Below are 121,896 nucleotides of genomic sequence, written 5' to 3'. Positions count from 1 at the left end.
CAACTGTCACCCAGGTGTCCAGAGCCTCCTCCTTTGCATACCTAATGAGGGTATCCAAATTAGTGGGTCACATGACAACCAGCCCCCTAACTAGGGTTACGTAAACAATGTCAAGTTTCCATAGAAGTAGAGTGAATAACCACTGATATGCACATTTTGGGTAGAAATAGTCTGCAATATTCTGTTCCCCCCTCCCCACCCCAGCAAAAATATCTATTTCTCATGGAAAATTTGGATTTTTTTTGTTTGTTTAAAAGCAGTACTTTTGTTTTTTAGCTCTCAGATTAAAATCAGATTTCACATTAAAGCAAAAACAATTTCAATTTGATAAGCCACTAGCATACTTCTGTGGAGTTATCGGTTGTGGGGTGTGCACCAGCTGAACAACATAGTGGTGGGCTGTACCCACGGACCTCCAGAGGACACTGCACAAACTTAATAAAGGGAAAGGACTGTAGTACATTATGGGACATAAAGGACAGAGACATCCCTGCATCATGTCTCCCAACTTTTCACTCCAGTTCACTTGCACCAACCCTGGCAATTCTGATGTTTGAGAGATTGGGGCCAGCCCCAGGCCAGCCTATTTGGCATATTTCCAGGTTTGGTGCATGCAAGCATTTGAGTATAGGTGTAGGAAGGTTTTCTACCAGGACATGCTGCTGCTGTGGCTATATAGACATGGCCAAAGTGCAGCCAGGGAATTTACAGAGATGAAAAGGAACACGAGGCACTGGGCTTGTATTTCTGAATCAGATTTTCAGTTTTCGCTCCAAAGTTGTTAGTTTTTGATTTTTCAAAGAAAAGTTAACATTAACATGGAGATAGACATTTTTTTCACTTGCAGTATCCTTTGGGACTTGCAGCCCACTTTTTAGTAGGAGCTGTGTTTCATTTAAGCAATGTATTCAAGTGAATTCTGGTATATAAATACTTGTCCTATGTTGTCAGTCAAAAAGCTTCCAGACTATCCAACTCTGATTTTCACATTATCTAAAGAATGATATAGCTGATTACATTTACCAGCCTTTTTGTTTATGGATTTGGCTTAGCTGTCATCAGAAATTAATTGAACAGATCAAAATTTGAAAGGGCCCCCCTTTAGTCCAAGCCTGAAACTGTTGTATATGAATTCTGCATTTGCTGCCCTTAGTAATTCAAGTCAAGAGAACTGTTAACATGTTAAAATAATATAGAAGTTATCAGAGACAGGAATTGAAGGTTTGGACATTTGAGAGAAATGCAACCAGCTGGTTCTGCAATTATTTATGTGATTGGTTGATGTGCTTCTTCCCCAAACTGGAACTGCCCCATTTAGAGTAGGCCTTTGCCATAGTGCATAGTGGTGGTCCAGGAGCAGAGATGAGGCCTTTGCCATAGTGCTCCCTCATCTCTGCTTCTGGAGACCAGAAGTAGAGTGGATGACGCTGCCTCTCAAAGTTCCCCAGAGTTTGTTGTGAGGGAGGTGTGGGGAATCCCAGCTGTTTCACTCCCCCTGGGGACTGGAAAGAATGCAGCAGACACTGCTCCTCTCATCTTCCCCAGGTTGGGATCACCCCAGGCTCAGGAAGACACAGAACGCAGGGGAAAGAAAGAGCTGCAGACTAAACATCTGTAGTGCTCCCTGTCCCAGAAGGATATTTACCCATGGAAATTTCTCAGAAATTTCCACTGGTAGAAATAAACATCTGTACACAGCCTACATTTTGTGTACTTGAGGAGGTAGAACTAACAATTTTTGATTGCTAAACACACTGGCTAATCTATCACCTCCAACCCAGTAGGTTTATAGTTATATAATAATTTGGGGTACCAGTGTCATTACATACAGTATGATGGCTATCTCAGCATGTTGAGTTTGATAAATAAATCAGGCAGTGAGCTGATAAAGTCCTTGATGAAAAATAAAAATCCTTGCCAATGTCTATAAAAATGAAGCCACTAAAAAATTAAACACTCTAGCACATCACACATGTATCATTTTACCTGCAGACTATACATTTCTAATGCCAAAGTGAAAGTTTTCTTTGCATTAGTTTGTGAGTCCAGGAGCTAATAAATGTCAGTCAAGTCACATAATATTTTGCTGAATGTCAAGATTGCAAATGCTGGATCTGGATTATTAGTAGAAAGAAAATGTAGCAAATTAAATACATGTCTTTTCCGAGTCAAATGCAAGGAATACTTGTTAATCCTACATCTTCATTTAACTAGACTCATTAGGAGCAGAAGATCATCCTAATTTAATAATAATATGTAATATTTTAAAGCACAGTGGCTTTAAAATAGTTAACATATTTGCAACACAATATGAGAAAAAAGCGTAAAATCTATTTACATTCTAAAGTGAACTCTTCTAGTTGTGAAGGCTGCTGCTGCCTGATTTCTATAGGGAGTATACAGAACTAAATCATTTCCTTTTACTGGCAGGATTCAGTTGCTAAATGCCCAAGAGGAAAACCAGATGTCATTTAAAAATGTGTTTTACTGAAATAGTAAAAAACTGGGATGCGTCTGGGAAAAAGAAATACAGCTCTTTAAAAGGCACTTGTTATTCTTCTTTCCTTGAAGTGAAACTGTATTAATTTTGCTTCCATATTCTGAAAAATGTCTTGGTAAACAGATCTTCTACCTCTTTATAAGCCTTGCACTATTCTTTCCTAATAAAGTATACTGAATATAAGGTTGTGCTAAAGGTAATTTCACCAGCTGTTATCTGGAGATTCCTCTGACAGCAGAATCCATTGATGGGGTAGAGCTATATAAACCTTGCAAAATTTGGGGGTTTTAAAGCATTTTATGTTTTCCTGTTTTCTGTTTTAAATCTCCACAAACTGGATGTCAATTCCCTGTAGCATTTAGAGTATATTTACATGGCCAGCTTGTGTAACAGAATTGCATAAACGTGACTGAAGAAGCAGTTTTGTTAATATTAATTGTTTAAGAGAATCACAGAAATAAGGGTTGAAAGGGACCTCAGGAGGCAATACCTTAGCTAGCCTGGATAGAATGCTACAGTAAAGGAGAGCTATATTACCTCTGGTATCTGGTTCAGAGCTAGTTAAGGTATCTTTGTGTGACATTGTGTTATACCATATACAGACTACACTGATGTTGATAAAAAAATGCTGAAAGAGCTGCTAAAGAAAAGATAACCCTTATCTCCCGTTGTTTGTAGTAGGATTGAAAACATGTTCCCTTTAGGGAAAATGCCAGCCACTTACCACACATTTGGTTCAGATATGTATGCCTGGGCTTCATGTGATGGTCAAGAAAACTTGGTGCAGTAAGAAAAGATATTTAGGGCAGGAGGGAATGAGAAAGTGTGAGGAAAATGCAAAAGGAACTATTAGGACTCAGTGATGTGGGGAATAAGAGGCACACTAGGAGGAAAGCTAAGAGAATGTGAGCCATCAAAAAAAAACTGAGGAAGGGCAACAAAGTGAGAATGTGATGTGTAGGGGATGGAGGGAGATTTGGTAGACAAATGTGAGACATGGCACTCTGGAGCATGAAGGGTGAATGGGAGAGGAGAGGCTTATATCCTATTCTTTTCCTTATCTGCCCGGTCTTATTGGGTGGGGGATGGATACACACGGTATAGGCATACAGCCCATGAGGAAAGGAAAGGATAAATGAATAGCAACCTAGTTATTGAAAGTTTGGTTAATATCAATTGTTTCACAGAATCATAGAAAATTAGAGTTGAAAGGGACCTCAGGAGGTCACGTAGTCCAACCCTCTGCTCAAAGTAGGATAGTCCCCAACTATATTCTCCCAGCCAAGGCTTTGTCTAGCCAAGTCTTAAAAACTTCCAAGGATGGAGATTCTACAACTGTTCTTGGTAACTTGCTCCAGTGCTTTATTAGGCCCCTAGTGAGAAAATTCTTTCTAACATCTAACCTAAACTTCCCTTTAAAAGAAGTTAAAAAGGTTAAAGCAAAATGAAATGTTCAAAGTGACAGAAAGGAAATATATTCAACCAGTTTGAGTTGGTTTTCTCAAAGTATTGGTTTACAATAATTTTCATGCTTTTAACTTTTTTGTCTTTGATTTGGGATGTAAAATTTGAAATCTCAAAAACACTTTTGGAATAAGATAATTTCTGCCCAGGTCTACTCAGAACTTTTATTTTACTCCGGCCACAGACTCAGATATACATTCAGTTTCATTAGGAAGAATTATTTTATGCAAAAATAATCTCTACAAATTTCTATTATGAAATTTGAGATTCCAAATTACAAGTGAGCTCTGATTCATATTGACTAGGTGCGCCAGCAGTTTTCTTCTGGAGGAAAAGGCCACTTCTATCACCTAACCATTTATTCCAATATTACATAGATATCTAACTCTCCACATAGGTCTAATTAGGATTTAAGTGGTACATAAGACTAGCACTGATCTGTTCGAAAGGAGTGAATGTTTATTCCTTGTGCATAATAATCTTTGTGACATGCTGAATTGAAGGGTCATATAGGCATAACCTCATACACATAGAATGAACTTGATATATTTCTTCTCTGGGATTACTTTTGAAATCATCCAACACTTCATAAATTTATCTATTAAATATGTACCAGCTTGTAAATTTTTAAAGCCATGCAAGGCCTGTTACCTTTGTCCACAGTCTGTCAGCTCCCTCCTTCATGGGCAGTTATTTGAAGACAATTAATTAATTCTGCCTAGTGTTTCCTGTTAAGACTCTGCACTTTAAAACAGATCTGCTGATGATCAACAAAGTATTTCCCATACTTTTCAAATACTTTACCACCACAGTCAGAACAAATTAACAACTGGGGAAGTAAAGATTTTAAAATTTAATTAAGAGAAGTTTAAAGCCAATAGGTTTAAACTAAGCCATTGCAATGTTTATTCTATTCAAGAATGTTTAATTTTGTAAAGCCTTCTTTAACTACTTGCTCTGGCTCCATAGGCTGCCAATGCACATGATATGAAGACATAGGCAACAAGCCAGTTAATCTATTGGGTGTTCTTTTATTTGGTTTTTTTCAATTTCAAGGTTCTCTTCTCTCAAAATGTACAACATAAGTTTCCTTATTTAAAACAAAAAATAAGAACAAAAAACTATGCATACCCCTTCATGGCATGCCCTTTGAAAGACTATATAGGAGCATTCAAGAACAGCAATGCCTGGTAAAGCAGAGAATCATTTCCCAGTAGCAGCATCAACTGAAAAAAACCCCCAAATATGTCAGCCAGTGAACAGGGACTGCCAACAGGGGAGCAGTGTGCAGGCAGTTCGCAGGCCAGTCATGGGCAGGAGTACACAGGAGCTTCTGACAGAGACTTCAGGTAAGTGAATGAGGAGGGGGATAATACAGGGGTGGTGACATGGAGTGCAGCCAGGGCTCCTGCCCTGCTGCTGCCTCTGGCCCAGAGCTCATATGAAGCTTCAACCCAGACAGGCCTCTTGGATGCGTTGGCAGTGCCCCCTGCCTGTGGGGTTTGCCTGGTGGGACCTCTGAGGCCTGGGGGTAGTGTGGGGGCTAGGGGTTTCCTTGCCTGTCCCACATGTGCCCAGATTGAGGCCCTGGTGGGGCAGGTGAGGGAACTCCAGGTAGAGGTGAGCAGGCTGCAGGGTATCAGGGCAATTGAAGAAGAGATTGATGGCTACTTTCATTCTCTGCAGGACAAGACTCCTGGAGAAAAAGCTGTGAGGAAATGCCCTGAAGCAGATGCTGGTGAGTGCAGGATGGTCACCTCAGGGACCAGACCTCTCACCACAGAGACAGCTCCCTCGGTACAGTTGGGGAACAAATATGACGCCCTGGCTGCACTGGAAAAGTGTGCGGTAGGGGAAAGGGCACTGGAGGGGCTGCCGCCATCTCTGAGCAAGCTGAGGGCTGGCCAGGTAAGCAGAAGAGATGCCACATCATTGTTGTGGGTGACTCCTTGCTTACAGGAACAGAAGGACCCATCTGTCATCCAGATCTCATGGCATGCGAGGTCTGCTGCTTGTCTGGATCCGGGATCAGGGACATCACGGTGAGAATTCCTGACCTCATCTGGCCCTCCAACAACTATCCCATGGTCCTCATCCATGTGGGAACAAATGATGCTGCCAGGAGTAGTCCAGACCATATCATGAGTGACTACAGGGATCTGGGGACCAGGCTTAGGAAGACAGGGGCACAGGTGGTCTTCTCATCGATCCTCCTGGTCAGTGGTTGCCGTAGGCATCATGTCACCTGCATCAGGAAAGTCAACCCGTGGTTCCGGAGTTGGTGCCATCATGTGGGTTTTGGCTTCCTGGACCACAATCCGCACTTCCGTGCAAGGGACCTCCTGGGACGCGATGGGCTTCATCTCTCCACAAAAGGTAAGAGTCTCTTTTGTTACAGGTTGGCTGACCTCTTACGTCGGGCTTTAAACTAAGTATGACAGGGGATGGGAGGCAGGAGATGGAGAGAGTCTAGAACCTATAAACTGTGAGACATGCAGCAGTACACCCCAGGAAAGTACCAAGGGGCCCTTTGGGCATCAGAATGGGGGAGGGGGAGGGCACCAAAGGCACCATTCGGAGGGCTCAAGTGCCTCTATACTAATGCTAGGAGCATGGGGAACAAGTAGGAAGAAGTCACACTTCTGCTTGCAGATAATAACTTTGATTTAGTGGGGCTAACAGAAACCTATTGTACCTACCCATGACTGGGTGGTACACATTGAGGGCTACAAGTTGTACAGAAGGGGCAGAGTAGGGAGGAAAGGGGGTGGGATTGCTCTTATGTAAAGGAGCATTATACATCTACCCTAATCCAAATGGGATCAGAGGAGGAGAAAGTTGAGTTATTGCGGGTTAGGATACATGGAGGTCGAGGGGAAAGGGGCTTGGTGGTGGGGGGTCTGCTATAGACCACCCCACCAAGAGGAAAAGCTAGACTTGGAATTCTTGAGGCAGCTTTCAGAGGCCATACAGTCTAGAGATGTGGTTGTCATGGGGGACCTAAACTACCCTGACCTGTGCTGAGAGGAGCAGTCAGCCAAATCCAACCTTTAACGTAGGTTCTTAACCTGCATGCAGGACCTCCACCTAATGCAGGAGGTATACAGTCCCACTAGGGGGGATGCCTTACTAGACTTGGTGTTGGCTACGGGGGAGGAACTGGTAGGGGAGCTGCAGATTCATGGTCACCTTGGGGACAGTGATTACAAATCAATCGAATTCACCATGTAGTGTGGGTAAGATAACTGGTAGGGTGTAAGTGCTTGACTTTAGGAAGGCTAACTTCAGTGTGCTTAGGAGTCTAGTCAGTGATGCCCTGCAGGATCAGAGTATTGGTGAGATGGGAGTCCAGGAAGGGTGGCTGTTTCTAAAGGATGCAATCCTTCAAGCATAGAGGGAGACTATCCCAGTGTGAGGGAAAAGGGGGAAAGGAGCCAAAAAACTTCTTTGGCTAAACAGGGAAACAGGGGAGCCTAAGGGAAAAAAAAGAAGGTATATAGGTGGTGGAAGCAAGGGGAAGCTACCAAGGAGAAGTATACCTACTTGGCCCGCACTTGCAAGGAGGCAGCTAGAAAAGCCAAAGCAACTACAGAGCTGAGGCTGGCAACACAAATTGAAGACAACAAAAAGTTTTTTTAGGTATGTAGGGAGTAAAAGGAAGGAGCAGGGCAGCATAGGACCCCTACTGAACAAGAAGGAGCAATTAGTGACAGACAGGGGGGACAAGGCTGAGCTATTCAATGAGTGTTTTGCCTCAGTGTTCCTGAACAGGGCTCAAGATAAGCCTGAGGTGATCTTGTGGCCACCTACAAATTCAATAGGGGGACACAGCAAGGGATCAGAGATGCTCTGTTTACCAGAGCACCTCTTGGTGTAACAAGGAACAATGGTCGCAAACTGACAGAGAGCAGATTTAGGCTAGATATCAGGAAAAACTTCTTCATGGTAAGGGTGGCCAAAATTTGGAATGGACATCCAAGGGAGGAGGTGCTAGCCCCTACCTTGGGGGTCTTTAAGTGAAGGCTGGATAGGCATCTGGCTGGGGTCATCTGACCCCAGCACTCTTTTCTGCCTAGGCAGGGTGTTAGATTCAATGATCTGTTGAGGTCCCTTCTGACCCTAGGATCTATGAATGTCTGATAAACCATCCCCCCCCCCCCCCCGGGGTAAGATGTTGTTATCAGCTCACAAATAAATCAACGTAATTTGGTGGCCCTCAGCTCCTTCCAGGATTGGGACATATGTAATACATTGCTATACTTTTCTCACCTGTCCTTCACTGAACCAAAAAAGTTTCAAGTTGAGCTTGATCATGATACATTTTTTTAATCACAAGGTTATTCTCTGTGGAACATTGTAATGGTGGGGGGGGGGGAGGGGGCAGGGGAGGAGGGAGTGGGAATCCCCAGGCATCCAAAGATATAGATGCTCTCCAACTGTTTTAGGGTTGTCTGCCCCTGCACTCGCTTGCCAGGCCCTGCTGTAAATGGATCTATAATGTAGGAGACTGGCCCATTTGTGACTCTGGTGTATTGGGCCAATCACATGGCTCTGAGCCAAACCTACACTGTGTTCTATGCTTTGCAGATGGTATCCAATTCTCCTTACTACTCTCCTGCCCCTTCACCAGGCCATATGCTCTGACCCTCACTGGGCCATGGTTTCACTCTCTGTAGGCTGCAGGTCCCTCCCGGTCATGGGCCACTGATACCTCCTGAGTCTGGCAGGGCACAATTTGTGGGCAGGCCCAAAGCCCCATGTCTAGTTATATGTGCATGAGTACCCTGAGGGCCTGCTGCCCTTCCCTGGGCCACCCCACCCTCACAAGACCCCCAGGCATACTTTTCTCCCAGCAGCAAGAACAGCACCTCTACTGGGGGATCAGAGCATGCTCTTTACAGGTAGGGAGGGGGAGGGAGGGACCATGTGGGGGAGGGAGGTGGGGCAGCGCTCTGGTTAGCCAGAGTGCTCTCAGATGCTCTGGGCTCCAGAGCACTGTCAGGGAAGGCAGGGCTGGGGAGAGAAGCAGAGCACAGTGCCCAGCCATACATTTGGGTCACTGGGGATTTGCTTCCTGCCTGGCCCCATCCTGAGCAGTGCCAAGCTAGGGTGCATGAACATGCCCCCCAGCACTTTCGGGGGCCAATGTCAGGGGGGACATGTGTTCCCCCCATACCTCCCTACCAGTCACCTGTGCTGCCAGTGGACCTTGGCCCCAAGCCTTTCCCCTCTACAGGGTGACCCACAAGGCAGTGGTGGCTGAGGTTTTCCAGTGCCTCGTCCTTGCCTTTCACTGGAGTAGTACAGGTGTGGCATTTCCTGGGGGCTGCCCCACCATAGGCAGCCCCACCACACCATCCAATCCCAGCAGAGTACAGTTTCAAGTCTCACCCAGGACTATGAGGAACCTCATCCATCCCCATAGTTCCTGCCCTAACCTCCAAGTGTTTGAGGAGCTGCAGTTTTCAGACTGTGCAATGTTACTTCTCCAGCTCCCCAGCTGTAACTACTGGCCCTGCTCTCAGGGTCTGGGCTTAAACTCTCCCTACCCAGCCCTACTCCAATCAGGTGGACCCTTGCAGTCAGATGACTACCTAATTGGGCCTGAACCCACCTGCCTGCTGCTCCACAGCCTGCTTGGAGATCTTAAAAGTGGCAGGCACAACCAGTGCACTGCCACAAATACCTACATGGTATTTCACGCAATCATGTTAATTTAGCTCGAAGTAAGTCACTGCCAGTACTGTAACTATGCATGGTAAGTGAGGCATGAACCTCTTATGCAGACTTAGAGGTGCAGAACAGAGAACCTGGAGAACCTTTCTCTGGAGAAACAGGCTTAAGGCTCTGACATTCACCAATCGTGTTCTGCAGAGGAAGGTGCCCTGCTTTTGGGAATAGTTGCTGTTGCAAAGGGAGGTGTCAGTGTGGCCAGCATGTAGTGGTTTAAAGTAGTGACTGCTGGAGGTAGTTCTTGCACCCCCTCCTTTTCCCCACTCTTGCTGGCAACAAGAATTGGTGACACTTGATGATGAGGGCAAGTGGCAGTGGCAGCTGCAGTAGGGGGTCTGAGAGGGTCTATATACCTGCTAGCTGCTGTGCTAAATCCCCAGCTACTGACTGTGCTGGTACCTCACCCCACAGCAGCAGCTATTTTCAATAGCAGGATGTTATTGGCAAACACTGGTCCAAGGTGTAACCATACCAGCTACATCTCTGCCTACTGCACTTTTTTTCTGCTTTCCATGGGATAAAAGCACATAGATGGTTACAATGGAAGAACTGACATGTGGTAAAGCTGCTTTATTTTTTTTACATCACTGTGTATTGTTTGTACATCCATACTCCTAACCTCAGTTGAACCCGATGTCAACTTCAATCTGCTTACTACCCAGTGGGTGTGTCTACATGTGCACTTTAATGTGCAGTAGCCTATTTTACTGCACATTAAAGCATCATGTAAAGAACATTACACTAATGTGCAGTAAAATAGGCTACTGCACATTAAGCATCACGAAAAAACCATGCAAATGCACTACTGCACTTTAGCACAGCCTAATGCACATTCATTTAGTACCTTACAGTGAAGGTACTAAATTTAATATGCATTAGAAAAGGGACATTAATATATATGTAGATGTGTGCCCCTCTCTCTTGTTGTAGCCAGTGTCTTTAAGATTTAGGAGGAGAATTAATGGATTTTTTTGCTTTGCTGATGAACCAAAACATATTTAAAAATAAACATTTTTGGGGGGGAGGGGTGTCAGTATACCATCAGCCAAAACCAACACATTTCATTTTGTTTTCAGGTTTCTAATTGTCAGTTTTAAAATACAAATGTTGTTACAAATAAGAAGTAAAAAAAGTTATTTGAAAATGTCAAATTTTCTCCATATTTTTTCAGCATAAAATCCAACCTCAATTTATGAATAGTTTGGTTGCCTTGAAGCTACAATTTTTTTAGTGAATTTGCTAAAAAATGGTGCCCTATCTCTATTTAGGATTTTCTTCATCCTGTTCTCTGAAGAGTAAACCATTCTACATGGAAGCAGCCAGAGGGGTCACTATTTTTAAAATGATGGTCCATCCATTGTTAACTCCCTCAAAATTGTGTTTATTGGGAGTGTTATCTTTGTCATTATTTTGGTTTCTGTTGCACTTTCCCTAAACAGCTGTCGTTCATTTAACAGTCAGTCAGGCTTATATCATTACGTTAACATATAGGACATATGTTTCTTATAAAAAAACAAATCAAGACAAAATACCATTACACATACCTCCCTTACTCTCAACACAAGACACCAGAGATTACATGGCTATACAATTTGCTTTCTTACTGCTAGCATCCTTTTTTGAGGTTGTCTGTTACCAAGTGTTTCTTTCATGTGCAAAATACTGTAGATCTCAATTTGAAATATTCAAGAACAGTAAAATGGAAATGAAAAAGGCCCAAAGCTTGGTTTAGAAACTTTCCCCATGGGCAATGGCAGATGGATTGGATGACTGACAAAGATGGATTAAGCCTGATATTTTTTCCCTTTGCTACCATTGTAAATCAGGGATAACTCCTATATGTCAATGGAGTCTCACTAATGTATGGCTTGCATAAGTGAAGAGGAATCAGGATCAACTGAGACAAAATAAAAAGTAAATTGCTTGGTAGATTGAATATATAGTTATTAGAGCTACCAGACTCTGTTCTGAGGTTCCATTTCTTAAGAGTAAATATACTATGTGAGTTCAATGTGCCACCCAGAAACCACTTGCAGAAACAATCTAAAGACAGAAAACAAATAGTTTTCCAAGCATCTCAGGTTTGTTTTTTTTTAATGGAGGAGGAGTTACATTATTAGCAAGCTACAAAAAATAAGGGACACCAAGAAATTTAAGAAGTATTAGCTTGGTCTCAAAATGATGGCCCCCATTTCAGTGAAGTGCTTAATCACTGACCCAAGACAAGCTTGAAGTTATTGTTTATTTATTTGATTGATAAGTGAAACAAAGACTCAGGGTAGCTTACAGTAAGAGAACAAAAGAAGAACACAAAACCATTTAAAAAAGAAAGTATAATATTAAAAATAACTCCCCCACACAAAACATATCCTAACATAGCCTTGCTTGCTAAACACCTGCCCAAATAAGCAAGTCTTGCAGAATTTCTGGAAGAAGTTCAGGCTTAGGCTCTGGTGGGCCTAAGGGGAAGGGAGTCCCTCTGTTTTGGAGCAACTACAATTATCAACCTCCCACATGTTTTTTTGCCATGAGAACTTGGTGCATTGATAGCTCTTGGAGGAGGTTTCTTTTGACTGATTTTAGGGATCATGATGGAGTATAAGGTGAGGCCTTAGGTACATAGGGCCAAGACTGTTTAGGAATGTTTAGGTCAAAAACAGCACTTTAAATTGCATCTGGAAAATAGTGGAAACCAGTGTAGGCTCTAGACCTGTCCTTATGAGAAGATGTGCCTCTGTGTTCTGCACCAGCTGCAACTTCTGGAAGGTCATTAAGGACAGCCTTATATGGAGCGCATTGCAATAGTGTGGTCTTAAGGTTATAAAAGTATAGAAAATAGTATCCAAGTATGAATTTGAAGGAAGATATCAAAGACTTCTCAACAACTGGAGTTGGTGAAGGACACTTTTAGCCACTTCCATTATGTGAAGGTCCAAGAGTGCCCCAAGGCTATAAATCTGACTGACAAGGGAATCTGAATGCCTTAAATGATAGGTTTGCCTATTTTCCCCAGGTTAAGCAGTATGCTTGCCAACATCCACTATGTCTGAATTCAACTTCAACTGGTTCACTTTTATAATGAGCTCAGATCAGGGCTCAGGGCTCAGCTGGTCCCAGTTGAACGTTCAGGGCAGTTCATCACCTGAGGTTGCAGGGAAACAGGTTTCACCTGCAACAAGCTTTGTTCAGTGCCCTGGGCCCAACCAGTCCTAAGTAGGCAATGAGAGCAACTAACCCCTTGAGGCCACAGGAAATAGGCCACACCCACTTCAGCCTTTAAAAGCTTGTCCTAGAGAGTAATTCACTATCTGAGTAAATACTCTGGTGCTTTTTTCTGATTCCTCTGCAATTCCTTGACTTGATTATCTAGGTTTGATTCCTGGTTTAACTAGAAATCTGGTCTAGACTCTGGCTTACTGTGACCTTGGCCTTGAGTCCTGGCTCCCTCTAAACCCAGTTCCTGGGCTTTGCCTGATCACTAGGTGACTTGTCCTCACTACTCATGCCCTAGTCTCTAGCAACTTGCATCCAGTTCCCAACTGCAGCCAGGTACTGGAAAAAGACCGAGAGTGTGGGACATGAGTCAGATGAGAAAAAAGACATGAAACTGGGTGTCATAAGTATTCTTATGGCACCTCACTTCAAATCTCTGCTTGATGTCATTGTGTTGTTTCTGGGGTAAAGGCCTGACTGATAAAAGTCCAGGAAGCCAACAGTATCTAGATGTAGTTGGAACTGTTGTGTAACTACCTTTTCAGTGATCTTCCCCAAAAAGGGAAGGTTGGAGATTGGGTGATAGATGAATGACGAGTCAGTATCAAACAATAATAGTTGGAGACACATAAATGTGGAACAGAAGATTGCTGTTTGGACAGTATTTGATACCTGTGCAAAGCATAAAGGCCATCATAGGGCAGGGAGTATCCTTTTGTACAACACCTAGCACCATCTGCTCCTGATTAAAGTCTTAGGCTTGTAGGCAGTTTCTCAAGACAAATAAGAATTGTTGGAACTAGTCGTGCAGTCTAAAGGGCAAATCATTAGCAATGCTATTATGTTTTAGTTTGAGTTTGAGTTTGTGTTTATGTAAACTACCACAGGCAGATCTAAGATTTTTGAAAAGATAGTATAGTGCATCATTACATATAAGGCAACACATTTTTTTCTCCAGTGAAAAAGGAACTAGAAGCTTCACTAATAAGTAGGGGCCTAGAGCTATATTATTCGATTTAATATTGAAGCAAAAGAAAAAAAACCCTTTATTGGAATGTTCATTCATTTGTTATATTGTGTGTGTGTATAAAACACAACAGTTTAGGCAAAAATAATACAAAGATGACCTTTCATTAGCCTCAAATCATTATAGTTAAATATATGTCTCTTTTTCTAATTCATAAAACAAAATCAAGCCTACTTGAGCATTTGGACAGTGCCCCCAGTGCTTCATAGAAAGTGATTTCCACATCTGAGCTAATGCTGAGTTAATATTTCTACACATGAGTTAATGTTTTTAGATAGATTTAAAAACAGTCTGCAGGGCTGTGAAATGGGAGCTATATTACTAGGAGCAGCTAACAGAGAGCAGCATTGCAGAAGCAGGGATAGCTGGAGTAGTGGAACCATTAAAGACCATTTAAAAAGGAATAAGAGTTATTAACACCTGTGGAATGAAGAGTTTAGAATGAATGAAGCAAATTCTAATGAGCCATTAAGTCAATTGACTCCCTCACTGGTGCCTGAATAGAAATGTTGCTGCTGCTGCTCCTGCTAGGCACTTATCTTTAAATTCTGGATTGATCAGGAAACAAAAAGGGATCCTCCTGGATCTACCTGATGCTAAATAGTACAAACACCTGAAGTTCCCTTAGAATTCAAATCCAGGTGGCTTAACGCTGTTTCCTTGGTCTGCAGAGCCGGACTAATCACCTGGTTTTATGAGCCTGGTCTTATGAGCTTCTACAAGCCCTGCCCCTTCATGTCAGGAAACTCCCCTGTTTCCAAGGAGTTTCCACTTAGGCCTAACAGCCTCCAGGGAACCTTACAGCTGCTTCTCTGTACTAGTATTGTTGTTGCCCAAGCAGGGGTCTGTCCTATTGTTGAGCTGCTAGCCCTGCAATAGGCACTCACAGTCTACGGGTCCTTGCTGCTTACTCACCTGCAGTACATAATGAGCAGTAGTCCTGCAGTTAGGGCTCCCTGCATCTACTCCCCTGGCTGCCTGTTACACTACCTATGTGAATACTTACTGAAGAGGTAACTGATTCCAACCCAGTACTAACTCATGGCGCATTCATTGTGCTAGGCTGCTTAGTTCTGTGAGCTAATTATGGGTTGACACTATGCCTTTTCTTCCTTTTTTAACCTTTCCTGACTATGAAATAATATTTGTGTTCTGAATGAGTAGTCTGCCTTGCCTTTAAGCACAGAGACTATTGTCTATGTCTGTCATGTGAGGTATCCACATATGGGAAAAGGTGTTCTTCAGTCAACAGATTGTACCCACACTAAGGAGAGATGCATTCTTATTCCAGTGTTTTCTCACCGTGACCTCTGGATTACACTATATTGACTGGTTCTCATGTGACTGCTTTTGAGCTTCATTTAACCATTCACACCTCTGTGTCTTGATACAATTTGCTGTATTTCTTTATTCTATGAAACACTACCCCATCTGTTCAGTCCTCCTTTGAGTAGGATGTCAGTCTTTAACTATTGCTTAGTAATTGAACCTCTTTTAAGGCCTCCCATCTGCAGACATTTTGCAAAATAGCATATTGCCAATCTTACTTTTTAAAAATGACTTCCAAGAGTATGGTAGTGTTAGAGTGATGCTGTATCCATGATGGCCCAGGAATTATGTTAGAGGTAAGGATGTTTTTTGGGTGATATCTTTTATTGGATCAACTGCATGGTTGGGATAAAGTTAGACAAGCTGTCAAGTGCAAGATATTCTGTCTAACTTTATCCTAACCAGGCAGTTAGTCCAATTAAAGCTATCTCCTCCAAAAAGTCCATGGCTTTTCTAAGAATATGGAATTTCCAGGCAACAGTGAATATTTTTGATTTGGACCTTACATGGTTTTTTTCACCTTTAACATAATTGCATGTATTTACATGCAGTATACATATTTTACAATATCTTTCCAAACAGAAAAAAAAAAAGTATTTAAATTGTATGGATGCAGTATGCTTGCAGTTATTCCCACTGTTTAATTATGTCAATAGCACTAGGTAGGATTTAGAGATTAAACTGAGAGTAAATTTTCTCCCTGAGTAGTTTGACAATAAGCTGTATGCATTTTCTGCTTTCATTAATTTTTGCATGCTGAAAAATGACAGTAATTAAATAATACTCATACTTTGCACTTCTGTGTGGAAAACTGAAATGTAATGAACTCAAGACACTTCAAATATTCATATGAAATAAAACTTCACAAGACTCCATTTTTTCAGGTGAGAGTAAGGGTAAACTGTTTGGTTCCTTACAATTAAGAATGAAGATTTAGTTCAGAGACCATAAAAGCCAGTGACTAGAATGAAGTAGGATCAGTTCTTTAGTTGCCTAAATTGGAATAAAGAAACAGCCAGATTTTTCAGAGTTATATTTTACCCTTTTTAAAAAAGTAGGGAGAACTGCTTCTTAGGTGAGCACATCAGCTGTAACAAAACAATTTAACAGTTATATCTTCACTATACTGTAGTGATACAAATTAGCTAAATTGTCCTAACTTTGGGTGCTTGTACACATGACCCAGCTGTGGGAGAGGTAGGCAGGCTCCATGGGAAAAAAAGAAAAAGATCATCCCCCTCAACACATTATTTTCCTTCCTCACCACAGTTTGCCTTTGCTAACTGCCACCAGGCCATGCAGCCCAAGCCTATGCAGCGGGGGAGGGCTGGTCTAACTGCCTGTGGTGCTCATGCTAACTGCCACCAGGCCATGCAGGGGGAGTTGGTCCTTCTTTCCATGGTGGCGGCAGCCCCTGGGGCCACCTGGGAGGGGCGCTAGCTGCATGGGTGCTACCCCAGCTTGCAGGCAGCACCTACCAGATCCAACTCTTCCCTGAGCCCGTGCAGGCAGCAGTGCCCAGCAGGCTCCCAGTGCATGGGCTCAGGGAAGAGTTGGATCTGGTGGGTGCTGCTTGTGAGCTGGGGCAGCACTTGCACATCTAGCACCCAACTTGTGTGGCCCCAGGTGGCACCATAGCTGCAGAGGAAAGGACCAGCCTCCCTGCAGCTCAGGGGCTGCATGGCCTGGTGACAGCTCACACATGCAGGCTCCTCTGAGGATAAAACAAAGCAACAAGGGGCGTGATCCTTTTTTTTACCCTGCAGAGCCTTCCCACATCTCCCACAGCTGGGGGGTGAGCTGCCATTGTACTCTGAGCTGTGGGGGGCCCTCCATGGCTGCAGCACCCCTGGGCAGCACCCACCTGCTAGCAGCCCACCCAGGTGACCCGAGGGGCACCACTGCCAGGGAGGGAAAGGGCTGGGAGCCCCTCACAGCTCAGGGGCCACTTGGGCTGCTGGCAGCTTGCCTTCCAGCTGCAGAAGAGGTATGCAGACTCTGCAGGGGGAAAAAAAAAAGTATCGGACCCCCACCATAATGCTCACTGGAAGCTCCTTAAATAGAAATGGTAGGTTTTTATTCATTGCAATTAAAAACCCACCATTTCAATTTAGGGGACTAACCCCCTATCACGTGTACAGGTAGACTTTAAACTTGAATGAAGCTGGGTTAAAGTTTGTCTATACCCAGAGATGCTGATCAATCACAATTCCATGGGGAAATATGGGTAATCAGCATCTGAAACCTAGGCCAGTTATTTAACATCCTAAATTTGGATTTAAGTGTTTAATATCAGGTACTCTAGTTGTATTGGTTTGGTTTCAAACCAATTTGTTGATTTCAATGACAGCTTTAGGTACTTACAAGCCTAAATGATTTGTATAAGATCATATAGAATGTCTGCCTGGAGCCTATCACAGGATAAGAGTGGCACATGGGCAGTTTTTGTTGAGCGTTGTTATGTAATAAAGTCTCACCCTTGCTCCATGGTAAGTAACTTGCATGTCTGTGGCCATATACAGATGCTCCTGGGATCCCATCTAGAATCATGTGGCTTACTTTAATTTTGGGTGCTGTCTGTTGGGATATTTGCTGGTCCTGGGAACTCAAGTAAGATGGGGTGGGGAGAGGGGCAGGCAGGATCTGGGTGGGTCTAGCGGGTCCATAGGGAGGAGTTGGTAGGATCAGAGGGGGTGGTGGGATATGGGGGGATGGGGGAGTGGGCAGGGTTGTAGAAAAGAGTGGGTACCTGGTGGGGATTCATGGGATCAGTGCAGTTGGCAGGTCCATGGTGGGGTTGGTGGGATTCATGGAGTTATTGAGTCCTTGTGGGGGGGGATTGGCAGAATCAGGAAGGTCCATGGGGGAGGGTTTGTTGGGTCCAGAAAGGGGGGGAGGGGTCAGCAGGCTAAAGATAACCCTCTTAGGGTGGAGGGGAGGGAAAAGAAAAGTGCAGGCTTGGGGTTGGTGTGAGTAGCTGGGCTATCCCAGCCTCAGGGCAGTCCTTCAGATGTGTACTTACATTCCCAGGACCTGATCTACAATCACATGGCTCACTTTAAAGTGTGTGATGGTTGATTATGTCCCATATGTACACACAATTGCTGTTGCCAGGAGTCATAAAGGGAATGTGATCTAAGCATGTCAGAGTGGGGAGCATTAGTTGACTGGTGGTGGGAGGAGCTGGCTGGGCCATGAGGGGGTTTATGGGTCCATGGGGGAGGGAGGTGTCTGAGGCTGCCCTGGTATACATGTTGGGGTTAGATTGGTCATGGGCTAGCCCAATCTATGTAGTTCACCTCCTAGGTGAATTATATTTAGATTGCGCTGAATATTTTTTCCCTGATTTAACCTTCCTGAATGTGTATACAGATCAGCACTCAGATCAGCCTAACCCTACTTAAGTCAATCTAAGTGAGAGAGCAGTACGTGGGTGAACTAAATTAGATCAAACAGATACTTTTTGCCTGATCTAACCTTCTCTAACTTGTGCACAGTTCAGCACTGAGATGACCTAACTCCAGTTAGATTGATCTAAGTATAATGTCTATATATACTTCGTATATTTCATGATCATAATCCCAGAAATTTACTTTTCATGGGGATAATCTTCACAGTAAGTAATAAGCCAGGCACTGCTGGCATGGCTTTGCCCTCAAATTGAGAGGAGCTCAGGTGAAATCCTGGCTCAATGAAGTATTCTCATATGGTAGTGTTTTGAAGACAAATAATATAGTCAGTGCTGTAAATAATCATGTAAGGGGCTAGATAATAGAGACTCAGGCCTTCAGTCTATCTATTCTTAATTAAGCAGTCCTGCCATACTCTCTCTCCTCTTTGGGAGGAATCTGTACACTCCAGCTTCAATGCCAAACTGTACTTAGTGTAAAATAAATCATAAAAAATGTGCCTAATTTATTATTTATAAATGTGCAAGTTAAGAGTGTGCTATATACTTTTAATAAATGCTGTAGTACAATGTAATTTTCCTCAAGGTCATGGAGTCTGTTATTTATTTCTTAGTTCTTTCAGTCAGGGAACAGCAAATTAAAGTGTAGGAATTTATTCTGAAGTTCAAATATACATTATCTTGCTATTTTTAATCTCTAAGATTGTCTTTTTTGTATTTTACTTTATTTCCTTCCCACATTATTTTTCACCTCATGCACATAGGTACCAGGTATTGAAATAGGAAACAGTTTGTTAAATGATGGTTCCAGATGCAGTTCTATAAATTGTATGTTCCACTTGCAAGAGGCTAGTTGGTCCTCAGGGGCAGGGTTTGAATTACACTCTGACTCTTGTGAAGGTCTGCAGTGCTGGCAGCTGGAAGCCAGAAGCAGCCACTGCTGCTGCCACCATCACCTGAGCTGCTTAGAAAGGCATGGGGTGGGCTGGGGGCTCTCATCTCTTATGGGGTGCTCTCATTTTTATGGGGGGCACAGCCTCCCCCCCCCAAGTGCCCTCCTTCCCCCCATATATTTTGAACTCTGCTTGAGGAGACTTAGTGGGATCAGTGGGGTTTGCAAGTGGGACTTCCACTTTCAAGGAGAACATACAATTTATAGAACTGAACCTGGAGCCATCATTTGACAAACTATTTCCTGTTTCAGTACCTAGTATCTTACAGGCCTGAGGTGAAAAATAATTTGGGAAGGAAATAAAAATACAAATACAAAAAAGGCAAAATATAAAGGCACTACATGGGTGGAACTAGCAATAATAGAATTAAAACAAACAGAAGAATAGTTTTAAGTACAAGGACTGAACTGTCTCTCAAAATTGATTTTTCCTTTTAAGAGCCAAATACAATAGGTCATGATTGCCTCAATGCTTTATCTGACACCCTTCTATGGTGGAACTCTTCTCATCAGAAAAAAGAGCAATACAAGAAGAGAAGGGTTAAGTACAGACAGTGAAAAAGCCCAAGGCTGAATTGATTCAGGCTTTGCAGGTTAGTCTAAGCTGTAGAGAATAAACTGACAAACAACTGGGCAGACATTTACTTTTAATTCAGGAAATTCAGGCACATGCCTGCAGTGGCTCAGGTCAGAAGCCTGGGAGCACTAGGGCATGGTTCTCTGGCATGTAGCCAGCATGGGTTATGTGTTCACTTCCTCTTCCTGCTGCCCCTGAGGTCCCTGGAATTTGAGTCCAGAAACACAGCAGGAGGACTACAGAGTTGCTCATCATTTCCTCTTCCTGCTTCCAGGTGCCTATGGGTTTTGTAGTCCACAGTTGCAGTGAGCTGTAAGTTTGAGCAGGGGAAGGGGTGTTTAACTCCCCTCCCTGGCCCCAACTCCCAGCCAGGGTTTGCCTGGGTAAGGGGCAGTCTTCTCATCCCCTTGCAGACTGGGCTGCATCCCTAGCTGGGCTTGCCCCCACCTCCTTGTCAGCCAGCCCTTACTGTTCCAGCTAGGGAACAGAGGGTCTGGGCCAGCTCTGCTCTGCTGGAGGAGACAGCAAAGTCTATCCCACGGCTGCAAAGCATGCTGGGATGCTGGGGGACTCTGATTTAAATTGAACCAGGCAGGGGTCTGGGACAGAAGTTTCATAAACTGGTTTGACCCAAAGCAGTTAAGTCTGATACTAAATTCAACCAGGTTTATCTTAAACCAGTTTCAGCCATTTTGAAACTGGTTTATGTGCAGTGAACTTCTGTCCTGTTACAGGTTTAAATCAGTTACTGATCCCTTAAACCAGTTTTTGTGTAACTTCTGTTCCTAGCCAAGGTGATCAGGAAGTGAAAAAAGAAAAGAAAAAAAAGGAAAACAGAGCAATTGTGTTCACATTTATAAGCTGCTCATGCTTCTCCTGTTTTGAAATACGAAACAAAAAACATTCAGTGAAGAGGAAGCCACTTAGCTGGCCATTAGCAGTTCAAATGGAAAGATGTGATACTTCCTCTTAGCACTGCACTTTTAAGGATGGTTCTACAGGGGCAACAGAGAGGTGACCAGGACAAGTTAATTCTAAATACTTACCTGACGTTAATGACTTTTATGGTCTCTGAGAGCAACCTCGATCTCATTCTCTTGTACAGTGCATGTAGCAACTGCTCAGTGGGCTGAATTCTTTTTCACATGAAGGATTCTTTGTATGTCATGTGCATATGGGGCCAGAGATCATTGTGGAGAATTCCATACCATAAGGGAGTTTTCTATGAATGGAAAGGTCCTCCAGTGGACCTTCTTTAACTTCCACTTGGGCTAGGTTGAACCTCCTGCCAAACACCATTCCTTGTCTCTTGACGGAAATGCTACCAGTGTACTACCTTTCCCTGCTTTGGAACAAGACGGCAACTGGCATAAGAAGGCCATAAGAGTACCAGATTTCCATTCATAGAAAACTCCCTTATGGTATGGAATTCTCCACAATGATCTCTGGCCCCATATGCACATGACATACAAAGAATCCTTTCAGCTGGAGCTGAACAGCAGGAAGCTGCATGTTGGCTCCCTGTAGGCTTATTTGGTCCCTTCAGCCATGGGCTTAGCCCACCAAATCACATATTAGACATTGGAGTAGGAAGCAACAGATTCTGGGGGGCAACACATGACAAAAGGGTGTGTGCATGGGTCACAGGGTCAAAAGGAGTGTGCCAGCTGGGGACACCGAGCAGAACTCCCCAGACAGTTGGCTCTCTCTAGGATTCACTGTTGTTTTGTGTACTCTGGAGAATCTGGGTCAACTCATGTACTAGCCACAATATCTGGCTCTAACTGTGTTTTGCAAGTACCCTTGCATCAAATTATGTGTCAACTTTTGAACAGGAAGGAACCCACTCATATTTAGCTTTAAACTAGAGATACCTTGTACCAGAATTAATACTTTTATAAATGAATGGCAGTAGTCAAGGAGAATCTTTAATGCATATTGGTTATAACAGTTACCTGACTGTGTACTTATGTGGCACATGGGTATGCAAAATACACACTTACATGCCTGTTTTGAAAGACAAGATCAATATAGTTTCCTGCCGAATCATGTAGTTTGGGGTTGGTTTCAAAGCAAAGCCCATATCAGAACACTCTTACCTTTGGCTTGATATTTTGAGTGGAGATGTACATCAGAAATCCTGTGAAGGACATGTAAGCAATGTAAGTCAGGTCCCTGGAAGTCTTGAATTTATTTCTCCCCTCACTACTTTGAGGCAGGTTTATGGCAGCAGCAGTTCGCTGTTCCCAAACCAGTGATGTTTCACCATAATGGTGCTTTGCTAGTTTCATCCTGTGTTAACTCATAGCACTTGTAACAATTGCATGTGAATCCCAGGCCTGCATTTTGGGGCTATGTGTATATATGTTTTTCAATAAAACACTTGTTACAAGAGTGTGTCTTCAGTTTCTTAGCAGTCCCTTTACAACTTAGAACTTGCTTAGTCTTGGGGTTGGGCTTTTACTCAAAAAATGTAGGTAACAAGAAACTAAATCCCCATTCAAGCCTGATTATGAAGCGGTTACACAGGAGCACTACAAGGATCTGTCTACATTTTAAAATGTCATTAAATAGTAAAACCGTCAAGAGTATATAACAATTCACCTGCCACATAAAAATGCTGAGTGTGTGAGATATGAGGATCTTTAGCTTTTATTTTCAGTTCAGCAGGAGACTAAGACCCACAACTCCTTCTGTTTGTTTCCCTTTCTTTATAACCTTGGCAGGAGAGGAGTTGTAATAGGGAAAAAAAAAATCATTATCAATTTTTGTACAAAGCAAATCTATAATTATTACAGGAAAACTTCTTTTAAGGCTCTTGAGGGATAATTTGTAAGGTCTCTGAGATGAAATGTCCTGCATATAAAGCTATTATAGTTCTTATGGTGGTTCCTAGCTGTCACTTCCTTGAGACTCTCAAGATATCCTTGAATGACAGAAAAGCAATAGCAATATTCTGGATGCAAAAGGGAATGACGTTTCTCATTTTTGTAAACAGAGTTCATGCTGTTCCTGTGTTAGATCCTGGAACAAGTGGGTGTAGTGGCTTCCTTAGGATTAAAATACATACTCTGGCAATATTTTGGAATATAGCTATCCAAAACAATGTTAACAGTATTCTGAGATAATGAGAGGCAAATTAATGAGTTGAATCTTTAAAATGACATATGCTACTCAATGTTTAAATAGTTCCTGTATAACAAGACATCACTTCTGCAGCTGACAGCATGTGGACAGCCTGCAGCACCCGCACATGAAGCTAATGAAATCAGTGTTGAGGTGTCAGTCCACCTTCACACTATCAATTGCAGGACCAGAGGTTCAAGTTCTTAATCCTACATTCCTTCTGGTACTAAATGACTTAGAAATGTAGGACAAGATCCCTAGAGCTCTCTCAAACCTTAGTCAATTTTTACTTCTCTCAATTTTGATAGGAATTCACAAGAGGAATCTATGTAAACACTGCACAGTGTGTAAAATAATGTACATAGACAAATTCTGCCTATTCCCTATTCTGCCTTAGGGAAGCCCTATGAATTCTGAGGTCATCTTGTGAGAGTGAATGTGGGGTATTCAAAAAAGATGATAAGGGGAAGGATCATAGTTATTTTAATCAATACATTGCTTTTTATAATAACAAAAGGAACTCAAAGGCAAGCAAAACTTTTCCAAGTTGCCTAAATATGTCATTGCTTTGTTATGTTATATATAAATTTTACCATTATGATATATGGGGAACTCTTAGTTTAACATCTTATTTCTTTTCTGTCAATACTTATATTATGCTCATGAAGTTCCTCAAGGATCTTCATCTCTGATTTATTCATTGCTTTTAAGTAAGTTGAGTAATATATTTTACCGCTGTGTTAAAGTCGTACAGAGATAACATGTTCTAACCAATTTCAACCATAGCTAAACAAAAAGAAAATTATTACAGATGTATCCAATTAAACCATTGTCATGACTAAGACATTGACAATCAGTTCTACAGGAAAATCCCAGAAGGTCACCTTTTACCTATCTTTGTATGTAAGCACACATACAGTTGGGTATGTGGAGGAAGAATGAGCTGGTTGAAATACAGAATTACTATCCATAGAAAATCTTGGCAAGTAGGGGGAAAAGTATCCTGATTCAAACAATAAAACTATAGTTTTCCTAAGCTACAAACTGTGAAAATTTCAATAATGGGAACAACCAGAACAGAATGTTTTGTCTTTTGGATTTCTGCCTGGAAGGTTTTTGAGAAGTTTTCCAGGTTGGCTGCTGAGAATCTGGCTCTCCATCTCAAAGGCATTAAGCCTCCCTGTCTCACTCTCCTACCCTTGCATCAGCTGTGTGGAAGCCTTCCTTAAAGGCTTTTGTACATTTGTTTGAAAAATCAAGTTGACAAAGGCCTTCCAGGTGGGCAGCTGGGAAGCTGCCATGTCAATTCTCCCAAAAGAAAATCTTTCTGATAGAAAATTGTCAACTCCATCCTTTCTACATGCTTGATAAGCCAGGACAATAAAATAAAATAAAAAAATAAAAAGAACTTTGAGGTTCCTACATTGTAGGAGGAAAAATATGCCCCTCAATATGTACAATGATGTATTTTGACAATTTCTCATGACCTGGGAAGGGAAGGAATTCTGCTTGTGCTGCTGCTAATGTTCTAAGACGTTTTTGGTCATTAGAAGCTCACACGTTTGCTAAGACGCCTGTGGAATCTATTTCACTTTTTGCTGATATGCAGTAGACAAAGTGGTAAATTCCTGCTGCACAGAGCTGGTCCATCATTTGGTTTATATAACTGTATACAGTATTATTTTGAAGAATATTCTTCAAAATAAAGGGAAAGATTGACTTAGTTGCTACTTTTTTTACACAATTGCTTCATGGACATAATGAACTGTCCTTACATAGAGCCGTTGTTTCAAAAAAAGAGAAAAAAGGCACTATGAAGTAATGCAGGCTTCAAAGTGGAAAATAAGTATATATCTTTTTACATTTCCAGCAGGGAGCCATCATTTTAGAATTCATCCCATCATGTCATCATTTCCCATAATATTCCATAATGACCACCTGGCACAATGAAATAATGAAATGTTGACTCTGCTGAATATTTAAAGAGGGTTATACTTATTATCAGTGAGGAAGGCTATAATTCATTCATATTGAAGCTCTTCTTGGTAAAATGAAGTTGGAAATCATAGTTACTTTATTAAAGCATAGCTTGGGAAATAAAAAGGACTTAGTTGCTTTCCTTTTGTATTAAAGAAGCATCAGAGGTGCCTGGAGACAAGCATTCTTTTACTGAATCAGGTCCCTAGTTTGCTTTATCAACTGGCCTTTGTAAAGGCCAACTTCCATAATGTTTAAACTAGTGCTAAAATTCCTCCACTTAGAAAATGTGGCTGTTTTCTAACAATCAGCCAGATTCATCACAGGATAGAAGGCAAATGTTGTTTCATATTAATTTGCTCTTAACTATTATATATCTACTTTTAAATTTAATAAATTGTTGTGCTAAATACAAGGTTTTGATATTTCAATTAAAGCAGCTTTATCTATATTTTGAAACATGCCCTAGGATGGAGAAATTGTAAGTTACCTCATATATATCACTGAGAGCTATGTCCCATGATCTCAAATACACAGAGCAAATTGGGAGCAAAAACCTGCCTTGAAGTCTCTTAATGTAGGGTTGCTTGTATTCCACTCTGGTCCCCTCACATAACCTACATCACCTTAAGGGCTGCTTTAACTCACTCCAGCTGTCACTGACCTTACGGAACTATTATATTTGATACAAATTGATGGGATGCAATAGAATTCTGGTCATGCTGTTCAGGAAGTGTAGTATAGTATTTCAGATGCACATTATAAAATAGTTTCTCTGCACTAGAGCAAAACAGCCATATTGCAGGTTGGATTTTGAGTGTTTTGTACCGTACCATCTTGTTCAATAGAAAATAAAATAAAATAAAATAACCTTGGTCATGGTCAACAATTGACAACCTCCTTCCTATAAGAGCTGTGGATCTGAGGGACAAAGGAAAAAAATTCCAGTTCACACATGCACTATACAGGCATTTTTGATTTAGCACTACAATCACTGAAAATTTTATTCTAACAGAGCATGCTTGAGACTCTTACAGAGTTATTGAACATACTTATTTCACCTACTACCCATAATAGGATTGTTTATGTGCCAGATCCACAGACTATAATCATATTCCTTCCATTCTAAGGTATGAAGCTAAACTTTCCCAATTGATTTCAGGCTCCAGGCCTGGCACTGGAACTGAGAGAAGAGATTCTGTCTCTCCTATACTCCCAATGGTCTTCCTGTTGACAACCAGGCCTTATGAGAAGAAAGTTGCCTGATTCAAATGCAGACAAAAGAAGAGCTACTTTAGGGACTAGGGACCAATATAGGAGAGAACAGGGGAAGGGGAGACAAATCTGAGGTAGGGTGGGCAATGATCACTAGCTTCAAATCAAGCAAGCAGTGGGAAGCCATTGAATCCACTTTGACATCAGACATGAGCACCCTTGCCGACTAATTCCATAAATGGCATCTCCACTTCAGCCTCACTAAAATAGTGGCAACAGCCTTCCACCTAAGTAACAACCAAGTGAAGAAAGAAATAAAAGTCAAGATTGGTGACCGGACAGTTGAACTTTGTTACACTGTTACGTATTTAGGAGTCAAGTTGGACCGGGTCCTTACTGCTAGCATCTAGAAGAGGTCCATGGTAAGGTTAACATCAGAGGAACTCTTAAACTCGTATCTGTCACCCTGCTGGCACCACCTGGGGTGCAAGTTTCTAAACACTTTGTCACTTGTGTAAGCTCCTGCTGAGTACGGTGCACCAGTTTGGTGCTGGAGCATGCACACTAAGTTAGTGGCTTCCAGCCTTAACAGCATCATGAGGACCATTACCAGATGCCTTATGCCAATCCCAGTTGACAGCTTACCAGTCGTCTCAGGCATTTCTCTCTCCCCCTCTTCCAACATCATGAGACAAGCTGTTACCCTGGCTCTATAAAGATCCAGAACATTTTTTGCACTCCAGCCTGGTAGCCACAAGCCAGAAAACCCCTTACTGAAGTCTCAGAACTCATTGTCCACTCAGGCCAATAAGCTCATCAAATCTGAAGATGGTATGTCAACTACACCATGGACCAAACATCAGTGGAACAGGAAATATGCTTCACAAGAACTACAGCTAAATAACTTCATTCCCAACACCAGCTTCTGCCCTTCAGGATGGTAGCTGCCCTGCGGAGTCTGGACTGCTGTTAAATATCTTAGAATGGTAATTGGATGGTTTAAGAAAGCATATACTCGTAGGGCCTCTCCAACAACACTAGGTGCAGCTGTGGTGCTCAAGCTCAGACAGCCAACCACATCATCTATAAATGCCCTTATGGCCCTTCTTTGAGTGCCCAAAGTCTATTGACATTGACCATTCTACATTGTGTTGGCTTTCTGGCCCTTATGTGTCCAACATACAAGTGTGGTGACACTTGCTTCATCATTATCATCATCATCATCATCGTCATCACTAGGTTCAACAAGACGGTCAGGCATGAATAAGAAGAACTAAACAACAACTAGTTTTCGTTCATGCCTGAATGTAGTCAAGCCTTTGTGAACCCTTTTTCTATCTTTAAATGGCTACTACCTTACTGAGGGACCCTCTTCCAATTCCCAAATATTTTGAATTAGGGAGCATTTCTAAATTATAATTTTTCTCACTGCAGAGTATGCTGTTAAAACTGTTACTGGCTTGGCAAAGAAACCATAGCAAGGATCCAGAGCAGTGAAAAATTAGGCCAAGGACTTTGGGAGGGGACTAAGGGAGACTAAAGTTAGATGAGGACCCCAGATAAGGAGGATTGGATTGGGAATCCATTGGTGGGAGAGGCTGTGAAGGAAAAGGCAGACTTAAATAGGAGTTGGGAAAAGGTAGGCTGGCTGGGAAGTTTAAAGGAATACAGACTGAGACTGGGAATCGAGTCTTAAGTACAAAAGAGACAGATTAGAGGGGATGGACAAAGTTCATATCGCATGTGGGGAATGTCCAGAGAAATCTGTGCCTGTAGGAGCACACTCCCCTTTAGAGCTTGAAATGGAACTCAGGATCCGTGAGTCTCATCATTTTTCTGTTGAACATGTAAGAGTCCTGTGTAAGAATTAATATATAATCATGTAATTAAAGACTGCATCATAAAGTTTATATACCAAGGGGCTAAATTAAGGTTGCCCAGAAAATCTCAATTCTGGTATTACCTACCTTGTAAGTTCTTGCTTTGCTAACTAGGAATACTTTTGTGAAATGTTTTTTCTTTGCATATGCTATTAATTATGGTAGTGCCTGGAAAACCCAAGCAAAATCAGGGAACCATTGCTGTAAGCAGTGTGAAAAGTGTTGCAGAGCACAAGCCATAGGAATTTAGAGTCTAAGTATAATAAGTATTTTTTTAAATCTCAGTTTTACAGATGGGGTAATAAGGTACAATATACTCAAATGACTTATCTGGGTCATTGAGAATGTCTGTGGTATAGTTGAAAACTGAACTCAGATTACTTGAATCTCAGTGGGCATGTCTACATGTGCAATTAATTCGAAGCAATAGACTGCAGTGCATATTGCACCAAAGTTTATTGCTCCTGGGCATGCCATTTGAACATGTGCCCAGGACCACAGCATGTTGAGCCAGGTTGGAACAGCCCCAGCTGGCAGGGGACCTAGCCTGTAAGCCCGGGGCTGCTCTGATTAGGCTCAACATGCTGCAGAAGAGCTGGCTGGGGCATGAGGGTAGTCTAGTGTGAGACTAGCCAGCAGGCAGCCCTTGCACTGAAACACCCATGTGCCCCAACCTGCCCCATCAGTGTCTACACATGTGTTGCTGTGCAGTAAATAACACCACTAGGATAAGTACTTGTATTTACTGCAATAGTACTTGTATTTACTGCATGTGTAGACATGGAGACTTTACTGTGGAGCTAATTAGGCAGCTCCGCAGTAAACGTCTTGTGTAGACATGCCCAGTGGGCATGTCTACATGTGCATTTAAGCTTATTTAAATTTACTGCGCAGGGGATTAGGCTGGGATCTAGACATGCAGGCATTAAAGTGCATTAATGCTATGTGTGGACTGACTTGTGACTAAAGTTAGTCCCAAGTCAGTCCACACACAGTGTTACTGCACAGTAAGGCATCTACACGTGTGTTACTGTGCAGTAACTAGTCAGATGTAAATTTGATACCTGCATGAAAGTCGGCATAGGTTGCCATGTTTACTGTGCAGTGCAGGTGTGCATGTGTAGATGCACACCCATACTGTGCTGTAATTTCACATATTGTACAGTAAATGTGCATGTGTACACATGCCCAGTCAGTACTATAACCACATAACTAGCTTCTTTTAATGTCAAAAGTTGATTCCTCTTTCCATAGCAATTTATTTCTCTCAGCAATTCTCACCTTCAACAGTTCTACATCTTCAGATGGTGATATGAGGCTGCAATATGTGTTGACCTCATGATACTTAAAGATGTTTAATTTCTTCCTCTTCAGTTAACAACCACTCCAAAGAGCTCCTTAGGGAGACAGTTCATGCTTGGCATACTAAAAATCATAAACCTTTATTATTTCTAGAGCGTCTGGTGTCCATAAGAATCAAACTGTGATCTATGGAGAGCAGCAGGCACCATTTAAGGTTAGCCCTTTAGATAAGTATTTCATAAATGTATAGTAGAAGTAATGTAATGTAGTCATTGGAGATTTTATGTAGCTAATGACAGGTGTAATGAAGGTTGCCACAAGATTTCATTAGTTCAGTAGTTATGTGATTATTTTTCAGACTAAATGAGTTTTTCTCCTGCAGTTTGATGTGAAACGAGACAAATGTGTGTGCACACAAAATTTCATAGCTGAAAAAACAGCAATGAACACGTACCTCTATGTTTCCATATTGAACAATGGCACCTTGCTGACTCCCATAATCTACAGAGGGTTATTCATGTTCAAGGGGGGGGGGGAGGGGGGCTGTGTGTGTATGTATATATTTTTTCATTTTCATATAAATGGAAGGAATGCTAAACACTGTTTAGACTGCTGAACGTTTTGGCAAAAGCAGAGTATGATGAAAATGCCTTGAAGAAAGATAATAAGGAACATGCAGGAAGGGTGAAAGCATCTGTTCCTTTGAATGGTATCATTAAATAGTTAATACACACAAACCTAGGCAATAAACTGTGATCTGACATATAGTTCTATGATAGGTGGAATACTTAAATGTTCTAGATAGTTAATCATACAGCAGTGCTTTAAAGATATAGTTGCCTTGAAAAGTCTTCCATTCCCTGAAGCTGCCCTCAAAACGTAGTCTATTATACACAGACAGTAACACATCATGTGTCTGCCCATATAGTTTCTCAGCCTGGGTACATCATAGTCATGTCACTTAAGCCTATACCACATCTGTGTCTTTTACAACAACATAGACTGAAGATGGCACTGTTTAGTCATTGTTCTAAAAAGCACACTTATTTCCATGTACTCTAAGAGAAAAAAATACCACTATCCTGGGAAAACAGAGAAAATGAAGGTGTTAACATTTTATGGTAAATATACATTTTCTGCTGAGTCAGGAAACATTCTTGTTAAGGCCTCAATGCTGCAATGAATTATATTAGAACGAACTGTAGGCATTATAGTGTCACTGTTCAGAGCATAGGTGAAAATCTTTGCAAGATCAGGGCATACAATGCAGCTTTCCGATTCAAAGCACTGGAGAGGGTGTATGTTTTAATTAAACATGTTTCTATGATGAAAAAATGACTATGAGAGTATACTTACTGGAAAATGCAACAGATAGGTCTTTAATAACAGTTACACGATAATCCAGGGATTTCTGAGAAAAATAATTGCTTTGAATTTAACAGGGTCAAGCTTGGGAGATTCTCAATGGGTCTCCTGACCCTGTAAGCCCTAGTGCAAGTTTCCCATTGAGCAAGTGAACAGGCCTATTGACTACAGTGGAAATACTCACAAGCCTTGATTATGTCATGGATGCAAGTGTTTGCAGAAATAGAGGTCAGATTTTGCACAGTATTTTCAATCTGCAACCAGTAAAAACTCATTAGTTTAAGAAACAATAACACGGATATTGTTGAAGCAGGAAACGTAGATTCTTTCTGTGAATCAGAATATGTTAGCTGTTTGTGAACATTTAGTTTTAAGTAAACAATAGATGCTGTAATTAAATATACTATTACTGTTGCATCTGAATCATAAGCAATAATTTATGATGCAACAAATTAGAGGAGCGGACGCCCTCTTGAGTGTACCTGGGGTTAACTTTCTTTAGCTTGTCCTGCCCCTTTCACACATAGCTGATGGAAAAGAGAAGTTTCAAGCTGTGAACTTTTGCTGTTAACTTTCTGTTTGTGTTGATGTATTTTACTCTCTCTTTAGAAAACCTAAGCTTTGAGGACAAGCTCCCTTTGGCTATCATTAAATCCAGCTGGCCTTTCCCCTAACAGTAGAGCTGTTAAAACCATGTAAACAAAGAAAAGCAGGATTTGGGGCAGGATAGGGAATGAAGAGAGGAAGTAAGTATGAATTACATTTTCTATTTGAAATACTACTAAACTTTTTATTATCATAAGTGAAAACTGTCCTACTAAAATCTCATTATTAAAAAAATATCACCAAACTAGAAAATGCCTTATTCCTTTTTACTTTTTTTTTGTTCAGAACAGGAAATAAACTGTCTTTCCTTACTTTGGAGAGCAGCTAATTGTTTAGCTGCAGAGCCATTCAAAGTATGTTGTTGCAAGCTTTGAAAATAGTTAAAAATGTGCCCTCTTGTAAGTCTGTGGAGCATCCGTGAAATATTTGCATTGCTGAAAATTCATTTGAAGCTGAGCAACACTTTTTCTGGAAGCCTGTAAAAATATCAGTGTAATTTTTATGGAACATATTTGAGTTTTAAAACAGGAAGGTTTGCTTTAGACATATTGTATTTGTCAGGCATCCCTGAGTGACTAAGCCAAAGGTATTTCTTTAGGATATTAACCTATCTTGACTTTTAACGTCATGCTTGATTTCATCATGATGGACTATAGTATAATATAGTATTTTTATTCTCCTTTAAAAATGTTTTATGAAGCAAGACTATTTTGCCAAACCCCCCACCAAATCCCCCCCTGGGAATGATGATTAATGAATGAATGCATTTGTCAGGAATATCTTGGTGGTACAGGAGTTTTCACTTGTTCATAACTCAACATCATTTTGCAGTCCTCTCACTCATCCTACTTCTAAGATTAATATGCTGTACTGTGAAACTTGTCTTAACCTCTGTGTAAGAAAGCTGCCTCTTTTGTGGCCATTCATTTGTTAAACATGGAAGCCTATTTACTTGTTTTATTTGTTTAGGTTTGTCCTTAATTTATATCTGTATCATTGGTTCCCCAAATTCTATGAAGCTGCACATTGGAGGGGGTGGCTTTGATTTTATTATATATCTCTCCAGAGCATTATGATTTTACCACAAGGGGAAAGGCTGATTTGTTACAGCAGACAAGTTTCTTGTGTTTGCCACTTAGAATTTGGGTAGCAAAACAAGATTTCAGTACTAGGTATAAGGGAAACATGTACATGGGATATGTAGAGCTCCTTTGCCCATCAGCAGTATAGGAGAAGGGTTTCTCACACCTGCCTACCATTCACCTATTACAGTTGCCACCTTTGGGCTTTTATATATGTGCTCTGGTAGTGGGGTGGAGGTGGGGGGCATTTTAGTTAGCATGGCTCTGAGAGCTGTTCTAAATAAAGCACCTGGAGCATCTTGTGTATCATTGTCCCTGAACTTTAGATCAAGTGCCCCTGCCTCCATTTTTAAGTGTGGAAATGCTGATACATGAGATGCTGGAGATTGCTGGAACATGGCAATTAACATGCTCCAGGAGACTGAATTAATTGAATAATTACAGCACATTGGAGCAGCCTTGCTATTGGAGCAGCCTTGCTGCTTATGTATAGGTACCTTGGAGCCTGTGGGGACTGAGCTGGAAGCTTCCAGGACAAAAAGCATAACCTTCTATAGCTTTTATTGAAGAACCAAAGAGTTATGTATTAGGACTTTAACAGACTCATTCTTAGTGGGTTGGGCACAGAAGGGGAACCTGTAACATTCTCACAATGTTTATGTACCCATACAAGCATTTAGGGCAGTCATACTCTTTCTCCAACAGCAGGGGGACAAGACGGGATGGCTGTGTGAAGGGTTGCTTCTTTTTATAATTGGGTAAGAGCATGGTTTCTCTCTCCACTCATTAACCTTTTTCTGTTCCCTGTGCACAGGACAGACAGCACTATTGGCATGACAAAGCTTGGAGGGGGGACAACCAGGGAACCAACACCAGGTGCCAACTTGGGTGGAGGGAGCAAAATATCTGGTGGTACTGCTACTGGAACAACCACCACCATCAGCCTAGTCACTGGGGCTGACTCCTCAGGGTGTGACATGCCCAGGTATGCATCTTGAACTTTGGCTAAATTGGTTGCAATTGCTCCCACCAGATCTCTGTTATTCAAAGACTTTATGGCCTATTCCAGAGCACAGTGATGTATGTGGAATGGCTCTTAGTTGGCTTAAAGGTTACTAATAGCAGCTTTTAGGCAGAGTGACTCAGATAGGGCACTTATTTCCCTTCAGTAGCGCAGCTCATGCTTATAGGAGGAAAAATTTCCATAGGATCAAACTTTGGTATCTTCAGTCCAAACTGTAGCTCTGATTTATTTAGAAATGTGTATGTTCATGCTCTAGGAAAATCCAGCTGTGAATGGGTATGCTGTTAAAAACAGATAAAGCATAAAGACATAAAAATATTTCAGTGATCCCTGGTTCATTTGGACATAATGTTTAAAATCCTGCAATAGTATCACTGACCTACCTAAATTACAGGTGTTATTTTTTAGCTGTTCCCCCTCTTACTGCTTTTTTTTTGGCGCTCATGTGCAATACATATTTCTCTGTGACAAAAGTAATCTTGGAGCTTCTCTGTCTGCTTGAAAGCATCATGCAAATGAATTCTGCAGAGGCCTCTGCAGTGGTCAAAGGTGCTGATAGTTGCAATGAATAGGCTATTTAACCTGAGAACTAGCACAAACTAAGGTTGACCTCCAACTATTTGAGAAATACATTTACCAAGTAAATAAATTGGAAATAATGCTCTTCTATCTCAAGGCTAGGGCAGTACAAATCCAGGTGAAAAACGATACTATCTAAGGGATAGTGCATAAAAATTCACAAAAGACTAAAGTAACCCATCATGTTGCTTTGTCCTACATAAAGTATGGTCTGTAAGTAAGTTAAAAAAATGGTTAGGACTATTGACCACTTCTCTCCTTCTCTCCTTTCTTTCCAACACTGTTTTTAAACAGAGTATCTTAAGGTTGTATGCATACACAAGCATGATATCATACTTTATGCAATGGTTTCTAGTGAAGAAAAATCTCTTTAGTAATTAGTCTACTTGTGGAACCATCAAAGTTGGATAGGGGGACAAAATTGGCCACTGGTGCAAGTTAGAGAAGCTGATAGACTATTCTAATGTGTGTTTCCACTATTACCAGGAGAAGAAAAACACTTGTGCCAAGTGGTCCAGCAAGCCCACTATGCTGAGGGCAAAAGGGCTATTGTATTGTGAGGTGAAGGAGTCGTTTCTGCATTAACTATGTTTTGTTGTCCCTAACTAAAACACTACTATTTAGTTCTGTAGGATCAGTCTGAAGTAAATCATTGACCAACTATAACCTGATAAGTTTTTGGTTGCTACCAGGCATATGAAATTAAAAAAAAAATCCTATGGGATATCTATATAGATATCTATCTATATCTATATATTTATATCTATAGATAGATATATATCGATATATCTATCTATTAGGGCTGTACAAAGTTTTGGTCCCTGATTTGATTTGGTGGAGATTTGGTCTGATTCAGTGGCTGAATCTCCAAATCTGATCGAATCAGGAGACCCTTTAATCTCTCTGAATCAAACTGGAACCCTCTGAATTGATTTGGAGAGATTTGGAAAGATTTGGCAATTCAGATATAGACACAGCTTAAATGTTTTTTCTACATGCCTCATGGTACCAGGTGGCTTGTGAATGCTGTGATGGTGGGGCAGATGGAGCATCCCACAGGAGCATTGAGGCTTCCCAGCGCACTCAGCAGCAGACATGGAAGTGGACCAGAAGCAGTTCCGGTCCACATCCAGGTCCTCCAGGGAGTGCACTGGGGGACCTCTCTGCACCCTCATGGCTCAGTGACTAGTGCCTCCTGGGTTTTGGGGGGCACCCGTGATTCCCCCATGGCTGATTGCTAAGCCGGATGGGTGTGGGGGGGCACCCCAGCGCACTGGGCGGCGGACCCAGAAGTGGACTGAAAGTACTTCCGATCCACTTCTGGGTTCACTGCTGAGCATGCAGGGGTCCCCCCTCATTCTTGTGAGATGCTCCATCCACCCCAGCATTGCAGTGTTCATGAGCCACGCCTGGTACCTGGAGGCATGTAGAAAAAACATTTAAAGCTGTGTTTATGGCCTAATCACTGATTCTCTGAATCAACATCAAATCTTCCAATTTGGATTTGGTCAAATCAAATCAGGGACAGTGACCCAAAGCAATTAATCAAATCACTGTCCCCAATTTGGCCCAAATCTGAATCGAATATGGCCCATTTCACACACCCCTACTATCTATCTATCTATCTATCTATCTATCTATCTATCTATCTATCTATCTATCTATCTATCTATCTATCTATCTATCTATCTATCTATCTATCTATCTATCTATCTAAAAACTAAATAGAGGGAAAGAGAAAATCCTTCATTCCATTGCCAATCTTTGACACATCCAATTTCTTAGGATAATACATTAAAGAAAAACAAATATAACAAAATCTCTGCCAACTCTGTCTGTGAATTCATATTATATTAAAAGTAGAATAAAGGATTAGAGCACTAAAATAAAAAAGAGGTACAATCTGAACAGACCCCATATAGTCTATAGGTTTAAAATGAAATCTGTCTTTTTCTTGTTTACTTGCTCCTGAGATGAAAGCCTCTGTGTAGGGATTAAGAAGCTTTATATAAAAAAAAGCTGAAGCTGACTGTTTTGAATGGAAAACTAAAATAGGCAGCCAAATAATTCTAGTAAAAAAGGACAAGATCTATGGCTCTGTGTCTATATGTGACTGACAATAGGTTGTCAACCTTGCATTAAATTTGGTACAGCAAGCAAAAGACAGGGGTAATAAGTAGGGGGTACAGTGTTATACAAAGAATAGACAAAAATAGACTTCTTATTTTAAAGTGTATATAACCAGCAGATGCTATCATTTTGAAGGACTAATCAAATAATATTAAAAATAACTATCAACCAGTTTCTTTAAAAAAAAGCATGAGTTAGGTTTATGGAGTCATGTCATTCACTGATCACACCTATTCTGTTTGCCTTCATATGCATTTGAAAATGTTTGAAAATTCTGAATGTTTCATGACTTGGGACATAGAATGCTATGAATAATCATGATGAAGGTATGTTGTCTGCTGTCCTAGAAATCTAGGAATTCAAACAAAGATTTCTGAGTTAGGTGAAAAATAGCACACAAAAGGAATTGAATAGATAAATTTGAACCATTTATGATTATCCATCTGTCTAACACTTGATCACACTTACTACTTCTGGGCTAAATTGGAACATGATGAACACATATCCCAAGATGAACTATTTGTACTACTTTTATATGATAGAGTAAATAACATTGGGCACATCTACATGAGATGCTTAATGTGCAGTAGACTAATTCTAATGCATATTAGCATGCATGGCAAAAAACATGCTAATATGCTAATACACAGTAGTATTAGTCTACTGCACATTAAGTGTCATACAAAAAGCGTGTGATTGCACTAAAGCTCAGTATGACAGCCTACTGTGCAATTATTTAGTGCTTGATTATACAAGTACTAAATTTAATGTGAAGTAGGCACTGCACATGACTGAATGTATAGATGTGCCCACTGAGAAAAGATGGGCATGGAGCTATCCTGGAGTAGTTGTATGTGATAGCAGATCATGGTGCATCTTGTCGGTAAGTGGCAAAGGTGCAGGTAAAAGCTTTTTTGCCTCTGCCAAGTGGTGCCGGGGATGAACATGGACAGATGACATTTAAATCACCAGAAATTAGGCTGGTGGAGTTTTAACTTTGATTCTTTCAAGGGTAATTCTACATCAAATTGAGTGAAATTGTTGTAGTTTAGGGCTCATTATAATCTGTTTGCTACTTTTGTATACTGGTGTAATGTGTTATACCAGTGTAAACTTGTCTGCCTGGAGAGTTCAGGGACAGTGAAGTGCCAGAAAGGAATTGTGATTCATTTTTCTTCTGATTCCACTAGTCACAATATTTTGAGTATCTGTGTAAGGTGGATGATGCTGCATGCATGTTCATTACAAACACATATTCCACACTCACTTCTACCTAAAGTCTAACTAGCATTGTTACCTTATATATTGTTAGGCAATTGAGTACTTGCCTAACAATGGACAGGAAGCTTTATCTATTTCATCCCTTCTATGTGTCACACTCATTCTATTTTTTAACACTTCACTTGGACTCTCATTCTGGGTAGGGTCTTTGGGGCTGTACAGAGAACAAAACTAAGCCAAACAGGCTTTTGCTGCCCTGTGTGGCAAGCCAGAACAAAATAGCTACCCAACTCTTGATGAGTTTCCCTTGCCTCTACTATGTTACAAAGGTATTTCCCATTATAAGTAAGGTTTATTTATATAGGTGTGCCAAAGGGGTATGATATTTTTATGCCATTGAAGGCATGACAAAACTGTCTACAGCATACTCATAATACTTCTGTGGCTTATAATACTGACCTGAAGGGGTCCAGAACACAAAGATATTATTGGTAAAAAAAATTGTTGACATAGAGATTTGAGGGAGCAAAGTGTTGGTTGCAAAGATAGGTGATACAAACACTCACTGTTGGTGGTTACATGTAGTGACTGTCACCCTCAGCATTCATTATGTGCTACACTAAGTTTTGGAAAAGTTAATAGAACAAAATTGCAGTGAAAGCAAAACTACTTTACATACCATTAGTTGGTATAAGACACAAAGAAGGATACTACTGATTTCAGCAAAACGTGTATCATTAACCATTAGACTTTCTAAGGGAATCTCTATTCTATACAGAGCTATAATATAATTCATTATTAGTATCATGCAAATTTTTCCTTCACAGCAGGTAATGCACTAAATATCAGGAGTTTATTACTTCATTAGGGAACCATTATAACCTTTGAACACAAAATATGGAATTTAAAGCTAGAATTACAGTTTATTTTCAATAAATGTCTGATTCTTATCTCACTTGCACAAGATGTTTACATCAGCATTAACTAACTGATTTTAATAAGTGAACAGGGTAAGAGACAAAAGTAGTGGGGCAAGCTGATGTCTGTGGTGTTACTGTCAGTGAAATGAGAGTAGAATTAATATATTAGGCCTGATTTAATGTTTCCACAGGAACATATGTTACACTGACATAACTAACACTTCTATCAGGGATTTTCTAAATATACAATCATGTCAGAAGGATCGGTGTCACGGCAGGGTCTGCCAGGAGGGCCGTGATCTCCTTGAGGCCCCTTCCTCCGTGCCAAGTTAGCCCAAGGGCACCCTCTATTCTTGCCTGCCACATCTTTGATCTTAAGGTAAAGTTGGGAGGCTGCCTCACGTCTCCTTGGGCACGGTTAGCTGGGACCTGTGTCCCCGTGTTTTCCCGGACCCACCGGGGGTCTCCCTGTATGATGGGTGCTTCCCAGGCACCCTAGCCTTATGGGCTACGTGTGGCTCCTACCAACCCCTAATACCACGCCCCAAGACTCACAGATGGGATAGACGTTGGTGTGTCTCTCTGTCTATATTCCTGCCCGTCTCTCGGGCCTTCTCTGTTGTGCTGACCCCTCCTGGGCTCTGAGCCCACCTGGGGCCTTCCCTGCAATGTTGCCTCTCTCTGGGGCCTTCCCTGCAATGTCGCCCCCTTTCCTGAGGACTTCTGCGCCCCCTCTGGGACTTCTCGATGAGCCACCTGTCTCTCAGGCCCAACCGCACTGCTACCCCCTCTCTCCAGGGCTCACCGCACCACTACCCCCTCTCACTGGGGTTCACTGCAGTACACCACCCTTCTCTGGGGTTTACTGCAGCACTAGGCCTTCCTCAGGGCTTGCCGTGCCCGCCGTGGGGCTTCCTAATAATACTGCCCCTCTCTGGGGCTGCTGTGCCCACACTGGGCTTCCTAATAATACTGCCCCCTCTCTGGGGCTCACTGTGCCCACGCTGGGCGCCAGGGTCCTCACACTCTGCTGTGTGGCCCCATTAAGGATACTGCACCCTTACTGGCGCTGGGGTCCCCATACCACTGGGGGTTCCCCCTGAGTATGCTGCGCCTGCTGTGGCACTGGGGTCCTCACCCTTCATTGTGAGTCCCCAATGAGTACGCTGCGCCCTCCTCAGGCGCTGGGGCCCCCACCCCTCTGGGGGTCCCTATGAGGCCTCCTCCAACCCCTTATAGCCTCACCCTAGCCACCGGTTTGTTCTCAGCAGCCCTCCGGCCAAGTGATGTTGCTGCCTGGCCTCCAGCAGCCAGGCTGCCCTGTTTATATAGGCAGCCCTTGCCTCCAAAATGGCTGCCCTCGTCAGGCACCTGGTGGCTGCCAGCTCCAGGCCCTTAAAGTGGCAGGCACACCCAGTGCACTGCCACAATCAGAATTGGTTCTACTGTCAACATCTGGAGAATAAAATTGCCAGAAACATGTATCTATTACTTTTTGTCTGGAATATGGCAGACCCATATTTCTAATCAAAACATCTAATGGAATAGAATATTACAAAAACTTGAGGTTTGACATAATATAAACAGAAATTTGGAAAGTCCTCTTTTCCTCATCTCAGATCCTCCCTTCTTAGTAACTTAACTGTGAAATTTCTAGAGAACAAAGAATCAAAATAAATGTTTTGAAAATATTGATGCAAGAAATAAAGGCCCCCTCGACACGTTACATTTATGTCATGATTAACATGTTAATCATGGCATGAATACCAAGGGTGATATACGTGTACCCAATTTAAGGTGCCATAAAATGACAAAAATACCATACAAATGTTTTAGATGTATGTGGCAGCTTCAATCAAACATTCAGCAGGTCAGAGCTGGGGCTGACAGTCATGATCCCAGGCTTGTCCTGTATTGGCATGTAAAAAGATTAGGATCTGATCCCTGGTCCCCAGATCATGCAGTTAATAAAAGGGGAGCGAGATCCATCAATAATAAGGTGCCTAAGCATGGGCAGCATGGTCTAAGAGACCCCATCAGAATGTGAACTGGGAGATTTGGGTAATATTCTGTTACTGATTCCTTGTGTGATAAAGGAATTGGACAAATCACTTCATCTCTCTGTGCCTGGGAAATTGGGATGATGTTAGCTGTCATAAAATACTTTAAATCCAGAAATAGCAAAGCATTACATGTAAGACCAGGTATTATTAAACAGACATTAAAAAGTCATTGCTTTACTTATTCAGTGCAATAAGTAGCCAATAAAAGCATCTGGAGTTTAATAACAAATAAATCACACAGATATATTTACAACCATTTTTGTATTAAAAAAAAAATATCAGACAGCCAAAATCCAAGATTGTAGGCGGCAGTAGCACCAGCAGCAGCAACAACAAAAGCATGAATTAGAGGGAGATAGCTGAACAGTTCCAAGTGCTTCATCATGCTAGGGACTGAAAAAAGCAGGGGAGCAGGAATTCCTTTCATATAATATCTCTCCTACAACTCTGAAACACCTAGGTGTGAAGCCACAGGATTTATTTGCACCACAGGACTTGTCTGTTTCTCCATACACACTGCAGGTTGGTTATCATTTAAATAACAAGTCAAAACAACTTGGTTACAATCAAAAAAAGCTTGTATGCTACTAGTTGATCTGGTTTGCCGTTGTCTTTCAGTCCTGGGTTCTTCCCCATGGTTTGGCCTTGACCAGGACCCTGGATGGTGCTGTGATTCCCCAGGATTTGGAGCCCATTCATTTACCACTGGCTTGACTGATACCATGACTCTCAGCAAAGCACTTTAGCACGTGCTTAGAATGAAGCTGAAGAGCGATGCTGTTTGGCATCTACTTAATGATACTGGGTCATCATTTTGCTCTAGCATTCCCTAGGACTCCATTTTGCTCTAGGATTAAACACGCTTAACCAAATGCTTAAGATTTTGTTGAATCACAGTCAAGTTGTTTGGGATACTTGCAAGTTTGATCTCTTTATTGAACAAAATTAAATTATGTTTTCTTTTAAAGAGAAACAAAAGGCGTCCTCATGTAGGATTTAGTACTGCAAAACCCTTAATCATGTTTATAATATCAATGAAGTCAGTAGCTCTAATTGTGGGAATAAAGATTGGGCCCTCAGAGATAATAGAAAAATATAGCAAAATCAGCTATAAACATTAATATAGCTTTAAAGACCACAGCTAAGGGATTTAAAAGGTTCACCTCAAGAGATGTATTTGGTATATGGGTGGAACGGCTAATATGTATTCAAGTCAAAGGTGAAAGCTAACTGGACAAGCACTTTGCAGACAGAATGTTTAGTTACACGTGTGGAAAAAAACCCACATTGTTTAAATGCCTTTGGGGTTCTCTGCAGTACAAAAAGAAATAGCTGTCAAACTAAGGTGAATATGTGGGTCATATCAGAACTTCCATTCTCAATATTTATTTTGAATAAAATATTTTAAATGGACATTTTTGTTACATGATAGGAAGTTGTTTCTTATTACTTGGATTAATGATGTTATAAAGCCCTAAAATTCTAATCTCTATTAAAAAAGCTAAAAGGATGTAACAGTGAACAAGTTAAGAGGCTGTGACTTGGATGACTACACAGTCTGGTGGGTGGCGAATTGGCTGGAGGGTCGCACCCAGAGAGTCATGGTAGATGGGTCGGTTTCGACCTGGAAGGGTGTGGACAGTGGGGTCCCGCAGGGCTTGGTCCTTGGACCGATACTCTTTAATGTCTTCATCAGTGACTTGGACGAGGGAGTGAAATGTACTCTGTCCAAGTTTGCAGATGACACAAAGCTATGGGGAGATGTGGACACGCCGGAGGGCAGGGAACAGCTGCAAGCAGACCTGGATAGGTTGGACAAGTGGGCAGAAAACAACAGAATGCAATTCAACAAGGAGAAAGGCAAAGTGCTGCACCTAGGGAGGAAAAATGTCCAGCACACCTACAGCCTAGGGAATAACCTGCTGGGTGGCACAGAGGTGGAAAGGGATCTAGGAGTCCTAGTGGACTCCAAGATGAACATGAGTCGGCAGTGTGACGAAGCCATCAAAAAAGCCAATGGCACTTTATCGTGCATCAGCAGATGCATGACAAATAGGTCCAAGGAGGTGATACTTCCCCTCTATTGGGCGCTGGTCAGACCGCAGTTGGAGTACTGCATGGAATTCTGGGCGCCACACTTCAAGAAGGATGTGGATAACCTGGAGAGGGTCCAGAGAAGGGCCACTTGTATGGTTAAGCCTCAGTGCACATGTCCAGGCATGCACTTTGGTGTGGGGCAAATTGTGCCATTTGGGGCAAAATAACCCTGCCTGGCTCCTACCGGATCTGCAGCCAGGGGGAGTTAAAGCCTGGGGCCAGCACCTGTGCTGGCCCCAGCAATATACAAACCTACCCTAGCAAGCAGCTCAGAGCTACTCCTTCTTAGGAGCTTCTGGGGCCCGGCCAATTGGTATCTGAGGACACTATCTCCTTGTGTCAACTGGACTGCTGCAGCAGCATCCCAAATCCATTTTTAAAAATAACCCAAAATCCATGTTCTTCCACAATTAGAGCAAAAGACCACTATACATACATACATACATATATAATACGCACGCATGCACGCATGCATGAACACACACACACACACACACACACACACACACACACACACACACACACATATATAATATTAAGAAAGAGAGAGAGAGAGAGAGAGATCAGTTGGGCAATGCCTTATTGATATATTTACAATGTTAAAGCAATTTGGAAGCTTACCAGTGTCTCTATCATAATAATAAAATAAATTCTAAATATCTATATGTGTTGATGTGTGCTTTTGGTTTTCTTCTCACATGATCGGTGTGTGATGAGTGGATGTGGGGTTTTCAGGAGGGGGTGGCAAGGGGTGTGGGGGAAGGTGGGTGGGTGTGTGGGTGGGTGTGGAAGAAAGCGGGGGGATCCGCGTCGGTATGTGGCTAGATGTGGGGTGATTGTGGGGGGACTATGGGTGTGGGGGGACCTTGTAGGGGGGCAGCAAAGGGGGTTGTGTCCCTTGGCCCCCACAGGGTGCAGCCTCTCCACACAACATATGGACTGTCCCCCCTGCAGGAACCATGCACCACCTGGAGGGTCACAGACCTCCTGCATGATCCCAGGCACCCTGCAAGGCCACAGCCTCCCCATGCAGGGCCCACAACTTACCCCCTGCAACAGCAGCAGCAGCAGCAGGAGTGGGGCACTCAGAGCCCACTGCTGCTAGCACACCCCATGGCATGGCATGGCCCCAAGCCACTCAGAGCCTGTGGCCCTGAGCAGATCGGGGACCAGCATTACTCACAGGTGTCACCCAGGGGCCAGCGCCAATTGTGGGGAATGCGTGTAGCACTGAGCCGGGCCCTACTGGCACTGAGGCCACTCGCACCGCCAGACCAGGCTGAGCTGGGTGCATGCCACACTGGGTCCTACCACCATGGAACTGGCCTGCCCTGGCAGCATGAGATGCCCCAGTGCTGGCAGGATCTGGCTTGGCTCAGTGTGCTGTCCCTGTGCACTGTGCCAGGTCCTGCCACTGGTGGCAGTACTGCCTGACCTGAGGTGCCTGCAGAGAGGAAGTGCATGGCAGGACATGACCTGGCATGGCTCGCTAGCCTGACTTTGCACTGGACTGGGGCACATAGGTCCAGAAGGCGCGGCTCCTGTGCAAATGCACACTAGCTGCGTGGCCTGGGCTGGATCAGGTTGGGTCAAACCAGCGGGGTGCATTTTCCATGAGGCTCAGGTGCATCTGAGCCTTATGGAAAACATGCCCCGCTGGCCCAATCCAGCCCAGGATGCGCAGCTAGCATGCATTTGCACAGGAGCTGTGCCTCCTGGACCTGTGCATCCCACTCTGGTGAAAAGCTGGGTTAGCAAGATGTGCCAGACTGGGCCAGGTTGGGTCCCACTGCGTGCCGCCATCTCTGCTGTGGCTGCCATGCACCACTGGCTCCATGCTCACCACCCCCGCTCCCCCCACTCATCACCCCCCAGCCTTGCCCACCCCTGGGGAAGGCTCTGGGGCTGCCACATGCCTGCCCCCCTACCCAGCAGCTGTGGCACTGGCGACAGCAGGCAAGCGGAGGTGTATGGGGTTAGGGTGTATGGGGTTGGCTCTGTTGCATGCACAGTGGGTAGCAACGCAGCTCTGTGTAACCTGTGCTCTATATGTGCTGAATGGATTCAATCTGGCCTGTCCAAGGCCGTGCATTAGCAGGCTGGACTGGGTCCATTCAGCATGTACGGAGCCTGGGTCTCATAGCACTATGTCACTGCCCGCTACTCCTGAAGTAGAACCACAGCTCCATACAGCCCCACTTGCCTGGTGCTGCCAGTGTCGCAGGGGCCAGGTGGGGGGCAGGCATGCGGCAGCCCCCACTTGAGCCCCTCCACATACCCACCCACTGGGACATCCATCCCGCTGCTCCACACACCCCGTGACAACCCTCTCCACTCCCAACGCCCCTGCAACATCTCCCGCTACTCCTCATAGCCCCCAACAACCCCCTTCACTCCTGACACTTCCCCCCCGCCACTCCCCATCATGCCCGACTCCCCCCAGCATCCCCCTGCTGCTCCCCTTAGCCTCCAACACTCCTGGCATCCCTCTGCCACTTCCCGTAGCCCCCGACAACCCCCTCCACTCCCAACACCCCCTTGACATTCCCTGCCACTCATAGCCCCTGACATCTCCCTCTACTCCTAACACCCCCAGAATTTCACCCACCACTCTTCATAGCCCCTGACATCCTCCTCCACTCCCAACACCTGCTGACATCCCCCTGCCACTCCTCACACCCACTTATGCCCACCCACACCCATAAACCCCTCATCCCACATCCCTAACTTACCTTTGACATTGCTGGGGGCAGCAGAAGCACCAGAGAGATGCTCTGGCCAGAAACCAGAGCATCTCTCCTGGAGGACTGACTGCCCGGTTGCTTCCAGGCATGGTCTGTGACTGTACTTTATCCTTCTGTTCTGCGATGCATTTTTTTTTTTGACCCCTGGGTATCCAGGGGTCTAATTTTGCCCCTGTGCTGCTAACATGCAGTGCAGGGAATGTTTTTTTTTGTTCCTGCATGTGCATCTTGCAGTGTCTCAAAGGGGTTTTAGATGCTGCAAGACGCATGTGTGTGCTCATCTGGATGTGCCCCTTATGCGTGTAATAGGCAGAAATATCTAGAAGGCCAACACCCAGTTTACCTTCCATTTTCCTGCCTTGTTACACCTCTCTTTTGGTCTACTATAGTAGTCTGACTAAGTTCTTTATCAAACCAGATTTGGCTGAATCGATTTGGGACAATGATTCAAATCACCAAATTGAATCTCTGTCCCCTGAATCGGCCAAATCTGAATCCGAAGCGAATACTAGCTGCTTTGCACAGGCCTACAAAATGGAGCTAAAAAAGTCAAATACCTCCAAAATTAACAATTCTAGAGTGAAAGAAACTTTCAGAAAACAGGTTTAAAGAGGATCTGGAATCCTAAAGCAAAAATATGACTCAGTCATTGAGAAAGCAGGATAGATTTGCACCTTATAGACTAACTAAATCAGAGATGTATAGCATAAGTATTTGTGAACATGAGTTCCCTTCATCAGATGTCATTGGTCATTGGAAGAATAAGATAAAAGTTTTATCTTGTGCATTGATCTAGAATAACTTGAAAAAATATAAAGACAAGACATTCCACTGTCTTCAAGGAGAAAAATACTGGGATATATGGCTGATTCTAATTTTTTTAAATATTGAATGCATCAGAAAACATTTGTTGATATTCAGTATCCCCTTTGATTGAGACAATCATTTGAATTGTCTGTGGCACTGGAAATGTTTCAAGGGGAAATGCAACAATATTTTTATGATATATAAGATTTGCATAGATGGTTTTCCCCAAGGCTAAACAACAATAGGGCAGAATGTCCAAAGGTGCCAAACAGTTTTGGAAAAAGCAAGAGTTGCTGGGCTAAAATTAAATGAGCAAATATATTTATCCCAGGTCATGGAAATAAATTCTCTTATTGATATGTTAATGTAGCAAAGGGCACAGTTGACTTACAGGAAGGTTGGGCCCATCAGTTACCTGCCTGATTACCCAACAAAGTAATCAATATAAGGATTCTATAGAATGATGATAGTATGATAGTACTATGATGATAGTATATAGGCAGGGTAGATATGTACCCTTATGGGTTAACTAAATAAGATGTGTGTGCGTGTGTATGCATGTGTGCGTGTGCATGTGTGTAGAGCACAAGCTTTCATGAGCCAGATGCTGTGAAAGACTGTACAGAAAGCAGAGGATAAAGTGGAGTGAGTATATAGAAATTTGTGCCGAATCTAGCTGTCTAAATGAGCAGTCTGAGAGCACTCCTGTGAACAAATGGCTTGTGGATATTAAGAGTTGCATTCCATAAATAATTTGAGAAACCAAAGGAATAAATTAAGGAACCCTTAGGCCTGTATGTTTGTATGCCAGTAAGGCCAAAAGTAAGATTTGAACTTATTTTATATGACAGTTAATGCAAATCTGTTTATCCAGGATGCCTCCAAAGCATATACTAGTGTAGTCCTCTGATGAATATAGTGCGGTCAAAAAATGCAAACTGCTATCCACTGTATTATTTGAGCTAAGAAAAACTGAGTGTCAGTAAGTTCAAACAGATCTGATATTTGTTTATAAGATTGAAAACATATGTCTTCATTTACAGGAAACCGATATTACCTACAATTTAACATAAATCACTTATTGCCATTGCTTAAGGGGTATGGACAATCCCACCTTTCCTCACCCCCTTGAGTATAGAGACTCCTTTTTTGGCTACAAAATGTAATTTCAAGATTGAATGCAAACCTGGAAAATATATGGTGGTTGCAGGGGCATCTGTAAACTGGTTTCACTGTCTCATGTCTGGCTTTGGTATAGCATGCTCAATAGTGGGTGCTCCTGGTTGTCATAGACCGCCTTTACACATGCAGCTCTAGATGATTTGGCAAAAGTGTAGTGGAACAAATCCAGAGCTAGTTTACATACATGTCAAACTTAAAAAAACCCAAAACAAACAAACAAACAAACAATAAACAAACCCTGCCCTATCTAAGATAAAATATAGACTGTGGATGCCAGAACCTGGAAAATATAATTAAGGCTATTATCTCAGAACAGTATATTTTAGTGTTTTTATCACATTGAGGGAGAGCTGTCAGTACTAGATGATGTTTTCTTTAAAGGCCTCAGGGTGGTGATGCCTGAGGCATTACAGAAAAACGTTAAAACGGAGACATAAATTGATAAATCTGAGAGATGGGTCAATGATTTATTACATTGGCCTCAGATTAGCAGTGCCACAGAGAAAACCATTTGTCATGTTACATATGCCAAAAACATAGAGGTTGCATCAAGTAACAGAGTCCACGCAGATTGTATAGGACAAATTTAACCCCTGAAGCAAAATATGCTTAGATACATTTAGTTATTTTTCCTTTCTTGCCATGCACTTGTTCTTCACTATTATTCTTTCTTCATTGACATGCTCCTCTAGAAGGTATTACTGCTAAACAAGTGATTGACTATTTCAAGTCTATTTTTTACTAGACATGGTATACCTGTCATAGGAATGTATGACAAATGGGTCACAGTTGAATGGGCATGTGTTCAACCAGTTTGCAGGGAAGTTTTTGTTTAGACATGTAACTTGCAAACTCCATTATCCTGAGGCCTACAGGTTAGTGGAAAATAATGTCAAAATGGGTGAAGTGGCTATGGAAAACAGACTGAAGAATCAGACTGATCTCAGGATCTTTTCACAAGCTCTGCAAAGTGTGACAGTTTGATAATTAAAACCTTTATTTTTTTCCATGAACTGGTCTGGAATCCTTGCAAGTTTCTCTTGGATAGAAGCGTCTGGAGAAAGTCAGGGTATGTTGGTACGATATCACCAGTGCTGCCATTGACACTTTCTCCTACTAATGTACCCAGTTTGGAAAAGTGATGATAAAACTGCCCTAGGGACACTTCTGCAGGCCTCTCTTTGCTTGAGAGACGATAAGGGGGAGGGAGATTGGGGAAGGGGCATGTGTAGATTGATTTCACTGTCTCATTTCTGGCTTTGGTATAGCATGCTGAATAGCGGGTGCTCCTGATAGTCCTAGATCCGTACCCCCCCCCCCCCGCCCGCCCCCTACATATGTAGGTAAAGGTGCAGTTGGATCTAATTCATGACCCACACAATTGTGCTTCCTACCATGTCACACATGCATGGTAGGAGGTGTGATTGTGGGATCATGGATTAGACCTAACTGCGCTTTATTGCTGGTGTAGGGGAGCCCAGTCCTGGGTTTCCTCTACGTTGGCAAGAATCAGGATCCTACAGCTGAAAGCCCATTTCTGAGGAGGCTCCATGCCATGGCCACACACAGCTGGGACTGAGATTCCTACACCACATGGACAGCTGTCCTTAAGAGTCCCTGCACCTGATGTGTGGTGCAGCCAGGACCTGAACCCTATCATGTGTGGGGACACTTGGTCCCAGCTACATGTGTGGGCCCAGGGGTTTCACATACCACTGACCTTTGGCATACTCCTGATGGCAGCTGCTATGATACCCAAGACTTGGAGGTTTCACGCTGATAGTGCACACTCTGTCAGCTGATGGGGATCCTAGTTCTGGGGAGACCCTGCCACACATGCATATTAAAGCTTAATAGCAACTAGCTATAAAGTTAGCACACAATTTCAAGGTCTACTTTTATAGTTGCTTAGAGGTTTTTATCATGTGATAAGTACTTTGTATTTGTAGCTAATCTTAAGGTAATTGCACAATTAACCAGTTCATTGTGTAATACCTGTAACCTGTAGAGCATTGGAGACATAGTTTCATAGTTGATAGGGTCAGAAAGGTCCTTAATAGATCATTGAGTCCAACCCCCTGCCCCAGGAAGGAAAGAGCACTGGGCTCAAATGACTCCAGCTAGGTACTGGTTCAGTCTCCTTTTAAAGACCCCCAAGGTAGGGGAGTCTTCCTTGGAAGCCCATTCCAGATTCTGGCCACCCTTACCATAAAGAAGTTCTTCCTGATGTCCAACCTAAATCTGCTCTCCATCAGTTTGTGGCCATTGTTCCTGGTTACTCCAAGGAGTGCCCTGGTAAACAGAGCATCTCCAATTTCCTGCTGCCTCCCCCTCACCCCCCCAGTGAATTTGTAAATAGTCACAAGAACCCCTCTTAGCTGTCTCTTGTGGAGGATGAAGAGATTCAGGTCCCTCAGTCTCTCCTTGTAGGACCTTATCTGCAGGCCTCTAACCATACATGTGGCCCTCCTCTGGACCCTCTCAAGGTTATCCACATCCCTCTTGAAGTGCGACACCCAGAACTGGGTCGTCGGGGGGAGGGGAAGATGAGGGCAGGGGAAGCTGTGGACCAACAAACCATGTGGCACCCACAAGGACAGCCCAGCCTGAAGAAAGAGAGCATTGGGAACCTGAAGGCCATGGGGAGGCCAGCACAACAGCACAGGTAAGGAATGAGAAGGTAAGAATCAAAGGGCCCCTTGGGACTTGGAGCGGGGAGGGGGGCAGCAAAGGCACCAGTTGCAGGGCTCAAGTGCCTATATACTAATGCTAGGAGCATGGGAAACAAGCAGGATGAACTAGCTCTCCTGCTTGCACAAAACATCTATGACTTAGTGGGGCTAACGGAAACCTGGTGGGATTCATCCCATGACTGGGCGGTACATATTGAGGGCTATAGATTGTACAGAAAGGACAGGGTGGGGAAGAAAGGGGGAGGGGTTGCGCTCTATGTCAGTGAGCAATATACATCAACCCTCATCAAGATGGAATCCAAGGATGAGGAAGTAGAAGGATTGTGGGTTAGGCTACATGGGGGGCAAGGAGAAAGGGATTTGGTGGTAGGGGTCTGCTACAGACCCCCACATCAAGGGGAAGAAAGAGATTTGGGACTCCCGAGGCAACTCTCGGAGACCATAAAAGATAAAGAGGCGGTAGTCATGGGGGACCTAAACTACCCGGACATCTGCTGGGAGTCACAGACAGCAAAGTCCCACCACTCACGCAGGTTTCTAACCTGTGTACAGGATCTCCACCTGACACAGGAGGTACATGGTACCTAGGGGGGATGCCATATTGGATCTGGTATTGGCAATGGGAGATGACATGGTAGTGGACCTCCAGATTGGTAGCCATCTGGGGGACAGTGATCACCTAATAATAGAATACACCATAAGACGTCGAGTGGGTAAGGTAACTAGTAGGGTGAAAGTGCTAGACTTTAGGAAAGCTGATCTCAATGAACTCAGGCGATTAGTCAAGGACGCACTGCAGAGTAGGAGTTTTGAAGTGATGGGAGCCCAAGAAGGGTGGCTGTGCCTTAAGGAAACGATCCTTCGGGCACAAAGCAAGACGATCCCCGAGTGAGGTGAAAGAGGGAAAGGGGCCAGGAGGCTTCCCTGGCTGACCACAGAAATCCAGGGCAGCCTAAGGGCCAAAAGGGGAGCACATAAAAAGTGGAAACAGGGAGAGATCACCAAAGATGAATATACCTCCTCTGCTCGTGCTTTCAGGGAGGCAGTTAGACAGGCCAAAGCTACCATGGAGCTGAGGATGGCAACCCAAGTAAAAGACAACAAGAAATTTTTTTTAGATATATAGGGAGTAAAAGGAAGGCCCAGGGAGGAATAGGACCCCTGCTAAATGGGCAGAAACAATTGGTGACAGACAGGGGCAACAAGGCTGAACTCCTCAACGAGTTCTTTGCCTCAGTGTTCCTAAGGGAGGGGCACAACAAATCTCTCACTGGGGTTGTAGAGAGGCAGCAGCAGGATGCTAGACTTCCATGCGTAGACCTTGAGATGGTGCAGAGTCACTTGGAAGAACTGGACGCCTTTAAGTCGGCAGGCCCGGATGAGCTCCATCCGAGGTTGCTGAAGGCACTGGCCGATGTCATTGCAGAGCCACTGGTGGGAATATTTGAACGCTCGTGGCACACGGGCCAAGTCCCGGAGGACTGGAAAAGGGCCAACGTGGTCCCCATTTTCAAAAAGGGGAGGAAGGAAGACCCGGGCAACTATAGGCCGGTCAGTCTCACCTTCATCCTTGGCAAAGTCTTTGAAAAAATTATCAAGGCTCACATTTGCGAGAGCCCGGCAGGACAAATTATGCTGAGGGGAAATCAGCACGGGTTCGTGGGAGGCAGATCATGCCTGACCAATCTAGTTTCTTTTTATGACCAGGTTACGAAATGCCTGGACACAGGAGGAGGGGTGGATGTCGTATACTTAGACTTCAGGAAGGCCTTCGATACGGTATCCCACCCCATACTGGTGAACAAGTTAAGAGGCTGTGACTTGGATGACTACACAGTCCGGTGGGTGGCGAATTGGCTGGAGGGTCGCACCCAGAGAGTCGTGGTGGATGGGTTGGCTCCGACCTGGAAGGGTGTGGGCAGTGGGGTCCCGCAGGGCTCGGTCCTTGGACCGATACTTTTTAATGTCTTCATCAGTGACTTGGATGAGGGAGTGAAATGTACTCTGTCCAAGTTTGCAGATGACACAAAGCTATGGGGAGAAGTGGACACGCCGGAGGGCAGGGAACAGCTGCAAGCAGACCTGGACAGGTTGCACAAGTGGGCAGAAAACAACAGGATGCAGTTCAACAAGGAGAAATGCAAAGTTCTGCACCTAGGGAGGAAAAATGTCCAGCACACCTACAGCCTAGGGAATGACCTGCTGGGTGGCACAGAGGTGGAAAGGGATCTTGGAGTCCTAATGGACTCCAAGATGAACATGAGTCGGCAGTGTGACAAAGCCATCAAAAAAGCCAATGGCACTTTATTGTGCATCAGCAGATGCATGACGAATAGGTCCAAGGAGGTGATACTTCCCCTCTATCGGGCGCTGGTCAGACCGCAGATGGAGTACTGCGTGCAATTCTGGGCGCCACACTTCAAGAAGGATGCGGATAACCTGGAGAGGGTCCAGAGAAAGGCCACTCGTATGGTCAAGGGCCTGCAGACCAAGCCCTACGAGGAGAGACTAGAGAAACTGGACCTTTTCAGCCTCCGCAAGAGAAGGTTTAGAGGCGACCTTGTGGCTGCCTATAAGTTCATCACGGGGGCACAGAAGGGAATTGGTGAGTATTTATTCACCAAGGTGCCCCCGGGGGTTACAAGAAATAATGGCCACAAGCTAGCAGAGAGCAGATTTAGATTGGACATTAGGAAGAACTTCTTCACAGTTCGAGTGGCCAAGGTCTGGAACGGGCTCCCAAGGGAGGTGGTGCTCTCCCGTACCCTGGGGGTCTTCAAGAGGAGGTTAGATGAGCATCTAGCTGGGGTCATCTAGACCCAGCATTCTTTCCTGCTTATGCAGGGGGTCAGACTCGATGATCTATTGAGGTCCCTTCCGACCCTAACATCTATGAATCTATGAACTGGATGCAGTACTCCAACTGTGGCCTGACCAATGCCACATAGAGGGGAAGTATCACCTCCCTGGACCTGTCCATCGTGCACCTGCTAATGCATGATAGAGTGCGGTTAGCTTTACTGATTACTTTGTCACATTCATCTTAGTCAACTATGACTCCAAGATACCTTTCTGCCACTGTGCTGCTGAGGTCATCCCCTAGCCTATAGGTGTGTTGGTGATTCCTTTTCCCTAGATGCAGCACTTTGCATTTGTCTTTGTTGAACTGCATCCTATTCTTTTCTCCCCATTTTTCCAACCTTTCCAGGTCCACCTGGATTCTATCCCTTCCCACTAGTGTGTTTAATTTATCCCATAATTTCCTGTCATCCATGAATTTGGACAGAGTGCTCTCCATGCCCCCATTCAAGTCGATGATGAAGACATTGAATAGCACTGGTCCAAGGACCAAGCCTTGGGGGTCTTTCCAGGTAACTGTACAATTAACTAGTTAATTGTTTGATACCTGTAACCTGTAGAGCATAGTTGTTAGGGTTGGAAGGGTCCTCAATAGATCATCGAGTCTGACTCCTGGGATATCAACTGGGATACTGACTCATCCACAACCACTCTCTCAGTGTGACCCTTAAGCCAATTTGCCACCCACCTGATCATGTAATCATCTATGTCACAGCTGCTCAGTTTGTTTATGAGAATACGATGAGCTACCATATCAAGGGCCGCCTTTGAATCCAAGTAGATGACATGTACCTTGACTCCTGCATCAAAGCATTTTGTGACCTGATCATAAAAAGAAACAAGGTTAGTCAGGCAGGATCTACTTGCTATGAACCCATGCTGATTGCCCTTCAGCATTATTTTTCCTGCTAGGCTTCCACAAATGTGATCCTTGATAATTATTTCAAAGGTTTTCCCAAGGATAGAGGTGAGACTAACTGGCCTACAATTACCCGGATCCTCCTTCCTCCCCTTCTTGAAAATAGGTACTGCATTGGCCCTTTTCCAGTCCTCTGGGAGCACCATGAGTATTCAAACAGCTGTGCCAGGTGCTCTTCTATGACAGTAGCCAATTCCCTCAGCACCCTTGGATGAAGATCATCCGGGCCTGCTGACTCCAACACATCCAGCCCCTATATCAACCAAGTATACCTTTACTAGGTTGATGTTAACCACTGGTGGGCTGGTGTTCCTCCTGTGCCTGTCTATAATGCAATAGGGAGATTTATCTTGATCCATGTTCAGGAGCACAGAGGCAAAAATTTAATTGAAGACTTCAGCCTTGTCCCTTCTATCTGTCACCAGTTGCCCTAGCCTGTCTTGTAGGGAGTCCTATGTTACTCTGTGCTTTCTTTTTGCTCCTTATATACCTGAAGAAGGACTTTTTGTTGTCTTTAATTTTTGTCATCAGCCTGAGTTCCATTGCTGCTTTGGCCTTCCTAACTGATTCCCTGCAAGTGCAAGCCAAGGAGGTATACTCCTCCTTGGTAGCTACTCCCTGCTTCCACGGCTTGTATGCCTCTTTCCGAAAGGCTAACTAGGCTTTCCTGGATTCCCCTGTTCAGCCAAGGGGGTTGCTTGGTCCCTTTGCTCCTTTTCTTGTGCAAAGGGATTGTCTCCTTCTGCACCCGAAGGATTGTTCCCTTGAGGAATGACCATCCTCCTGGACTCCCATTCTGCCAGTACTCTTGATCTTCAATGCCTTACTAACTAATCTCCTGAGCACACTGAAGTTAGCTTTTCTGAACTCTAGCACTTCTGCCCTGCTGGTTACTTTTCCCACCCTACACTGGATAGTGAATTCAATCAACTGATGGTCACTATCCCCTAGGTTACCTTGTACCTGCAGATACCCCACCAGGTCATCCCCTGTAGCTAGCACCAAGTCCAGCAACGTGTTTCCCCTAGTGAGACCATATACCTCCTGTGTTATGTGAAGGTCCTGTATGCAAGTTAAGAACCTATGTATGCAGTTAGATCTGGCTGGCTACTCCTTCCAGCAGATGTCAGGGTAGTTTAGGTCACCTATGACAACCATGTCCCTTGACCATATGACCTCTGAGAGCTGCCTTGAGAATTCCAGGTCTAGCTTATCCTCCTGGTTTGGTGGACTGTAGTAGAACCACACTACCAATGTTCCCTCTAAGGAGTAGCAGTCCATGAGCGTGCCACCTTGGTCTGTGAGCAAACAGCCTCAGTCCATGAGCATGCTGCCTCAGTCTGGCATGGGACATTTATTGAAGGGGGCTGGAGGCTGGAGCTGGAGGCTGGGGGCTGGGGCCGGAGCCTGGAGCTGGGGGCTGGGGATGGAGCCTGGAGCTGGGGCCTGGAGGCTGGGGCCAGGGGCTGGAGATGAGAGGCTGGGGGTTGAGGACTGGAGGCTGTGGCCAGGGCTTGGGGGCTGGGGGCCAGAGCTGGGAGCCAGGGGCTGGAGCCAGGGGCTGGTGAGGGCTCTGCCAGCTCTGGGGAAGCATTCCTCTCCCCCAAATCAAGGCTGGGCAGTGAAGCACTTACCTGGAGCCGGCGGAGCCCACACCAGCCCCCCACCCCAGCCTTGCCTTGCCTCATGTTGGGAAGGATTTCATAGATTTCATAGACATTAGGGCTGGAAGAGACCTCGGAAGATCGTTGAGTCCAGCCCCCTGCCCAAAGGGCAGGAAGTCAGCTGGGGTCATAGGATCCCAGCAAGATAAGCATCCAGTTTGCTCTTGAAGGTGTTCAATGTAGGCGCTTGAACCACCTCCAGTGGCAGGCTGTTCCAGATCTTGGGGGCTCGGACAGTAAAGAAATTCTTCCTTATGTCCAGCCTGAAACGGTCTAGTAGTAGTTTATGACCGTTCGACCTAGTCGTCATCCCTTGGGGCGCTCTGGTGAACAAACGTTCCCCCAGATACTGGTGGTGACCCCTGATAAACTTATAGGTGGCCATCAGATCACCCCTGAGCCTGCACTTTTCCAGGCTAAAGAGCCCCAGGGCTCTCAGCCTGTTCCCGAGGAGCTGCTGCCTGCCCCAAGTGAAGCTCCACTGGCTCCAGGACACTGCAGGACACTCCCCCCGAGGCCATGCAGGGGAGCAGAGCAGTGTCCCAGAGCCAGCAGAGCCTCACTCGGGACAGGCAGTGACCTCTCCCTGAGATGAGGCAAGGCTGGGGCAGGGGGCTGGCACAGGCTCCACCAGCTCTGGGGAAGTGCTCCACTGCCTGGCCCTGAGGTGGGGGAGCAGAGCACTTCCCCGGAGCCAGTGGAGCCCGTGCTAGGCTCCCACCCCAGCCTCACCTGGTGCGCGGCCTTGAAAAGGCTGTGCGCAGCCACACTTTTACTTGTGCACGGCCACACACGCATGCACCATAGGGGGAACCTTGCCCACTACCTACCAATTCCCTTTTCCCCAACCCCCTTGTATTCTAACCCACAATACCTCAATTTGCCCCTTCTCTGATCCCATCTTGATTATAGAAGATGTGTATTGCTTCTTAACATAGAGATCAACACCCCCCCCTCACCTTTTATCCCCCCTCTATCACGTCTGTACAACCCATAGGTTTCAGTTAGCCCAGTCAGGTCAAACTTATTGCTTGCAAGCAGGAGTGCGAGTTCTTCCTGCTTGTTCCCGATGCTCCTAGCATTAGAGACATTTAAGGCCCCCAATGGGTGCCCTTGGTACACCTCTGTCCTGATGCCTATTGGGCCCCTTAGTGCTTACCTGGGCTGATCCAGCACATGGCTCATAGCTCACTGATCCTAGGATCTCTTTGTTGTCTGCATGTCCATCCCCCAACAAACATAGTTTAAAACCCTACACAGGAGATCACCCAATCTGTAAGAGAACCTTTTAAAGAGAGATGAAGACCATCACATCCCAGGATACCCCTTTCATGGAAGTGCCAATTGTGGTCAAAGAAGTTAAAACTCATACAATGACACCAACTCAACACCAGGAGCTGCAGGTTGACTTCTCTGATGCAGGCATCTTGAAGCTGATGGCAACCGCTGATCGGAAGGATTGACAAAACCACCTGCACCCCTGACTTCCTAAGCCTGGCTCCCAGAGCCCTGTAGTCACTCATGATACAGTCCAGACTACTCCTGGCTGCATCATTTGTGTCCACATGGATGAGGACTATGGGATAGTAGTCAGAGGGCTGGATAAGGTCAGGAATCCTCTCAATGATGTCCTGGATTCAGGCTCTAGGCAGGCAGCATAACTCCCGCACCGTGGGATCCAGGAAACAGATGGTTCCCTCTTTTCCTCTCAGAAGGGAGTTGCTCACCACGATGACTTGGCATCTCTTCCTTCGGCTGCCCAGTTGTCCCTCAGCCAGTCATCTCAACAGTATGATGACTGGCCTTGGAGGTGACCTTCTTCCATTCAGATGCATTGAGTCCCTCCCATGTTGTCTCTCCACTAGGTGTCTGATCCTGCAGAGAATGAAAGCACCTATCAATCTCATCCTCTGCAGCCCTGATCCCCTGCAGCCTGCTAACCTCTGCCTGGAGTTCCCTCACCTACCCCTCCAGGGCCTAAAGCTGGGCACAAGTGGGACAGGTGAGGAGACTCCTGCTTCCCCCACCTCCCCCAGGCCTCAGGGGCACCACCAGGTAACCCCCTCAGACAGGGGGCCAGAGTGCCGCCAACCCTCCTGAGAGCTCCATCTGGGTGGAGGCCTCAGAGGAGCCCTGGGTGGGAGACATCACCGGGGTAGGGTCCCTGGCTGTGCATTGTGTCCTTACCATGGTTGAAGACTGAAGGCTCCTCCTCTTCTGCTCTGACTTATCTTGTGCACTGACCCTACCCATGAACTGCCCTGCAAACTGCTTCCCCTGTTGGCAGTACTTGTTCGCTGACTCCCTGGTCAGAGGCTCCCTGGTCACCTGGGGAGTCTCCTTTTATACCCTTCTGGGTCTGAGTTGACTCAGGCCCAGGCAGCAATCCCACAACAATCAACAACAATCAGTCAACAGTCAGTCCCAGCTTCTCCTAGCACACACCCCACCAAACAAAGAAACAGCTAAACCAAATGTACAGGCAGCTAGATCACTTACCTTTCTTGGGCAGGATCTAGTGCCTATTCTGGCTTCTCTCCTCCTTCTTCCATGAAGAAGGAGGACATGATGTAGAGTTACTTTCCTACCTGTATGTATAAATTCCCCCAGAAACTTTGACAAGATGCAGTTATTCTCAAAGCTTATTATCTAACTTGTATTTATTGATTTACTGAGAAGATAAGTTTCATATTTAAATACTAAGTTTGTTGAATGTTGATGCTGGGTTAAATGATCTCTGTACATAGATTGTATATTGGTTAAGGGCCAGATTCTGATAATCTGCCAGTCCCATTTGGAATGAGTAAGCCTTTTAATTTGTAAGATCTTGGGAATCCTGTGGACAAAATACCGTATAGAAAAATGAAAGAAAGAATAATAGAACAAATCATTTGTATCATGTGTGTGTATGATTTGCATCCCCACAACGAAATGTCATTAATTCCTAAACAATTGCCAATGGCTAACTTTTCTTTTCTAGGGCCCCTGGCACATGCTATTTTTCTGGTTTGATTAGGTATCTAATTGTGCCAGAAGGAGCAACTGAGCACACATTCAAGGAATGTATGATGCCATAAAATTAAGAACCAGCCACAAAGGTATTACTTGAAAAATGTGTAGTTCTCCATGGCTGGTCTATATGGCATCATAACTTGAACTTGCTGCATGTTATGTGAAGCTAAAGCCCAGAGAAGTTCCAATCATCTGGAAGGGGCTGCCCTGGGATTCAAATCCTGGGGCAGTTCCTGCCAGCAAAGAAGAGATTGGGGCAGCCCCACAGCTCAAAGTCTGGAGCTGTCCTGATTAGTTGAACACTGGCTGGCAGGAAATGCCTGGGATTCCAGTCCCTGCCAGGTGATTGGAGATTGGGACAGCCCTGGGGCTTGAACCCCAGGTTCATGACTATCAACTGATTGTCAGCTAGTAGGCACTGCCCCAGGGCTGGAACTCTGGGGAGATCCCTGCCAGGCAACTGTGGATCAGGACTGCCTTGGGATGGTCCTGATCTGCCAACAATCATCTGATTGTTAGCTGACTCTGGGAAACACAAGGAAGGCAACCTTGTGGATCTGCAGACCTAGCCAGTAGCCAATGATCAGGCACCAATCTGTTTGTGCAAGGGGAATCCAGGTCATGATTCTGGGCTCCCCCTGCACTGGCAATATTGCATGATTGGGATCTGATGCTGGCTCCTTCAATTGCATCTCCTGTTATGCACGTGGGGCATGCCAGGAAGTGCAATTGTTGGGATCCTGCATCAGATCCTATTACACCTTTAACTGCATAGCTGACAGTGGTGCAAGAGAGGTAGTTAGCAAGTAAGTCTGGAGTCAGATAGAAGGCAGAGCAGAATGGCACCATATAGACAATTAACTAGTCTATAAGGTGCCATTCTGCACTGCCTTCTTTACCTTTCAAGTTTTGAGTCATTTATCATCAGTTATCCTCTTTGTAATATTTAAGTGTTATTTGTTAAGTCTGTTGAACATGTAGGTACTTATACTTTTCTTATAATATTTTATTGCCTCCAAGTTCTCCTCAATGTATTTATGACCCAGAATTTCAGATAAAATAAACTCCAGCTGTAAACAAACTATAATCTCTTCTGAAAAGTTACAACAGAGTTGAATTAGGCCCTGTTTCACCTATTGGTTTTCTCATGCTTCCACCAATTTGCAGCATGAAAAAGCAGGTCCTAGTATGTAAGGCATCAAAATGTTGCAAAACCCCCAGTTTTTCTTTTTTTTTAACTTATTTTAAAATGGATTCCCTCCCCTTCCCCAACCATTTCTGACTTTTTCACTCCCTCTCTATTCCCTATAGACAAGTATAAGTAAGCTAAGATGTGGGATAAGCTTTAACATTTTATTTCAGGTAGTAAGTTTTATTTTTCTCTCCCCTCTTTGCAAATAAGTGCCCTGCTATTTTGATATAGATAGCCACTGTTTTATAAGTGATAATTATGTTTGTATTGATTTTTTTTTTTTACTGCTTTTATATCGTGTGATTACTGTTTTAGGCCTATATATGTAAGTTACCATAAGTCATGTCAAGTTTCCATCTTGTAATGTCAAGCCTCCATCTTATCCCCAGGCCCGGTTGTGTAACCCATGACTCACACCTACCCCTCCTATGTAACTTGGTTCCTGAACGAATGGGGATGAATGAGGGTGCTTGAGAGACAATGGCACTCGGTCTAAAAATAGCTCCCTCTGAATGACCAAACCATCAACACCAATACCTGGATCAGCCCTTGGGACCACCCTCAGCATTCAAGAAACAAAAGATGAGGCAAGCCACCTTTGTGCCAGGCTGCACATGCTCAGTAAGAACACCTGGAGCCCTCTGGGGCAGGAATGACATTGCCTGGACAGGCCCTCCCCATAGGAGATCAGAGGTTGTCTGCCCCATAAAAGGGGTAGTGAAGACTGACTTCTTGGGATGCCTTCTCCATCTGGACCAGCACCATGCCACACCACCTATCCACCCAGAGGCCCTGCCAGTGACCCACCTCTGGACAAGGACCCCTTTCCATCCTGGATAGGTAGCTATCACCCCCACCCTCTCTTCAACTAGGGACTTGGACTCTGTTTCTCTTCCCTACCTGGACTCCAACCCTTCCACTGAGTCTGTTTCTCCTGCAGCTATTGTGAGTGCTTGTGTGTGTGTGTGTGTGTGTGTGTGTGAACCAATAACTTCATGGGGCTGTGTATTGTGTTTTCTGTTTAATATAACTGTTATTTGAACCCCTAAGTTAGGTTTTGCTTTACTATGGTTTGGCCCTGCTCCAATCTCTGCTCTTCACCCCTCTAACTTCTGTCTAATTTCTCCCTCTCCTGCTTCTGGCTCATTGCCTCCTCCAACACCTGTCCTGAGTTCCTCTCTGCCTCCAAACCCCCTGTTTCTTTGCCACGGTCTTATCCCTACTGCCTTTTCCTTTCCCCCTAAGCAACCAGGTTTCTGCCTCAGTTTTTTTCCTGGCCATCTCCTCCTTGCCACCAGGCTTTTTTTTTTCTTCTTTCCCTTGCACCAGTGACCGCGAGTAACCCTGGGGCCACTTGATCTTAAGTAACCCCAAGCCTCAGTTCCTCAGCCAGCTTCTCTCTAGTCTGCCAGTTCTAATCTCAGTTCTGGCAACTTTCACTCCCTACACTTTAACTCTCTCTCTCTCTCACCTTAACCTTCCCCAGCTACCCCAAGCGCACACACATACATACCATGCCATCCAAGTTAGGAACTTACCTGTGTGTAGGTGGGTTATATGTGTGTGAACTGGTGAGTCTGTGTGTGTGTGTATAATATATATATATCTCATTGTGTGCATGATATACAAATAAGTGATCTGTGTATGTGTACAAAGTATGTGGGTATTGACAATTGATTTTTGTCTAATTTTTAGTGTGTAGTGTGTATGTGCTTGAATTGGTGATAGGTATGCATGTGCCTAGGCTGGTTTGGATGTGTATGTGCCTGAGCTGGTAGTGTGTGTGTGTGTGTGTGTGTATGCACCTACTTGATTTGTGTGTTTGTATATGTGCAATTGTGTCACACCCTCCTGTCTAACAGACAGTGCAATATTGAGATCCTGAGAGTTGGCCTGAACCCACAGGGCAACAAAAAATTATGACCTGCTGCCCTGTTTCATTTTGTAATTTCAGGCCCGTATTTGGGCCTGAATTTGTTTGTTGCAAACTGCTCTGAGCCTTTTGGAAAGGGTGGGATATAAACCTAAAATATATATATAAGGGGAAAATATATCACAAGAGCATAGTTTGTTGAACATAACTTCATTTCATGTGTCCTATTAAATGCAATGTCTATGAATTGCCGTGGGTTAAAGGCACAGTTTTAAATGTTTCTTCAAGCTTGTTTTCTTTGATAACATTGCAAAGATAAATTCAAGGGTGCTGAGAAGAGAGAACTTTCTGGACCAGATAATGAATATTTTTAGACAAAGACTTGGAAACTTTGGAAAGAACGTAATCAATTGCTGAGACTCATTAAAACATGTCTTTTACTTACAAATAACAGATCAGTGTGCAGACTCTAATCTCTAGGTTGTTTTTAAGTTAAAGGTGGTAGAAATCATTTTCACCTTATCTGCAGTAGGTTATGTATTAGACTATCAATAAAGATGTTGGATCCAACTTTTCCATAAAAATTTCAATGAATAGTTAAGAATTCATAAGGCTGGAATACCCTGATCATATTATATTGTCCTTATGTAGGCTATCTATTTCCAGCAGTGTTACAGGGCTGAGAGCGTAAAATATATTGAATCTTTTGAACTAATTACTGGGAACAGAGAGTGCTCCTCCTCTGTTTCCCTCAGCACAATACTGTCCGTAAGGCCTGTGCAAAGCTTCGCCGCCTGTTTTGTTTTGATGCTGTTTTGACTCATTTCAAGCATTGAAACAGTGAAATTGAAACGCAACGTAGGTCTTCAAAACAGCCTCAAAATGAAATGAGGACAGTTGAAACATTTTGAAAGTTTCAAAAGTTTTCAACCGTTTTGAGTTTTGAAGAGGCAACCAGGTGGTGGGAGGCAGGGGAGAACCAGGGCTGCACTCTGAACGGCTCTGAAGCTCCATGTGGTTCAGCCCGGCAGGGAGTGCAGACCTGGCTCTCCCTGCCTCATGCCACTGGGCTGTGCTCCGTGGGGCTGGCGGAGCCAATCAGAGCACAGCACTGGCTCTGCCTGCCTGCCATCACCAGGCTGCACTCCGATTGGCTCTGCCAACCCCATGGAGCTCAGCCTGGTGGTGGGAGGTGGGCAGAGCCAGCACTGCACTCTGGCTCCTGTCATCATCCTGAGTTCCACGGGGATGCAAGCCACTGGGAGCTGAGCCCAGTGGAGGGAGTCAGGGCACAGTGCTGGGGCTGTGCTCTGCCTCCCTCCACTAGGCTCAGTGCCCAGTGGTTTGCAACCCAGTGTGGGGAAGCAGAGCCCAGTGCCAGAGCTGTGCTCCATCTCCCTCCACTGGGCTCAGTGCCGGTCCCAGGTGGCAGCAGCAGACTCCCACCTGCACATCCGGGAGGGCTGTGGGGCTCTGCTGGACTCCTCCCAGGGGTGCAGGCCCCTGATCTGCCTGTGATTACAGGAGGCTGCTCCTCCTCCAGTCTTGTGCTTCCCCATTCTAGCCTGTGGGCGAAACATCAAAACAGCGTCGAAACAGTGAAACTGTTTCAACAAAGCGAAATGGAACAATGCTTTTGAAACTAAACTAAACTCAAAACGAAACACTGTTCCCCTGAAATGTCGAGTTGGAAGTCGAAGTGGAATGGTGCCGTTTTGTACAGCCCTAATGTGCACAGGCACTAGTCCACAAAACTTACTTCCTAAAGTTTGTTTTATTTAATTTAATAAAATGTAAACCTCAAACTAACTGACTGGTCCTAGGACTTTCATTACAGGTTGTCTCAGACTCTAGCTCCACTTTTCTAGGAATGTACATCCAGGCCAATTACATCCTGCTGAAGTTGAATCCTGTTGTCATTCTCACTAGTATGATAAGGCAGTAATTACATTACAATTCTGTGCTGATCCTGGCATATGATCTCAGAGTGACTCAGCTTCAGAGCCCTGCAATAGAAAATAAAAGGACATACTCTGTAAACATTTTCAAGCACAATATATAGACCTGTAAGTGAAATGATTTAAATAATGGTTATTTATAGTAATCTGTTATTTCTTGGAATCGAGCAAATATGGTTCATCTCTCTCATAATAAAGTTATTTCCCCATTTAATATGGGTGGGTGGGTGGAGGGAGAGGGAAAAAGAGGGGTGCTTTTCTTAGAATTGAGTACAAGGTGGCAAGGGGCCAGGAAGCTGCTGTGGCTCTGGCCTGACCTTGAGTTGGGCTGAAGCTGCAGCTGCTGCCTGTCCCTTGCCTCTTCATTTCTGCTCCCCACTTCTTCCCTGTCTCCCTCTGCTCTGCCCCACTGGCAGGCTCCATCCCTGCTGCCACCTGGGGCAAGCTGCCTGTCCCCTTACAGGGGTTGTCTTACAGTCAGGGTTGTCTGTATTACCTGAATCCAAGTCATTAGCCACGATAGTCTGAAGTCATATAGTAGGCAGGGTAGATTTTCACTTTATATCCAGTAAAACTGTCCACACAAGTAATCATGGTCTTGCTTGAGACCTCAGAGCTTTCTGTATTATGTGAGTTATTAAGGTGTGCATGTATACACTGCTGAATACTAACCGAGTATCTGTGAAAGATGCATCTATACTGAAAGGTTTCAGCTTATAATTAATTGTTCCTGCAGTATGTTTTAGCAAGTATCCATTCTGAAACCTACAAGCGTGTGACATTTTGAATTAAAAATATATAAATTAAAGGAAGATGTGATTAATCTGATGTATGAATTGTAAGTATGTTCCTTAAGATTAGTGGAAGTAAATCACAAGTTCTAACTTGACTTATTTGTAATCACAGACAAGAATTGTGAGAGGGTTAAAATCCTAGTGACCTTTTATGGCCATAAACGGTCAGAAAACATAATTATATCTATGAAATAGAGTTATCAGTTTGGCACTATCTAACTGAGGGCATATCTATCAATAATTTATGAAGATGTATCCTTTGCATTTTCTATGTAAAAATAAGTGCATTTTTTGTGGCTAGCATTTATTGCACAGAGCAATGGAAATGTATGTTAAAACATGGGTTTGAATGGAAGAAATGACCAGTTGTATGAGTTTAGAAACCCCTGTTCCAAATTTTCAGTTAATTTTTACTGTCTTTAAATCAGTGAGACCCCTTTGATAGTAGCAGAACTATTTCACAACAGGTTAAGTGAAACTAGTATCTGGTTCTTTCCTCTTGAGGTTAGATAATGACTTGCTGTATTTGTCCAAGCAAAGCAGTAAAACCTCTGTGTGCTCTTAGACCCATGTGCCCAGAGGTTAGTAGATAGGCAGATCCCTTCTCCCCCAGCTGCTCATGGCACGTGGCTATGCAGTAGGCATAACTTTGGTTTTCTGCTTTGCAACACAGCCAGGTGCTGCTGAACAGAGATATATTGGTGGCACAACTCATTTCTGGTATAGGCCAGCAGCATATTACTAGTCCCTGGAGAATGTCTGCATAGTAAAGTGAAGTTGTGATTGCAGTACAGGTGGGGAAGCCTGAGCTAATTTCAGTCTTCCTAACACTGGTAACAATAGCAATTAAGACACAATTGCATCAAATTCAGCATGTTCTGTAAAAGTGCACTTGGGACTTAGTGAATATGCATTTGGTTTGCTATCTGCTGCTGACACTTGAGCCACCACAACTTTACTACAATTATAACCTACATTAGGTAGCTTAAAGCTAGCATGACTATATATACCTCTGCTGCAATCATACCTCCATTTGTCCATAAAGTTGCACTCTATGGATAATACCGTTTGTGCATAAAACAGTAATCTATCTGGCAACTGTCTTTTAACCAACTAGCCAAGGTTTCATATTAGAGCAAAAACATCCTACCGGTACAAAGGTATGCAATTTTTATGAATTTTCAAAGCCACCTCTGAGTATAAATCTTAAACTTGAAAGTGCAAGTTTTCTCTCAGAAAGGTTTGTGCGCATCTATGCATTCATTAATGTGTTGTTATTACTAACTTAATGTGCCATAATCTGTGCTACTGTGCATTAGCGCAGATGAACGGTTTTTGTGCGATGCAAATGCACAATAGATTAATTCTACTGTGCATTAGCACATATAGCATGGTTTTTGCCAGCCATGATAATGTGCAGTAGAATTACTTTACTGCAATTTTAGCATCCTAAAATGTAGATGTGTCCAAATGTGCTGTATAAACTGCAAAGACTAAATGACTGTTCTAAAGACAGATAAGGATTTGGGGGGATGATATCTTTTATGGGGCTATCTGCATGGTTAGGAGACTGTGTTTTTGTTTTTCTCTAGTGACTGTTTAATGTAGGCAATGGAGAATGGTCCCTGGGAGCAGGGAGCGAAAACTAGGCCACCGCTGGGCTATGGAGTCATAGATTCATAGATGTTAGGATCGGAAGGGACCTCAATAGATCGAGTCCGACCCCCTGCATAAGCAGGAAAGAGTGCTGGGTCTAGATGACCCCAGCTAGATACTCATCTAACCTCCTCTTGAAGACCCCCAGGGTACGGGAGAGCACCACCTCCCTTGGGAGCCCGTTCCAGACCTTGGCCACTCGAACTGTGAAGTTCTTCCTAATGTCCAATCTAAATCTGCTCTCTGCTAGCTTGTGGCCATTATTTCTTGTAACCCCCGGGGGCGCCTTGGTGAATACTCTCAATTCCCTTCTGTGCCCCCGTGATGAGTGTATAGGCAGCCACAAGGTCGCCTCTCAACCTTCTCTTGCGTAAGCTGAAAAGGTCCAGTTTCTCTAGTCTCTCCTCGTAGGGCTTGGTCTGCAGGCCCTTGACCATACGAGTGGCCTTTCTCTGGACCCTCTCCAGGTTATCCGCATCCTTCTTGAAGTGTGGCGCCCAGAATTGCACGCAGTACTCCATCTGCGGTCTGACCAGCGCCCGATAGAGGGGAAGTATCACCTCCTTGGACCTATTCGTCATGCATCTGCTGACGCACAATAAAGTGCCATTGGCTTTTTTGACGGCTTCGTCACACTGCCGACTCATGTTCATCTTGGAGTCCATTAGGACTCCAAGATCCCTTTCCACCTCTGTGCCACCCAGCAGGTCATTCCCTAGGCTGTAGGTGTGCTGGACATTTTTCCTCCCTAGGTGCAGAACTTTGCATTTCTCCTTGTTGAACTGCATCCTGTTGTTTTCTGCCCACTTGTGCAACCTGTCCAGGTCTGCTTGCAGCTGTTCCCTGCCCTCCGGCGTGTCCACTTCTCCCCATAGCTTTGTGTCATCTGCAAACTTGGACAGAGTACATTTCACTCCCTCATCCAAGTCACTGATGAAGACATTAAAAAGTATCGGTCCAAGGACCGAGCCCTGCGGGACCCCACTGCCCACACCCTTCCAGGTCGGAGCCAACCCATCCACCACGACTCTCTGGGTGTGACCCTCTAGCCAATTCGCCACCCACCGGACTGTGTAGTCATCCAAGTCACAGCCTCTTAACTTGTTCACCAGTATGGGGTGGGATACCGTATCGAAGGCCTTCCTGAAGTCTAAGTATACGACATCCACCCCTCCTCCTGTGTCCAGGCATTTTGTAACCTGGTCATAAAAAAAGACTAGATTGGTCAGGCACGATCTGCCTGCCAGAAACCCGTGCTGGTTTCCCCTCAGCATAATTTGTCCTGCCGGGCTCTCACAAATGTGAGCCTTGATAATTTTTTCAAAGACTTTACCAAGGATGGAGGTGAGACTGACTGGCCTATAGTTGCCCGGGTCCTCCTTCCTCCCCTTTTTGAAAATGGGGACCACATTGGCTCTTTTCTAGTCCTCTGGGACTTGGCCCGTGCGCCACGAGCGTTCAAATATTCCCACCAGTGGCTCTGCAATGACATCGGCCAGTGCCTTCAGCACCCTCGGATGGAGCTCATCCGGGCCTGCCGACGTAAACGCATCCAGTTCTTCCAAGTGACTCTGCACCATCTCAGGGTCTACGCATGGAAGTCTAGCGTCCTGCTGCTGCCTCTCTACAACCCCAGTGAGAGACTTGTTGTGCCCCTCGCTTAGGAACACTGAGGCAAAGAACTCACTGAGGAGTTCAGCCTTGTCCCCTCTGTCCATCACCAATTGTTTCTGCCCATTTAGCAGGGGTCCTATTCCTCCCTGGGCCTTCCTTTTACTCCCTATATATCTAAAAAAAATTTCTTGTTGTCTTTTACTTGGGTTGCCATCCTCAGCTCCATGGTAGCTTTGGCCCATCTAACTGCCTCCCTACAAGCACGAGCAGAGGAGGTATATTCGTCTTTGGTGATCTCTCCCTGTTTCCACTTTTTATGTGCTCCCCTTTTGGCCCTTAGGCTGCCCTGGATTTCTGTGGTCAGCCAGGGAAGCCTCCTGGCCCCTTTCCCTCTTTCGCCTCGCTTGGGGATCATCTTGCTTTGTGCCCGAAGGATCGTTTCCTTAAGGCACAGCCACCCTTCTTGGGCTCCCATCATTTCAAAACTCCTACTCTGCAGTGCGTCCTTGACTAATCGCCTGAGTGCATTGAGATCAGCTTTCCTAAAGTCTAGCACTTTCACCCTACTAGTTACCTTATCCACTCGACGTCTTATGGTGTATTCTATTATTAGGTGATCACTGTCCCCCAGATGGCTACCGATCTGGAGGTCCCCTACCATGTCATCTCCCGTTGCCAATACCAGATCCAGTATGGCATTCCCCCTAGTGGGACCATGTACCTCCTGTGTCAGGTGGAGGTCCTGTACACAGGTTAGAAACCTGCGTGAGCGATGGGACTTTGCTGTCTGTGACTCCCAGCAGATGTCCGGGTAGTTTAGGTCCCCCATGACTACCGCCTCTTTATCTTTTATGGTCTCCGAGAGTTGCCTCGGGAGTCCCGAATCTCTTTCTTCCCCTTGATGTGGGGGTCTGTAGCAGACCCCTACCACCAAATCCCTTTCTCCTTGCCCCCCATGTAGCCTAACCCACAATCCTTCTACTTCCTCATCCTTGGATTCCGTCTTGATGAGGATTGATGTATATTGCTCACTGACATAGAGTGCAACCCCTCCCCCTTTCTTCCCCACCCTGTCCTTTCTGTACAATCTATAGCCCTCAATATGTACTGCCCAGTTGTGGGATGAATCCCACCAGGTTTCCGTTAGCCCCACTAAGTCATAGGTGTTTAGTGCAAGCAGGAGCGCTAGTTCATCCTGCTTGTTCCCCATGCTCCTAGCATTAGTATATAGGCACTTGAGCCCTGCGACTGGTGCCTTTGCTGCCCCCCCGCTCCGAGTCCCAAGGGGCCCTTTGTTTCTTACCTTCTCATTTCTTACCTGTGCTATAGTGCTGGCCTCCCCATGGCTTTCAGGTTCCCAATGCTCTCTTTCTTCAGGCTGGGCTGTCCTTGTGGGTGCCACATGGTTTGGTGGTCCACAGCTTCCCCCGCCCTCATCTTCCCCTCCCCCTGACGAGCCTAGTTTAAAGCCCGCCGGAGGAGATCTGCCAACCTAGAAGAAAACACACTCTTACCTTTGGGGGAAAGGTGAAGCCCATCCCAGCTGAGCATGTCCCTCATTGTAACGTGCGGGTCGTTGTCCAGGAAGCCGAAGCCTGCCTCGAGACACCACTGCTGAAGCCGCCAGTTGGTCTCTCGGATGCAGTTCTCATGCTGTCTTCCGCATCCGTTCACTGGTAGGATGGAAGAGTATACCACCTGTGCACCGAACTCCTTCAGCACGCTGCCCAGAGCACTATAGTCTGCCATCAGGTGATCGGGGGTTCTCCTGGTCTCATCATTAGTACCCACATGGACTAGGACCATGGGGTAGTAATTGGTGGACTTGATCCTGGCCTGGATTACCTCCATCACATCCCGAATCTTTGCTCCAGGGAGGCAGTATACCTCTCATGCTGAGGGGTCCTGGTGACAGATGGGCCCTTCCGTACCTCTCAGGATGGAGTCGCCTATGATGAGCACTCATCGCCTCCTCCTCTGGGGCCTCTTGGATCTCTTGACCTGTTCAGAGTGTGAAGCATGTGGTGTTTCTTCCTGCCCAAGGGTTTCCTCCTCCTCTTCCATCTCCTGCAGGGTCGCCAGGGCCTCGTATCTGTTCTCCAGTAGGACTGGAGAAGCTGGTACCGGTTTACTGCGAGCAGCTCTGGTCCTGGCTGTGACCGTCTGCCACTCTGCTGTGGAGGGCATTCCCCGGGCTGCTTCTTCCTTCGGTGCCTGGGCCTGCAGGGAAAGGAAATAACTGTCAATTTCATCCTCCACCTCCCTGATCCCCCTCAGCCTGCTAACCTCCTCCCGGAGCTCCCTCACCTGCGCCTCCAGAGCCCTAAGATGGGCACCTGCCGGACAGGTGTGGGGCCCCCCAATCTCTGCCCCCCCCAGCCCTGCTGGGGATCCCCCACAGGCCAGGAGGTAGGGGGACATCAGCTCCCCCATGGGCTCGGTCTGGGTGGAGTCCTCAAACCAGCCCCGGTTAGCCTTGGCCCCCTGGGCAGAGGCCCTAGCAGCACTCCTCGTAGACACCATTCTAAGCTGCTGTTTGTAGATCTGTGTGGTGTCTACTCCCTACCCCTACAGGAGTCTCACTCCTGGCCCTTCCTGCCCACCCTCCAGCGCGAACGCCTGCACAAACGCCAGCGCGCTCTCATAGAGCGCACCTGTTTACAAGCTCTGTTCGCGCTGCATGGCTCGGGAGCGCGGCTCCCTACCGGCTCAGCTATATGGGACCCGGGGGGCTTCCCCTCTGGATCCGGCTCAGCTGTGCCAGGTCCCTCCGCCCCACTTACCTTCAGGGGATCAGCTGCTGCTGCCCCTGCTGCTGATTCCTCTGCTGCTGCTGCTGCTGCCGCCGCCGCCGCTGCAGCCGCTGCTGCCTCCGGTCAGTCAGTTGGTTAGTTGGTTAAGGGGGCATGAGGTGCGTGAGGGACACACGTGTGCCTGACTCCTCTCCTTCCCGCTGCTGGTTCTCGAGTGCTGGGAACTACTTCACCCCGCGGCTTTAAAGCCCGCGGTTTGAATTACCCGCCCCTGCTCCAACGGCCAATCAGGTGCCCCGGTCTACCCGGAAGTGCCTGCTGGCAGTTCCGCCCCCTACGCTCCCCCGCTGGGGGGATCCGCTGCCGCCGGAGCCTGCTCCCCAAGGGTTAGCCCCGGGGGTGCTCCCTGGCCTGGGGGGACAGTCCCCTCCCTAGCCCTCCCTGTTTGCGTGCCCTGTTCGCGCTGCACGGCTCGGGAGCACAGCTCCCTACCAGCTCAGCTATATGGGACCCGGGGGGCTTCCCCTCCGGATCCGGCTCAGCTGTGCCGGGTCCCTCCGCCCCACTTACCTTCGGGGGATCAGCTGCTGCTGCCCCCGCTGCCGATTCCTCTGCTGCTGCTGCCGCCGCTGCCGCTGCCTCTGGTCAGTCAGTTGGTTAGTTGGTTAAGGGGGCACACGTGTGTGTGGGACACACGTGTGCCTGACTCCTCTCCTTCCCGCTGCTGGTTCCCGAGTTTGCCTTCCCACTGCTGGTTCATGTTTGCCTCTGCACACTTTGTGGTCCTTCAATCCTTTTCTGCTTAATGGCATAGCTTTAATCGGTAGAGTAAAGCAGTAGCATACTTCTGGGTGGGTGATGGGGGATACACCTCAGGCAGTGATTAAGAGGAAGCTCCAAATGGCAGGCCCTGGAGAACCCATGCTTTGGCAGACGCAGTGGCTGCAAACTTCAAGTCTCCATGGTGAGGTAAGATACTCTGGTGCCTTTACCCCCCACACTCATTGTGATTCCTTCCCGACTAATATGCACATACACGTGTACGTGCATAAACAACATAAAAGGTAATTTCTTCATTTGGGTGCAACTTGGATCCCCTGTACATGTGGAGGTAAAGGCACAGTGGGATCTAATGCACGATGCACAAAATTGTGCCTCCTGCCATGTCACACATGAGTGTTTGTGGGATTGCGCATTAGATCCCATCATGCCTTATTGCTGGTACAGCTCCCTCCCCAGACAAGAAGCAAGTTTCTGTAGCTGGGAGCCCTCTCAGCTAAGGGACTCCCAGCCACAGCGGTGCACCATGCACTTCTGGGCCTGAGGGATTGCAGTAGCTGTGATCCTTCAGGAGTGGTGGGGTGTGAAACCCCTAGGTCTGGGGAATGGTAGTGGCCATGATACCCAAGGCCCAGAGGTTTCACACACCCCTGAACCTTGGAGGAGTGCAGCTGCTACCATCTTTCACACCTGGGGGTTTCATGCACCCCCAAGTCTTGGGGATTGTGGCAGCCGCCATCCCCCAAGTCCAGGGGTTTCACATACCCACACTCTGGGGAATCACAACTGCTGCGATCCTCTAGGTCTGGGGATTTTACACTGGGCATATTACATCTCTGTCAGCTGAGGAGGCTCCCAGCCACAGTGGAGACCCTGCTACACATGCAAATTAAAGCTTGATAGCAACCAGCTATAAAGTTAGTATGAATTTTTGAGTTCTAACTTTATAGCTGGTTGGAGATTTCATGGTGTGATAGGTACTTTTCGTATGTGTATCTGGTTTTAAGGTAATTATGTAATTAACCAGTTAATTGCACAATCCTGTAATGTGGAGAGGGGGCCTTGGTATAGCCACACTGATTACTAGGTTGGTTGCCCCATAGCAAACAATGACTGCAGGTGCTGAACTAAACTAAAACAGGCTAAGGTGCTCAAGATGTATTGCAGGAGTCTGCTGCTTAAAACTCTATTTGGAGACAGTGGATCATAGGACTTTGATCTACGAAAGATGATGAATAGATAACTAAGACAGATATATGTAGAATACTCCCAGGGAAGCTACTAGATCATAAGTGCAGCTACCATGAAGCGCTCACTGGCCAAGTTTGAGGATGACACCAAGTTATGGGGAAGCATAGCCATGCTTGAGGATAGGCTGCAGATACAGGTGGACCTAGATAGGCCAGCAAGTTGGGCAGATTGGAATCAAGTGAAGTTCAGTGTCGAGAAATGTAAGGTACTCCATCTGGGGACAAAAAACCGCCTAAACACCTACAGTCTTGGCAATGCCAAACTGACCAGCACCATGATTGAAAAGGAGCTGGAGGTAATAATAGACCACAGTATGAATATGAGCTGGCAGTGTGATGCCGTAGCCAAAAGAGCAGATAATACCCTGGCATGCATCAATCAATGCATCTCTAGCAAAACTAGGGAAGTGATTCTTCCACTGTACCTGGCATTGGTGCGACTGCAGCTGGAGTACTGCATCCAGTACTGGGTACCACACTTCAGCAAGGATGAGGTAAAGCTCAAGAAAGTACAAAGAAGGGCTGCTCATGTGATCAGAGACTTGCATGAGGCCACACAAGGAAAAGCTGAGGGACCTGGGACTCTTCAGCCTGAAAAAGAGAAGGCTGAGAAGGAGCTTGATAGCAGCTTACTGCTACATCGGGGCATACATCAAGGGCTCGGCAAAAAACTGTTCACCAGGGTACCCTCGGGGATAACCAAGAGTAATGGCCATAAACTTCTAGAAGACCATTTCAGGCATTAGGAAAAAACTTCTTCACAGTCAGGGTGTGCAGACTGTGGAATAGGCTGCTTCCAGAGGTGGTGCAATCACCTACCCTGGAAATCTTCAAGAGGAGACTGGACAGTCACCTTGCTGGGGTCACCTGATCCCAGTTGTCTTTCCTGCCTGGTGCAGGGGACTGGACTTGATGATGTTCTGAGGTCCCTTCCAGACTCACAGTCTATGAATCTATCTATGAATGAATTTATGAATCTATGAAACAATGACATTTGTAACTTTTCTAAAATTTTCCTGCCTATCACAATGTTAGCCCTCCTATTTTCCCTCTTTTGCTTTCCCCCCTTCCCCCTTTAATTTTATATCCAACCATCTTTTGATTGTATTTTATTCTTCACTATGAAGAACATATTTTGGACATCTTTGTCAAGCTTTCCTGGGTTTTTAAAGAAAGTTCCCAATGTCAGTGAATGAGTGGGTGTTCCATTTCTGTTTCTGTCTCCCAGTGAAATTCCCAATACCCATCTTAGCAGCTTCATCTCAGGTTGGTCAAGTACTTTTAAATCTTTCCTTTTTCATTCCTAAAGTTGACCTCTCTCAACCTTTCTGCTAAACCGTGCATCTCTTCTGCAACTTCTTTATCATCCCTGTTATTATAATAAAATCATCTGCAAAGAACTCCCACAGTTGCTTTTATGTACCTCTTCACACAGCATACCCATCATCACAGTAAACTGGTTTGAACCTTGTTGTAACCCAACCATGACCCAGTTGCAGAAAAATAGCTAATGACTCCTTTCAAAGACAGTGACTTGTATTTAAAATGAAAGTTAATGTGCATTTTGCATGCTCTTTTTTTAGGTGCTTTTCCTCTGACATAGCTGTTCTGAATTATATAGATCAGGGCTGCCAGTTTCTAAGCCTCTGGGGACCACTTGCTCTGGGGCTCATATGCCACACAGGCTGCATCAGGTGTACTGTGCAGATGCATGCCCCCTTGCTTCCTGTACCTCTGTGTCAGGCACCCACACAGGCACTACCCCTCATCTCTGCATTGCAGAAGCACACACACATGATCACCATTCTACAACTCATGCCCTGCCATTGTTGACTTGAATGGGCATGGTCACTATCCCACCTCCTTCTTGGGCATGGTCCTGGACTCACCATCAGCTCTCTGCACTGTTATGCTATCCCACCCCTTGGGGCAGAGGTAGAAAATGGTAGCTGGAAGAGTGAGGGGGGCTTGGAGTCTTCAGCTACTATTTGCAACTGGAGCAAAGGGGGAAATGGCAGCTGTGCGGGAGCCCAGGGGCTGCACATTAATGCCTAATGGGCCACACATGGTCTGAGCACAGCAGTTGGACAGCCCTAATATACATCATTTTTTGGTGTTTGTGTATAACTAATTCAAGGTAACCACCCTTTACCCTTTTCCTCACAACTTGTCTCCATACAAATAATGCAGACTATTTTGATGTTCACCGACCACTACAGCTCTTAGACTATACTGGAATTCTGTACTCTGTGTGTTGTAAGCCTTTAAAATATTACTCAAGTCTCTTGTTATCAGATCATGACAAACTTTTGAAGTGATGTTAATATCCTTGATGTTAGTATAAACAAAAATAGTTTTCAAATGTAAATATTTTTGCAAGGCAGCATTGTTGGTTTTCATTGTGGAAAGCTATGTTTTACTGACTGATCTTATAGTTTACTCTGTCTAAAGCAAAGTAATAAATTCTTAGGTAAATCCCAATTTCTGCATTTTGAAGTAAAGGCTTGTCCATATTTAGCAAGAAGTTTTCTTTTAAAATCGCTTCTCTTCCTAATAGGATGAAGTACCCTCCCCACCCCCGAGGCATTAAAGAATTTTTTACTTTTACTTAAACTTTTCCCTTGGGAAGACACTGGATGTTTTAAACTGCATGTACCCTCTCTGTTCTTTGGCTTTCTACCACTTTAAATGGCTAAAAGCCCCAAAGTGTTCTAATGCCTAATTATGCAACACAATGTGATCTTCAGTGGGAAAGAGCTACACAGGAACAAATTCACCCCCCACTGAAATTCAGATATGTTGGCATGGAGCTTAGCAATTCTTGAATGGCAACCAGGGACACTCGTTAAAGTGAAAGTGGTAGATACATGCAACTGAATCGCAATTTTAAGTAATAGAATGTAATTACTACAGTTAAAAGTTTGGCCCAGGCACTACATTTACATCCCAGTTCTCCTGAAGAGTGTCACAGGATCTCTAATGAGTACAAATGGAAAGAAAATCTTTTTTTTTTTTTTTTTTTTTTATATCTCTTCCAAAAGTACTTTACTCCTGCCAAAATGTTTTCTAACAGCATTAGTTCTGGCTGTACAGAGATACTTCAGTTCAAACCACTATAAATGAATTATTTTGTTTCTTAAATGCACAAGGGGAACAATACCCTTTCACTACTACCATGACAAAAAAGAGTACTACTTCCTGGTTGTACTCAATATTACACAACATGGTTTGAGCTGCTTTGTATCCCTGAAGCTCTTGAAAAGATATAAAGCATCCTGTGATGTCTTTATAGAAGGATTAATCTTTTCTAACATTGATGTTCTGCATTATATGTGCTTCTACGAAAAGTATGAAAGTAATGGGGAAAAGTTTGATTTGTTAATGACCCTATAACTATCCAAGATTCTGTGTATCAGTGGAATTCCTGTGTGGTTTTGATAAGAAGCTTTGTGATGGTCCACTAAGAAAATGATCTATTTCAATACTTGCTATTGCCTTCAAAGTGGCCTACCACACACCATTTTAACTTGCATAACTTCCTTTGTATCTGATTATTTAAAGCTTCAAACCTTGACCTATTGGCAAATTTAATTTATTCTCAAATTCACCTTGGCTTTCAGAGATATTGTTGACAACCTGAAGTGGATAAGTTTCTCAGCAGCTCTGGTCTTCTTGCCTTTGGTTGACTACATGTGTAAGTGTAGGTCCTAGAGAATTAGAATACCAACACAGTTAAAATTGGTGTAATGCCAGCTTGTTTTGCCCAGCAGGGATTCTTCTTGAAAGAATGAATTAAAATGCCTGAAGGTGTAAATTAGGTCAATGTCATCCATCCCTGTGCATCCTGGGGTAGATGTTTGAAGTGAAGCAGTCTATTACCTCCTGCTCTTTCATCTGGTGATGAGATTCAGTAATAGCTGCCTACTGCAAGCAGCTACCCTGGAATAGCTGCATGTCTGTTCATTTCTGATCCAATTGTACTTTAAATCTGTATGCAAAGCCAGTGTAAATCACACTGGAGTATGTTTTCATCTGTTCATGATGTCATATTGGTATGCAATTCTCTGTTACTTCAGTTATATTAAAGGTGTTTGAGGAAATTAAAAAGGAATTTAGGAAGGATAGAAATATTTAGTTTTACTGACCAAAATCAGGAGCAGCTGGTTTGGGGTAGGCACCTCTCATATCTATTTGGAAGCCTCCTGATGTTAATGAGGTCTCTAAATAGGCACAAAGGTCTGCCTGCATGGACCTAGTTGCATGATCACAGCTTAAAGAATAACTTTGGCTCTTCTAAAACCACCAATGTTGAGTGATGTTAAGAATATACAATATTAATATCATAGCTACTTAAACTTTTAAACTGGATTTTATATTTTTAGTGTGACCTTAAACCAAGATTTTGTACAAGCTCTTACATACAAAAACGTTATTCAGGAGGCAAAGCTGAACACTCAAGGTTTGAATGCCAAAATTAAGGCTATCCGTGTCAACTTAGTTCCATCTTCTTGTGTGTACATACTGAATGACAAACTGTGTTTGTTATTGTAATATTTCCAGTATGTTCATGTTGTTGTTATGTTGGCTGACTCAATTTACCTCATTAGCCTGTGCATAGGGAATGAAGGGTTAAGTGCCAGGACTGACCAGGTACAGGACAAGACAAAATGGACCTTTAGCATTAACAGACATTTGAATAGCTTTGTTGACAGGTCAACAAAATGTGGGGATTGCAGGTAACACCTAGGAGGTGTCCAGGGGAGACTGAGATAAACATGCTGATGAGAAAGCAGACTGAACAAGCACCTTGCCAGCTCCTGGGACGAGGGTCTGGAGATGGAGACCAGTGAACACCAATGGAGATTTGAGGCTCAGAACCTGGAAAAAATGGAAAGAGAACAGTAGAGCAATCATTGTGGGTCCTATGAGCTGTGTGGGCTGAATTGGAGCCAGGTGAAGTATTTAACCCGGCAGAAGGGGAAGAGAATCTGTGGCTGGGTGGTCTTTGCCTCAATAAATTCTTTATTGAAATAAACCTGTCTGGTTGCTGCTTACAACTTTGGGTTGCACTAGGTCTCCGCAATAAGAGGTAAAGTCTCTCTTTTGGGAGCACAACTGGATTCTAGCTCCTTCAGTCAGGGCATGGAGAGTCAGGGAGTGTGAGGTACTGAAAGTCTAGGTTCTTGGAGTGGATTCTAGAGTAGGCCCCCATCTCGCCTGGCTTTGGGGAACAGTTTTGCAGATCAGACAAGGTTCCAGTAGTCCCAAGCAATCACCCCCCTGGAGGGTGCTCCATGAAACTGATGCAGGCATTAATTACTATTTGATTGACTATTATTTAAAGCCTTTTGCAATATTATTTTGCTTGTGGCCTTTATGATTGGCTATACCCTGCCATGAATTTAAGCCTTGACTGGAATGACTTGACAAATACTGCAGGAACACTGGCTGTACTAATGTTGAGCAATTACTTTAGAATACTATACCTTTATTCAAGGCAGGCATTAGTGATGTGCAGAAGTCAAAATTGATTAAAATATTTCAGTTATGAATTATTCAGATTTTTTAAATAAAAGGAGAACAGATAAAACAATTTGTGCTAATGTGACTTGTAGGCTATACTGTGTAGATTAGCTTTTATGGCACAGCCTGATTCGTACAAATTCAAAGCAAATTTTATGGTATCTTGAATCAAAATACTAAGATTATCAGAGTCTGTATCAGTACTATATCATCACCCAGGTACTGGCACTAGAATTAATACTCTGCACTGCAGCATCTGGTGTTTTGCTGACATAGTTTTATTTTAAAAACTATTGCTCTTGATTGAGAATCTAGACTGCAATAATGAGGTAATCTGGAATCTTTTAAAAGAATTATTGATTTAATGATTGGTTGAAAAGACTTCAATTGGTCAATTTTCATAAGATTAAACTATGACTAAGATGTCCACTGGTTCAACTATAGTTTTCAATCTTGTTTTTTTCAAGGTAATGAGTCTATGATTAGACTCTATCAAATAAGCTGTCACATAATAGCCTTTCTGTGATGTACATACACTGCAAAATATTTCTTTTGGATGTCTTAAAAATATTTTCTAATCAATGTCCCTGGGTTGCAAGGGCTGGGGCCACTCCAAGCCCACAAAAATCAGACCCAATGTGCTGGGTTTAACTACAGCCCCCAGACTGCTTTAAGGGCTAGTAGGAGGGGAAGCGGGAAAAATGATCTGCAAAGTGGAAGCCATTTTACTCAGTGCTGTATATAAGGAAAGGCCTTGCTCCCTGATATGCTCCATGCACCTTTGAAAGAGGCCCCAAAGAGATGCTTAGAAGCCTCCAGAATAGACCCCCTAGTGAGATTTGGTCCCCAGGGCTCCGTCAGAAATATGCCTCTGCTTTTTCTCTTCATTGTTTAAAATGTCAAAAGTATAGTCTAGGCTATTCATTGTATATCTGATTCAGTGAGATCTGCAATGATGCTAATTTTCTCAAAGGAATGCATTCTGCAGTCTTCTTGCATTATGCATTAATGGTCCTTGATTTTGATTCAAGAAAATATATGAGCCATTTGGGTGAGAAAATATGTACATATGTGATTTCAGAAGAAGAAATGATAAAATGATCCATTAGTGTAAAGTGGTAAGTTGAGTAGGGCAGTAGCCCTGGGCACTGACTTGTGGAAGGAGGGGCACAAAAAAAAGAAAGCAGCTGCTGCCACAGTTGCACATTTGTTCTTGTAGCACAGCAATAGCCAGAAGTCATTCCTGCCTCCATGCATCATACTCTGTTGCCCATCTGATTTGTTATGCCTCTGATTATAATCCATTTTTTTGGTCATTTCAAGTTTAAAAAAATCTCATCTCAGATATTCATGTTAGCAAAATCTGGTCTACCTTCAGCCAGTAGCAGCATACATCTAAAAGGGGGGAAAAAGTCTTCATAAATTAATACATTTGAAGTCATTAATGATCAAAAGTGTTTGAGGAATTATATATTATATTTGAGGGACCCAGCACTTTATTGTTAATGATGTAAAGAGTGAGTGACTAGTGACTGAGGATGGTTTGAATTATGAAGTTTTGAGACTAATAGTAAATAACCTATAATGTGACTTGTTAAACTTGCTAGGGAAACTGATTATAAAATAAAGATGATGAGTTAATAATATCTTAGTCACATAGTCAGTGACTATTTCCACATATCCTGAAAGTTTGTGGGTATATACAACTCTTACAATTCTATCAGTGGAATCACAGAAACCAGTAGAAACACTAGCTAAGTACAGATGTCACACTTATTGCACAGAAAATGCTCTACAGCCATAACCAAGCAGACAGTCTTGGCACAGAGTGCTTTAAAAGTGGCAGGTCCCACTTTAAGTGAACCCTGGTTGGATTAATTTATCAGACTAAATTGCTTTATGCTTTATCAAATGTCTGTGCTGGATCCTATGTGAGTTAAGGTAGGTTGCATTCTTCTGGCATGCCATAGGGCTTTGCGGCACTCTGCAAACTTCCCCCTCACAGGGCAGCACTCTAGCCTTGGTCAGAGCTCATCTGCTCAGTCAGAGCTTGTCTGCTTTGCCTGAGCACTGGGCCAGCCCCAACCCTAGGCTGTCACTGGCAAGACTCAGCAAAGCCTCTGCCCCCAGCCTTGTGTCCTCCCACTGGCCAGCTGTGAGCAGGGAGGGGGAAGGGGTCTGTGTCCCTGCACCAGCCCCGGCACTTGGGCACCCATGTCTCCAGGCTGTGCCTCTCCCTGCATCCCATCATGAATCACCCTACAGACCTGACAGCCTCACAGGACCCCAGCCCTGGCACCAGCATACCCTCCCAGGCAGCCTCAGGGCCAGGCACCCTGTTAGCTGGACCCCATCATGGCTCCCCTTCCCCAGGTGGCTCACTTCTGCTGTGTCAGAGTGGCAGAGGCCAGAAGATCAGCATTGGGCCTGCAAAGAAGCAACCTTGTGGCCTCTGCAGCTTGGGCACTGCTGGCAAATACCTGGCCCATGAGCACTTGCTCTACTGCAAAGCTTTTTTGGCACAGGGCTGAAGGGTGTTGTCAGAATCATGTGGTATCTGCTTTAAGCCCCTGGAAAGTTTGAAGTTGTAAGGGTGGCTTGATCATCAGGACCCCAGTCACCCTAGAGCAGGGGCCACACCCAGCTGAAGTGAGAGGCAGAAGTACACACTGGGACCCGCACCTCTGTGGGTCCCCTGCCTTTTTTAGCCAACCACTCTTCCAAACTTCCTGCCACCCTTCTAGCCTTCCTGCCACCCTCTCGCAGCCAGACCCTCATCCGCTGATGGACACTGAGAACCAAGGACACTGCCATGGAACAGGGATGACCCTGCCCTGTCCTCTGCCACCAACCAAACCTGGGCACACAACTGGGAGTACAGGCAGAGGAGAGATCTCATAGCTACTTGGGGAGAGGACGAAATCCAGCACCAGTTCCAGAAAGGGCACCTCAAAAAAGATGTCTTCAAACACATCACCCAGTAGATGCAAGTGTGGGGACACAACAGGGACTAGCCACAGTGCTGTGCCAAGATCAAGGTGATCAGGAGTTAATATCATCACATGCTTGACTCCAACAAAATGTCCAGAGGCCAAAGGTAGACAATGCCTTTTTATGAGGAACTGTCCCTCATTGTCACCCGGCACACTTGTAGCATCACTGGGGACCTGGAGGAGCCCCCTCCAGAAGAGGAGGGAGTCCCTGGCACAATGGAACAACTGGGTGCCCAGGAGCAGGTCAACAGGGGCTACAGGGCAAGAGCACAGTTGCTGGACCATTCTTCTGACATGTCACAGCACCCCTCCTAGAGGCATGGAGTGCTTACCAGCCTCCTACTAGTGCAGCAACCACTGTGCCAGCATGACCTGCACAAGTCATGGACAGCCGTCCCCCAACTTCTGATGATTCAGGTCCCAAGTAAGGATGCCAACATGTTTCTCCCTCTTCTCTGATCCAATCCATGGATAAAGTGCATAGGGTACCAGCTGATAAGTATTCTCACAGCACAGGCAGTCACTGTATCGACTGCTTCAGTGAACCCCCAAACTCTCCTCCTACAATTAAGGCCTCTTCCTGGCCCCAGACTGCCCCCCCCCCCACACCTGCAACCCCTGGCCGCAAAGCCACCCCTTCTCTTATCCCCTGCAAGAGTGTTCTTATTAGAAATGGTGATGGAAAGCAAAGGGCAGTGCATGGCAGGACTCCTTTTAGGAAGCTGGGGCCTGGGTCAGGTCAGGGCTGAGCATCATGCCAATAGTGGTGGAAATTGGAAACTTTTCTGTGGGGTGTCACCTCATTGTAGCAGAGGCACAAGTACAACTTGAGGTGGATTATCATTGAATGGCAACTTGGGTTTCTCTAGCATTCTGTCAAATCAGATGGCCCCTCTCCAGCTATCAAGATGCTCCCAGGGGACCATGTCCAGCCCGGAATATGATGTACTGGTTGGGTCATTCCTGGGAGAACCAGAAAACTCATCTTTCTGGGCCTGGCTGACTCTCACCAGGGGAATGTTGGGAGTATAGATCCAAGTCATTAGGTATGCAGACCTGAAATGCCTCACCTAGGTGTCAGTCCTGTAGGGATCCAGCACTGAAACATCTCTTTTGCAAGGGAAGGATGGGGGAAGGGAACATTGTAAGATCTCCACTGGCATTCCCTGGCATGGTCAGTCCTTGCCCGCTGTAGACATGGTTGGAGTCCCTGCAGAAACCAGGATCCCTGGATCCTAGTTTGAGAGTGGAGCAATTGCTCACTCCAGTGCCTGTAGAGGGGCCCAGGCCCTACCTCCCTGGCAACCCTTCTCTGCCCCACTGCAGGTGCTGCCCACCCACAGCACAGCCAAGACACAGAGGTGCAGGAAGGGTCCAGAGAGGGGTCTCACCATAGCTCCCTTGGTGTGACTGCATGAGTGCTTGGATGAGTCATGAGAGGGACCAAAATGCTTCTTTTTATGCTTCAGGGGTGTACTTGGTAGCAGTGTTGGTCTGCGAAAAAAAGACATACAAAAAACTAGAACTCTTGGTTCCAAAATGATACCTTTTATTAGACCAGCTGGAAAATGGCAAGAAAATTGTTCTTTTCTGCAAGCTTTTCATAGATTTCATAGACATTAGGGCTGGAAGGGACCTCAGAAGATCATCGAGTCCAGCCCCCTGCCCAAAGGGCAGGAAGTCAGCTGGGGTCATAGGATCCCAGCAAGATAAGCATCCAGTTTGCTCTTGAAGGTGTTCAATGTAGGCACTTGAACCACCTCCGGTGGCAGGCTGTTGCAGACCTTGGGGGCTTGGACAGTAAAGAAATTCTTCCTTATGTCCAGCCTGAAACGGTCTTGTAGTAGTTTATGACCATTCGACCTAGTCGTCATCCCTTGGGGTGCTCTGGTGAACAAACATTCCCCCAGATATTGGTGGTCACCCCTGATAAACTTATAGGTGGCCATCAGATCATCCCTGAGCCTGCGCTTTTCCAGGCTAAAGAGCCCCAGGGCTCTCAGCCTGACATCATGGGGTCTGCTTCCCTGACCTCTGATCATGCGCGTGGCTCTTCTCTGGACTCTCTCAAGCTTCTCCACATCCTTTTTGAATTGTGGAGCCCAAAACTGGATGCAGTGCTCCAGCTGCGGCCTCACTAAGGCCGAGTACAAGGGGAGAATGACGTCCCGGGATTTGCTTGAGAAGCATCTATGGATGCAAGCCAGCGTTTTGGTCCCTTTACTAGCCGCAGCATTGCACTGCAGGCTCATGTTCATCTTGTGGTCAATGATGACCCCCAAGTCTCTTTCTTCCATAGTGCTAGCCAACATAGCACCGCCGAGCCTATAAGGATGCTGTGGGTTTTTCTTCCCAAGGTGGAGAAGAAACGTACTTATCGGCGTTGAACACCATCAGATTCTTGTCCGCCCACTTGCTAAGCCCGTCCAGGTCAGCCTGGATCACCTGCCTGTCTTCTGGTGTGGATGCTTTGCCCCAAAGTTTGGTGTCATTGGCGAACTTGGGCAGTCTGCTTCTGACTCCAGTGTCCTCATCATTAATGAAGATGTTGAACAGTATGGGTCCAAGGACAGAGCTTTGGGGGATGCCACTGGTCACAGGACACCATGATGAGTGACTTCCATCAATTACTACCCTCTGGGTCTGACCACGGAGCCAATTTTCCAGCCAGTGGATCGTGGAGGACCCAAGGCGACAATTGGCCAGTTTCTCCAAGAGGTGATCATGGGAAACCAGATCGAAGGCTTTTTTGAAGAGACATAAATCTCTTCTCCCTTGTCCAGGTGATAGGTCACCTGGTCGTAGAAGGAAATGAGATTGGTCAAGCAAGACCTACCCGCAACAAACCGTGCTGGCTATCCCTTAAGATGTTGGCGTTGGCCAGTCAATTAAGGATGGCCTCTTTAATAAACTTTTCTAAGATCTTCCCCGGGATAGAAGTCAGGCTGATGGGCCTATAGTTAGCCGGATCCACATTCCTCCCTTTCTTGAAGATAGGCACCATATTGGCCTTCTTCCAGTCTTCAGGCACTACACCAGAGCGCCAAGAGTTTTCAAAGATCTGCGCTAGAGGCTGGGCTATGATGCTCGCCAGCTCCTTGAGTACCCTGGGGTGAAGATTGTCAGGGCTGGCTGACTTGAAGGTATCCAGCTTCTCAAGATGTTCCTTCAGAAAGTCAGCATTAATGGAGGGCAGGGGATGACCCTCACCCGGACTTCCCTGTCCCGTAGCGGGCATGGGCGTCCCATGGGACTGATGAAAGACCGACGCAAAGTACCTATTTAATAGGCTGGCTTTTTCCTGGGCGTCAGTTGTCAGTTGCCCCATCTGGTTCAGCAGGGGTCCAATGTTGCCCCTGCTTTTCCTCCGGCTCCCCACATATCTGAAAAAGGACTTTTTATTGTCCTTGATGCTCAAAGCTAGTTGGAGTTCAGTTGCAGCCTTGGCTTTCCTGGTCTGCTCCCTACAGGACCGGACCAGTGCAGAATAATCCTCCTTGGAGGTGACTCCCATCCTCCATCCTTTGTAGGCCTTTCTTTTTAGTCTCAGGAGGTCTGCTAGGTCCCTGGAGAGCCAGGGGGGCTGCTGTGCACTCTTGCTGCCTTTCCTCTGAGATGGAATAGACTTAGTTTGTGCACTGAGGATCGCTCCCTTGAGGAGCAACCACTCTTCTTGAACTCCCCTCTCCCTGTGGTCATGGTCCCTTAGGGCCTCACTGACAAGCCTCCTGAGCTTGTCAAAGTCGGTTTTCCTGAAGTCAAAGACTTCCGTGTTGCTGACTGACTTGCCAGCTTTTCGGCGGATGGTGAAGGTGATCAGCTCGTGGTCGCTGTCACCCAGCTTCCCATCGATCACTAGGTCGCCAACTAGGTCATCCCCAGTAGCCAGTACCAGGTCGAGCAGCGCTTTGCCTCTCGTTGGCCCATAGATTTCTTGAGTCAGGTAGAGGTCATCCGCGCACAAGAGGACGCTTTGCGACCGCTCAGATTTTGCTGAGTGATCCTCCCACGAGATGTCCGGGTAATTGAAGTCACCCATGACAACCATGGTCCTGGAGCATGCTGCGTCAGCCAGTTCCCGGGCAAACTCCTGGTCAAGCTCAGTGCTTTGGGTGGGAGATCTGTAATAGACTCCCACCATTGTGTCACCTGTGCCGTGTTCCCCACGGATTTTAACCCAGAGGGTCTCCAGTCGTCCACCCTGGTTGCCAATATCGGCTTGCAGGGATGCGTAGCTTTCCTTAACATAGAGAGCTACACCCCCGCCCCTTTTCTCTACACGATCCCTCCTGTATAGGGTATAGCCATCTATACCCGTGGTCCAGTCATGGGTGGAGTCCCACCAGGTCTCCGTTATCCCTATGACATCATAATTATTAGCATTGAGCAGGAGGATGAGCTCCTCCTGGTTATTCCCCAAGCTCCTCGCATTTGTGTACAGGCAGGCAAGTGCCCCCTGTGGGGCTCCTTCCTTGCCCACAGATTTTTCCAGGGCTGGGGGAGGGGTGGGCTCCCTTGAGTGCCGTGATCTGCTGGCTTTGCAAGGATTGTTCAGCGGGCCAGCAGTGGCGGTAATCCCCTTGTCCCCCAGTGGGCTTAGTGTAAAGCCCGGTGGAGCAGGTCAGCAAGTCTAGCTGAGAAGAGCCTCCTCCCTCGGGGAGAGAGGTGGAGGCCATCTCTTCCCAGCAGCTCGCTGCCTCTCTCGAGCTTTGGGATCAAAGTCCCTTCATCAGGCTCCGGGAAAAGTGTAGATGGTACAAGATGGTAAAAAGTCCCCATAGGTAGGAAATAAACTTCATTTTTGCACAGAGGGAGCTGAAGATGGAAGGCTGTCCCTCTGGGTCCAAGAGAATGTCTTTGTGAGCTGTGTTGAGTAGCAATTTGATATGTTGATCAGGTAGAATTCCTTCCATGGAGGTATCAGATGGCAGGCAGGGAGGTGAAAAAACTTCCTTGTTGTTCTGCAATGAAGTTTAAAATCCAAAATCAGCTACAATTCAGCATCTTCCATGTTTCAGGGATGTACTTGGTAGCCATGTTGGTCTGAGAATTTTTTATACTTCATTTTTATCACTAAAAATTGCAACCTTGCACAGAAGCTCTGCATCTCACTTCTCTGCAGACTCTGTATTTGTGTAAGGGAGGCCAGCTCACAGCAGCAAGGATGGTGGTTCAAGGATGATCACCTGATTATGTGGTCTACAGGCATCTGTAGAGCACATGAGTGAGGTGTGTAGGAAGTGCTGGTGAAGTAAAGAAGAAATGTTATAAATTCTGGTCACAGCATCTGAGCTAAGTGCATGCACTGTGGACTCCCATGCACAGTGGGACCAGCAAAGGAACTAACTGAGATGTGGAGAGGGGAAATGGACAGACTGGGGGATGCTTACACCTGGGCTGCCAAGGCACAGGAATGGGCTATCCAGGTCCAGGAGAGGGCTGCTGAGGCCCATGAATGGGGTTGCCAGATGGCCACCCACTGTTTGGAGGAGATAACCCTGGGCCACTGCAGAGATGAGAGAGTTGTAGCTCCAGGATAAGGAGTTTATGCACAGAGTCATAGGCTGCTTGGGGTCCACCTATGACACCCCTCACTGGCATCAGCACTGTCCTCTGTGGAGAGCCTGTAGCCCTTCTGGTCAGGAGTAGTGAGGTGCTATGCCATGTCACCTGGGGTGACAGGAAGGAGGGTCCCACAGGGGGACCCCTGGATGGCAGCTGAGGGGGAACACTCCCCACTGTGCCCTGACTGGGAAATGCTGGGGGGGCAAAGGGATAGGAGATGTGGCACGTGGGAGGCACTGACCTGTGGGCCAATAAGGCAGAAAGGTGTCTGGCAGGGCCCACTTGGAGACTAGCAGTGAGTGAAGGGAGATGGACTGGGCTGCCCAAGACCCAATGCCAGGGCCATCAGTGACACTGCCCACCTTCCAGGCCCAACACCACTAGTGGTTGCCTCATATACACAGGCTCCCCAAGTGATTCCAGGACAGTCTCAAAGGAGTGCAGAAGTGCTCAGAATGGGTGGGGGAGTGTGCAGCCTATCAGCTCACTGTGCCAGGCTGTTTCTGGGAGAGTGAATGGCAACAGAGCCAGCTGGCCCCAGCTCATCCACCCACCTGCCATGGGGCCTATGGGGAAGCTTTTCCACTCTCTGTGGCTCCAGTCCTGGCCTGGGTCCCATTGGGGTGGAGCAGTGCAGCCTTGGTGGGGATAGGCATCCCCCAGGCTCAGGCCAGCCCAGATGTGATCAAGGTCTGTGAGTCCGGGATCCTCAAAGGAGGAGACTGGGTCCCAGAACCATGGGCTGAGGGGCCAGGGGTCCCATGTGGGAGAGCCAGTGATAGAGTTCATGGTGCCTGCTGGGGCAACGCCTCCTGCCCCACAGCCCCCCCCCACCCCTGACCCAGAAGCTGCCTCCCACATCACAGCTCTCTCAGCCAAATAGTGGGTCCAAGATCACATAACTGTCCAGCTCCATAGTGAGGTTCCTGGTCTTCACCCACAACCCTTGAAAGTAGGGTGGCAGTTCAAAAGCCCCCATCCGATGCCTCCACTCCAAGGTTGAGCTCAGCCCCTGTGGCATTCTCCCTGAGCCAACACCCTCCTCTCCTTCCCATCCTAACCACCCCTTCCAGGTTCTTTGTCCCCTTTCTCAATCCCCCTATCCCCTCCAAAGGTTTGCTGGTTTGTGTTAATTGGGAGGTGGGACCAAGCTTAGATACAGACAGTGTTCAATAGGTTTTCTTTATTAAACACATGAAAAGTTTGGCAGCTGCAACATTTTTGGCTTCACTGATATAGTCTTGGTAGTTAAAGATAGTGTAGCTCTACCTGTGTGCTCTGGTTCAAACACTGTTTCATTGTTAGATCTTAAGGGCTGCATGGCTTTTCACTCAGAGGGAGAGAGGTTATGGTGGTCCTACTTTTGTTGAGAATTTCACTTCATAGATTTCATAGACATTAGGGCTAGAAGGGACCTCGGAAGATCATCGAGTCCAGCCCCCCGCCCAAAGGGCAGGAAGTCAGCTGGGGTCATAGGATCCCAGCAAGATAAGCATCCAGTTTCATCTTGAAGGTGTTCAATGAAGGTGCTTGAACAACCTCCGGTGGCAGGCTGTTCCAGACCTTGGGGGCTCAGACAGTAAAGAAATTCTTCCTTATGTCCAGCCTGAAACGATCTTGTAGTAGTTTGTGACCATTCGACCTCATCATCCCTTGGGGTGCTTTGGTGAACAAACGTTCCCCCAGATACTGGTGGTCACCCCTGATAAACTTGTAGGTGGCCATCAGATCACCCCTGAGCCTACGCTTTTCCAGGCTAAAGAGCCCCAGGGCTCTCAGCCTGTCATTGTAGGGTCTGCTTCCCTGACCTCTGATCATGCGCGTGGCTCTTCTCTGGACTCTCTCAAGCTTCTCCACATCCTTTTTGAATTGTGGAGCCCAAAACTGGACGCAGTACTCCAGCTGTGGCCTCACTAAGGCCGAGTACAGGGGGAGACTGATGTCCCGGGATTTGCTTGAGAAGCATCTATGGATGCAAGCCAGCGTTTTGGTCCCTTTACTAGCCGCAGCATCGCATTGCAGGCTCATGTTCATCTTGTGGTCAATGATGACCCCCAATTCTCTTTCTTGCATAGTGCTAGCCAACATAGCACTGCCGAGCCTATAAGGATGCTGCGGATTTTTTTTCCCAAGGTGGAGAACCTTGCATTTATCGGCGTTGAACACCATCAGATTCTCATCCGCCCACTTGCTGAGCCTGTCCAGGTCAGCCTGGATCACCCGCCTGTCTTCTGGTGTGGATGCTTTGCCCCAAAGTTTAGTGTCATCGGTGAACTTGGCCAGTCCGCTTCTGACTCCAGTGTCCACATCATTAATGAAGATGTTGAACAGTATGGGTCCAAGGACAGAGCCCTGGGGGACCCCACTGGTCACAGGACACCACGATGAGTGACTTCCATCAATTACTACCCTCTGGGTCCGACCCTGGAGCCAATTTTCCAGCCAGTGGATCGTGGAGGACCCAAGGCGACAATTGGCCAGTTTCTCCAAGAGACGATCATGGGACACCAGATCGAAGGCTTTTTTGAAGTCAAGATATATGACATCAATCTCATCTCCCTTGTCCAGGTAATAGGTCACCTGGTCGTAGAAGGAAATGAGATTGGTCAAGCAAGACCTACCCGCAACAAACCCGTGCTGGCTATCCCTTAAGATGTTGGCGTCGGCCAGTCCATTAAGGATGGCCTCCTTAATAAACTTTTCTAAGATCTTCCCCGGGATAGAAGTCAGGCTGATGGGCCTATAGTTAGCCGGATCCACTTTCCTCCCTTTCTTGAAGATAGGCACCACATTGGCCTTCTTCCAGTCTTCGGGCACTACACCAGAGCGCCAAGAGTTTTCAAAGATCTGCGCTAGAGGCTGGGCTATGATGCTCGCCAGCTCCTTGAGTACCCTGGGGAGAAGATTGTCAGGGCCGGCTGACTTGAAGGTATCCAGCTTCTCTAGATGTTCCTTCACGAAGTCAGCATTAATGGAGGGCAGGGGATCACCCTCACCCGGACTTCCCGGCCCAGTAGCGGGCGTGGGGCTGATGAAAGACTGACGCAAAGTACCTATTTAATAGGTTGGCTTTTTCCTGGGCGTCAGTTGTCAGTTGCCCCATTTGGTTCAGCAGGGGTCCAACGTTGCCCCTGCTTTTCCTCCGGCTCCCCACATATCTGAAAAAGGACTTTTTATTGTCCTTGATGCTCAAAGCTAGCTGGAGTTCAGTTGCAGCCTTGGCTTTCCTGGTCTGCTCCCTACAGGACCGGACCAGTGCAGAATAATCCTCCTTGGAGGTGACTCCCATCCTCCATCCTTTGTAGGCCTTTCTTTTTAGCCTCAGGAGGTCTGCTAGGTCCCTGGAGAGCCAGGGGGGCTGCTGTGCCCTCTTGCTGCCTTTCCTCCGAGATGGAATAGACGTAGTTTGTGCATTGAGGATCGCTCCCTTGAGGAGCAACCACTCTTCTTGAACTCCCCTCTCCCTGTGGTCATGGTCCCTTAGGGCCTCACTGACAAGCCTCCTGAGCTTGTCAAAGTCAGTTTTCCTGAAGTCAAAGACTTCCGTGTTGCTGACTGACTTGCCAGCTTTTCGGCGGATGGTGAAGGTGATCAGCTCGTGGTCGCTGTCACCCAGCTTCCCATCGATCACTAGGTCACCAACTAGGTCACCCCCAGTAGCCAGTACCAGGTCGAGCAGCGCTTTGCCTCTCGTTGGCCCATAGACTTCTTGAGTCAGGTACAGGTCATCCACACACGAGAGGAAGCTCTGCGACTGCTCAGATTTTGCTGAGCGATCCTCCCACGAGATGTCTGGGTAATTGAAGTCACCCATGACAACCATGGTCCTGGAGCAAGCTGCCTCAGCCAGTTCCTTGGCAAACTCCTGGTCTAGCTCAGGACTTTGGGTGGGAGGTCTGTAATAGACTCCCACCATTGTGTCACCTGTGCCATGTTCCCCACGGATTTTAACCCAGAGGGTCTCCAGCCATCCACCCTGGTTGCCAATATCGGCTTGCAGGGACGCGTAGCTTTCCTTAACATAGACAGCTACACCCCCGCCCCTTTTCTCTACACGATCCCTCCTGTACAGGGTATAGCCATGTATCCCTGTGGTCCAGTCATGGGTGGAGTCCCACCAGGTCTCCGTTATCCCTATGACATCGTAATTGTTTGCACTGTGCAGGAGGATGAGCTCCTCCTGCTTATTCCCCAAGCTCCTGGCATTAGTGTACAGGCAGGCAAGTGCCCCCTGGGGGGCTCCTTCCTTGCCCACAGATTTTACCAGGGCTGGGGCTGGGTTGGGCTCCCTTGAGTGCCGTGATCTGCTGGCTTTGCAAGGATTGCTCAGCGGGCCAGCAGTGGCGGTAGTCCCCCCGTCCCCCAGCGGGCTTAGTTTAAAGCCCGGTGGAGCAGGGGGGACAGCAGTCTGGCTGAGAAGAGCCTCCTCCCTAGGGGAGAGAGGTGGAGACCATCTCTTCCCAGCAGCTCGCCGCCTCTCTCGCCAAAGAGCGGGCTGTGGTCATGAAAGCCAAAGCCTTCCTGATGACACCAGCGCCGCAGTCTTTGGTTGACCACATAGATCCTCCTGTCCCTTCTCAGCCCATAGCCTGAGACTGGGAGGATCGATGAGAACACCACCTGTGCCCCCAGACCCTTAAGCCCCGCTCCCAAATCCCTGTAGCACCTCATGACCTGGCTGGGAGTGCTCCGAGCCGTGTCATTGGTGCCCACATGAATAAGGAGCATGGGATAGTGGTCTGTGGGTTTGAGGAGCTTGGGGATCCTTTCCGCAATGTCCCAGATGCGGGCCCCTGGGAAGCAGCAGACTTGCCGGGCAAAGGGGTCGGGGTGGCAGATTGGCCCCTCCGTCCCCCTCAGGAGGGAGTCTCCCACAACAAACACCTTACGTTTTATCTTGGGGAGAGCAGGGGCGGGAGCTGCAGTTAGGCCCATGTTGCCTGTGGGGGCCGGCAAGTCAGCAGGCTCTGCTGGGGCAGCAAGAGGTGCGTACGTGTTGCTCAGTTCTGGCAGCGGAGGGGCCTTGGTGCGGCGGGCCTTAGGGCCCTTGACCACCTTGGTCCATGCCCCTGGCTGGACACAGCAGGAGGTCCCAGAGTTCTCCTCTGGCATGGAGGGAGACTGTGATCTACCCTCTGCCTCCCGGGGGAGAAGGGCCTGGCAGTAGGAGTCTATCTCCTGCTTGCAGTCCCTGATGGCACGCAGTCTGTGGACTGTGGCCTGGAACTCCACCAGCTGGCACGCCAGAGACCCCAAAAGGGAGCAGACCCCGCAAGGGGAGGTCGCCATGCTCCCAGGCCCCAGAGCCTGAAAAAGGGACAGGCAGCCCCCACAGCCGAGAGCCAGGGGCTCCGTCTGCGTGGAGCCCGGAACCAGGGGCTCCGTCTGGGTGGCCGTCTCTGAGGTGCCAGAGGGGGGGGGCCGCGGAGCCCGAGGGGACCCTCGGGGTGCGGCGCGTGCCCATCCGTGTCATGCCTCTGGTAGGCTGGCTACGGCTGGGACTGTCTACCCTGGGGGGTGCGCAGGCAGGGTCCGGCGCCCACCCGCACGCCCTCCCGCGCGAACTTCGTGCTAACTCACGCGCCGGCAGAGAAGCACGCCTGTTTGTGCAGCCTGTTCATGTGGCTCCGGTCGCGTGGCTCCCTGGGGGGCTGGGCCAAGTAGGGGCCTGGGCGGGGCTTGACCCGGCCCGGCTCCACTCAGCCGCCGCCTCCCACACACACACTAAGGGGTTAGCCCCTTCTCTCCACGGGCCCCGCTTACCCCGGCTGCGCTGGGGGTCAGTGGGGGGGGCTCCGCAGCTGCTGGAGGGTTTCTGGGGGGCTTCAGGGGAGTGGGGGCGCAGCGAGCTTTCACCCGCGCATCTCTCGCCGCTCCCGCGTCTAACTGTTAGCATTCTTCCTGAAACAATCTATGTAATAATTCAATTAATTCCATCCACTGGGAGGTTTGCAGTCTGATGTTTTATTGTTGTTTTCTTTATCTGTTATGTCAGGAAGGTTGTTGGAAATGGTTTTGCCTTGGTTGTATAAGGATCCTTTCAGGTGAAATCTGCAGAATAATTCGAATTCTCTACACGTTTGTATCTTGTCAGGTTATTTTTCTGGGAAGAAGTTTAGGCTTTTGGAGAGTACAGATATTTAAGAATGGGGTAGGGAATGTTGTGATAAGTTAATGACATTGGTCTTGATCTCCCACCAATCAAAGTATCTTTTCTTCTATTATTTTTTGTCTGCTACCCCAGGAATGTCTCTCTTCTCCAATTTCAGAGCCTTGAACACTGCTTTTTTTTAATCATTGCTGTGCCTGCTTCTTCCTTCAGACTTAATGAAAAAAGCTTTGCATTTGAAATTTTGTCTAAGCCTATCCCAACCATGCAGCCAGTCCAATAAAAGATAGATATCAGCCACAAAAATCCCTATCTTCATGTTGATATTCCAGTTCTCTGCACTGATGATGCTTTCCAGCTTTGTCATCAGCAAATTTCATTGGCATGCTCCCACCTATTTGTGCCAAGATGATGAATACAAGACATAAATAGGGTTGTGTTGAAGACTGATGCTCGAGGATAATAACCACTAGTTACCTCCCTTGCAAGTTGATAATTTCCCTTTCAGATAGTTCCCCTTTCCTTTATAATTCCTATTGGCTCATCTTTCTGAATTTGTAAATTAAGGGGAGTGGGGGGGAGGAAGGGGGAAGGAAGTGATAGTCACCTTTTACAAAACTTTTTGACATAAGCAGGGAAAATTCCATTTAGCTGCTACTTATTCTGAGAAGGCTTATTTTACAGATAAGAAAACAGAAACACAGATGCTACAATAACATCTAGGGTCTAGGGTTTGGTTGCACGTTAGTGAGTTGGACTCAATTTGTAAATAAAAATCAATTTGCAATTTGATCCTGAGCAAATCAAGTACCTTATTTCAGTCCCCATTTGTAAAACGTGAGCCCTGGGATGTATTATGAATGCCACACCAGCAAAAGTAATTGTAGATGCTTGTAAATTATTTTTAAATAACTGTGTAATTGTAGCAGTATAAAGGGACAGACAAAACACCTCTGCACTAATTGAATCTATTATCTTTCACTAGACTAAAACTAGGTTTTTATAATTGCTGGTGGTGGGAGCACAGACCTGCTCTAAGCAGAAATGGTTCTTTACCTTTTTTTTCTCACCTGTGTAAACAGCATTTTTCTTTGTCTACTTTCCTCCTTCCATCCACTTTTACCACTTGGGAATAAGATAGGGGTGGGAAACTCTTATTATGTATAAGATGAGAAAACACTAAATAATCTGTAGACAAAATCCTTGTAACAGACATTCTGTAGGAAAATGAGTGGGTTACAAGAGAAAGTATTTAAATGCATGACATAAAGCTGGGTGAGAGATGTTTACCATGGTCCTCAAAGCCGTTTTGAGATTTCAAAACATTTCCTTTTTAAACTCAAGATGAAACCAAGAAATTAGAAAGGTTTTCGTATAAATTCTAGAAAGAGGTAAATCAAGTCTAATATAGCTTTTATAGTTAATATGCTTATCTGAGATAAGAGGGACTCAGTTTAAAGTCTCAGATGTGTCATTCATCAATGTCTTAAGCAACCACTTTAATCACCAGTCCACTCGCTATTCTGGGATGGGGGTCTGATTTAGACCAGGTTTTTTTATGGAGGTTACAAAATTCCTGATGAGCTCTAACAGAAGGCCTGGGACCTGGTAACCTTGTTGTGCCTTCTATATACTCTCCGATGACTTCTTGTTATGAAAACTTTTTAATACCCATGGCTGAAATTGAGGAACTTTTACCAAGGTGGAATTTTTTAAAGCAAAACCAAAAGGAGAATGGAACAAGTATATATTCTGCATATGTGACATATAGTTTCCTTGATAAAAATTCCCTAATGTCTGAGGGCAAAGGTTACATCAAAATTTACTGAAGTGAGCTTTCATTGCTCAGGGAGCTATGAAATCTTATTCAATTGTGCTAAGTGGCAATGAGGGCAATTCCTTGCCCTGTGGTTTTGCAGTTTGCATGGTTCAGCTTATCTATTAAAATATTAAAAATTATGAATTATGAATTGAAGTTCATTACAATAAGATAAAAGAACTTTCTGCTCTTTTCTACATTAAGATATGCAATCAAAGCTTAAAACTTGTCAATGTTTCAGTGTCATTTAGAAATGAAATAAATCCCATTTGTCACTGAAGTCACAATGTCCATGACTTCTGGGAAATGTAATATTTTGCCATGATTGCTAATCTTTGTTTGGCAGCTCACTGCTGTCTATGACAAAAGTGTTCCAGTATCCTTTCTGCATAACAAATATCAAAAAGCCTTAGCAGCAAAGTGCCAATCACGACACTGCTCTTGGGCCTTCATAAGTTTTAACAGAAAGGCGGATTACATTTTCTTTGGTTAAAATCTAAGCTCAAATAACTAACAGAACTCTGAATGTTTAGAAGAATAAACCATCCTCTAAAATCATTTTGTAAATGTAGCAAATGCTGCCATGACAAGGATGCATGTAGGGAAAACGCTGTATAGCTCTAATTGCTTAAACATCCACATTAAAGCACATTCAGTTTATAAGAAGTTTTTTATAAAGGACTCAGTCCTGTGATAGGGTGTACCTGGGAAGAACCCCATACTCTTCATAGTCCTGTTGAAGGCTGTGGTCCTTTCACATATTGCATATTCACATATTTTTCCTCTTCTGTTATTTGCAAGAACATACTCTAATGTGCATCTATTTCTTTCCCTTTGTTTTGGAGTGCTGCTTTTAAAATCAGTAGCTTATATCTTGGTGTAGTCTTGCTTCTGATGAATGCTATTTGGGAGTGGAGGTGTGAGAGACCACTCTTTAAAGGGCTTTAAGATGATGTCACTAAAATGAAAAAAATATTAATGTTATTTTAGTAACTTCTCTGCTCCCCAGTAAATTTACTTGTGCCTGTGTCTTTTGCATCACTAGTCACTATGCTATAGGTTTTAACATTACTAACTAAGAACATGCTTTTAAGGAAAAAAAAAGATTTGTGTCCTCTCCTACCCGTTAAAAATATTAACTTTTAAAAAAGTCATTTATCACTTCTACCATTTTAATTACACATTCTAGTCTTTCTTCTACTTCAAATGGAGAATTATCACAGATATGGCATTTAAAAACATGTAAATGATTGTTCAGGGAACCCACTATAATTACATGCAGAGAAATACCATATGCCGTTCACTGGTGAGTGAGATTAAACTGGAAACTCAATTATTTTCCTGTTTTCGGTCTCCTTCAACACTTCATGCAACTTAATTGAAATATATTTAACAGCTATATCTAATGCAAGTCACTACTGTTTAAAATGGGTCTTGCTTTATGCTTTGAGGATCACAAGGGACATAATCAACCTGAAAAGAACTTTTCTAACCAAAATAGATATGCTTACAATAATAATAATAATTACTCAATAATTAATATATTTGGTCACATACAGGGTCGGCTCTAGAGGGGGTGCAGTGGTTCAGTTTAACCCACTTTTTCAGACTGGACCATGCCTCTGGGGCCTTTTTTTTAAATCCCTGAAGCATATATGAATTCCCAACCCTCCACCCACTTCCCCACAGTGCTCCCGCTGTCCCCTTCCCCTTGCTTCCCTGCCTGCCACTGCTGCCTTCCCCACTTCAAAGCTGCCCCTGCCTACTCCTGCCAGCTGCATGGGGGCTAGGCTCAGCTGGGACAGCAGAAGTAGCAGAGGTAATGGGAGAGGGGGGTAGGTTCCCCCATGCTGCCTGTTTCCCCCAGGAGCAGGTGCAGGGAGGGAGATCTGCCTCCAGCCATTGCTGCTGCTCTCACTGTAGCTGTTCCCAGCTGAGCCCAGCCCTCATGCAGCCTGGCTAGAGAGGACAGGAGCAGCTTGGAAGGCAACAGTGAAAGGCAGCAGCAGGCATGGTGGGGCTGAATGGGAGGGAATGAGGTTTGCTTTTGAGCAAGGAGGAGAAAGATTAGATTCTTATGTGCTCTGGGGATTCAGAAAAGTCCCCAGACACCCCCACCACGTATTCTGCCCACACTGGTGAGTGGGGCAGGGAGGAGGCTGGAGGTGGGGGTTCAGCTGTGTGGGTACCTGCTCCCTCACCCTGTTTTGCTAAACCCTGGATCTACCCCTGCATATGCACCTCTCCCCACCCCAAATTCAGTTGTTGGGAATATGGGTGAGCATTATAACTGAGGATGCAATAACAGTTTCTACGGCTTAAGCCTCCCTCAGGGGAAACTGAAAGCAAAGCTGCCTACAGGGTTCCCTAGCTGCTGCCTGGGGACACTTCACCTCCCTTCCTCTTCCCGGCAGAGGATCTCAGAGACAAATCTTCTTTCTGCATTCAGTCTTTTGAAAACAAGGCATGTATTTTGTTTGAAGTGTGTTGTATGTGAGATAATATAGTATTTTGACAGCAGCTGTGTACAGACATGCTGTTTCTCATGGGACAAATTGTTGCTTTGCCATGAAAAATCACATGTGCACAGATATTCAGGATTTTTCTCCCAGAGCAAGGGTTCCGGAAGAAAAATAACCTGGGAACAACTAGGTTAATCCCTTCCAGGAAAGTTTTTCCTAGGAGAGCAAATGTCTGTACATGTTGTCTGCTGAGAGAAGCCACAGCACAGTTCTGCAACATCTCAAGATGCCTTGCTGCCTTCCCCCACACTCCCCCAGTGAGCTAAACTCTACTGCTCCAGTCAAGCCGGGATTAGAACAGCCCCTGCTTCACTATCTTTACATTATAATTCAGAGAGACTTAGCCTGACCCTGAGCAGTCTGGGTCTGCCAATCATGGTTGCTCTGTACACTGCTGCCATCTGTCTCTGGGCAGACTGAAAGAGCCTGGAGAGCATGTGTGCAGGGTCCCCCAGGCTGTGCAGCATCAGGCCTATAAGCTCTCTGCTCTTCAAGAACTCAGAATTCAAATGTCTGTTTAGGTGCCTCTGGTTAAGTTTTTTGTACCAGAAAAGTACACCGGGAAGAACATTTGAATATGTGTACACAGCCAGAGACAGACAGATTTTCTGGCTTTGGTATTTTCAGGAATTGATTGCAGTTTATGCTCAAACAGTGAACAGGTTCTTGATGTTCTAATCAATGTGCAAATACTTGTTGATGTGGACTTGAAAGCAATGAGACAGTCACCATAATATGGTTAAAGATGGAGACCTGGATATATGATTTCAATTTAAAAGTGGTAGTAAACTGGGGCAACAACTGAAGACCATTCAGCAGGGTTGTTTAGGTTTGGGGAACTGGGGATCCAGAGGTGTCAGACATCAAAACAAGCATTAGGAGCCAAACCAGAGTCAGAATATACCAGGAGCTGAGACCAGAATCTGGAGCAAAAACCAGCATCAGCATATGCCAGAATCAGAAGTCAGAAGCCAGTGTCAGGATTTGCCTGAAGTCAGCATCAAAACCAGTTTCAGAATATGCCAGGAGTCACGAGTCAAACCAGAGATCCAACAGGGGAAGCAAGGAAGCACATGAGGGTCAGGAACAGGTACCTACACAAAGTACTGCAGGATGGGCCCAGCCTTTAAAGCACTAATCCAGACTTGCCTTGATACCATGATTGGCACTGACTGGGACAAGAACTCTGATCTGGACTAATTATTTAAAGTACAATTAAGCCAAGTAGTCCTTTGATTTACAGTATATCGAGCCCTTTTCTAATACTCCAACAGTACAGGAACATGCAAAAGGAATTGATGTAGACTGCCCTAGTGTTGTGGAATTGCCCTTGCTTTAAGACTGTCCTTGCTTTAAGGAATTGATGTAGACTGTCCTAGTCTTCAACAAAATATTTTGTGCTAAATATGTAGATTATGATCTCAGCACAATTTTGGGGACCATATTTAATTTTGAATGGGCAATAATTGAAACTTCTATTATTCTACTATATATATGTGTGCGCACCTTGGAAGGCTCTCTCACCAGACAAATATCAACCATTGGTGATTTTACTTTTAAATTGGTATGGCTAAGGCAGCCAAATTCTGTTTTCAGCTGTATGTGTGCATTACCCAAGGATGCTAAGAGCCAGTGTATGCCTTAGAGGGCAGGATCTGATCTACAATCCATATTTTGATAATTAATGGGGAATAATGGGCCAATATACAGTATTGTGACTGACACACAATGCATACTAAGTGTGTTTCTAAGTTGTCATCTCATCAAAAAGTTTAAAAGGAATTCCCTTTCTCAAATGAAGCACAGGGTTATCAAATAGATATACTAATTGCTAAAGAAACCCAGCTGAAAACCATTCTTAATCACCATGGAGCAATTAGACCTTCATTTTGAATGATCAGTGCAAATTTCTTGTGTGTTGCCATTTAGCTTTAATCAGAGCATGGTCATATCATAAATGTTAATTAGAATGTAGATTTCTACTCAACCTTGTTTAGAAAGAAAAATGCATCAATAAAAATAGTGGCATGGATACACGAACAGGTTGATGGAAAAAAAAATCCTATTATCATTTATTTGAGTATTTCCATTCTGAAAGCATCTTTGCTGAAGGCAAAGCTTTTTTAATATATTTAAATTTTTGGTTCTGAATGGGGTAGGGGAACTAGTTATTATTGAGATAGAAGCTGTCTGCAATGTAAGGATTATATTGCTGAGATGAGATAATCATCAATATTTTTCAGTAGGTAAGGACTTTCTACAATATGTTTTTAATCTCAGATGCCACATTTAGAGCAATTCAAAGAAACCAGTATTGCATAATATAAGCCACCCCATAAATCTTGCTGAGAATTGTTTTGAGATTGCAATGGTAGACACCTTTGCAAGGATCAAGGATGACCTGATTAAAAGTGACATAGATATGCTAACAAAGGTATGGAGAGTGCTGGTTTACACCAGTGGATGTTCTGAGAAATAAGTTCGCAATATTTTGTGGGTAAAGTAGAAAAATAATATTTAATATGGATGGATTCCTTCTAATAAAAAATACCATATATTTACATTTAATTATCATGATCTAAGGTGGACTGATTGTAAAAATAAAAAGTTGGGGTTTTCATTGTTCATATCATCATTTCATCATTCCTATTACCTACATGGTTTTAGAAATAAAAGTAAATTCTACTAAAGTTCTTTAATTCAGTGTGGATCCTTACTAAACAGTAACTCTGATTGGCTTAGTCTGATTTTAATCAAACAAAAAGCATATGTGTCCTCTCTACCTTGTGCTCCAATTTTCTTCCACATAAATATGTTTTCATGACTAATCTAGTTGTTCAGCTTATATTTCTGTTTTTAAGATGCTAGATTCAATCCTTAATTCATATTACACACACACACACGGGATTTTTTCTTAAGTGTTTTTGTTTTTTGGAACCTCTTTACATGCTGGTTATTTTAGAAGTGCTAGTAGTAGATGAGTCCCGTGTCTGAGTGGAGGAATTAGATACATGCCATAAGATGGCTTGAATTTTATTTATAAGACTGATCGTAAGTATCTCTCTGTTATTTTGCACATCCACCCCCACTTACGGTTGAGCTCCTGCTTAGGAGAAAGGACCTTCTTTTTGTCCTGTATGTGCACCAACCATTTCAATAGGGCTAAGGCTGTTAGATACTGCTTGGATGTAAAAAATAAGTAGTAATAATTCTGATTCATTTCTCATTTCCTTGATTTTGAAATGTAGTGTAACTATGGTATGCATAAAGGAATGCTGACTGATGCACAGCTGAGTTTCCCAATTGACTTTGTTTATTTTGCTTTATTTCATTATATTAACGCACCATCTTCATAACTGATGAGCTGGTAGCCCAATTCCACAGCAAATAGACTGTTTTAAAATGCTATCTGATATCAGCCTTCCAAAAAAGGAGTTATTAAAATTGATACATTTATGAAAAAGATACAACACATATCCTGCAATTATAGGCAAACTGGATTTGATGATGCAAGAGGTCCCTTTTAGTCCTGCTCATTACAAGGCAGCCACTAGCAGGATAATTACAGATGGGACAACACCTTTATACACAGCTGCGGTTCTGGTGGTAGAGTTCATCTCTTCTTTCCTACCAATTGGTGGCGGGTGCAGGTGGGAGTTCATTAACAATCATGTAATTTGCAATAATATATCATATCAGGAAATCCCAATTCTGGCATCATAGAGTTAAATCTCTTTCCTAAATTTATCACATGACAAATTACTGGTTAAGTATAATTATACAACATATGGAATGATTAAATAAATCCCAGTGCATGCTATTTGCATCCTTTGTAATGTCACTCATTATTCTATTTGACTTCAATTGTTTTATGAGGTGCTTGATTGATATATTAAAGATTACTAACACACTTATTCTAAATCTAGAAGTTGGTTAAAAAGATACAAAGATGTAAATGGCATTAGCAATTAAGGGTTTTGTTTTTCATGTCTGAGAAAATTGTGACCTGAGATGTACAGATGAAATGCATTCTAGAAGGATGTGTATTTCCTGATAGGTGAGGTATCTCAGTGATATTGTAAGTGGTTGGGTCAGTTGATCCATATACGTCTTTGAAGCCTCTAGAAATCTCATGTCTAAAAAAGTATTCACATATTTAATTTCTTTTTTTGGGATCTCTTGTTGATAAATTTATCAATGTTTATGATACATAAAGACTGAAAAAAACAGCAGGCTCATTAATGGTATATATTTTGAAATATATTAAATGCACAGAAAACAATTTGTGGGGTGATTGGCACACGTACATTTTGTCTCAAAAGCAGAAAATGAGGAAAATAGCTTTAAAAGTACAATAAAGTATTAAAATAGTCAACTTGCTTTCTTTCAAAGTACACTTAATGCACTAAACATCTATTCTTGAAGCCTTTACTTAAGAAAAACTAATCGTGTTAATAAAAGTTTTGTCTGAGTAAAGACTTTGCGACTGGGTACACCTAGCTTTTTTCACTGTTTTCAAAAGACAGCAAGTAGACATTACTTTTAATATTCATACTATGAGCTTCAAACATCATCTTATGATCATGAAAACAATTTGTGAGAGATGCATATTATTTAATATTAATTGATAAGACATTGACAGACTTTTTCATCATGGATATGTAATCTCTTTGCTTTGAAAATTAATGTAGTTGTACAGAATAATTAAATTAGTTCATGTATTGTATTTAAAAAAAGTTTGCTTGAGGGCAGATATACAGCTTTCATTATAGCATATTAATTCTATGCAATAGAGTACTCTAGCCGTAAAAAATCACTATAAATATGTGAAGCATAAGTGCCAGTTGAATAGTACCATTTTATCACTTCGGGATCTTTAATGCACACTGTAATTTATGGATTTGAAGAAAAGCTAGATATGACTATGTTTCCTTTTGCTCTATACTTTTTCATTATTTTACAATAATGCTCTATTAATAAATTTCTTAAATGAATCTAATTATTTTGATTAATACAAAGAATATACTTAACCCTATGCAGAGCATGGAAAACAATGAGTTAAGTTCTGGATCATATTTATGATTCATCTTTCCCAGTGTCTGCCCCAGAGATAATCTCTTTGCAGTTCAAAGGGAGATATACAGCAGCTAGTGTGATTCTCATATTTACTAAATGCATATTCAGTTCCATCCCCCAAGTCATTTCTGGGGGCTGATCTGTGGAGAATCCCATTTGATATCACTTCCTGGTTTTGACGCTGATTTTTCCCATTTGTTAATGAAACCGTCATATAATAATTTAATCTATACCAACGATTTTTTCACCAGGGTGCTGTAGTACCCTGGACTGCTTTGAGATCCTTTCAAGAGGGCTGTAAGGTACCCTTAAATGTTAGCACTGTTACATGTACAAACATGCTTCACAAGATCAACCAAGAGATTTCAAATACAAATCTATAGCATTAAACCATTCTGACCTGTTGTGGGCTTTCTGAATTCCTTGCAACAGAATAATTGCTCTGTTATTTTTCTGTAGTCAGAAAAGAAGTGGGAACTAAGAGCTAACCCAAGGGAATGCGTCTCATCTATTGAGAGGTACCTTTAGCCTAAAGGGTTGAGAACCACTGATCTAGACCATATATCCTTAGTTTATTTAAGATAGTTTAGAAATATGGGGAAAGCTTGGACTAAATGACCTATGAAGCCCTTGTCCGCCCTTTGATTCAGTGCTCCCTCCTGTCCATCTTCTTCATAGAGAAGGAAATTAAACTGGTTAACAAATTAGATTGTTTTTTAACAAACTCATGTTGGCTTTTACCTTACTATCTTTTAGGTGCTTGAAAATTGCTTGCTTGATTTACATGCCCCAGTATCTTTCCAGAGCAACCAGTCGAATTGACCAGGCTATAATTTCCTGAGCCTTTCCTTTTTTTAAAGATGTGCACTGTATTTGCCCTTTTCCAGTCTTCTGAGATCTCAGCTGATCTCCATGAGGCCTTGAAGAGCCAATTACTTGAATAATCTAGGATGAGTCATATCAGGACCTTCTGGTTTGGTAATATCTTACCCAGTGGTACTCAGTCTTTTCACCCTGTGGGCCAGTCAAGTAGTTTGGGGCTGGTTTGCTGGCTGGATCAGGCCCTGTAGACCAGAATCATGTCTCATACCACCTTGTTCCACCCAGTGCCACCCTGTCCAGCCTAGTGCCTCCCTGCTCAAGCTCATGCAGCCCTGATTGGCCTTGTGCCACCCCAGTCTGCCCCAATCAGCCCTATGCCAATCAGCCTTGCATTGCCTTGATCTAGTTAGCTAAGTAACAGTTAATAATTTTCCCCTACTGTAGGCTGATTATCAAGCCCTGATCTTTGTTAGTTGTACTCATCCCTGGATAATTCATACAAAAAAGTCAAAAGTAAGGATTTTTTTCTGGTAATATATATCTTTAGGACCAACTGAATAGCTGGGTGGGATGTTAAGCAACCTTTCAGTCATAAAGTGGTCTTTCTCTTACTTCTAATGCATTTATATTTTTTAATATACTATACTTTTTGTTGTCTTTATGTCCCTTGATAGCTGTATCTCAGATTGTGCCTTGGCCTTTCTGATTTTGTCCCTGTAGTAGGCTGTTTGACAAAGGATTGCAGCTGCCTGTACACATTTGGTTGTAGCACTCTGCAGGCTTGCAAGGACTATAGCTCAGTGGCAGGAAGTAGGTACTTATTGCAGGCTGCCTGGGATGACTGGGCCAGCAGATGTGAATAATTGGCTGGCCACAGGAAGCTAAAAGGTTCCCAGGGAAGGGAGCTAGGAGTCTTATATGAGAACATAGCTTAAGACACAAACAGAGGGAGAGTTAGGCTTTTGGGAAAGGAGCCAGAGAATGGGAACTGAGATCTGAGAACTCAGTGGGAGAAAGTGGGAAATGAGAGAATGAGGGGGAGAAAGCAGACAGGTGGAGTTGGAGGGTTGGTTGGCCAGTGGCTGCAAGACTGGGCCAAGGGCTCTCAGAGCCTGGGAAGAGACCTGGGGCTGCAAAGTTGGAGGCAGAGTACCATGACAAGGAACCCACCCTGAGGAAGAAAAGGAGGATTGCAGTGTGGGAAGGAAGGAGACACGTGAAGTATCCTACCAAATCTGTTATCCCTGTTAGATCACAATTTTGTGCATGTACAAAGACATCCAGCTTGTCCTGCTTATCCCTTATAGTTCAGTAAATGTTTGCTTATGTCTTAGGTATGAGGATTGTTATGCTTTATCCTAGTTCAATTATAGATGCTGTTATATTTGGTTTGATAGCAGAGCATCTTTTTTTTTTATTTGCGTAGACAAAGTCTTGGCCGGGATGATAGTTGGGGGTGGCCCTGCTTTCAGCAGGGTGTTATGTAGATAACCTTCTGAGGTTGCTTACAACCCAAACTTTCTATCATTCAATCTATGATATTTCTAATTTGACTATGAGGTATCTTATAGACTTTGAGTACATAGTGGCTGCCTTTTAAATCCTGCTAATGTCTTTTCACTTTAGGGATTACTTTATTTACTGATTGTATAGTGGGTAAAACAGAAAAAAAAAGGCTTTCTATTCAGTTTTAAGCTTCTTTTTTTCTTCTTCTGGGTTTTTCTGTGATTAATACACAGACCTGATTTTATTCCCACTTAGGTTTAGCTGTCACCTTGAATGAGATAAGAATTGCTTCCATCTTGGGTACCCTGGTTAGTTCTGTTCAAAATTATATACTGGTATTTTTCTTAAGCTGTGAGAAGCAATAGGTTACATCTACAAAACACAAAACACTGCTACTATATCAGTGTGTTGTGAAGGATGTTACCAAAACCATACTTAGAAATTACATATTCAGTATAAGCTCAGAAACAGAAAAATCCTTGGGGCTGCTCATTTAATTACAGGAGTGTTTGGCAGAATGTGCTTTGTAAAAATGGTACTGAAATATGTTTTCATTTTTGTTAATGTTCTGTATTTAATGGTGCTGTAAAGTATGTTTCAGTATCTTAGGCCCCTTCTTGACATTACACATTGAGGTGTGATTAACCAGTTAATCACATCTTAGGTTGTGACCTAGTCACATATTCAAACAATTAATGGCATGATAAAACAAGAAATAAACTACAAAGCTATTTCATAAAAAAAAAAAAAAAAAATGTGGCTTGCTCTTATCATGCCATTTATTGAATGTGTGGCCACCCCTGTGATGGGGTCCATAGCCGGTCATCCTGGGCTCCCCCTATACCAGCAATAAGGCATGATAGGATCTGATGCTGCATCCTACAATCATGTCTCCTGCTGTTAATGTGTGGCATGACAGCTGGAGTGATTGTTTGGATAACACATCAGATCATGCCTTTACTTGAACATCTAGAGAGGATGTACTCTGTACTGCTGTGTACTGTAAGGAAAAATAATGAAACAAATCTTTGGCTCTAATTTTCCTAGTTATTTTTGAAATCTGGTATTTTAAAAATACCTGTTATAACTTTTTTCAAAGGCAATGGGCAATTTTGAATGAATTTGGGATGAGCCTAATTTTGAGGTAGGTTAATCACCTTTTTCTGAAAATTGAACCTTTTTTAATTGTTTCAGCTTAGGCATCCTAATCTGTACTGACTTGAAAAATAGTTCATTTGTGTTCACATTTCACCCTATCTTGTTGAACCAAACCAAGTTTCCCCACTCCAGCTTAATAGGCCTTCATCTAATTTGCCAGCATAAATTTATAGTGTTTATGATTTGTGTTTACACTGTGATGTGTATGTGTATATTGGGCCATCTTCTGATCACCGCATGATGCATCTAAATAATACCACTGAAGTGAACAGAATGCCTTGTATGATTAACACAAGTTGGGTGCTAATTGTTCTGGAGACCTGTCTTGACGTCCTTAATATAGGAAATTTCACATTAAAATAGGTTCTCAAGGTTATCCCCAACATTAAGTGTCTTGTATATCACAAGCACTATAATTTATGATGACAAATTAAAGGCCTTTTAGATTGCAGTGAAGGAAAGTTGGTTTGGTTCAACACTAGACAGTCTTGGAATGGGAAAACAAATGGGAAATGAAATGTAGTAGAATTCCATTCTCGAACTATTTGGCCATTTGTGTGGTGGGAGACACAATTAATGCAGAAAGACGGTAAGAAAAAGGAGATGAAGGTCTTCTGATGTGAGGGGGACTCTTGATAAAGTACAGCCTCATAACAGACCCCCAGTTTGATCAATCCCAAAGCAGGAACCATTTTTTTTCATTATTTACAATGCATTAAATTGACTAGCCCTGTTTTAGGAAACAGAGCTTGCTGGCATTCACCACTGCTAGAAGTGTCATGGGCAGCCCAAGGTAAGTAAGGGGCTGGTGGAATCATGGGAAGGCTGGTGGTCTGTGGGGAGGTTGGTGGGTCCATGGGAGGAGTAGTTGGGAGGCTAAAAATAACCTGGTCGGTGTCTCGGTGGGAGGTAGGAACAGCACTCTTGTCATGCTGTAGTTGGCCTTTCTCAGCCCTGGAGATGTGCTGTGAATGAATGTAGGCATTTGTTGGACTGGATTAACCCATTTTAGCTCAGTTTAACCAAGGTCAGTCTAAAGATAGTTCACCTCTCAAGGTGAACTAATTCAGATCAGGAATACTATTTAGGGGAGTGGGCTGGGGGGGGGGGGTGAGGTGATTTAAGCTCATGTGACTACCTGCATGACTGGCCACTTAGATTGACCTAATCTGATTTAAATTGATCTAAATGTAACCCTTAGTAAACTTTTCTCCCTGACCTATTAGGGATTGGTTGTAATAAATTTGAATTTATGACTTAACATTGAACTTTTTAGGCATGTACACATGAAATAGTTTGGTAACTTAAAACTAGAATGAGACCACATGATCACTGTTGAGAGGACTGGCAAGGCTAATTTATTGTTTAAGAAAATTAATATTGTGGGTTATTTAATTAAATTATGAAAACTTAGTAATTATATTAAAAATAATCACAACCTTTTATTTTTAAGCTAATTATCTAGCTATGTGGTCATTCAGAGGTGGAACATGTGGCAGTTTACAAGTACTGTGACCCTCTTTCCCAGATGACTTGAGTTAGAGTCATTAAAAGAAATCATTTCATTCCATACCTTGTTGATGGTTGGTATGTATAGAGGAACTGGAAGAATGTAAAGAGTGACCTGAATGGTTTGGCAACACAAAAGTAAGAGAATTGGAAGGGGACGGGTTAAAAATGAAACAAAACAAAACAGAGTCCTATTAGAAAGAGAAAGCAAATCCTTCTTCAGCCTTACTATTTGAAAGTAAAGCGGAAGTACTGTGATGTATGGCGGTACTTTTATGACTTGAATTAATTGTATCATGAAACACAAATCTAGCTAGCATTTTCATGTTCAAGCTTATTTGTTACTTCCTAGGAGACAAGGAGCTAAAAAATGAAGTCCTCCCTCAATCCTTACCCATCATCACCTCCTAATAAAGTACTGGCTCCCTTTTTTTTTTTTGCCTGAATAAATATGTTTGTTTTAGGCCCATGATAGGAACAAAGGGATATTTTCTATTTTTGGACTTCAAAATTTCCTTCCTCCAAGAATGGGATGAAATTAAACTTGTGGTGAGGATGAGAGACAGCTACTCTTTCTCTCCAGAGAAGTACTTAAGAATTAGATGCAGAAAGATTTAGGCAACCATGTAATTTGAAACAGATTCAAACCCATCTATTGTCTCTTTTTAAAATACATTCTACCTGCTAAATTCCCCTACAAATGCAATGCAACTCTATGCTTTACAAATTTCATAACTTCTTATAAGGAGAAAGTACATTAATTGACTTTTCCCCCCTGCTTTCCTCCCCCCCACTCCCACTCCCGTCCCCTTTAATCCTAGCTGTCAAACATTCCTGCACCCTTTTCTAAAAGTACCTTTAGCTGCCTCTTTCTACTACCTCATGTGGCATGGGGAAAAAGTGTGCCTGTTCTTTTGCTTTATCCATATCATTTAAAAAATGTTTAAATGCTTTAACATATGATGAAAAGTTTTAAAACAGGTTTTTAATAAACAAATATAAAATGACATTGTAGATAAATTTAAATTATACTTATTTTCCTTATGCTAGTTTAAAAAAACCAGCAGGACAAAATCCCTTAAATTGAAGTAGACCATTTGTCTCAGAATATCTGCACAACTTTGCCCCCTGGCAATGTGAGGTGGACTTCTTACACTTAAGCTACAAAGGGCATGTCTACATGTGCAAGTAGTCATGACTAGATTTACTGGGCATTAAGCTAATGCACAGAAAGTGGTTTTGGGTAGGTGTCTTTATGTGCAGAGACCTGGCATTAAATTTAGTGTTAGGTCTCTCCAGCCCTGCTATGTGCCTCTGTGGCCACCACAGGGAGCTCCAGCCTCTGGCCCCAGCTGCCAGCACTTGCTTGCAACATGCTGGAAGCCACGTCAGAAGCCAAAACCTAGATGTCAGCACTTGGCTGTCATCTTTAGAACATAATCCCATTCTGTGCTATGTGGGTAGCCAGTTTCAGTGTTCAGATGAGTAGTGTCACACACACACACACACACACACACACACACACACACACACACACACACACAGAGGCAGCACACTACAGCAACAGTGGCGGGTCCCCGTCAACAAGGCCCCAGGACAGGCGTGCACCCAGTAGCAGGGGCCATGGCACTGTGTATGGGAGGCTCTGGCAGCCCAACTTTCTGTTCTACAGTGCTCCCCCCTCTAACCTGCCTGCCTTGCCACCCACACACCCCCTACCCCTTTCTCACCCCCAGAACCACTCTCAAACCAGGCATATGTTGCAAGAAAAAGGCCTTATTCCCCTCACAATACCCAACCCTCATCCCTCCCCTCTCCCTCCTCAACAGACAGAGCCATCTCCCTGCTCCCTCCCCAACCTCCCCACCCACCAACAATAAAAAAACCTGATTCCCATTGTCAAAACTATGTTCAGCAGTCTCAGTTTCTGCTTATAAGGCCTGGAGTGGGGGTCAGTGGGGTGGGACCACGTGGGGGAAGATCCCAAGGGTAGGCACCCAGCACCCTGGCCCCTTACTGTTCCCTTGTGGGTCCAGGGGCCATGGCAGGTGGGGGGGCTCATTCCTGGGTGATGGCGGCTGGGGCACTTCTGGGGTTAGCAGCTCTCAATCTGGCTGCCAGAGTGCAGGGCCATCAGGGCTAGTGTCATCTTCTTGTTGTGCTGCTCCTGGCACCTCCAACTCCATCCCTGTTTGGAGCCAGGGTGAGCAGCAGTCCTGGGCCCAGGTGGGTGGCAGTGGACTTGGGGTGGGGGCTGGGTCAGGGGTTCCTGTGGGTGCGAGGCACCTGCGTACCTCCTTCCAGGCCCAGGTTGGGACCTGCTGCAGGGTGATGAGCATATACCAGGGGCCATGGATGGGGGTTGGGCAGTGGGGGACACGCATGTGACAGCCAGGTCCAGGATGGTGTCCAGGGTCTGGCAGTCATCAGCCATGGCCTCCACTGCTTGGGCCTGGGTGGCAATTTGGTGCCTAAGCAGCTGGAGGCACTCCTGCTCCAGGGTCAGGAGCTTGTCCTGGAACTCCTTCTCTACCTGGTCCTGTGCATCCTCCCACTCCTCTGCCACCTCCACCAGCCACTAGAGCAGGAGAGTACAACCTTACGTGCACCACTGGTATAGTTGACGCATGTGGAGGGCTCCAGCACTGGGTGGCGGTGATCCAGAGCCAGCATTCCTGCTGGGCCTGGTGACCTCTCCCCCATATCCAGATGCTGCCCCAGCAGAGGCAAGAGAGAAAAGTCTTTTGTGAGAGTTTGCAGTATTTCAGAGATAAGATGCTCTGCACCAGAGGCCATGTGCTGCCTGGCCTCTGATAGGGGGTCGGCCATGCATGGGTGCCCAGGGACCATGGCAAATCTGGCCAGGCAGGCCTGGGTTCAGGTGGCTGCTGGCTGAGCCCCCACATCCCTGCTTGTTCCCTTAGGGATGGTGGCCCACTGGGTGCTGGCTGCAAGCAGCCTGCCTCCTTCCCTGGGTTGGGCAGGCCAGGCTGCTGGCAGCACCTGCTGCTGCAGCTCCAGACCCCACTCCCTCCACCCCCCTTGCAGGACAACTGCTCTGCTGTGCTGCTGCTTAGCCCATGGTACCCAGGTTTGGGGTGCATGGGGCTCTTGGACACCTAGGTGACAGGCTGGCCATGTCACCGCCCTCTTTGCTGGGGGCCTCTCCAGGGAGGCACCCTAGGGTTGGTCTCCCTGGTGCCACTGCTGCATCCCAAGGGTGCCCCTGCTGCATGTTCCCTAGAGGCGGTGTGTGATGAGCTGTTTGTGCAGGCTGAGAGGTGCCCCAGCCACTACACCTTGCTGCTGCTGATCCTCCTGGTGCCCCGGGCACACCTGTGCTCTTGGTTTGGGACCTTGAACTATGATGGTGTGGGGGGCAAGCATGGGTTGCCCCACAACCTCCACCACTGCCTGGAGGACTTCCTGTGGCAGCGCTATCTGTGGTCCCTGCCCACACTACTGGGAAGGACATTGCCACTGATATCAACATCTTCCTCAGGGGTGAGAGACCTGTGCCCACCCAGCTGTGGGGACACAGGTTGCTGAGCAAAGTCTTTAACTCTGTCCCACCTCTCTGTGTGCTGTGTGTGTGTGGGGGGGCGGGGGGAAACCCAGGGCCAGAGATGTGTGGGTGGGCCAAGTAGGGAGCGGGTACAGAGGACAGTGGTCAGGGTGGGGGGCAGGGCCAGGGCCAGGTCCGGGGCCAGCAGGGGCAAGGGCAGGGGTGGTGACTGGGGTGGGAGGGCCCGAGGGCCCTCCCCCTAGTGCAGAATTTCCTACATAGCTGGGGCTGGAATGGCTGGTAGCTTGGCATGGGCCTCCCACATTGGTGACAGCATCCAGCTATGCCCAGTGTCTATGGCCCAACCAAGGGCCACCTCCTGGGGTGGAGCTGGTGCTGCTGACAGGCAGTGGTGACATGGCCTCAAGGTGGGATTTGGGGCTACTCAGGAGCCAAGGCATCTGCTGGCCAGGGTTCCCCAAGCTGCTAGTGGATATAGCACCCAGGGCACTACATGGGGTGGGGTGCTGAGCACCCAAGGGCCCTACCAGAGGGTTCTGGGTGGGGCAGGGGCTTGGGCAGGCTGCCCCTGCTGGCAAAATCTTAAGGGTTGTGGCCTGGGTCCCAGAGCACCAAAATCCTGGTCAGCTGCTTCATAAAGAGCATGGTCTTGAAGGCATGACCAGACTGACAATTGTGACTGGTCCTGACCACCAACTGTGCCTGCAAGGCCTTGATCTTTATGCAGCACTGCTGTGCCAACAAGGAGTCCCTTCACACCTGCATCCTGCCTGACAAAGCCTAAAAAATGTGGGTGTTCAAGCACCTGCTCCACTTGAACTGCCTCTGGACCTCTGCATTGCCCCAGTGCCACAAAATTCCCAATCTCCTCCTGGCTCCTGTTGGGGCCCTGGCTGGATGGCACAGGTGTGCACATGTGGGTGAAGCTGGGCCTCAATGAGGAGGATGTAGATGACCTGGTGCAACCTGCATTGGCTCTCTGGGCCCCTGCATGAAATGCCTTGCTGTTGCCAGCCCTGGGAAGCTGCCAGTAGTGCCTAGCACAGGGGCACAGGAAGGGAATGGGAGCTGCAGGGCAGAGGCTTTGCCCAACATCACCTGCGGGTGCAGGGAAAGCTGCTGGGGGTAAGCAGCAGGGGGCTGGTGCTGGCCCTGTTGTCAGAGGCAGCCAGCAAGCAGCCCTGTGGAGCTATCAGGGCTGGCCGTGGGGTGCAGCAGTCTGCAGCCCTTTTCAGCATCCACCTGGCAGCTGTGTGGCCCTGCAGTGGCCAAGCAGTAGCTCTGGCTCCCAGACAAAGCAGGCAAAGGCAGCCTGTGTCCTGTCCAGGGGTGCACACAGGGCCTGCAGTGCTCCTGTGGAGTGAACAGCTCCTTTGGGCTCCTGGTGTGTGTTCTCCAGGGCATGAAATGGCTGGTGGTTTTTAAAGCCTGCAGCTAGCGGCTGCCACAGAGGCAGCCGAGCCCTAGAGCAGGAGAGGCTCCCAGAACCCCTGGGGCTGGGCTCAGGCAGGCCCCCTAAAGGCAGGGCATACCTGGCACTAAACTTAGTGTTGGTTTGTGTCTACATGTGCATTACTGTCCATTAACTAATTGTGCCTAAATTTGATTCCTGCATTTTCAGGTATCAAATTTAGGTGCTATTAGCCATTTTTAATGTACAGTATGTGCATGCACGTGCAGAAGCATGCCTGTACTGTGCAGTAAACTAGGCTAATACACAGTAACATGTCTTGTGTAGACGTGCCCGAAGAGATGTTGTCTTTGTCGTAGGAGCAGCTATGCTGGGATGTGACACATTCCAACACAGCTGATCTGAGAGAGAGGCAGAGATGGACATGACGCAAGGCTATTGTCCTACAAGATCTGGGCCCTGCCACTCCCAGGGTATGCATCTGCCTCTGGGTTTCACCAGTCTGTACTTGTGGATTTGTGCCCTAAGAAGTCCCCTATAGGGGCTTCCTAGGGTGCTCCTCTGCAAGCCCAGAATGGGGAGGTGGGATGCATGCCCTGGGCTTGGGCAAGGCACCTGGGACCATTGTACTGAAGAATTTGGCCCCTGAAACCCCAGGAGCACCAGTGGGGTTTTTATGGGCTCTTATGTAATAAACAAGCAGATGTCCACAGTGAAAATGTAGCACAAGATATTCCTAGGAATCAATGTGCTCATCATTTTGGGCATTTGTGGTCTGACAGGGGCAAGGACATTGTTCACACTGGTTTTGTGCTACCATAACATTTTTAAGGTGGTGCAAAGGTAGCATCTGTTTGAAGCCTTAAAGATCCAGCATACATGCACAAACAGATATCTTTATTTCATAGTAAAATTAGATATATTTTAGCATTTACAGTAGGCATTCATAGATATTGTGAAAATGAGGAAGTAACTTTAAAACATCTGAGGACCGTGCCCAATTTTAAAGTTAATTTACATGACTATTTTTTAAAATGGATGCAAACATAATATTTACTTGTGCTTTATAGCTGCAATAATAAATATATAAAAATGACTTGTTAAGCATTCAGCTGAACTAAAAATATTCTTCATTTGCACTTGATTTTAAAGCTTTTTGACAGGATACCCTTAATGTTGCAAGCCTACTCAAATACAGTAGGTATATCTTAAAGCAGAAGTTTTCAAAGTTCCTAAAGTCATGGAACCATTTCATACATCTACTTTCCCCATGAATCCCCTGCCCCTATGCTAAAGGTCTGATGTAGAGCCAAACCTCCCAGTTTGCTTTGCCATTAAGCCCAATCTCTGGGGGTGCACAGATATCTGTTAGATATACACATGCACAGATGCTTGTCTGTGCATGTAAGGTGGGTCATTAATCCCCAGATGACCTATTGCAAAACCCCAGGGTACTGCAAGACATAGTTTAAAACTACTGTCTTAAAATACCACAACTGAAAAAAATATATGTAGCTGTGTTTAACTGTACTCAATTAAAAAGTGAATGTGATGTACTAAATTACATTTTCTACTTCTCTAACAAGTTCCATGGGTGATATCAGTGGACATGACATACCTCCATTGAGTCTATGGGAGGAGAGTCTTCCATCTGGAAACCCTGATGATATGGGCTGGGGTGACATAGGTGCTAAGGTGCATGGTTGACAGCCTAGAGATTGCAAGTTTGAGACCACAGCAGAAGTGCACACAAATCTGAAAATTCTGCCTAAATACCTTGTCACAAGGGCATGGAAAAGGAAAGGATCCTGATGATGCTTATTTAGACATCTTTAGGCAATGCAAGAGCTAGTGATTGAATGTCTAACCCATATCCCATCCCTGGAGCTCCTGGGTGGCCCTTTCTCAAGTATGCCACACCCCTTCCTCCTGGTCCCATAAGCCAAACTAATAATGAGGAAAAGAAGTTGCTGAGAGCAACCCCTGGCCCAACACTCAAGCATGCTGGAGACAGAGCTCAAGAATGAGGGTGGGAAACATTTTGGAGCAGCTTCACTGCCTTATTCCTTGATTTTTTTTTATTTTTTTTTTTGTGTGTATGTGCGTGTGTGTGGCTGAACACGGACCAGTGGGGTGTGGTTGAAATGTGACTTCTCCTGGGAAGCTGCAAAAGGTGTCTTTCATCATCTACTATAACTCCTGGATATTCAAAACCATTCCATTAAGTCCTGCCAGTACTCATGCTAAAGTCAATAACAAAACTCCTGCTTACTTGAATAAAAGCAGGATCAGGGGAATGTTTATTGAGATCTACTCGCCGTGAGCTCAGTGCATCTCTTTTTCTCAGTCTAAAAATGCTTTCTGAATCTTCACTAATATGATTTCACCTCCCGTCCATGCAAGTTCTAGATAAAAAAATAGCATCTTTGTTAATCATAATTATTCTGAGAGTTAATCTGAATACAAAAATAATGAATACAATGCTGGCATTTGCACAGAAGGCAGAACATACTGCTCAGTTAAGCTCTGAAGTGCATCCAGAATGTACCTAAAAATAAACAGTATATATTTATGCAAATATTAAAACAGTTTGGGTGCAAAGAACTGTTAGTATTCACTTCTACTGAGAGAGTCTACAATGCTTTTTGTGCAGTGAAATTTATGTTGTTTAATGCCTTACATTTGCATTTTTACTAATATAAGGGCTATATAAAGACAGTGACCATTTATGATTTTCTTTTATGACTGTTCATAATTTGCTTGAGTTGTTGCGTTGTCCAGCTTTTGTTATGAAGCTGAAATGGACAGTGCCAAAACACAAGTACAATTGACTGGCTGAATTGGGGAATTTATAACCAGATTGTGAAAATAAAAGCTGACCCACACAGTGTTATAGATGTTTCAAAACAGAGAGGAAATGTGAAGAATGTCTTTAGACATGTACTTAGAACAGTTTAAGAAATAATGCAAAAAAAATGCTTTAGCTGTATATTTTTCCCTGCTAATATATGTTTTACTCGTGTGTATGTATACACAGAAAACTCATTTCATAGATGTTAGTGGGATCTAGAGAACAAGTCAAGTTTTGAAAAGTATTTGTTCAGTTGCTATTGAATTATGCATGCATTCTGATACAAATTCATGGAAAATGTGTCTTTCTTTACATATGCATACATCAAAACCAGACATACAGATTTTTGTTCAAACACACATTTTTTTTGGAAAGCGTATCCTTTCAGGACTGACAACAAGCATGAAAAATGTCAGCCTGAAAGGCTGCACTTAAATATTTGACAACATTAGGAACAGTGGAAAAGAGGGTTTATTGGAATTTGCATTATCAATCTTGTTCTGTCATCTTGTTAATGCAATAAAGTAACTATAAGTGTGCACATTTATTACTTTCTTACATTATTGATGACCTTTGCATGATGATATGAAGTGATACATCAAGACAATCAGTAGTCAGGAAGTTAAAGGTTTTAATAATGTATTGATGTAGATATAGCTATCTATCTATCTATCTATCTATCTAGCATATCAACTAGGTTTAAAAATGAGACAAGTTTTAATAAGTTAAACAAAAATGTCTATGCTAGCACACGAATAATTAAAAAACACTCAATAAACTAGTCTTTTGTAAAAAGTGACTGTATAGCTTGCAAATACGTACTGAACTCAGAGACTGAAAAGGTTGTGTTGTACAGTACACAAACTACTTTGCTGATTCATTCTGTTTGTGATTCAGGTTCTATTTTAACTTCTTGCAAGATGACAAAATCAGCACAAATTACTGAGATGAGATAATAGAAACAGGAAGATAAGTTTAAAAAAAAAAAATCAATGAAAATGCAAGTGTTGCTGCATCCACTCTTGAGACCAGATCATTCAGACTTTGAATTGTGCAGTGACACTTCCACACTTGTTAAGGTTTTTAGATCATCATCGCTCACTTCTTCCATGCTATCCCCACTAGGAAAAGTAATATCAAACCAAGTCTACAGTGTTGCTTCATCATTCTGACTCCAAGCTTAACTGGAATCCTTTACATGATTTTTTCTTTCTAATAGTGAAGTGCTCTTCTCTGCTGTTTTATGGTGTGTACAAGCATTCAAACGAACTAGTCGCAGTTTAGCAGTTTGCTTTGAGTGATTGGAAACCCTACTGAGAGAACTGTACAAGCATTATAGGGCCCAGCTGTATGCTCTGCAGGCAGCCTATCTTGGTGATGGCAGTGGGCCAAAGGTCCCCAGTGCATGCATCCCAGTGTGCTTTGCAGAGTCCCTTTTCTGCCTGAAAACAACTGACAGCATCCAAGGGCACAGGTTAGGGCAGATTATCTGGCATGTTCCCCTGGCAGACAGCCAATGCCCAGGTCCTCTCTCCCTCCCAGCTGTCAGGCTTTCATAGAGCAGAGGGAGTTTGCTGTCTTTTCAGGCTTGTCAGTTTTCCTCCAGCAGGCCACTCTTCAAGCACCAGCTGACAGATCTAGTTTCAGTGTAGGTTGGGTGACTTTGGTCTGGGTCAGTTGCTGGCTGGTCAAGTGCTGGCAGTTCGGGATTGGGCACTACCATGGAGTGGGTGGGTCAGAGAGCTCCACTCCCAGTGGGATCTGGGTTAAGCTGGTCCATGGTGGTGCAGGGCTGGGGCAGGGGTAGATATCACTGGGCTACATTCCTGGCAGAGGCCCTTTCTGTACCTTTTGGGTACATGCATGGGGGAGGGTGGAGGCTTATGGGGTTGGGTACAGAGGCTTGTGAGTTTGTTCCTCTTATTTGCTCAAGGTGATAGGGTTGACAGCTCTGTAGCCATGGGCCATTGGTCCGGGTTTCTCAGCCATAAAGGGGAATGGTTTGCTGCAGTGGCTACAGCAAACAATGCAGCTTGAGTCAGACTGCCTCTGTGGAGGGCAGGGCCAAAGCGAGGCCTGCTGGGAATGCTGGAGGACAGTGTAGGGGTTTTGGTCAGAGAAGTAAGTGTACAAATAATTGTTCATAGATTCATAGATATTAGGGGCTGTAAGGGACCTCATGAGATCATTGGGTCCAGCCTTCCCTGCACTTGGGCAAGAAAGACTGCTGGAGTCAGATGACCCCAGCAAGGTGTGCATCAAGTCATTTTTTAAAGATAATTTTTTTAAGTAGGTGATTGTACCACTTCTGAGGGGAGTCTGGTCCAGACCCTAGGCACTTGAATCATGAAGAAGTTTCTCTTTATGTCCAATCTGAAGTGATCTTCAAGTGGTTTGTGTCCATTGTTTCTTGCCTTCCCCTGGGGTCCCTTGGTGAACAGATGCTCCCCCAGGCCCTGATGTTTGCCCCTTATATACTTATAGGCTGCCACCAAGTCCCCTCTAAGTCTTCTTTGCTCCAGGCTGAACAGGCCCATATCTTTCAGCATCTCCTTGTATGACCTGCTCTTCATACCTCTAATCATACATGTGGCCTTTCTTTGGACTCTTTCAAGCTTCTCCACATCCGTCCTGAAGTGCGGCACCCAGAACTGGACGCAGTACTTCACTAGTTCATTTGATACAGGCTTTACCAGAGGTAACTTCTACCTTGTTGGAGGTGGTAGAAGTTTCTACTGAATCTTCCATTCTTGGTTTGGTAGAAATTGCTTGAATGCTTGAACACTGAAGTCTTCTACTGGTGGAATTGTCATTCTACTGGTAGAAATGTAATGTTTGTATGCACCCTATGATGTTCTTGATGATTTAGCATAGTTATTAAGAAGAGATGATTTAGCATAGTTATTAAGAAGACTTTTAACTTTAATATTTTTTTTCACAAAACATTGCCTCTACTTCAGTGTCTTGGCATGTGGCATCCACCATTCTGATACTGGAATACAGAGACATAAACAAGGAAGTTCAATGCTCAGAGCAGCAGAGAAATCAGTGGCGGTTGTAGTGGCCAAGCCAGGAACAAAGGTGACTGCTTTCCTTGCATCTCCTCTAAGTCAGGGCTCCTTTTTCCCACGCTGCATGTCCTTTCCCCATGACCTACCCCACCTGGTGCTTGCCCCTTTCATGCAGTACCTTCACCCCCTGGCACCTTCCTACTTCCCCTTGGCCATCTCTGCCACCCCCCACTCCTGCCCACTGTCTGGCTCTGGCTTTGGCTGGCCAGCTCCAGGCCCGCTTCATCCTGGGGCACAGAACACATGGTTGCTCTGGCCCTGGCCCTGCCACGAAAGTTGCTCCAGCCTGGCACCAGGGCCAGGGTGAGAGTTGCCTCCACTGCAAGAGCTGCTTACATGTCCAGGTCAGGGCTAGAACAACCACATACTCTGCCCTGGGCTGTAGCAAGGCTGGAGCTGGCCAGAGTAAATTGCAATGGGATGGAGCAGGGCAGAGGCAGTGGTAAGGAGCAGAGGGAGTAGGGGGCAGGAAGGTGAAGCAGCTGTTGTTCTGAGCCCAAGCTTGGGTAGGGGCTAGAATTGGAGCAGCAGCTGCTCCTTCCCCTTGTACAACCCCCCCCCCCCACTGGTTTGTACTCAAATCCAAGATGAGGGATTCTTCCTCCCCACAACATGTTAAATGGGGAAATGAACCTCATATTGGATTCAAGTAAATATGGTAATGTAACTATATTATATAACCATGGAAACTTCTTGCACAGCTAAGTTACCTGAACCAAATCGGCCACAAGTTGTTGGAGAGTAGGTTTAGATTAGACATCTGTAGGAACTGCTTCACAGTTAGGGCAGCTAGGATCTGGAACCAACTTCCAAGGGAAGTGGTGCTGGCTCCTACCCTTGGGGTCTTTAGAAGTGGCTCAATGCCTACCTGGCTAGGGTCACTTGAGCCCAGTTTCCCTCCTGCCCAGGCAGGGGGTCGGACTTGAAGATCTACAAGGTCACTTCTGACCCTACTTCTATGATTCTATGAAATCACCATCATCTTTGGGTTTCACACTCTCTCTTCATTTAGAATTTGGGAAATCGCATTGTCCCAGAGAAGCACAGATACATAAGTGAGCCATGGAAATATATTGCATTTCTGGTCTATCCCCACCCGCTCCCTTAGTCTTCTTCCTGTGATGCACTTGACATGAACATCAGTATATTTATATGTTGAAAGAGCTTCAAAGTTCAGTGATCTAGGCCTTATGTTGTCACTTAAAAGGGAGAGTTTTCCTTCCTGATAAACCTCACCATCCAGGAAGCATGTGCTCTGCAGCACTGTAGAACAGCAGAACTACTGTTCTGCAATGCAGTTAGGCTTATTTTTTAGGTTGACCAATCTTGTTGACTTTGTTGTCATAGGACCTACATGGAGTCTATAGGGACTGGCCACGCCACTGTGTCCTGCTGACTGATATTAATGGTTGGTCTACAGTTGCTTGTGGATTCTTTTTAGCTATCCTGTATACATCAGAAAGTTACATTACTAGCCACTTGGGCATGCCTGAGACTGAGCTTAAATAACAGTATATTTTTTATTTACAGTGCCTAGAAAAAATACAGTAAATTTTACATGAATAACTGTATTTACGTGCATTTCAAATTGATCCTTTTAGTCTTTTTGTATCTTTTATATTTTAAACATTTTTGGAGTGCTAACCTTTTTGCTTCTCTGTACATTTAAACTCCTTTCATAAAGATAAAAGACTGGAGAAAGTAACAAGTGCTAGTGGGAACCTGTTCTTGTTTGACCTTGCACATCCCCAATACTCAGAGTGCTGAGATACAGCTGAGTTTCTCTCCAGTTCTGTCTCTTTGACAAAGATACTGAGTAAATCATCTGGCAGCAAAGTAAGCTTTTCATCAGCTTTGCCCTGTGCATCTCAGTCACGATTCTTTCGGACTTGATCTTGAATATTCCCAATTTGTTTGGTAAAGAATTACTTATTTCTATAAGGCTCTGTGTGTGTGTGTGTGTGTGTGTGTGTGTGTAGCTTTACATTTGTTCTATATATATGTTCTATATGCTTAATAGATTAGGGAAAAACAGCTAACTTTGATGTAGTCTTCAAGCCAAGTAAATGGTGTCCTTTGTAGAAATGGTTGATTCTTTTAATTTAAAAAAAATACATCAGCTGCCAAAAGGCAATTTACTCTAAATATTCTGTTTCATAAACTTATGTCAAATTTAGTTTCAAATTCTTTAAACTAGGTTTTCTTTCATCTTCAAGTTCTCTAGAGTAATTTAATAGTTGAGACTGCAGAGCTGTTTAGTGGATTAAATAGGAATTTTTAGGGGTTTTTATTTAGTTTTGAGGGAAGATTTACCTAAATCCTTTAGTTATTTTTCAGAGTCTCATGAAGTGATCCAAATATGGAATTCCAGGCATAGAATTTTATTCTCTGAAGAGAAAAAAGGGAATGACAGTTTTGTTTTGTTTTTTTAGTTCCCCTTTTCTCTTCCTAGATAGCACTATATACCTAGTATTCTAGTATTTACAGTATATAGAGTGGTATTTGGTATCAGTGGTCTTGCTTTGGATATGATGTATGCACTGTGAGTACCAAGGGGGTTGAGGCAATTATAGCTTATATCCCCCTTATCATTCCTGTAGTGTTTCAATCCTTGGGGATGCTGGTGTGTGGTGCCAAGGGGCTGGAGCAAGGGCTAGATTCTGGCTTGGTTGATGGGGAATAAATTGTTCCAATGATGTTTTACAATAATACAGGCAGACATTTTTTTCAAAGGCATAAACCAATAGAGTTTGGGCATCCACCTTCCTTTTGTGCCTTTAAAACCTTCATAAAACGTAATATAAACAGAATAAGAAAAATCCAAGTCAATGGAGTCAAAGAAACTCAGGTTTTGAACACAGATACATACATAAAGAAAACTCCTTTTTTGCTTCCTGTAGGATGCCTAAAAAGGAAGAGGTCAGGTTCAGAAGAGGGATCTACAGGTGCTGATAGATGTGCAGCTCTCCAGTTAAATTTATGGTGCTTTACAGATGTTCACTGTTGGGTCAGGAAGGTGGGGGATCAAGTTCCAATTTGGAGATGATCTAGCTGAGGAGCTGCAGATATACAGATTCTCTCCCCTAGCCCCACCCCATCATTCCCAGCTCCAGTGCTGTCTGCATGATGGGAGTGGGGGAGAATGCAGGGGAGGGAGATCAGGGTGGGCTTTGCTCTGTCTGTGCTGGAGTGGGAGTGGGTGGATTAGAGTCCCAGCCTGGGGGTGGAGGGCCTCCTACCCACCAATCTAGCTCAGGCTGGGCAAAGCCCAGCCCAATATTACTTCCCTTTCTTTCCTCCTCCCCACTCCACCCCAATGTGCATCAGCCCAGCCACTCAATCAGACACAAGTTAATGAAGGTACTTCACTTTGGAGTGCCTTCATTTAAACCCTCATATAATAAGGGTTAATTTGTAGTGTGATCAGGGACTTTGAAAGTGCTCTGCAGCCATACACTTCTGTTAGGGCACAGCTGTAGAACACTTTCAAGGGGCTGATCGTCTGACAAATATAACTTCTGTCTGCACCCTATGAAACCTATGAATGCTCATCTATGTTCTTTTTGCTGTTCCAAGCCTTGAGAATTCATATGTAGATTCACAGATGTTAGGGTCAGAAGGGACCTCAATAGATCATCGAGTCCGACCCCCTGCATAAGCAGGAAAGAGTGCTGGGTCTAGATGACCCCAGCTAGATACTCATCTAACCTCCTCTTGAAGACCCCCAGGGTAGGGGAGAGCACCACCTCCCTTGGGAGCCCGTTCCAGACCTTGGCTACTCGAACTGTGAAGAAGTTCTTCTTAATGTCCAATCTAAATCTGCTCTCTGCTACCTTGTGGCCATTATTTCTTGTAACCCCCGGGGCACCTTGGTGAATAAATACTTACCAATTC

At 44.8% G+C, this 121,896-nt stretch overlaps 1 long non-coding RNA gene across 2 annotated transcripts; it reads left to right on the top strand.

Moving 5' to 3' along the window:
- Nucleotides 1-5,928: 5,928 nt before the first annotated feature.
- On the top strand, nt 5,929-63,897 carry LOC102573566 (uncharacterized). Of its 2 annotated transcripts, XR_009459052.1 has the most exons (5): nt 5,929-6,340; nt 29,858-29,918; nt 31,679-31,815; nt 33,572-33,742; nt 60,253-63,897. It is a non-coding gene; the product is annotated as an uncharacterized LOC102573566 (long non-coding RNA). The 2 variants fall into 2 exon arrangements; XR_002086741.2 differs by lacking the exon at nt 60,253-63,897 and having other exon boundaries at nt 33,572-35,402.
- The last annotated feature ends 57,999 nt before the right edge of the window (nt 63,898-121,896 follow it).

Source organism: Alligator mississippiensis, chromosome 1, assembly GCF_030867095.1.
Source record: "Alligator mississippiensis isolate rAllMis1 chromosome 1, rAllMis1, whole genome shotgun sequence".
Lineage (NCBI taxonomy): Eukaryota > Metazoa > Chordata > Crocodylia > Alligatoridae > Alligator > Alligator mississippiensis.
Note: the sequence above shows the minus strand (reverse complement) of the source record. Positions and strands in the feature narration are given on the sequence as shown.